Genomic DNA, 125,235 nt, shown 5'->3' with positions numbered 1-125,235 from the left:
AGCTACACCAGGTCTGGCTTTCAGGGATGTGAGGAAAAATATTTGTCCAAACACTGTTGCTAAAGGTAAGATCAGTTATAGCCTTTTTGGAAAGCAATTGTGTGTGTGTGTGTGTGTGTGTGAGAGAGAGAGAGAGAGAGAGAGAGAGAGATGCCCAGGCTTAGTTGCTCCGTGGCATGTGGGATCTTTCTGGACCAGGAATCGAACCTGTAGCTCCTACATTGGCAGGTGGATTCTTTACCACTGAACCACCAGGGAAGCCCTGGAAAGAAATTTAACAAGCTCCAATAAAATAAAAATACATATGCTTTTGAACTCTAATCCCAATGTTAAGATTCTCCCTTATAGAAATAAGTATAGTAAAAAGAAAACTGCAAAGTGATGGCCCATCCACGGGGCACCGTCGGGACATTTTGGTATCTCCATAGTGTTCTGGTTACTAGGTTGTGTAATATATTACCCAAATTTAGTGGCTTAAAACAGTATTTTAATTTTGCTCACAAACCTGTCCTTTGTGAAGAATTCAGTAGAGACTGCTCTTCTCTGCTGCATCTTAAAAACTAGGGCTGGAATCATTTGAAGGCTCCTCACTTGAAGTCTGGTGTTTGATGTTGGCTGTCAGCGAAGACTGTTTTCCTTCTGGCCACGCTGCATGACTTGTGAAATCTTAGTTCCCTGACCAGGGATGGAACCCGGGCTCTCAGCAGTGAGCACCCCAAGTCCTAACTTCTGGATTACCAGGGAATTCCCTGTCAGTTAAGACTTTACCTGGGGCTGGAACACCCACACGTGGCCCCTTCATGTGCCCTGGGCTTCCCCACAACAGGGTGGCTAGGTTCCAAGGATGATTGTCCTGAGAGAGAGGAAAGGAAGCCAGACAAAAGCTGTATCGTCTTTCTAACCTAGACTCAGAAGTCACAGAGTCATTTCTGCTTCATTCTCTTCATTAGAGTCAAAGTCACTAAGACCAGGCCTTATCCAAGGAGAGGGAAATTAGACTCCACATTTTGTGGGAGAAGTATCAAAAAGTGTGGGGACCTGTTTTAAGTCATCATCAAAAAGGAGGACTTGGAATAAATAATGCCACTTGATTTAGGGGACCTACCACAAAGTTGAGATGAGAAAAGTAAGATAAAGAAAAATGTATACAAAAATGATCTAAATATGTAAAACAAAGACAAACCACTCTGTAAATGTGTGTATATAGTATGTATATATATATATATACACATACTATATGTATGTATATATATATACACACACACTATGTATGTATATATATATACACACACACACACTATATATATGTGTATACATATGATTATATAAGCAAGGAGAAATATAGGGAACATATTCTGGTAACCACAGGTTCCAGAGAGTAGTGATGATAGAATGGAGAGGCAGAGGAAGCGAAAGAGAGAAAGACAAGACTGTTCAAAACTAGCAGTGAGGATGGCTTCTCCTTTCTGCATTTAATTACAGGTATATATTTCACTGTATGAGGAAAGTGATTCCTTAGATATGTTTAGGTGGTAAAAATGAATCAAGAAAGTGATGACCACCTTACCTTAAAACTCAGGATAGAGCAGGAGGGAATGACTGGTGGGCCACAAGAGGGGCTGCAGGGCCCTGACAGTGTCTTCATCTGGGCTGCACTCCAAGTTTCTGGCCTATGGGAAACCATTGAGTGGAATGTCTTTGTCTTGCACATCTTTGGTATATTCCACATTTTTAAAAAATTAAAGGGCGGTGGGAGGGAGGCTCAAAAGGGAGGATACTTAGAGCCGATTCATGTTGTGCAGTGGAAACTCTCATAACACTGTAAAGCAATTATCCTCCAATTAAAAAAAATTTAAAGAATAAAATTTTAAAAAGAAAAAAAAATGAAAGAAAAGCAAACCTTTCGGCAAGTTCCCAGTAGGAAGAGCGAAGAGCCAGGAGAAGGACCCTGACCTGGGGCCACCAGACCCTCAGATCAGCGGATGTCCCAGGTGGAGGTCTAAACCCAAGGTGTTCAACAGGGAGGTAACACCCCAGGGCTGTCCCTGCTGAAACCTCCCAAGGAGGGAGAGAGCAGAACCCAGAGTGGAGCCCTGGGGCATTTCAACTTTTAACTATATTTAACTAAATTATATTTCAACCTTTAACTATAGTCCACACCTGGCAACGGAGGTGGGAAGAAAACCAGGAGACCTGGATGCTCTTGGGAAGGTGGTTCTTGAGGTAGAAGGGAGAAGTCTGCCATGGTGGATCAGGCTGAGACTCCAGAAAGTCGGCTCTGTTCTCAGCTGCTCAGCAGCTCTGTCCGCCCCGTTAGCCACCGGGAAGCGCAGAGCAGGGCTGGGCTGTGAGGGACGGGAGGTGAGGGCGCAACTGCAGGCAAGTCTTAGGGCTTTTGCCAGTGAAGGGAGGACAGTGGGGCAGGAGCGAGCACAGCACATGGCGATCAGAGGAGGAACCCGGCGCTTCCGACCCATTGATTCTCTTTTCTGCCTGAAAATCAGGAGAGGCCATTGCTAGGGTAGGGTGAGCAGGGATTGCAAGAGGCTAGAGGACAGGGCTGGACTGTGAGCAGCCGAGAGGGGCCTGGAGGTGAAGCATGGAGGGGAGGTGCTGATCAGAGACCTCATCTCAGGGACGTAGAAGTAACCAGGCCCCAGGCAGGAACAGGCTGTGAGGTGAAAGAGGCCGTCCGAAGGTGCAGGGGACCAGCGTTGGACCCGGAGATCAAGGCAGCCCTTCTATGCTGGAGAGGACGGCAGCAGAGAGCTTGAGGTACGTGTGTGAACACTGTGGCGCCTTGTCTTCCCGCCAGCCCTGGGCTGGGGCTGTGAGGTAGTGCTCCTCTCTGCCAGGGCCTGGGCCAGGGGAGGGCCAGGGCTGGGAGTACATAGAGTTGTTCTGGAATCAGTTGTCTCTTGGAGTTCCTTTCCCTTCCGGTTTCTCAAACGAACTGGCCATTCTCACTCAACCCTGTCTCCTCCCGCCTGGAGTCCTCCCAGGACCCCAAGTCCTCAACGGTTGGATGAGCATCTCTGAGTAGAGAACATGATGTTCCCACCCGGGCAGGGGAGGGGCTCAAATCCCAGATGTCCCCCTCTCTCCCCCGGCCAGCCCTGGGATTAGGCCATGGTGGGAGGGACTGGCTGCAGATCACTCCTAAGATTTTTCTTTTTTTCCCTCAACACATACGTCCTTGACACATACACTCTTGTCACCAGCTCATGCGCGGAGTAAAGAGTCTAGTGAGGCAGCTGGAAGAATTTCCATTGTGCTGGAAGCCAGGCCGGTCTCGGCGGGCCCTGCATCTGTACTCTTACGGTAGTTTCACCAGCATGTCGTCAACCTGGCACTTCAACCTAGTCCAGAATGTGAGGCTCACCCTCCTGTTATAGTTTTACCCATGGATCAGGTATGAGGATAACTCACCCTAGTCTGAAATTTTGAGGTCAGCTCTGTCAGGGAGTAGGGGCTGCTTTTTCTGTGAGCTGGTTATGTCCAGCTTAAAGTGAGCACAGCGGGAGACCACACCAGCCACCAGGCCCCAGCCCCTGACAGTAGTTATGCCTTGGCCCAGCCCAGGCAGATGAGAGGCAAGGCTGGGAACCTCCTGGACTGCTGCCTGTGGGCAAAGCCAAGGGCAGGGGTTGTGTGGATGCCTTCCCGCGAGTCTACCTCTTTCTTCACAGTGGAGCAAGCCAAGGCCCTAGATGAGGGCTCCAACTCATCGTTGTCTGGTGGGGCCTCAGGCAGGAGCTGTCAGCTGGGTGGAATCGTCGTGAGTTCTCAGGCAGATGCAGTGCCTGAGTTTGGGGTCTGTGGGGGTCATATACCCTCTGTCCCCCAGCTCCATCCTGCTTGGGAAAGTGTTCAGGCTTCCAGTGCTGCCAGGGGGCAGAGCCCGTCATCTGGGGTTCAGGCCAATTCCTGGGGGCTTTTCAGCCCGTGCATGGCCCCATTACTCACCCTGGGCCAGCTGCACAGCTCTGGGACAGGACACCCAGGGGCCAAGGGGTCTCCTGCAGGATTCCGACTTGCCTGGGACTAAGGCGCATGTGCCTCAAGAGGCCTCTTCCCCGCTTGTCCCGCAGGCCTGAGGCTCAGTTGCTCCTTCAGCTGCCTGGGATGGGCTGAGGGCAGGCCTGGGAATGAGTACTAACTACAGGTGTCCCTTCATGCCCAGAAAAAAAACGTCCAATTTAACCATGCTTGAAAGTGCTGTTTTTGCTTATCGGGTGGGCCTGGACTTTAGCTCTCCCTTTTCAGTTGTGTCTTAAAACAAACAAACAAATCCAAGTGCACACCCCTCCTTCCTCTTTCTGGGGGTGGAGGGCCTGGCCAGAGAGGAGATTGCTAGGTCCTCGCTCTCAGGAGCACACACAGTGGCCTCTGACCCTTGCCCTGCAGTTCTGCCGAGGGAGGAAGGGCCGTGAAGACCTGGCCGATACCATCTGTTTCCACTGCCTTCCCCAAGAGTGGACTGGCATGCACCCATTCTTTGGCCTGCGGGGATGGACTGACTAATGAAGAGTCAGGTCCTGCTGGCTTCCGAGCGTCGGGACAGCGCCCAGTCCCCCTTTGATTTCATGTTCCAGTCTACTCAGCCTCCAGATTGTAGTCTTCAGATGGGCTGCGCACTGCTTGACCCTGTGTACTTAAAGACAAGCCAGATGACCAGTTTTAGAGAATAGAAAGACATGCCAGGATGGAGGATTCTGTTGGGGAAGAAGTCAAAGAGGAAGGGAAGAAATGTCACACACTAAAGACACAGAAGCAACCAGGTCAGCAAGGCATCTCTGGCCAAATTTCATCTGGATATTTAGGGTGACTATGGACGGAGGAGCCTGGTGGGCTGCAGTCCATGGGGTCGCGAAGAGTTGGACACGACTGAGCGACTTCCCTTTCACTTTTCACTTTCATGCATTGGAGAAGGAAATGGCAACCCACTCCAATGTTCTTGCCTGGAGAATCCCAGGGACGGGGGAGCCTGGTGGGCTGCCGTCTATGGGGTCGCACAGAGTCCGACACGACTGAAGTGACTTAGCAGCAGCAGCAGCAGCAGCATGAAGATGACAATTTCTGAGAAGTCCTTACCTGGAGGGAGCCTTGCGTAAAAATCTTAAATCTTGTCTTTCTCTTTTGTCAGCTCCCCAGATGCTTTGGGAACCATAATCGCGATGCAAGTCAAGGCAGTGAGGGATGCTTCGTGCTTGTGTGTCCAAACTGCTCACTCTAAGAGGCAAAGGGAGGGACTTCTCTGGTGGTCCAATGGCTAAGACTCTACTCTCGCAATGGAGGGGGCCCAGGTTCAATCCCTGGTCGGTGAACGAAATCCCACACGCTACAACTACTAGTTCACCTGCTGGGACTTCCCTGGTGGTCCAGTGGCTAAGACTTCACACTCCCAATGCTGAGCACCTGGGTTTGATCCCCGGTCAGGGAATTAGATACCACAGGACACAACTAACACTCAGCACAGCCAAACAAGTAAACAAATAAAAGTAAGTATTAAAAAAAAGAGCCCACTTGCTGCAGCAGAGACCTGGTATATATAAATAAATATATAAAAATTTTTTAATAAATATTAAAAAAAAAAAGAAAAGGCTGTGAGAGTCATATACAGAAGAGGAGCATGACCAAGGGCAACCACAGGCACTGGGAGCGTGATCATCCTTGAGGCAGGAGACTAGAGCTGCTCCCCATGTGAGTCCAGAAACACGAGGATAAGCTCCAGAGCACTGGACGAAAGGTCCAGGAATGCCCTTCAGACCCCAGTATCATAACTCTTGATAATTTCTGGAATTTAAGCACTGTCAGGAATATCCACGGCAGGTAATCAAGATTTTGTTCCATGAGCAAATGAGCTGAGTCAGACCTAACTGTTGTTTGTTGTTCAGTCACTTAGCTGTGTCCAACTTTTTGACCCTATGGACTGCACCAGGCTTCCCTGTCCTCCACTATCCCCTGGAGTTTGCTCAAACTCATGTCCATTGAGTCGGTGATGCCATCCAACCATCTCATCCTCTGTCGTCCCCTTCTCCTGCCCTCAATCTTTCCCAGCATCACAGTCTTTTCCAGCGACTCAGCTTTTCACATCAGATGGCCAAAGTATTAGAGCTTCAGCTTCAGCATTAGTGCTTCCAATGAATATTCAGGACTGATTTCCTTTAAGATTGATTGGTTTGATCTCCTTGCTGTTCAAGGGGCTCTCAAGAGTCGTTTACAACACCACAGTTCAAAAGCATCAATGCTTTGGTGCTCGGCCTTCTTTATGGTACAACTCTCCTGTACATGACTACTGAAAAAACCATAGCTTTGACAAGAAGGACCTTTATGGCAAAGTGATGTCTTTGCTTTTTCATATGCTGTCTAGGTTTGTCATAGCTTTTCTTTCAAGGAGCAAGTGTCTTTTATTCTCATGGCTTCTGTCACCATCCACAGTGATTTTGGAGCCCAAGAATAAATACAGTCTGTCACTGTTTTCGTTTTTCCCCATCTATTTGTCATGAAGTGATGGGACCAAATGCCATGATCTAAGGTTGTTTTTTTTTAATATTTATTTTATTTTGGTTCGGCCAGGTCTTAGTTGCAGCACTTGGGATCTTGGATCTTAGTTGTGGCAGGTAGAATTTTGTTGCAGCATGTGGGATCTAGTTCCCTGACCAGGGATCAAATCCAGTCCCCCTGCACTGGGAGCACACTGTCTTAGCCACTGAACCACCACCAGTTAAGTCCCGATTTTAGTTTTTTTGAATGTTGAGTTTGCAGTCAGCTTTTTGACTCTCCTCTTTCACCTCTATCAAGAGGCTCTTTAGTTCCTCTTCACTTTCTGCCATTAGGGTGGTATCATCTGCATATCTGAGGTTATTGATATTTCTTCTGGCAATCTTGATTCCAGCTTGCGCTTCATCTAGCCTGGTATTTTGCATGATGTATTCCGCACAGAAGTTAAATAAGCAGGGTGACAATATACAGCCTTGACGTACTCCTCTCCCAAGTTGAAACCAGTCCATTGTTCCATGTCTGGTTCTAACTGCTGCTTATTGACCTACAGGTTTCTCAGGAGGTATGTAAGGTGATCCGGTATTCCTACCTCTTTAAGAATTTTCCATAGTTTGTTGTGATCCACAGTCAAAGGCTTTAGCATAGTCAATGAGGCAGAAGTAGATATTTTTCTGGAATTCCCTTGCATTTCCTATGATCCAGTGGATGTTGGCAACTTGATCTCTGGTTCTTCTGTCTTTTCCAGACCCAGCTTGTACATCTGGAAGTTCTCAGTTCACATACTGTTGAAACCTAGCTTGAAGAATTTTGAGTATCACCTTGCTAGTGTGTGAAATGAGTGCAATTGTGCAGCAGTTTGAACATTCTTTGGCATTGCATTTCTTTGTGATTAGAATGAAAACTGACATTTTCCAGTTCTATGGCCACTGCTGTGTTTTCCAAATTTTATTGGCATATTGAGTGCAGCACTTTAATATCATCATCTTTTAAGATTTGAAATAGCTCAGCTGAAATTCCATCGCATTCACTAGCTTTGTTCATAGTGAAACTTCCTAAGGCCCACTTGACTTCGCATTCCAGGATGTCTGGCTCTCGATGAGTGATCATACCATCATGGTCATCCGGGTCATTAAGACCTTTTCTGTGTGTTCTTGCCAACTCTTAATATCTTCTGCTTCCATTAGGTCCATACCGTTTCTGGCCTTTATTTTACCCATCTTTGCCCTTCATATCTCTAATTTCCTAATATATATATTTTCTAATTTTCTTGAAGAGATCTCTAGTCTTTTCCATTCTATTGTTTTCCTCTATTTCTTTGCACTGTTCACTTAACAAGGCTTTCTTATCTCTCCTTGTTATTCTTTGCAACTCTACATTAGAATGGGTATATCTTTCCTTTTCTCCTTTGCCTTTCACTTCTTTTCTCAGCTATTTGTAAGTCCTCCTCAGACAACCATTTTGCCTTTTTGCATTTCTTTTTCTTTGGGATGGTTTTGATCACTGACTCCTGTACAATGTTACGAACCTGTATCCATAGTTCTTCAGGTACTCTATCAGATCTAATCCCTTGAATTTATTTGTCACTTCCACTGTATAATCATAAGGGATTTGATGTAGGTCATACCTGAATGACCTAGTGGTTTTCCCTACTATCTTCAATTTAAGTCTGAATTTTGCAACAGGGAGTTCACGATCTGAGTCACAGTCAGCTCCCAGTCTTCTTTTTGCTGACTGTATAGAGCTACTTCCACTGGACATGGAACAACAGACTGGTTCCAAATCAGGAAAGGAGTCCATCAAGGCAGCCTATTGTCACCCTGCTTATTTAACTTATATGCAAAGTACATCATGTGAAATGCCAGGCTGGATGAAGCACAAGCTGGAATCAAGATTGCCAGGAGAAATATCAATAACCTCAGATATGCAGATACCACCACCCTTATGGCAGAAAGCAAAGAACTAAAGAGCCTCGTGATGAAAGTGAAAGAGGAGAGTCAAAAAGTTGGCTTAAAGCTCAACATTCAGAAAACTAAGATCATGGCATCCAGTCCCATCACTTCATGACAGACGTGGAAACAATGGAAACAGTGACTTTATTTTTTTGGGCTCCAAAATCACTGCAGATGGTGACTGCAGCCATGAAATTAAAAGACACTTTCTCCTTGGAAGAAAAGCCATGACCAACCTAGACAGCATATTAAAAAGACATTACTTTGCCAACAAAGGTCTGTCTAGACAAAGCTATGGTTCTTCCAGTGGTCATGTATGGGTGTGAGAGTTGGACTATAAAGAAAGCTGAGCACTGAAGAATTGATGCTTTTGAACTATGGTGTTGGAGAAGACTCTTGAGAGTCCCTTGGACTGCAAGGAGATCCAACCAGTCCATCCTAAAGGAGATCAGTCCTGAATATTCAGTGGAAGGACTGATGCTGAAGCTGAAACTCCAGTACTTTGGCCACTTGATTCAAAGAACTCACTCACTTCCAGTGACCCTGATGCTGGGAAAGTTTGAAGGAGCGAGGAGAAGGGGACGACAGAGGATGAGATGGTTGGATGGCATCACTGACTCGATGGCCATGAGTTTGAGCAAGCTCTGGGAGTTGGTGATGGACAGGGAAGCCTGACGTGCTGCAGTCCATGAGGTCGCAAAGAGTCGGACACAAATGAGTGACTGAATGTACTGAGAGCTTCTTCATCTTCAGCTGCAATGAATATAATCGATCTGATTTCAGTATTGACTATCTGGTGATGTCCATGTGTTGTTGGAAGAGGGTATTTGCTTTGACCAGTGCGTTCTCTTGGCAAAACTCTTGTTACCTTTACCCTGTTTCATTTTGTACTCCAAGGCCAAACTTGCCTGTTACTCTAGGTATCTCTTGACTTCCTACCAGTCCCCTACGAGGAAAAGGACATCTTTTTTGGTGTTAGTTGTAGAAGGTCTTGTAGGTTTTCATAGAACTGTTCAGCTTCTTCGGCATTAGTAGCTGGGGCATGGACTTGGATTACTGTTACACTGAATGATTTGCCTTGGAAATGAACCGAAATCATTCTATCATTTTTGAGATTGCAACTAAGTACTGCATTTCAGACTCTTGTTGACTATGAGGACAACTCCATTTCTTCTAGGGGATTCTTGCCCACAGTAGTAGATATAATGGTCATTTGAATGAAATTTGCCCATTCCCATCCATTTTAGTTCACTGATTCCTCAAATGTCGATGTTCACTCCTGCCATCTTCTGTATGACCACTTCCAATTTTACCTTCAATCATGGACCTAACATTTTAGGTTCCTCTGCAGTATTGTTTGTTACAGCTTTACTTTCAAACACATCCACAACTGGGTTTTGTTTCTGCTTTGGCTCAACCTCTTCATCCCTTTTGGATCTGTTTCTCTGCTCTTCTCCAGTAGCATATTGGACACCTACCAACCTGGGGGACTCATCTTTAAGCGTCATTTCTTTTTGCCTTTTCTCACTGTTCATGGGATTCCCTGGTGGCTAAGATGGTAAAGAATCTGCCTGCAATGCAGGAGACCCAGGTTTGATCCTTGGGTCAGGAGGATCCCCTCTGTGGAAAAGCGAATGGCTGCCCACTCCAGTATTCTTGCCTGGAGAATTCCATGGACAAAGGAAACTGGTGGGCTACAGTCCATGGGGTCGCAAAGAGTTGGACACAACTGAGCAACTAATACTTTTAGACCTAATTACTGACATTCTAATTCAGAACTTAGATAACACTCATCTGAATTCACAAATGATTATTTAGTATGTTCCTGGCTGATGCTCTGCATTTCTCCAAACAATCAGATAACGGCATGTATTGCTGGCCATCATCTGCGATGGGACATTTGTCTTTAGAGAGAATGTGTAAAGAAACCAAAATTCATATTTAACATGAATGATGTGAAACATTATAAGTAATATTGTTTCAATTCTGGTGTTAAAAAGTTGATGCACTAAAATCACTAAAGATATATTCAGTTAATTTGATGGCACAACTTTCTATCTTCCTGTTAGAACATATAATAGAAAGCAAAGTCCTCATATAATGTTCACTTTTCAAGGCAAAGGCTGTGGACCATACGATCCTGTCATCTTCCTGGCACTTCTTAAGTGTTCATAGTAATACCACCACCAAACCACAAAGGCCAAACCATATTTAATGTTTAAAGCCTCGAAACAAGGCCAGTTTGGCTTTGCTTAGCTCAGCAACCAGTTTCTCAGACGCCTATCACATGGGTGTTTTGTATATTCACCTGTTACTTTGCCCTTTTGTAATGTCAGGTGAAGGCAAGATCGACGTGGAACATGATTTTGTTATAGAATGAGCTTCCTTTGGTCACTGGGAAAGAAACTGTAAATACAGTGGGCTATCACAGAGGCACTGCTAGTTCTGTTTGTAACAATGCTGTCGTTTAGTCGTTGTGTCTGACTCTTTGTGACCCTGTTGACTGTAACCTGCCAGGCTCCTCTGTCTATGGGATTCCCCAGCAAGAATAGTGGATTGGGTGCCATTTCCTTCTCTGGGCATCTTCCCGACCCAGGGATAGAAATTGTGTCTCCTGCATTGGCAGGCAGATTCTGTATCTCTGAGCCACTAGGGAAGCCAATAACTACGCTACAGAGAAGGAAGTAATTATCGTCAGATAGGAGATGTTCTCTACTGGGCTTCATTAGTGAGCATATCATTCCCCAGCAAGAGATATACTGGATGCTCTTGTATACCATCCCCAAACGATTCAAATAGCATGCTGTGGTGGTTTATTTTGTGTGTCAACTTACGGGCCATGGGGCGCCCAGGTATTTGGTCCAACACTGTTCTGAGAGTTTCTGTAAAGGTGGTTTTGGATGACATTAACACTGAAATCAGGCTTCCCAGGTGGCGCTAGTGGTAAAGAACCTGCCTGCCAAGGCAGAAGACAGAAGAGACTCAGATTCAATCCCTGGGTTGGGAAGATCCCCTGGAGGAGGGCATGGCAACCCACTCCAGTATTCTTGCCTGGAATATCTCATGGACAGAGGAGCCTGGTGGCCTATAGTCCATAGGGTTGCAAAGAATCAATACGACTGAAGCAACTTAACATGCATGCCTTCGCTCAGTCGTGTTCGACTCTTTTCGACCCCATGGACTGTAGCCTACCAGGCTCCTGTGTCCATGGGATTTTCCAGGCAATAGTACTGGAGTGGATTGCCATTTCCTTCTCCATAATATGCATGCACACAACATTAAATCAATGAACTGAGTACAGCAGATTGCCCTCCCTAATGTGGGCAGGCCTCATCCAATCAGTTAAAGGTCTGAACGTAACAAAAAGCCTGGCTCTCCCAAGAAAGAGAGAATTATCTTGCCTGACTGCCTTCAAGTGGGATGTCATCTCTTCCTGAGTCTTTAACCTGCTAGTCTTTGGATGAGAACAATGCTATTGACTCTCAGTTCTCAGGTCTTCAGACTCAGCCTGGAATTGAACTATCAGCATTTCTAGGTCTACAACTTGCCAACTCGCCCTGCATATCTAGGGACTTGCCTGTTTCCACAGCTGTGTGAGCCAATTCTCTATAATCTCTCTTTCTACCTGCCTCCCTTTTTGGCTGCAGGATCTTAGTTCCCTGACCAGGGATTGAACCCGTGCCCCCTGCAGTGGAAGCACAGAGTCCTAACCACTGAACCACAAGGGAAGTCCCCTCCTTTCTAATTTTCAAGAGCTCACACCCCAATCTCAATAATTCATCTGCCAGATGAATGCTGTGATGGCCTAGAGTCCTGAAAGGAGAGGACAAAAACAGAACACAAGGCTGCACCAAAGATTCAGACGTGATTTGTCAGCCTTTATTAACCAAGAGCAAAGCCGAGCCCTAGAGTTTCCTTTTAAAAAACCCAACCTTCTTTATGGCAAACAATGATTTTAAGTATATGTTCAATACTACAGAGCAAGAATTGATTACTTTCTAATCACTTATTCTTCAGAGATTAAAATACAAGTGTAAAACAGGTTAAAACAAGATCCTCCCCCGTGATTTAAAAATAATTCCAATTGAAAGACATTTCAAACACTATGTGTAGAACTCAGGACCAAAAAGACCTTACAACATTTTTACCTTTGAGGTAGCACAATAATGCTGAATTAGATTTCTTTTACTACAATGAGCTCAGGAAAACAATGAGGAATCTACCTTTCACTCAAGGTGGCCTAAATGGTTTTCTGCAAATCCCCCATGAGTTTGGTGACAGTTTTCTCCTTTTTTTTTTCCTTGAAGTATAAAGATAGCCCTGCAGTGTGTAAAAGGAAACCCACGGGAAGGCTGCTTCCCATAAAATAGACATTAGAATCATTGAGCAACGTCAGCAGTCAAGACAGGAGGAACAAGAGGTAATTGTAGTGAAAAGCCAAAACAACTTGTATCTTGGCGAGATTGGTTTACAAGTGCATGTCAAGAACAAAAATTCCAACATTGGCCAACTGAAAACAAAATATAAAAGATGACATTCATGGGTCTTTTTCCTTTTGCTCTGTGCAAAAATGCTCTTTTAATTTCCATAAATGAGAGGATTGTTTGTACACTATGACAGGACATGGAGATGCTGTGTGTCCAGGGGCTGCTGGGCGCCAGTGGCACCTCACTGACCATTGTGACTAGAGAATCTGGGCAGTAAGAGGATGAACAGTACCTCTCCTGGCTGGAGAATCATCTCTTGACACTTTGCTGCTGAATTCACTCATTAAACCATTCAAAGAAAAGCTCTACCCGGATTTCTGAGAATCTACTGCACTCATACATAACACATTAATATATAAGGATGAAGGATTAAGAGGACAGGGAAGATGAAACCTTCCTTCAGAGAATACAACCAAAAGAAGAGGGTGAGGGGGGTGTGATAAAGTGGGGCCAGTGGGAAAAATAATACTGCAGATTAGACCTCAAGGCTCTCAGGAACAACCTCCACCATGCAAAATCAATAGCAAAGCCAGAACGGAGGGCATGAAGCTCTAACCCATCCTAGAAGAGAACGATATAAAACAATGATCAGAAAGATCTCTTCCCAATAGATGCTCCTCCCCGTGAGGCTCAGCTCTCAGCACAGGGCTTGCACAACATGGTGTGGACAGCAGAGTCCAGAGTCAAACTTGGTCTGCTGCCTTCGACTCCCCGTGCTGTAAGGAAAAACTGGAACACTGTCAGGCTCCTGGTGCCTTGGTAACAGCTGTGTCCTTTTCACTCACAGTGGTCCCTTGACTCCCTTCCTCAAGCCAGACCCTCAAGGGGCCCTAAAGGCAGTGAGGGTCTGGACTGATGATCCATATGTCCATCTGCAGTTAGAGCAGGAAGACTTAAACCTGATGAACTCTACTTTGTAAAACAGAAACCGTCAGTATGCTGGGGGTGTCACAGAGCTCCTATGAAGGGGAAGACTGAACTGGGATGTGAAAGAGGGCAGGACGAGAAGTCCTATCCCTAGCAGCCTGCAGGAGTGACTGGCTCAGAATTCACAGCTGGCCCTAACTAATGCTGGCACGGGGATAGGGTGGGGGGTGTAAGGGGGCACGTGTTCACAGAGTCCTTACACAGTCTGGGGGCAAGATCTCTGCGTCACTCCTGAAGCCCAATGTACCTGTTACCTGCGTGAGAGACAGGCATGGCTCTTGTCTGCTAAAGTGCAATGTCTGCTTTCTTAATTTATGTGATAATAAAGCAATGCCATACAAAAGAAGAACCTTGGAAAATCATGGGGAAAAACCACACAGGCTTTCCCGGTGCTAGCTGCCGGTTTTGGAGTATTAGTTACAACCTTTCCCAATTCTGAGAGCTGCAACGCAGACTGCCGACTGAGAGTCTTTCTGCTTTCACTTCATGGAGAACAAGGAAAAGGGAGAACCGAGCAAGGCAATGATGAGCCGCCACTCTAAATATCTCTCAACTATACTGTCTGCGGCAAAAGCAGACAGCCTGGTTTAAGAGGGCAATGGTGACTGCATGGGCTCCATCGCTGTCTACAACAGGGATGACTTGAGCCCCAGCATGTTAATCTCCCAGGGATTCACTGAGATATACAAGTTTAAAAAATTCATATCAGAAAGGGCCTCTTGATTTAATATAAACGTGGCTATGACATCCAAATTTATCTTTAGGTAAATGTCACACTGCTCTTAGGATCTCTTGTAACATCTGATTCTAGGTCATTCTGAAGAAAAAAATTTCATTCTGAAATATATCTAGTTAATTATGATAATTCATCAGAACTCTACCTGATATAATCAAAAGGTTAAAAAAAGCTAAGTTACTTTCCTGTGGGATTAACTGGAACCCCAAATATCCCAACATCTTAATTAGAAAGGTCTTTGCCGTAATTCTACGAAATTGTACACGATATCAACTTTTTTAAAACTAACAAAAAGAGTTGATCTTTAGGATAAATGCTTGAGTCAGCTGACAAACTGATATAAAGGAGTATGTGCAAGGGGAATTCTCTAAATAGAGGGAAAAAAAATTTTTTTTTTCCATAAAGATAGCTGCTTTTTCTTTAAAGAGTTTAAAAATTGATGGTTCAACAGCAAAGCTACATAACCACTCTGGAGTAGAAGGGAAGGGCTCTGCCAGCACAGTGCCATCAGCTGGTAGAAACGACTGGAAACAAGACAGGCAGGAGTGGCCCAGGAACATATTTAGGTCAGACACAGCAATGGCAGCCCCAGACCCTGGCTCCTTATAGATAGACAGCAATCCACTCATGCATACTGCACAGAGATTAAACAAAATGAAAAGAAATGTACTAAAACAAAAGAAAGCACACCCCTCAACCCAGAAAACCTTCCCTGGCTCTCTGCTACCTGAAGAATGTGCCAAACGCCAGTTTTCTGCTCTAACGTGGATTCTGATGACTGATCAGTGAGCTCTGGGGTGCTGACCTGCTGGGCCCTGGGCAGGACCTCTCCCTAAGCATCACTGAGAACTGGGGGACAGCTGTTGTGTGCCACTGTCAGCAGACAGTACAGTGCCACAGGCCCACAGACCTCCATCACATTTGCCACCACTTTAAACGGTACAATCAAAAAGGCTACAATTGTGAACAAATGTGGACTTTCTCCAAAGACAGATGAGGAGACAGAAGGCTACAACATGTCCCTCCTTGAGAGAGGTTGGAGGAAGGTGTCTACAGTTACACCACAGGTTTGTGCCAACCTGTGGTAACTTTCAAAAGCCATAGTAGCAGCAAGAGAGGAAAGGAAGATGTTTACACTTTGGACTTTGTATCAGGCACTTAAATTGTTGGAGAGACATGCCATTTGGAACCAAAGATGTGAAGACTGGGTTGGAGTGATCGTGACGAGTGGTCTAACAATGGACTTTCAGAAGCAAAGTGGAGGTGTGGGTTGAACCTCTCCCATCCTTTAGTGCTGACTTTCAGGTTTTCTAAGTGCCCACGGCCATGGCAATGGCAGCGGCGGTGGCAACGGCAGGAACGGTTCTGTCATGTCTTCTGTTTGTGTTCTGTGGCTGACCGGAAGTTTCTGGTGTCACACTGAGAAGGCTCTGGGGTGTGGCACACCTACTGCCCAGGATCGATCAGATCCATGCTGGAGCCAAACATCTTCACCAGCTGTTCCTCATAGTGCGAGATGTTCCTCTTCATGATGTCCATGCAGGGCCCCAGCAGCCTCTCGAATGCTTGCACATCCATAACTGTATTGTTAGAAAGAGGTGAGGGAGAGAATGAGTTCTCCACACCAGCAAGTCAAAGTCGCTTCCCTCATGTAAACCTTTCTTAAATATGTCCATTCCTGTCCGAGGAATCAGACCACTGGATACTGGACATTTGAAAAAGACGGGGTATTATGTGGACACAGCCCTGCTACTGAGACTTTGTGGAGCATAGCAGCACCCATTCTCTCTGTCCCCGAACAGCCCTGGATACCAGTCCGCATCTCTGCTCTTTCCACATAGGCTGGGGGCTTCTATGCCTGTCTTATTCACAGGCTATTGTCAGCGTTCACGAATGTTTGCTAAAAGAACACATTCACCCATTTCTGGTTGGTCACACAAACTGTGCAAGCCTAGATGTGAGAAAGTCAAGGCGTGTTGATGGGGAAAAAATAGTGCATGTTAGGAAAAAATAAATAAATAACGCACAAAGCATCTTTCTTACCTAAGCATTTCACATCTCCCACTGCATAAGCCGAAGCAGCTCTGGGTTTGTTGGTGACCAGTGCAAGCTCTCCAAAGTACTGCCCCTTGTGGCAGCGCGCAATCTCGACCTCCTGGTTCTCACCATCCTTGTTGACTTTAGTCTAGAACAGGTAGAGAACACGCCTGATTCCAGAATCACAAGTAGGCACGTCCAGTTGCACATCCTTGTGGTCCCTTCTCAGTACACTTAGCATAATTACCTAGAGATTCGTGTTGCAGAGACTGACTACACTGTGTAAACTGCATGGGCTACTCCCAGGGGCCTGGTTTAACCAAAGGAGCTGGCTTTTACCAAGAGGTGAGGTGTGTGTGTATATAGATAAATATTATTGTAGTATATATTATATACTAATTTACATATTAATGTAATACAGTATATAAACCAACATATAATATTATGTTAATATACTTTAACATATAGTAAATGTATGGAATATTTAATATATTATATGTACATTTAAATATATATATGAATGCAATCCATTTGGTAGATGCTGACTTCTGAGACACAAGGAAAAAGACAAGGTCTTTTGCTAATTCTTCCTAAATAATGCCAATGCTTCTCTTGGTTAGAGTCACAATTCAGAGCTACTTCTTTTTGACTTAAGGCCCAGCAGGACTCAGACAATACATTACAGAGACCAGTTTCATGTTTATGTGCTGTCTGCATCTTAAACCAGTAGTCCCACTACATTTGTTTAGAAGAGTTAAGTAACTAAAAACTTTTTATAGTAGTTTGAATTTTAAAACAATAGTTTAAGAAATCAAACAGGTTATATTTTGTGCTTTTTGAATTACTGAGAATAATGTACTATATTTTACTTACTATCTAGTTTTTTTTTTTTTTAACAAATCTATCTGCTAAGCTAAGCAATAACTTGTTTAAATGAAAAAAATACTTATTAGTAAGAATTAGTTTCAACCTGTAAGAGCCACTTTATGGCAGGGGCAGATAAATAATTTTTTGAAGGTTAATTTAGCAAAATAAATAAAAGCACCATGCTCACTTACATGGTTTGATTTTCCCTCCTTCCACACTTCTGCCCTGACCTGTTTGCTCTGAAGCTGATCTACCCCTTCCGAGCCAATGCTCTCCAGTGTCTGTCGTATTCTCTGGGACTGCAGACATGCTCATGTCCGCCTAGTCCTTTCTCTAGAGGAGCACTTATCCCACTGTATTGTGAACACCAGCCCCCTGTAGGTTTTGATATAATGCAGGTTCTGATTCAGTAGGTCTGGGCAGAGAACAAGACCGAATCTCTGACAAGCTCCCCTTCTTTCCCAATCCAGTGCCACAATGCTGTTGGACCTACAAACACAATACTATGCTGTGATCAATAGGTGTCAATAAATACGAGAAATGTACGAACATATATCAGTAGTCCAAAAACTATAAGTAAAAAATTTTAATTAGGAATCAAGCCATCTTATGGCAGTAATCTTATTTTTCTTTCTCTATTGTTGCTGTTTAGTTGCTCAGTCGTGTCTGACTCTCTGCGACCCCATGGACTGCAGCCTGCCAAGCTCCTCTGTCTATAGGATTTTTCAGGCAAGAATACTGGACTGGGTTGCCATTTCCTTCTCCAGGGGATCTTCCTGATCCAGGGATCCAACCCGCATCTCTTGCAGTGGCCAGCAGATTCTTTACCACTGAGTTACTGGGGAAGTCCTCTTTCTCCACACTTAACTTACAAAAAATATTCTGTAAAAGGTTTCACACTAAGTTGATTTAGTATCATATAGTAAGTCAGTATTTTGATCCAGCAATCCCACTGCTGGGCATACACACTGAGGAAACCAGAAGGGAAAAGAGACATGTGTACCCCAATGTTCATCGCAGCACTGTTTATAATAGCCAGGACATGGAAGCAACCTAGATGTCCATCAGCAGATGAATGGATAAGAAAGCTGTGGTACATATACACAATGGAGTATTACTCAGCCATTAAAAAGAATACATTTGAATCAGTTCTAATGAGGTGGATGAAACTGGAACCTTTTATACAGAGTGAAGTAAGCCAGAAAGAAAAACACCAATACAGTATACTGACACATATATATGGAATTTAGAAGGATGGTAACAATAACCCTGTGTACGAGACAGCAAAAGAGACACTGATATATAGATCAGTCTTATGGACTCTGTGGGAGAGGGAGAGGGTGGGGAAATTTGGGAGAATGGCATTGAAACATGTATAGTATCATGTATGAAACGAGTCGCCAGTCCAGGTTCGATGCACGATACTGGATGCTTGGGGCTGGTGCACTGGGACGACCCAGAGGGAGGGTATGGGGAGGGAGGAGGGAGGAGGGTTCAGGATGGGGAACACAGGTATACCTATGGCGGATTCATTTCGATATTTGGCAAAACTAATACAATATTGTAAAGTTTAAAAATAAAATAAAATTTAAAAACAAAACAAAAAAAAGACAGTGCTGAAAGGAAAAAAAAAAAACTGAAACAATATCTAATGATGATGAATTTATTGTAAGAATGACTCTTTCCACCTATAGGTCATTGTGTTTCCTGGGTCTCCCTATCCATTAAATGGCCACAATAATAACTGCCCTAGAGACTCCCTTCCTAGCATGCTAAAAAGGAAGCTTTTTCATAACCAACACTCACAATGTATTCTTTGTTATATATTCAATAATCTTCCAATTTTCTATTAGGGTACTTACCCTTTTTCTTATTGATTTATAGGTCACTACTTCTCATATCCTTAATTACATAACAGAGGTAAAAGCAACAAAAAAGATATATATACTAAATATTTATCAATGAAAGGGCTTAAACCCTGGTCTCTGTCAGTCACATATCTCACGTAACAATTATGATTCTGGCACATGAAATACACTTCACACTATTAAAGTAAACAGTTACATTCTGTGCATATACCTGGCATCTGGATCTCCCCTGGAACAACCCACATCATCACACATAAACTCACCTTGCTTTTGATCAAGATGCTCACTTCACCAGACTCTATAATGTAAAAGCTATCAGCCTTTTCACCCTGAAAAGGGAGAGGAGGTGAGGTCAGAGCCATACATATGTACTGAGGGACACAGAAATAGACAATCTTCACATAGCCTGAGTTCCAATTTTATTATTTTCCAAACCTACAAACCAATTGATGACTAACAATTCAGAACAAAAACAGGAGGATCCTGATCACCAGGGATGTCAGTCCAACTACGACTGACAAACATCTCTCCTTCCTAACATGGAATATTCCCATCTGTCTCCGTGAATATACTCAGGCTGGCAACTGCACAGATCACATTCTTACAGCGCATGTTGGTCAGCTAACGAGACCTATGATAAGGGGTAAGTAGCCAAGTCGGCTGCAGGCAGTATCAAGGTGACTCCTGGCTAACCCTGGGTCATGAAGCCCAGCGATGATCTCCACCATCAAATACAGCCCTCCAGAGGACAGCGTGGAGCTGGAGAAAGCACCGCCTTGGTGAGGCAGGTGTCTTCACGGGGACTGATGTCACTCTTACAAGCCTCAGGCTTTGCTTTGCTTGTTTTGATGTTAAACCACTTAGCTGAACCAGTTATTCAGGTAATTCAACAAGTAATTATTATGTGCCAGGCATGAGAGATAAATCAGTGGATAAACAATATCCCTACCCTTGTGGAAATTACAGTCTGGTAGAGTAAACAAACTGTAAATGACCAACATAATGAATCAGTAAATTATGCTGCTGTACTGGAAGGCAATAAGGGCCATAGGAAAAAAGTAGAGCAGGGAATGTGGGATCTGGAGTGGTGAGGGAAGAGATGTTATATAGCATACAGGAGCACCTCAGTAAGAAGCTGAGATGCGAGCAAAGCCTGGAAGGAGGTGAGAGGTAGGCAAGCAGATATGGAAGAGGAGGCTCTCAGGCACACATCAGTCTCTGACTTCTCACTTAACTTCTGAAGCAAAGACCATCTACATTGAATAATCCAATACTAATCATGCGCTCTCATTCCATGTGACAGGTTGTATGTCTTCATAAGACTTCATGTCCTTCATGCATCACACAGGGACCACACACAGCTGAGGCTGACATTCCTGAGTTAGTCTAGTCCTAGGTTACCACATAATAACCACTGCTCCATAGCCTTATAAGGGGCTGTCTGTGGATTTCTGTGTTGCTATGTTGGGTAGGTACCCTGCGTCCTTTGGTAGATAGATTAAACCATCCTTTGGTTTGATAGATCAAACCAGTCCATCCTAAAGGAAATCAGTCCTGAATATTCATTGGGAGGACTGATGCTGAAGCTGAGGCTCCAATATTTTGGCCACCTGATGGGAAGAACTGACTCCTTGGAAAAGACCCTGATGCTGGAAAAGACTGAAGGCAGGAGGAGAAGGGGACGACTAAGGACAAGATTGTTGGATGTAATCACCGATTTGATGGATGTGAGTTTTTGCAAACTCCAGAAGCTGGTGATAGACAGGGAAGCCTCGCATGCTGCAGGCTACAGGGTTGCAAAGAGTCAGACACAAGACTGAGTAACTGAATTGACCCTACATGCAGCAGAACCAAATCACCAATAAGTTCTATTCGTGTAATACAAATAGCTTTAGGATATAAGTTGATGAAAGATGGGAAGCCATGAAGGAGACTAAAGAGGAGCCAGACTCAGGGCCACCAAGAGGGAAAATCATTTCTAGGTCCAAGAAGGGAGTTTCATAAAGGAAGATGTGATTACCAGTGTTCAGCGCTGCCAGGAGGTCAAGAGTAATAGTCAAATGTATGGAACACTCTGGTGACCAAGACGAGAGTAGTGAGCGGTAGAGAACTGGAGAAGTGAGAAGTGGTAAAGGGCAGTGTCTGAGCCCTTTGTTTAGAAAGATATATAACAATCATAATTTAAAGTGCTCATTTCAATGTTGCAGCTTGATGAATTTTTACACTTCCCAGAATTTTTACACTTACAAAGTTCCCAGATGGTTGTCACACCTGTGTAACCACCCCTAGAACAAATGAAAACTGCCTGAGTGACCCCATTTTTACATTCTTGTGCCCAAATTCCTACTCTTTTGTTTGTGTGTATGTGTTAGTCGCTCAGGCGTGTCTGATTCTTTGTGACCCCATGGACGGTAGCCCGCCAGGTTCCTCTGTCCATGGGATTTTCCAGGCAAGAATACTGGAGTGCGTTGTTGTTTTCTTCTCCAGAGGATCTTCCCAACCCAGGGATTGAACCCAGGTCTCCCGCATTGCACACTCTTTACTGTCTGAGCCACCAGGGAAGATACTCTTCTGTCTGAGGTATACCAGTAATGAGTAAACCCGAAAAACCCTGGGCACCACAAGCACCGTCATCCCAGTAAAGGCAACTCCAGGTCAGTACATGCGCATGAATGGACTTTCCCCTGTGAACTCACTGTGCAGCTCTGGGCCTGCCCCTCAGGACCTGTGAGTAATAAACCTTGTTTTTTCAAAGTTCCCAGATGGTTGTTGCTCAAGGTGCATCCTGCAATCATAATAAGAACCAGAAGGGCTGGTCCAGCTATGGCGTTGGCTCTGCCAGGGTAAATGTTTTGTGAAGGCTCACCGCAAGTATTAACAGTACGGGCAAAGATGAGTACCCCAGGCATTCCTAGCCAACAGCATCACTTTCAATAGGCTGAGACTGTCCCAAAAGGCTCACTATTAAGATGTCAACTACTCCCCGAACTTATCTATAGATTCAACTTATGTAATCCCAATAAAAAAGCTCAGCAGGTTTTTTTGGTAGAAGTTGATAAGCTGGTTGTAAAATGTATACAGAAATGCACAGACAAAATAATTAAGAAAAAGAACAAAAAATTTGGAGGGCTTTAAACTATCTGATTGAAAGATTTACTATATAAAGCTATTGTAATCAAGACAACACAGCATTAACTGAGAGACAGGCATAGATCAGTGGAACAAAAGAGACCAGACATAGACCCAAACATACATGGGTGACTGATTCTCATTCCAAGTGTCCAGGCAGTGGAATAGGAAAATGGTGCTGAAGTAAGCGGACAGCCATACGAAAAGCTCTAATCTTCTCTATCTTGTAATTAATTCAAAATGGATCACAGATCTAAATGTAAGATCTAAACTAGGAGACTAGAATTGTATGGTTCAGTTTAGGAGCCACTAGTCACATGTCACTACTGGGCACCTGAACTGTGGCTTGTATAAATTCATAGGTGCTCTAAGTGTAAAATATATGTTGAATTTTAAAGACTGAATATCCTCCAAATGTAAAATATCTCATTATTAAATTGTTATATCACTTAGATGTTGAAATGTAATATTTTAGATATAGTAGGTTAAAATACCCTATTAAAATTAAAGTTCACCTGTTTTTTTTTAAATTGGCTGCTAAAATATTTTAAATTGTTTGTGGCTCACATAATATTTCTACTGAACAGTACTTGCCTAGAAGTTAAATAAGAGAAAATCTTATTGATTATGCAAACTTTTTTTTTTAAGTAGGACATAAACAGAGTGAATTACAAGATGAAAAAAATGACAAACTGGACTTGTCAAAATTTAAAACTTTTGCTTTTTAAGGTATTACTAATAAAATGTATTACTAATAAAATGAAGAGACAAGCCTCACAGCCACATTCTGGGATTAATATTTACAAATCATTTGCCTGGTAAAGGATTTGTTCTCAGAGTACATAAAGAATTCTTACAACTCAGGGGATTCCTTGGTGGCTCAGTGGTAAAAAATTCACTTGCCAATGCAGGGGACACAGGTTCAATCCCTGGTCAGGGAATCCCACAAGTTGCGACCAAGCCCATGGGCCACAACTACCGAGCCAGTGATCCAGAGCCAGTGCTCCGCAATGAGAGGAACCACTGCGATGAGAAGCCAGGGCACCACAACCAGAAAGTGGCCTCCGCAACAGCAGAAGGGCTGTGTGCAGCAATGAAGACCCAGCACAGCCATGAATCAATCAATGAATCTTTTTTTAAGAATTCTTACAACTCAATATATTAAGAAGCCGAATGACCGAATTTAAAATAGGGCAAAAGGTGTACTTCTCCAAAGAAAACATATGGATGAAAAGCAATCACAGGAAAAGATGCTCACCATCATTAGACATTAGGTAGATGTAAAATAAAACCAGAATGAGATATTCACTCTAGGATGGCTAACACTAAAGACCTGGTACTAAGTGCTGATGTGGATGCACAGCAGGTGGAACTCGTGAACACTGCTGGGGGAATGCACAGTGGTGCAGACATCTTAAAAAACATTTTGGCAACCTGTGAAACAAATATTTACCATGTGACTCAGCAATTCCATAAAAGCATATATCCATGTAAAGACTTGCATGTGAATGCTTATTGCAGCTTTATTCATAACTGCCAAAATTTGGAAAGACCCCAAATGGCTCTCAACTGCTGAGTGGAAAGACAAGTTATGGTACATCTGTATAATGGAATACTATTCTCCAACAAAAAGGAATAATCCTCTGAAACATACAACATAGACAAACCTCAAAAACATTATGCTAAGAGAAATAAGTCAGACATGAAAAAACTACACATTACATGGTTTCATTTGTGTGAAATTATAGAAAAGGAATTTCTAAAGCGATAGAAAGCAGATCAGTGGTTTTCAGGAATAAGGGGGTGGGTGAGAGGATTTACTTAAAATACAAACAAGCAGCTTTCTGAGGTGATTAGAAAAGCTCTACACTATGATTACAGGGGTGGTTATAAAACTCTCAAATTGTATACTTAAACTTGGTAATTTTATTGTATGTCAAATACAGGGTAACAAAGCTGACCAAACAAACAAGCAGACAAACAAAACAACATCAAGTATGGTTTTTGCAGTTGGTCTGGGGTGGGGCCCAGGAACCATAATTCCTAACAATTTCTAACATTCTGATATAATGCTAATACTGCTGGTCCTTAGAGAAGTCTTGGTCAAGAGACACTGCCAAAAGGGGTCTATAAGGTGGGTATCATCTTAATTTGTGTCCATTCTGCACCACCACCTAGCACTCCTAACTTCAAGAACACACATATCCCAGAAGACACTGTGGGTTTTTATACCTCTTGATATACCTCCTGAAGGCCTGGGGCTTTCAGGACAAAGTAGAAGTTCTATGGGGGTAAATTAAAGCGCTGCAGGTTCAGAAACAAATGCGGCCAGTCAACACATTCCATCTTGGCAATTCAGCTGCACGTTCTTCCCATACCAGGGCACCTGGCCTGGAACAAAGCTCACACCCACGGCCTTTGCTTACACTGTTCTCTTGCCCTGGAAGATCTTTCCCTGACCTCAAATGCTGAAAATGCACTTGTTCTTTCAGCTTAGTTCAAAGGTTGGTTCCTCTTTGAAACCATATGGAATACTTCCTTTTCTACATTCTCATTGTCATTCTTTCCTCTCTCATTATAGCACTTAAATCTGGTCCTACTTGTCTATCTTAACAAATACTTACTGAATCAAACCAACTTCTAATTAAAGGAATTATTAACAGTGGGGCTATCTGGAAAACAAAGGCATTTGGAGATGCCACTTAGACACCATTTATTCGTTAGTCCTTTTTCTCTGGGAGCATCTCTCTCTCCTTCTGCCATCAGTCTGATTAATTTCTGTGGCACTGGTTGGGTCAACTCCACCTCCAGGCCCCAGGGGTGGTTTGGGGATTTAGGTTTGTTCACTCTGAGTCTTCCTTCTAGCCCCAAGTAGGTTCAAGGAGAGCACATTCCTCAACCCAGACTAACCAGATATCTCCCCAGTGCTCCTTTTGTTCTTTTAATTAAAAAAATTTTTTTGGCTTCAGTGTGTGGCTTGTGAGATCTTAGCTCCCAGCCTGACCAGGGATTTAACTCATGACTCTTGCAGTCGAAGCATGGAGTCCTAACCACCGGACTGCCAGGCAAGTCCCCTTCCCAATGATCTTGCCAGAACCACTCACAGAGAAGTTTATAATATAGAAACGGAAATATAAAATTATAGATTTGAAAAATCTATAATACCTTTTACATATAATTTAAAAAGCAAACACAGTAGATAAGAAAAATTATTACACAGCACTCATCATAATGTTCAAGTCCACTGTGTGGCGATCCTTACAGTACCTGAAGTAACAAAGGAAACACAACGGAAACACTAAAGGCACCGTACACACCTGGTCAGTCACTGAAGCCTGCTGTGTATTGGGTTAGCTAAGAGACACTCTGGGCCAAACAGAGAGAGAAAATACACAACCCTCTGACCTCCAGGTTTTAACAGTGATGAAAGAGGCTTACTCAGGGTTAAAAGAAAGCAATATCCAAAAGAACAAAACCAGAAGCCTAGGAAAGGTGAACAGAGGCCAGAGGTGAACATCGATGGGCTTCAGAAGATTCTGCAGGAAGTGTGCCTGAGTACCTCGCAGCGTGAGTTCCCCAGGATGAGTGGCAAATGACACACTAGTTCTACAGGAGGTGACTTCCAAGAAAGGAGCTGCCCGAGGTCCCCACTCACCTGAGTGATTATGCGCTCTCCATCCTTATAGACCTTTTCTCCTATTACATCCACGATCTTCATTCGTTCTGACACCTGAAACAATGAACACACAAATTCTAAGGAAAAGACCTTCAATAAAAGTCACAAATACTGACAGTATCCATACAACATTGAAATGGGCTAGAATAGTATGAATTACCATTTCACGCCAGTCAGAATGGCTGCGATCCAAAAGTCTACAAGCAATAAATGCTGAAGAAGGTGTGGAGAAAAGGGAATCCTCTTTCACTGTTGGTGGGAATGCAAACTAGTACAGCCACTATGGAGAACAGTGTGGAGATTCCTTAAAAAACTGGAAACAGAACTGCCTTATGACCCAGCAATCCCACTGCTGGGCATACACACTGAGGAAACCAGAGGGAAAGAGACACGTGTACCCAACGTTCATCGCAGCACTGTTTACAATAGCCAGGACATGGAAGCAACCTAGATGTCCATCAGCAGATGAATGGATAAGAAAGCTGTGGTACATATACACAATGGAGTATTGCTCAGCCATTAAAAAGAATACATTTGAGTCAATTCTAATGAGGTTGATGAAACTGGAGCCTATTATACAGAGTGAAGTAAGCCAGAAAGAAAAACACCAATACAGTATACTAACGCATATATATGGAATTTAGAAAGATGGTAACAATAACCCTGTATACGAGACAGCAAAAGAGACACTGATGTATAGAACAGTCTTTTGGACTCTGTGGGAGAGGGAGAGGGTGGGATGATTTGGGAGAATGGCATTGAAACATGTATAATATCATATATGAAACGAGTTGCCAGTCCAGGTTCAATGCACGATACTGGATGCTTGGGGCTGGTGCACTGGGACGACCCAGAGGGATGGTACGGGGAGGGAGGAGGGTTCAGGATGGGGAACACGTGTATACCTGTGGTGGATTCATGTTGATATATGGCAAAACCAATACAATATTGTAAAGTTAAAAAAATAAAATAAAGCTGCAACTCCAGTACTTTGGCCACCTCAAAAAAAAAAAAAAAAAAGAAACCTAACAAGAGAATTGTTTTAACAGCTTTTCTTAAGTTCCCATATACAGACTCATGTTAAAATAGGCTTTACCTCTAGTGATTTAAGAAGCGGCACAGATTCAATAAATGATTCAAACATCTTCCTCTTTTTTGCATTGTTTTTCACTATGATTCTTCTAAATGTCACACGGTCCTGTAAGAAAGAATATGAAAATTCTGGTGAGTGCCCGTGTAAGACAGCATCTGTCATTTAATTAAAACTATGCCACAGCAAAGATTAGAGGTCTTTGGAAGGTACTGGATCAACTGAGTGTTTAATGATACTTCAATTTGAGTCATCACTGGAAGAAAAAGATCTGTAGCCTGGACAAGACAGATGTCTCATGTTGTCACTTGCTGTCAAGTACTCAATGAGTGCCACCTATAGGTCATAAATAAAATAAAAAATTGAAAAAGCTCACAGTCACTGTTCAAGGTGAAAAGATACACCTTCAAAAAAAGGAGATAAGACAGTAAGATGGTTCTTGCCCTCAAGGACTTTATAATCTCAATGGGGAAGTAATACAAAATTTATAGGAATTAAAAAAACCACAGTTCAAGACTGCATATGAAATTTGCTAAATGAACTATACAGACAAAGTGAGTCCCTTAAGAATTCTGAGGAGAGAGTGAATTCACAATAGCCTGGAGTGATCAAGGAAAATTTTGTTGCAAAAATATAAATTTGTCCGGTATCCGAAGGGGAGGTTTTATAAATTAATGGAGAGAGAAAGTAGGAAACTCAAGATGGAAGGCAGGCATGTGAAACATATCTTGACCCCAGCAAGTCAGGGATTCAAACTTGAGACAGCTAACCAGAGTTATGGTCAGGTACTTCTCCAATACATGTATGCGTGTATGGGGAGGGACATGAGCCAGGAGAATGTTAATTGCTTAGGCTCCTACAAGGTTAGGCAGTTTTTATACCTGAGTTAATTGCACCTTTCTTCTACCTTGGGCTCTCAGGAATAGAAATTTTTTTTTTTGAAAGTATACTAATGACATCCTAAAGGCTGAAAGAATGAAAAACAGTAAGGGGGTAAGGGCAAATTTAGGTGTAGGTTTGCTATTTTAGTATTCTTGATGATGGGGTGGGAGCTGGGTGGAGGAAACACATAGAAGACAACTGCGAAGAGATGTCTAAATCGATTTCACTGGCTCATACACCATCAGAGTTCCCTGGTCCACTCCCATGCCAAGTTCCATCTACAGAAGTCACCTCCTGTGCCCTGTGCTCCTAGTGTAAAACGTGGCAGACTCCTACCCTCCCTTCCTAAACTGACGTACAAATGATGTCTGCCCTCTGGCATTAAGCCAGATTCTGCCTCTCTTTTCTTTTCGATCCATCTGCTTGCAAAAAGCCATGCAATCCCTGATTGCTCTAATGGGCTGCACCACTCGCCACTACTTTTTTGAAGTCCAAGGCTGGAGATGTATTAATATCATTTAAAATGTTACTGTTGTACTTTGGAGTATCACTCCATTATCTTTAGACTTCAGTTTCCATGTGTTTTCTGGGCCAATCGAGGCCAAGGGTGCTGTGGAAAGAGAACACTCAAGATTGAGACAATGGGAGTTATGAAGTTCCCTTCCTTATGTTTGAGTAGACATTGTCAAAAAAACTAGTATTTCTAAATCCATTTATAATGTTACAAAGTGAAAGTGTTAGTCGCTCAGTGGTGTCTGCCTCTTTGAGACCCCATGGACCACAGCCTGTCAGGCTCCCCTGTTTATGGGATTTTCCAGGCAAGAATACTGGAGTGGGTAGCCATTCCTTTCTCCAGGGGATCTTCCCAACTCAGGGGTCAAACCTGGGTCTCCTGCACTGCAGGCAGATTCTTAGCCATCTGAGCCACCGATAACATAACAAAGATTACCACAATTGTAGCAATGAACTGTATTTCCAGCTAAAGAGAAAACAACTGCTATCTCTTAGAGTGACTTATCTGTGTTCCAATCTTTCTGTGTATGCTTTTACACTTCCCAGAGCTTCCATGCTGAACAAGTCCAGCTCCTGTGACTGTGGAGGGTATAAAAAAGCACCACCCCAGCTTTCAGGGAGCTTCCAATGGAGCTGTGAAGAGGAAACTCCTACTGTGAAATGGTAGCCCCCTCAGCAAACAGCCTTGAAGTTCAAAAGAGAAAAAGAATGCCACCCTTTCCTTTGACTGCAGAAGTTCCCTGAGAAAGATTCTACTGACTTTCATGCAAGCAAGACAAAGAGGGAAGAGACTAAGTGTAGCAGTTGCCCCTAGTAAAAGAAAGTGAAGTCGCTCAGTTGTGTCCGACTATTTGCAACCCCATGGACTATAGCCTACCAGGTTCCTCTGCCCATGGGATTTTCCAGGCAAGAGTACTGGAGTAGGGTGCCATTTCCTTCTCCAGGGGATCTTCCTGACCCAGGGATTGAACCCAGGTCTTCCGCCTTGTAGGCAGATGCTTTGCCATCTGAGCAGTACGGAATCCAATCTGAGAAACTCAGTGGCAACACCAGGTCCTCCCTGCTTTAGCCTCAGAAGGCATTTCCAAGACCTTGGGAGGCACAAGTGAGAAGTCACACTGTGGAGGACACTCTGGGGGCACTCTCCTGAAGGAAGTACTGCAGCGTTGGAAGGGCTTGGACTGTAAAGCAGGAGAAAAAGACATCTAAAAAGATCACTTAAGGCAGCAGGGAGATGAATCTCACTTAAGATAGCAGGAACAGGAAGAAAGTCTGCACAGGATAAGGCGAGGAACTAGAAAGGCAGAGCAGGGATCTTAGGAGAGGGAGCTTCAGGAAGAGAGGGGTGGGGAGAAGCCCCACAACCAAGGGGCGCGGGTGTCCCCACTTGGTAGCACCCAACATATGCCAGGCACTAAGGGAATGGCTTGTCTCGTGTCCTTCTGTTTAATTCTCATATCCCAACCAGAAGGCAAGCAGTTTCACAGTTCAGTTTTAATAAATTTCTATTGAGACTTTCAGATTACTTAGGAATGGGTTAATTTCCAAGTGTTTGGAGATTTTCCTGTTATCTTTCTGTTACTGATTTCTGGTTTCATCCCACTGTGGTTACAGAACAGTTCTTTTGAATTTGCTAACTTTTTATATCCCAGGATATATGTAGTTTATCTCAGTAAACATTCACACGCTTGAAAAGAATGTGTATTCTCTGCTGTTATGTGACGTGTCCTCTAAGTTTCAATTAGACCCTTTTGGTTGATGGTGGTGCTAAATCCTATAACCTTCCTGATTTTCTTTCTAGTTATTTTATTGATTGTTGAGAAAGGGGTGTTGAAGTCTGCATGTAATACAGTTGTGGATTTATCTAGTTTTTCTTTCGGTCTATCAGTATTAGCTTTACATATTCTGAAGCTCTGTTGTTTGGTATACACAGCTTTAGGGCTTCTATGTCTTCTTGGTAGATTAACTCCTTCATTATTATGAAAATTATAGGGTTAGAGTTTGTTGCTTCTGGTAATTTTCTCTGCCATGAAATCTACTTATCTGATACTAATTTAATTTCTCCTGACTTCTTCTGGTTAATGTTTGCATAGAGTATATCTATTACTGTCCTTTTACTTTCAACCTACCTATATTATTATATTTGAGTGAGTTTCTTATTAATAGCATATTGTTGGGTCATTTAAGATAATCCATTCTACCAGTCTGTCATTTAATTGGCATATTTAGATCATCTATAGTAACAAATCATATGCTAGGGTCGACATCTACCATTTTATTCAATGTTTTCTGTTCTCCCCTCTCTTTTCTGTTCTTCTATTTCACTTTTCTTGCCTTTCCGTAGGTTACCTGAATTACTTTTTAGAATTCCTTTTGATTTGTACAGCTTTTGAGTATATCTCTTCGCACAGGTTAATTTAGCGGTTACTCTAGGTATTATATTTACATATGTAACTTACCATGGTCTACTGGTGTCAACATTTTAGAAATGTGAGTAAAGTGTAGAAGCTTAACTTTCATTTCAGTTCAGTTCAGTCGCTCAGTCATGTCCGACTCTTTGCGACCCCGTGAATCGCAGCACGCCAGGCCTCCCTGTCCATCACCAACTCCCAGAGTTCACTCAAACTCAAGTCCATCAAGTCAGTAATGCCATCCAGCCATCTCAACCTCTGTCGTCCCCTTCTCCTCCTGCCCCCAATCCCTCCCAGCATCAGAGTCTTTTCCAATGAGTCAGCTCTTCACATGAGGTGGCCAAAGTACTGGAGTTTCAGCTGTAGCATCATTCCTTCCAAAGAAATCCCAGGGCTGATCTCCTTCAGAATGGACTGGTTGGATCTCCATGCACTCCAAGGGACTCTCAAGAGTCTTCTCCAACACCACAGTTCAAAAGCATCAATTCTTCGGCACTCAGCCTTCTTCACAGTCCAACTCTCACATCCATACATGACCACTGGAAAAATCATAGCCTTGACTAGACGGACCTTTGTTGGCAAAGTAATGTCTCTGCTTTTGAATATGCTATCTAGGTTGGTTATAACTTTTCTTCCAAGGAGTAAGCATCTTTTAATTTCATGGCTGCAGTCACCATCTGCAGTGATTAGGACCCTTTGAAATATTTCCTCTACATACAGTGAAAATCACATAAGACAATGTTATAACTTTGCTTCAAGCATCTAACCTATTTTAGAAAACTAAAAAGGAGGATAGACTTTTATGTCTATCCATATGTTTACTCTTTTGGTTGTCCTTTCTTCATTCTTGATATTCCAAATCTCCTCTTATCACTTCCTTTCTGTTTACAGAACTTCCTTTAGTCATTCTTTCAAGGTAGGCCTGCTGGTGACAAAGTTTCTGAAGGAAACTTAATTTCTGAAGGATATTCTCACAAGGTATAGAATTTTCAGTTGACAGTTCTTTTCTTTCAGTTCTTGAAAAATGCTGGGATACATGGCAATTAGTATGAAAACCTGGGGAACTCACTGTCATATCCGTCCTTAAGTCCTGAAATCCCTCACCAGTCCACCTTCTCGCTTCCCTCTCTCAGGGTCGCCTATGTTCACCTGTTGTATGATACCCAGAGTTTTCTAGCTTTAACAGGGAAGACTAGGGAGGAATGGGGCTATTCTGTCTTGGCCTGGACTAGAAGTTGTCATCAACATATTTTAAAACTGAGTTTATTTTCCCCCATTATTTCTTGATCTATGTTGAGTATTTTAAGCACTGGGTTCCCAGGTATGTGATGTATTTTCCTTAAGCCAGTTTATTACTCATCCCTCAGGACCAATCTTTTTTTTTTTTTTTTTTGTGGCTGTACCACACCACATTCAGGATCCTAGTTCACTGTGGGAACTAGGAATCAAACCTGAGTCCCTGCTGTGGAAGCAAGGAGTTCTAACCAGTGGACTTCCAGGGAGGTCCTGCTCAGGAGCATTCTTAATTCTGCACTAGTATAGCACAATAAAGTGCTTTAGTATGTCTTTAAAATGTGATTTCATTTGAGGAAATATGTTGATAATTTCAAGGTATATATTTAATTCTGCTTGTAGGAATTCTGCTTGGACTGGTGAGGGATTTCAGGACTTAAATGGAAACAAATTACCATAGAGGTGAACATTTTAAAAACGAAATCTGGAATTTGAACAAGAGGATGATTCTTTTAAGAAGGAAGAGAGTTATATATTTTGAAGGCTTGATACTGAAGGATGCAAGGCGGGTCATCTATAATACAGGACAGGACCTTAGCAGACTATGCCTAAGATATTCTGAGAAAGTTCTGTTTCCCAGAATACGGCTGTCAGCCTTTCTGGTCATCTAAATCTACTGACTATTGGCATGGACCAATGAATAAACAGATGGTCAAACACCACCTGTTAGTGAAAAGTTAGTCCTAGGATAGTTAGAGATGGAAAACACTTTTGGCAGAGCTTTCAATGACACTCATTTTTCTAGACTGGTCTCTTCTGTAGTTATCCTTCCTCTCTCTGCTTGTCTGATGAAAACATAAAGAGAAAATGCAGTAAGAGCTGACACAACTGCTAGGCCACAAGACCCAGTCTTTTCCATGTAATTTGTAATAAGCAGTCTGTTGACAAATCACTTCAGGGAAATGGAAAAACACATTGGTCAAGACCTTCCACAGTGTCTTTCAGATAATCAGCCATAAAACATACCGTGAACCAACAGCCAAGGACAGAGACCCAGAAGTAAGGGGGATGAAAACCATGCTATGCAAGGAGGACCATTTCTCTAACTCACCAGTCCCCAAAGGGAGCCTTCTGAAGTGGCAACAATGGTAGCAGCTCTCGGGGTGTTGTACATCAGAGCTAGTTCTCCAAAACTTCCATGGTTGTCATACTGACCAACAGAGCGGGTTTGATTATCTTTTGTTACTAGAATATCATAGGTTCCCCTGGAAATACAATAAGAAACAATTTCATTTATAATGGGCAGGTATATATGAATAGAAGGTACATATGATATACAATGTTGCTATTGGGGGAATTCCAACAAATTTTTTTGCTAGCATATAGAAACATAATAGATTTTTGCATTTGACTTAGTATTATGTGACTTTGCTAAACTCATTAGTTCTAATGAGTGAACTTGGCATTTTCTAGAGGATCATGTCATCCGCAAACAAAGACAGCTTTATTTTTCTTACTTTCCAACCTGTATGCCCTTCCTCCCTCCCCTCAGTTCTTCTTTCCTCACTCCCTCTTTCTCTTTGCTTTATTGCATCGGCTAGGACCTGCAGTGTAATACTGCATGAAGAGGTGAAAGCAGACATGCTTCTCTGGTTCTCCATCTTAAAGGGAAAACATTCAGTCTGTCACCATTAAGTATGAGGTTAGCTATAGATTTTTTAAAATAAATGCATTAAAAAAAAAAAAATAAAATAAAATAAAATAAATGCATTTAATCGGGTTGGATAAAAGTCCCTTCTATTCCTATTTTGCTGAGTTTTTACCATGAAAAGGTGCTAAACTTTGTCAAATGCTTTTCCTGTAAGTATCGAAATGACTGGTTGGGTTTTCTTTTGTAGTCTGTTGAAAACTAGGATGTAGAATTGATTAAAATTTTTTAAAAATACAATTTTCTCTCTATTGATTGTTCATTAACAGTGGCTAAAGAAAAACATTCACAATGGATGGCATTTGGAGAAATAGGCACTCTCAATATACCACTGAAGCAAATGTAAATTTCCAAATTTCTCCAAGATAATTAACAACAGAACAAATTCCTTGAAGAGACCCTTTTACACAGTAATTTCATTTCTAGGTATTCTAAAGGAGATAATAGAAGATACTGGAAAATATTTAACTGCAAGGATGCTCACCAGGTAATATTTATAACAGCAAAAATCACAATGTAATCTCCTAACAATAAGATAGGTCAAATATATGTCTATATTCATATTATGTAGTCAGTATAAATGATGACATAGAATAATATTGTATCCTATGGCAAACCACTTCAAACAGATTTTTAAAATGAAGTCAATGTATATGAAAGCAATATATATAAATTTAATAAAGAGTTAACTACATTTTACATGTTTGATTGTTATCAGCTTTGAAGCCCTACCACTCCAGTATTTCTTCCTCTTCTGTCTCACATCTGGGAAAGTTGATAAGAAAACCTAGATGCCCCCCATTTAGTGTTGATGGGAAATCCAAATCACACAAGAGCCTGCCCATATACAAGAGTACTCTACCTCAGCTCTACCTTCTACACCATGAAATACCAAGCCAGTCACCTCTCTGTGCTGTCTTAAGTCATTTTTGAACCTCTTGGGAACCTACCCTGTTCACCTTTAAAACACTCATTATGAGAATGATCAATCTTTTCATATCCTCTTAGTCTGTGTGTATGGTATGATCAGTCTTGATATCTGAACCAAATCTGGGGTAGTGGATCTGACCTAACTGTAAGGCCAAGGGAGGAAAAAAGAAAGAATATACTCTGGTAATAAAATTAGGGCAAAATTACTTTCTTCTCTGTTTCACTTGTTTTTTTTCCCTTAAATTTCCTACAAAGAGCCTCCACTTGTCTGATAAAAATCACTAGGTATCACATGTTACACAAGAAGCAAAAAAAGTGGTGATATAACTTAAAAAATTTTTTCTGCCACTACTTATAGAATTCTATGAAGGAAGCCTAAGCATGACAGATAAAAGTAAAAGACTCTTTAAGATGATATCATTTGTATCATCTTTCCTCTTTAAATAAAACATTTCCTTTCTAACTCTAATTGGAACTATTTGTCATGGTATCAAGGGCCCAAAGGTTATCCAAGGAATACATTCTTGAACATTTTTCTGAACGAGCAAAAGGCTTTGATAAGGAAAAGGACTAGTTGAATCTAGTACAGCTACTTGGTACAGATAAAAAGACCCTTAAAAATCAGGGAAACAACTGGAAAGAATTGAGTAAGGTCTGCACAGTAGATGAGAGTACTGTATAAAATGTTAATATCTGATTTTTATAACTGGTCTCTGCTTATGTAAGAAAATGTCCTATTTTAGGAAATATATACATGTATTTGGAGATAAAAGGGCTTATACCAGCAACTTACTTTCAAACACAAAGCTAATCTGGTAAAACATTAACCCGGGAACCTAGGTTTCTAAGAATTTTTTGTACTATTTGTGTAACAATTCCTTAAGTGTGAAATTACTTGAAAGGAAAAAATGAAAAATACCTAATGGAAGACACTGGTGAAGAAACATCTTATTGATCCTAAACTCTGGTAAGTGTTCTTTTCAGGACTGAGAGGGGGTCAGAGGGAGTCCCCCAGATATACCAATAGTAATAGCTCAAGAGGTGAGAACACACCAGGGTGAGCAGGTTAAACCCTCACATTTCATGTCTCCCAACAGACCTAAACCTGGAACAGAGCCAAAAGGGGCCAGAGGTATGGAGGTTGAGGAAATATACCGAAGTGTAAAATCAGGCTAGGATTGAATGATCCAGATGACAATAAAGTGTCATGGAAAGTACTTCTCTTGGACACTTGCAAATAACATGTTTATAAAGCGCATCTTGCACAGCTCACCTAATTGTAGATAGTGGCAACCCAAGTATGCGCTGTACTCAGGACTCAGGACAGCAGAAGATAGAGAAGGGCAGGCTGTGGACAGAGAGCAGCAAACTTTGAGGAGCTTGTTAACCTGGCCCTAAGTCCTGTCTGGGCTGAACAAGGCACAGGGTAAAGCACTTGCCCTGAACCGCGAATCTTACTAAGTACAGGTGTACAACTGCAAAACACCATCTCCTACCGTTCAATGACATAAAAGTTGTCTCCATCATCTCCTTGGTCAATGACATGCTCATCAACTTTGACCGTCCTTTCAAACATGGCATCAAGGACTTGGGATAGCTGTTCCTGCAGGAAACACACAAGGAGAAATGGCGTTTACGTTTATGAGGAAAAAATTTAACTGTGTTTATCTCAGGTGGTGACTACATGGGAGAAGTCCTCACATCAGACTATCGCCCACATCCAAGCAGAAATGCAAGGGTCTGAAACAAATGCCTTCCTGTGGCCATCCAGCTTTGCATGTCCACATACACAGCCCAGTTGCCAAGCTCTCTGAGGCAGTATTGTTTTTGAAAAAAAAAAAAACAAAACACAACATTCTACAATTTGTGTGAAAACAGCATCTAAACCATGGTGCCTATTCACCCAGCCACACAAGACTGTCACCTGCCTTGATGACACGTGTATAGCCATGATGGCTCTACTCTATCATGTGTAATGTTGTGACGCTACCTTCCTACAGGTGTTGATCTTAACAGGATCGTCAAATCTAATAGGCTGAGATGTTTCAGAGGTTATCTCATGAAGCAGCACAGCTGCCCTTCCTAGTCAAGCACATCACTTAATCTGAGTCTGTTTCTTTATTACAAAAAAGTGTTTAATAAATAGCTTCCAGCTCATCAACTTTCATGACTAAAGGATAAAAATCTATGGAAAATATTTATCATATAATAGGTACTTAATAAATAAGCTCTATTATCAGACACTTAATATTCCTATAGTTATTTATATACAACACATACAATTACTTACCAATATCACCTGCAATAACCAGAAGGTAACTGTACCAACAAATATTAAAATAATCAAAACAGTGCTATTCAATTCTAACAATACAGTGGTCTCAGTCTAGGGCCAGCATCCCTCTGTCAGTGACTGCTGAGCGTATGCGCATGCTAAGTCGCTTCAGTTCAGTTCAGTTCAGTCGCTCAGTCGTGTCCGACTCTTTGCGACCCCATGAATCTCAGTACGCCAGCGTTCCCTGTCATCACCAACTCCCGGAGTTCACTCAGACTCACGTTCATCGAGTTAGTGATGCCATCCAGCCATCTCATCCTCTGGCGTCCCCTTCTCCTTCTGCCCCCAATCCCTCCCAGCATCAGAGTCTTTTCCAATGAGTCAACTCTTCACATGAGGTGGCCAAAGTACTGGAGTTTCAGTTTTAGCATCATTCCTTCCAAAGAAATCCCAGGGCTGATCTCCTTAAGTCACTTTAGTAGCGTCCAACTCTGTGTGACCCTATGAACTGCAGCCCACCCAGGCTCCTCTGTCCATGGGATTGCCCAGGCAAGACTACTAGAGTGGGTTGCTGTGCCCTTCTCCAGGGGATCTTGCCACCCAGGGATCAAATCTTCATCTCTTATGTCTCCTGCACTGGCCGGCAGGTTCTTTACCACTAGCACCACCTGGGAAGCCCCAGTGACTGTTAGGGAGCACTAAAGACCAGTTTCAACTCACAGAAAGACTTTCTCTTTGGAGGATTGTGGATTGAAGGCCTGGCGAGGAAATAACTTTATTGCTGAATAATTCCATAGGATTTAGCATTCTGCTACTTAAACTAATGTATCACCAATAAGCAGCTCCTTAGTTCCCTAGTTCCATGGGTGGTGAATACTGTACAAGCTGACAGATACTATAAAAGAAGGCTTGCTATTCGTGTGTCCACATTCATGTGGAGTGTGAGCCCAGCATTGCCTGAAATCTATTTAAATATAGGTAACAAATTCAAATTTTCACATACAACACAGGCCAAACACATACATCTACACCTGGTGTGTCTGGCCTGTGGGCTGTCCATTGGCAGCCTCGTGTTCTGAGTAACAAATCTTCTAGCCCAGAAGATCTTCAAAAACATCAGTGTCATGAGACATAGAATAAGGTACGGGGGGAGCATTCTGGGTTAGAGGGACTAAAGTCATGCCATAACAACCAAAAGCAACATGTGATTCAGGACTGGAAAACAAAACGAAAAAGCTATAGAAAACTTTCCTGGGAAAAGCTTAATATGGACTGTATTTAGGTAATATTATTACAATAGTGTTAAATTTCATGGGCTTAATAATGATAGTGTGTTAATGGAGGAGAATATCCTTGTTCTTGGAAAATATAACTTAAGGCATTTAGTGGCTAAGAGCCATGATGTCCTCAATATACTCATAAATGTCTCAGGACCTAAAAAAGCAGTTTATACATACCTATATATGTGCATACATATACACATAAGAGACAGAATAAATGTGGCAAAATGTTAACAACTGGTCAATCTAGGTAAAGAATATATGCAAGTTTTGATTTTTCCATAAATTTGAAGATTTAAACACAAAAGTTTGAGAAGCAAATTGTTTTTAAACTGGAAACAAATTCACTCACTGGAATGACTAAAATTTTAAAAGACAGATAATATCAAAAGTTGCTAAGGATATAGAAAAACTGGGAATATCATATATTGTTGGAAGGAACACAAAATGGTAAAACCACTTTGAAAAAGATCCAGCAGTTTTGTATAAAATAAAAAATACATCTACCCTATGACTCAGGGATTTTTGTCCTCAGGTGTTTTATTGAAGAGTACAAAATGTCCACAGCATTATTATCAAGAGTTAAAAAACAAGAAATAGACCAGGTACCCACTGTCAGAAAAATGAATAAGCAAACTGGCATCTTCATATAATGGAATGCTACTCAGCAATAAAAGGGAATGAACTAACACCATGAACAATGACACACTGAATGGATCCCTCGACCTGATTCTCTGAGGACACAATATAATTTCTATAGTAGTCTGGCCAAGATGTATAACCACATTTCAATTGTGAAGAAAGAGCAAACAAATTCAAATTGAGGTATATTCTATAATGTAACTAACCAGCACTCTTCAAACTGTCAAGATCATGAAATACTAGAAAGGACTGAAAACTATCACAAACCAGAGGAGACTATGGAAAAATAGCAACCAAGTGCAATAAGGGACTCTGGACTGGATCATTAACTATGGAAAAAAACATTAGGGAGAAAACTGATGAAAGCTGAACAAGGTTTTTAGTTTAATTAATGATACTGTAATAATGCAAATTCCCCGGTTTTGATAACTGTACCGTGGTTATGTAAGATGCTAACATTGGGGGAAGTTAGATGAGGGCCTATGGGAACTCTTTACTATGTTTACATCTTACTTGTGAGGCTAAAACTAGTTCAAAATAAAAAGTGAAAAAAGAAAATGGAATGCTGAACAACATGAAAGAATCTCAAAAATATTGTGCTGAGCAAAAGGAGTTTCTTACAACGGAGAGAAATCTTGTATGATTTATTATGTGAAATCTTATATGATTTCATATCACGTATGATTCTACTTACATGAAATTCTAGAAGGCAAAATGAATTTATGGTAGAATAAATCAAAATAGAAGTTGCCTCTGTGGGGAGGGGAATAAGAGTTGATCATGAAGGGGCATGAGGGAAGTTTCTGAAGTGGTAGTAATATTCTGTGTCTTTTTTCTGGCTGCATACATTGTGCGGCATGCGGAACTTTAGCTCCCTGCTAAGTGCCTGCACTGGGAGTGCAGTCTTAGTCTTAGCCACTGGACCGCCAGGGAAGTCCTAAGTTCTATAATCCTCTTTCTTTTTAAAAAATATTTATTTTTATGTATTTGGCTGTGCTGGGTCTTAACTGTGGCACGAGGGATCTAGTTCCCTGACCAGGGATTTAACCCGGGCCCTCTACATTGGGAGTGCAGAGTCTTAGCCACTGAACTACCAGGGAAGTCCCCGAAATTCTATATTCTTGACAGGGGCTTGGATTACTTAAGTGTATACATCTGTCAAACCTAAGTGAATGTACATTTAAAACTCATCCATATGTTTCATTACATGAAAACTTTACATTAAAAAACAACAAACAAATACTGAACTCCAGTTCATGATATGAACACCAAAATATTTAAGGGAACTATACTGAGACTATCCAAAAAAAATAAGATGGGTTAATGTAGGGCAGCAAACAGCTGACTGTAAACATTTTACTGGAACACAGCCATACACTTTCATTTATGCATTGCCTATGGCTGCTTTCCTGCTACAATAATGAAGTTGAGTAGTTGTGACAGAAATGTTTCATATTTGCTATGTATGGGCTTCCCTGGTGGCTCAGATGGTAAAGGATTCGCTTGCAATGAGAGAGACCTGGGTTCGATCACCAGGTTGGGAAGATACCCTGGAAGAGGGCATGGCAACCCACTCTGGTATTCTTGCCTGGAGAATCCCATGGACCGAGAAGCCTGGTGGGCTACAGTCCATGGGGTCCCAAAGAGTAGGACACGACTGAGTGACTAAGCACAGCACACATCTGGTTCTTTAAGCAAAAGGTTGCTAACCCCTCTGTTGAGGGTAGATGGTATATAACACAACAAGCATAGCAAAATGTTAATGTTAGAATCAAGGCAGAGGATAAATACATGTTCTGTAAAACCCTTCTCACTTCATTGTATTTGAATATTTTCAAAAAAAAAAATATTTTCATGATAAAATGTCAGAAAAATATAATTAAATCTGAAAATTTTATTTTTCAATACTGAAATGATAAAATGATGTTCTTCATCACTGAGAAAAATCTGAAAAGTAGACTGACATAGCAACTTCCTTTAAAACATCTGCTAGTATAACATTTGCAAGGGGTTTTATTCACAGTAGATAAAGAAGTCCCTTTTCTATTGATACAGATGAGTCTTCCAGGGAAAACAGCACACAGACCAGTATTTCTTACAACCAGCCTTTCCTTGAACTCACTGTCCTTGTTTTATTCAATCTCAGACTAATAAATTTCTGATCAAAGTTCCAGCTATTCCTATAACCACAAAGCTACCAAACAGTCTGGTTTACAGACTCCAGGAATACATCATGGACTCATGTCTGACCAATCCAAGTCCCAGAGGGCTGTGGGAATATCTTCAGAAGATTTTATTTGCAGGAACTGGGTAGTAAGAAAATTCTATTTCCCATTGCTCTTGTGTCTGCACATTCTGGGATTCCCTAGCAGGCCCAGCACTTCAGTCATCCATGGGCCTTCAGCACACGGCCCTCAAAGTACTGAAGAAATAGGAAATTTGAAGCATCTCTGTGCTCAGGAGGCAGCTGTATTCTCCATCTTCACCGAGAGAGGGAAGATAGGCACACACAGATCCTGTGCAGAGCCCTATAGACACATACCACTCTGTGTGTCCCAGGCCTGAGGTCTTCACTGAGAATAATCACAAGAGATGCCTCACACCAAGGAGGTGAGACGCAGTCACCCACTTCCACTGTGTAACTGCTACCGGTAAGGAGGACACCACACTGGCATCTTTAGAGAAATTACTCTGCAGCATAAAGACCCTCCAAACTAAGCCAGGGTCATGCAAACCTGAGCATTTCCTTTTGACATGACCCAAATGCATGGTTCACAAATGGTACTGCCTTGGAGGAAGTACCAAAGCAGGTCAGAGAAATATTAAAAGTCATCTGTGTTTAGCTACAGTGCTAAACACAATGCAAAAGAAGAAGCTAAGGTTTTATTGCCTCATATGACTGTGGCTAAGATGCTAAAAACTGTTAAAATGATGAAAAGCTAAAAGACAAAAATATTTTAAAAGTCAGTGTTACCGGATCAAGATTTTTGAAAAGAAGAATATCTTTGCAAGCTTCCTGAAGTCTGCACCGCTGTTGATCAGTTTTAGGATGAATCACCTGCCAATCCAAAGAAAACAAGGGAAATTTTAATATTCTATTTTAAAATATTACTTAACTTACAAATTAGAATATTTCTTCCTCCTAAAAATGGGAAAAATTAAGAGCACATTTACCATAATTTTAATTTTATACAAATACCAAGCAGTACCCTGATTGTGGACAGGCAATGGGATGGGGGTATGGCTGGCAGCAAGTCAGCTATCTGCTGGGAGCCCCAGAATCCCCATCCATAAAGCAGGAGGTTACATGTTCATTCATTCAGTAAACATTTTCATCAACTAGGTGCCAGGCACCATCCCAGCTCTGGGGACAGAGCAGTGAACAGAAGACACAAACACCTGCTCTCACCATCAATAAATACATAAAGGATGGTAGAGAGTGACAGGGCTAAGGAGAAAAATACGGTGGGGAAGGGTGATTAAAAGCGTGTGTACATGCAGGCATGTGTCCAGATGAGGCCTGAGAAGGTGACATTTGTGTCAAGATCCTAAGGAACTGAGGACAACCTGAGGGAATGAGTCATGTGGACATCTCTGTGAAGATGACCTCAAGCAGAAGGAACAGCAAATGAAAACAATATGATGGGTGAATAGCATGTTTGAGAAAAACCAGGAGACAGGTGTGACTGACAAAGAGCGAGGGGAAAAGATCAGGAAGAGACCTGGTTTTGGGCTTAGGTGGAGGGCAACGTAAATCACAGAACTGGAACTTTTCTCTAGTGACATGGGGGCACTGAGGAAGGAAAGAGATCTGACAGATGATTTTAAAGGCTTAAGTTGGTTCCTAAGTGAAGAACAGCCTTGACGGATACAGGAGCGGAAGCCAGGAAGCGTCTGTGGTTATCCTAGTGTTAAACTGGGGATTAAGACCAAGGTGGTAGCCATGGAAGTGTTGAGAAGTACTGGAATTTTGGATATAATTTGAAGACCAAGCCCATTGGATTTGCTGAAAACTTGAATGTAGGTATAAAAAATTAAGAGGAGCTGAGGGTGACCTTAAAATTGTGGACCTGAGCAACAGGAAGGATGGAACTGCCATTTAATGAGCTGGGGAAGACTGTGAGTGAAAAAGAATGTCTCAGTGGAAATCATCAGGAGCTCACTATAAACTGTCTATTGAAATCTAAATGGAGATGGCAAGTAAACAACCACTATATAAGCTGGAGTTCCAACATCAACAAACATAGTATTACCAGTAATAATACTGGTGCCTACAAAATCAGAGTTGCCATAGAATTAAATGAGCTGATACAGGCAGTGTTTAAAATAGAACCTGGCGTTCAGTAGGTGCTCAAAAATTATTACTACTACCACTAATACTATAGATAGTCAATACATGTTTTTTGAACTAAAAAAGAATTATTGCCCAGCATTGCTGTTATAATTGAAAAACCTATTAAGCACCATCCTAAGTATTGTCTTCACCCTAAAAAATCTACATCACTTAATTTAGACCAGAAATAACAGATGTCAAAAGTGCTAAGTAATTTAAATTTATAATATTAAATAGTCAGTTGAAAAAGTTTTAACTTTTAAAAGTCTTTTCAAAATTTTATAACATCAAGAATGAAAAATTTAAAAACCTACATGTCTATTATATTCATACAATGGTAGCATTTTATTATTAGAATAGTTTAGAAATCTTTTCTAGTCTGCTCACTTTAAGACATATTTGAAAGATCATTAAAGTTTCTTTATAACATCAATCTTTTTAAAAAGATGGTTCAAGTTTGCTTTTATAAAAGTAACTTGTTAACTATATAAAAGTTGAAAAGTGTGAGTTTTTGAAAAAGCAACCCCCAAATCAACTGTAGTCTTGCAACAACTACTGTTAAAATCTGGGATGTATCCTTCCAGGCACAAATCTTTGTACAAATAAGTAAACAGTAAACAAGTAAATAGGTATGAAGATGGATAGATAAATTTTTTTATATTATAAAATGCTGTATAAAATGTACCTCAAATTTACATCATTCCATGTCATTTAAACCCAGTCCTGTACCATCATTTCCAATGGCTTCAGATTTTCTTAATTTGAATGTGCCAAAATGTAGCCCCTGGAAACCCCTATTTTAGTTCATTTATGCTGCTTCCATCTCTCACTATTATAATACTGCAATAACCTCCTCAGAAAGCATCCTTAGGAAGAACGCAACCGGTAGGCATGATTCTCCTGCAGGTATCTGCTGAGTCAGCTGGCTTGACTAAGTGTAAAGCTGACGGCCACAGCTAGGCACCCCTTCTTACCATATCCTCAACCAATCTTGCTTCCTATTCTTCTTAATCATTGTCAGTCTGTTAGATAAAAGATGGTATCTTGCTGAGATTTTAACCTGTATTCATTTTAAATATCAGCATGATTAGACTTGGTATATAGAGGAAAAGGGGAGTGAGTGGGGACTGAAATTATTCTACCTAATACCTTTGCTGTAGTTCTTACCCTCGGATCAGTATCTTCCTCTTCCTCATCAGGGTTATAGGTCTCAGCACAGACTAAAGTTGGAGAGAAAAAAATAAAGAGAAAAATGAATAAAACAGATGTATATTTTACTGGAAAATAGGAAGTAAACATAATTTCCTTTTGTTCACTGTTTTCTAAAGCTATAATTAACTTTGCAACCACTTCCTTCAATTAACAAATATACTAAGTACCTAGTAATGCCAGGCATTCTGTTAGTGATGAAAAGTCAGCTATCCAGGGGCTGGTAGACCAAATAGGAGAGAAACCATAAAAAACATCACCTACTAAATTCTATGGTAGTGGCAAGGATAAGGAAGGAAGTGCTGTCTCTGCTGAGCTATGAAGCAGGAACAGAAAACCACCAAATACAGTACACGCAATATAGACATATGGATATGCAATTGGAGTACTCACCAAAAAAAGCAAAATATCTCAACCTCCTTATGTATTAGAATGACTTAAAAGAACGAATTTTAACAAAACGAATATAATACTACTTGTCAGGCTCTGTTATAAATACAATATTATATAATTTAAAGCCAACTCAGTTTTCTTTGTAGGTAATCTGTGTTTGCACCAATGGGCTGCAGGACTTGTCTTTATCATAATTCAAAGATTTAAAAAATGTTAACCAAAAAAAAAAAAAAATGCTAACCAAACAATTGTTTACAATACCAGAATATCATAAATGATGTAAGTATGCATTTGAATAATTCAGCTATGAGAAAGATTGAGAAAGACCCCCTTTGGCTAATTAACAGTCAGCTCTATGGGAAAAAAGGCAAAAAAAGGAGGTGAAGAATATACTATTAATATGTAGCAGACTGTCCTTCCATAAAGGATTTCCATGAGAAAGAAGGAGAGCTATAAATGATGGGGAGAGGGAATAAATAAGTATGAATATATATATATACATACACACACATATGAGTTATATACACACACACATACACAAAAGTGAAAGTGAAAGTCACTCAGTCACTATACAGTCCATGGTATGCTCCAGGCCAGAACACTGGATTGGGTAGCCTTTCCCTTCTCCAGGGGTTCCTTCCCAACTCAGGGATCAAACCCAGATCTCCCACACTGCATTCTTTACCAGCTTAGCCACGAGGAAAGCCCATATAAAAAATTTTAATGTATTTATTTTTCCAAAAGGAAACAAGAGAAGGATAAACCAAAAAGTAATAAAATTGCTTCTTAGAAGGTAGGCAGAAACAAAAAAGGGACAGGGTAGGGAAAGGAATGAAACTTCTCTGAGAACAAAATTTTACATAGTTTTGACATTTAAGCCCTGTTAAAAGGCAGAAAGTGAAGAGGAACTAAAAAGCCTCTTGATGAAAGTGAAAGTGGAGAGTGAAAAAGTTGGCTTAAAGCTCAACATTCAGAAAACGAAGATCATGGCATCCGGTCCCATCACTTCATGGGAAATACATGGGGAAACAGTGGAAACAGTGTCAGACTTTATTTTTTTGGGCTCTAAAATCACTGTGGATGGTGACTGCAGCCATGAAATTAAAAGACACTTACTCCTTGGAAGGAAAGTTATGACCAACCTAGATAGCATATTCAAAAGCAGAGACATTACTTTGCCAACAAAGGTCCGTCTAGTCAAGGCTATGGTTTTTCCTGTGGTCATGTATGGATGTGAGAGTTGGACTGTGAAGAAAGCTGAGCACCAAAGAATGGATGCTTTTGAACTGTGGTGTTGGAGAAGACTCTTGAGAGTCCCTTGGACTGCAAGGAGATCCAACCAGTCCATTCTGAAGGAGATCAGCCCTGGGATTTCTTTGGAAGGAATGATGCTGAAGCTGAAACTCCAGTACTTTGGCCACCTCATGTGAAGAGTTGACTCATTGGAAAAGACTCTGATGCTGGGAGGGACTGGGGGCAGGAGGAGAAGGGGACGACAGAGGATGGGATGGCTGGATGGCATCACTGACTCGATGAACGTGAGTCTGAGTGAACTCCAGGAGTTGGTGATGGACAGGGAGGCCTGACGTGCTGCGATTCATGGGGTCGCAAAGAGTTGGACACAACTGAGCGACTGAACTGAACTGAAAATGTTTTATATAGTCTTAACAATAAATTTGATTAAGGATGGGGGAACCCAAAATTTGAATACAAAGAGAAACAAATGAATCTAACCACATATCAAGTTGATAACATAACACAGAAAAGGAAAGGGGGTGATTTTAAGTAGCTTCTGAAAATAATAATCTGACCAGTGGGATGTATCCAATGACAAAAAAGAATTGATGTTGGCAGTGGTACAATAATTCCAAAACTCCTCTGTGTACTACAGTTGTGAGTAAACAAATATATATTTAGTTTTTCACTGGAGAAAAGGGGAATATTAATACAAATACAGATCACAAGATGAGTTCGAATTGGAGATGTCAATACAAGTCATGCTTTTAAAATCTTACCCTTAGGGATGACAACAGTAGACACAATGAATTATGTAACGAATAAAAAAGTTAGTGTACTCATAGACTATTTTGTCAGGAATGTCTAGATGTGATCACTGGTGTTACCCAGAAAGTAACAGACCTGTTCCTTCCTCACAACAGCTTTAGTATATGTCATTATAGCTAAGGAAAAGTTTTTCTTCTAAAAAATCCTCAATTATGTGCAATAACTGTGTGACCCGGCTTGGTTTACTTCAAATTTCCACCTTCTCTTCTGCACACTGGAGTTAACAGCAGTGATTCCCCTCTGAGGACTGTTGCAAGGATTCAAGTAAACAAGTGCCTGGCACACAGTAAGGAGGCAGTAAATGTCAGCTCGTTGAACTACTGCTATTATCACGTTTCATTTGTTCTAGTTTTCTGGAACTTTAATTACCATTATCTTGGTTCTATTCTCTATCCGAGCTCTTTCAACAACTGTGCTCTCTTCAAGGCTGTCTTGTATTACAGATTTTGCCCTTAAAATTTTTACTTCTCTTGCCCTCTCATGCAACTATGCCAAAGCCTTTGATTGTGTGGATCACAACAAACTGTGGAAAATTCTTAAAGAAATGGGAATACCAGACCACCTGACCTGCCTCCTGAGAATCTGTACACAGATCAAGAAGCAACAGTTAGAACCAGACATGGAACAACAGACTGGTTCCAAATTGGGAAAGGAGTATGTCAAGGCTGTATATTGTCACCCTGGTTATTTAACTTATATGCACAGAGTACATCATGCAAAATGCTGGGGTGGATGAAGCAAAGCTGGAATCAAGACTGCTGGGAGAAATACCAATAACCTCAGATATACAGATGGTACTACCCTTATGGCAAAAAGTGAAGAGGAACTAAAGAGCCTCTTGATAAAAGTGAAAGAGGAGAGTTAAAAAGCTGGCTTAAAACTCAACATTCAAAAACTAAGATTATGGCATCTGGACCCATCACTTCGTGGCAAATAAGTAGATAAATGATGGAAACAGCAACAGACTTTATTTTCTTGGGCTCCAAAATCACTGCAGATGGTGACTGCAGCCATGAAAGTAAAAGATGCTTGCTTTTTGGAAGAAGAGCTATGACCAACCTAGACAGCATATTAAAAAGCAGAGACATTACTTTGCTGACAAATGTCCATCTAGTCAAAGCTATAGTTTTTCCAAAAGCTATGGTTTTTCCTGTGGTCATGTATGGATGTGAGAGTTGCACTGTGAAGAAAGCTGAGCGCCGAAGAATTGATGCTTTGGAACTGTGGTGCTGGAGAAGACTCTTGAGAGTCCCTCAGACTGCAAGATCAAACCAATCAATCCTAAAGGAAATCAACCCTGAATACTCATTGGAAGGACTGATGCTGAAGCTGAAGCTCCAATACTTTGGCCACCTGATGTGAAGAACTGACTCACTGGAAAAGACCGTGATGCTGGGAAAGTATGAAGGCAGAAGAAGGGGACAACAGAGGACAAGATGGTTCGATAGTATCACCAACTCAATGGACGTAAGTCTGAACAAACTCCAGGAAATGGTGAAGGACAGGGGAGCCTGGCGTGCTGCAGTCTATAGGGTCGCAAAGAGTCGGACATGACTGAGCAACTGCACGACGAATCAGCATTTTGTAGTGGACCCTTCTAATCTTCATTCTTCTTATATCCTTAATCCACCAAGTTCATTTACAAGCCTTATGTTGTTTGTTAGGGTTTACGTCTTATTTGTGAGCAGGCAAGGAATATAACTGGTTCTTGATCGTACACTCCATTCTTCTGTATGATGGCTAAAAACCTCTATGTATCTACAATGAAGGGATGAGATGATACATACCACTCTCAATCCCTGATTTCTTAGAGATATTTACTCCCCGCAGTGCTGGTCTAGCTGCCCTCCAGCTTCCTCCTTCCCACTGATTTTCTGAACTAATGGAATACCTGAGAAATGGTGACTCCCATATGACCTGCAGACAGGACGCCCTTTCTTGTCCAGCCTATAGGTGTGGGCCATGCCTTCTGTGCTGTACTGCCATCAATACTCTGCCTAACAGGAAACCAGGATCCTTAAATAGATGGAGAAAAACTCGGGAGAAGGGAGTAAGAGAACAGACATCATTCTAATCCCTAAAACAGCACCAGGTAATGTTCTGTATAGAGCGCTGCCCAACCCCTGGTAGCACAGGCTTTTGGAGCTGAGCCAGGTAAGGGATGGAATATAATGACTCCCTATGTTTCGCCAAGCCATTCTTGTTTCCACAAGGAAACAAGTTTATCTCAGGTCTGTCCTAAAGATTAAGGCAGACACCTTCCTGAGTTCTTAGATGTTACTGCTGTCACTTTTCACATTTTCATGGGTATTTGGGTAGGGGGCTGAGGAAGCTGTGTTGAAGGCAGCTCTCAGATAGTATGTTAAACTGCAAACCTTTTGGTTCTCTGTGCTCTTGATTAACACTGTCATTCTCAGCCCAGTTTTCTAAACTAGAAATTTGAACTTACCATTACTGCCTTCTTTCCACCTGTTACCTAATGAATACATCAAATTCTGCCTCAGAAATATTCTCATACTTGACCTTTATTCAGTCTACCCTGTTACTCCTGGGTCCAGGATTTCAAAATGTCTTCTTTGAAAAATGCATTTTAAAACCCCTCATTTTGGAGATAGGTGGGTACACGGGGATTATTATACTAACTTTTTCTACTTTTGCATATGTATGGAAAATTTTCATTTAAAAAGTTGAAAATAACAAGTCTTTTAATGATGAGACTGACAGGATTTTACCGATAATGACACTTAGTCTTGAGCTCGCTTATTTTCAGGCTTGCTCTTCTTCTGATTTTGGAGGAAAGTACTGTAGCACTTAGCTCATTTCTGTACTTTTAGACATTAATGTAACTGAGGCAACAAATGTTACATCTTGAAGTCTTAAGACACAGCACTATGATTTAAACAAAAGCAATTATTTTCATTAAAATTATTAATATGTTTCCTATTTGTGAAAAATGGAGAAGGAAGTAGCAACCCACTCCAGTATTCTTGCCCGGGAAATCCCATGGACAGAGAAGTTGGTGGGCTGCAGTCTATGGGGTCACACAAAGTTGGACATGACTGAGCACACAGACATTAGTGGAAAAACAGTGTATCTTTATTTTTTAAAAACTGGTTTGGATGTTTTCGCTTTTTTGAACATCAGACTCAGCTCCTTTTTCTTCTTCCTCTGTTTACCTCAACCTCTCTACTTCTTCCTGGTCCTGATCCTAAATTACTTTTCTCATTTTCTATATAAAAATCTATTTTTAGGTCTCTGTAATTGCTGTCCCTTATGGCTCTAAATATCAGGAAGCTTATCTCAGTGTAAAAGTTACTTGGGGAGTCCAAGGGTCAGTGTGATCCCCTCTGCAGCCTCAAGAACTACACTGAATGTCATGAGATGCTCAAGACCTACTGAAGACAAAGGCTAAAAGAGCAGCACAGCCTCTCACTTGAGGGTATTAACTTTGCCACCACTGTCCAGCAGATGTCACTAGTTAGTAATAGGGAACTGTACAAAGTAACACTAGATTATCCAGCATAACTTCCTCCTCTAGATTTTAACTGCTGCTTTCCTCATCCAGAAATGTGAATCACTAAAATGTATTTGTGAGAGAAAACCCCTTCATTTCTACCAGGCCTGGTCACTGGCTTCAGGCCCTATGCTGTCCTGCTGGTTCCCGTGAAGAGTTGATACAGCCTGGTATATTAGAGAGTTAGGGTTGCCATAATAAAACACTACAGACTGGGTGCCTTTTTAAATAGCAGTAATAGCGGAGACATCACTTTGCCAACAAAGGTCTGTCTAATCAAGGCTATGGTTTTTCCTGTGGTCATGTATGGATGTGAAAGTTGGACTGTGAAGAAAGCTGAGCACTGAAGAGTTGATGCTTCTGCACTGTGTTGTTGGAGAAGACTCTTGAGAGTCCCTTGGACTGCAAGGAGATCCAACCAGTCCATTCTGAAGGAGATCAGCCCTGGGATTTCTTTGGAAGGAATGATGCTAAAGCTGAAACTCCAGTACTTTGGCCACCTCATGCGAAGAGTTGACTCATTGGAAAAGACTCTGATGCTGGGAGGGACTGGGGGCAGGAGGAGAAGGGGACGACAGAGGATGGGATGGCTGGATGGCATCACTGACTCGATGGACGTGAGTCTGAGTGAACTCCGGGAGTTGGTGATGGACAGGGAGGCCTGGCGTGCTGCGATTCATGGGGTTGCAAAGAGTCGGACATGACTGAGCGATGGAACTGAACTGAACTAAATCTATAAAATGAAAGGTTTTTGGTTTTAAGTTTTTATTTTTTTATTTTTTTGACATGTAAAAGGTCTTAGTTTATTCTCTTTCATGAAAAATCTGCACAATCACCACAGATACAGTCACTGCAGAATCTTTACTCCTTATTTTTGCCAGCACCGACGTTGGCCTTTGCAGTCCCCCTGACTTTCTTCATTCTGTTCTTGCGTTCCTTCCACTGTTTTCGTGAGGTCTTTTTCTTCTCATATAGGCCATGTCTCGCAAGCCTGTGTTTGGGCTCATTCTTCTTCACGTAATCCAAGGAATCATAAATCATGCCAAAGCCAGTTGTCTTGCCACCACCAAAATGCGTTCTGAATCCAAATACAAAGATGACATCTGGTGTGGTCTTGTACATTTTGGCCAGTTTTTCCTGAATTTCTGTTTTAGGTACTGTTGCCTTTCCAGGGTGAAGAACATCGATGACCATTTGTTTCCGCTGAAGCAGTCGGTTGGTCATGAACTTCCTAGTCCGGATAGTTACTGTGTCATTCATGATGGCGGCTGATCTTCAAGCAGCCAGGGAGGAAAAGAGTTCCTTTAAGTTTTTAAATTAACAGAATCAAACTAACGTTTCAAACTCAAGGACAGTCAATGCTAATCTAGGATGAATTCAAGAAATCTGCCTTTTGAAGAATTTATGGACTGTCTTCAGTTTATGTATTCATCACTTGATGTAGAGGGGCTGTTCTGCTAGAATGTAGGACTTGGAAGCTGTAGGTTTTCAATTCCAGTACTTTGCAGGAGAGAGGAGGCATCAAAGAGGGGAAGGCCTCATCTCGGAAGCTACACACACTACAGTCTGAGAGTGGATCCATTATTCCACACTCACTATTTCTCTACGTCCCCAGTCCTTGGTCTCTTCAACAGTATGAGGGTGTAACAATACTAGAACCTTGTTAAAGGGTTAATAATAGGAGGAGACATTTAAATACAAGGCCTGGCTCACAGGAGACACTCAAGAACTGCGAGCTCTCCTCTGCTGCTTTACCTTCCAGGTTATTATTCAGTCAGACATCCTGAGTCGTTGAATTCTCTTCTGCAGTGTCTGACAAAGCACATGTATTCACACAAATAGTTTAGCTGAGATCCTTGGATCATATCAGGAGCCCATTCCCTAACTCTCTTTCCAATTTATTTTATTAAAAGTTTTTTTTTCCTTTGGCTGTATCTCATGGCACATGCCGGAGAAGGCAATGGCATCCCACTCCAGTACTCTTGCCTGGAAAATCCCATGGACGGAGGAGCCTGGTAGGCTGTAGTCCATGGGGTCGCTAAGAGTCGGACACGACTGAGCGACTTCACTTTCACTTTTCACTTTCCTGCATTGGAGAAGGATAATGGCAACCCACTCCAGTGTTCTTGCCTGGAGAATCCCAGGGACAGGGGAGCCTGGTGGGCGGCTGTCCATGGGATCGCACAGAGTCGGACACGACTTAAGTGACTTAGCAGTAGCAGTAGCAGTAGCATGGCACATGCAGATCTTCCCTGACCAGGGATTGAACCCATGCTCTCTGCAGCGGAAGCACAGTCTCAACCACTGGACCACCAGGGAAGTTCCTCCAATTTTATCTCCTCTCCTATGGCCAGAGCAGCTGGGTCCCGTTTATCCTCCTTCAAGTTTTAAGACATTCTTCTACCTAGAATGCATCCTTCCTGGTACTAGCCCAACAGTAACCATATTTTTCAACTTCCAGTGCAATTTCTGCCTTCCTCCAAGAAGCACTTCTTGATTTTTTTTCTGCCTACAATAATTTCTCTTCCTGATTCCTGATCCTTCCTGATTTGGCCATATTTACTGACACTGTTCCAAATGTTAACTATACACCAGTGAACAAAACAGATGAAATTCCCTGCTTGACTGGTGTTTATACCCTTGCATAGTGAACTAGATGGTAAATGGGATAAGTAAATTAAAGAGGAAGGGCACTAAGGAGAAAATAAAGTAGGGAGATAGGCTGTGTTTGTGTGCTGGGGAGGGGTGAGGATTTTAGACCATACTTAAGGCCTGAGAAGGTATCCTTCACATGAGGGTCTGAAGAATGTGAGTGAGCAGTCCACAAAGGTAGCTTTGGTGAGATATGGGAACAAAAGTCTGACTAGAACGGGCTCAAGAGAGAACAGAAGAGAAACTGGAAGCATGTATGGACCACTCTTTCAAGAGGTTTTGCTATAAAGATAGGCAGAGAGAAAGAGTGGCAGCTGGCGAGGAAGAGTGATTTGTAAAAGTTTTATTTTAAGAAGGGAGCGCCAATGATATGCTGCTGAGAAAAACCAGCTGAAGGATGAAGATTATGCAGGATAAAGAAGAGGTAACTGCTGGAAGGATGAAGGGTTGAGATCTAGTGTACAGGTGGAAAACTGGACTCACAGGCAGGTGGGGAAGGACAGATGTGGGAGTCTATGGAAATTCTCTTCTATTATTTCTGTTTCTTTAGTTAAATTGAGAAGATTATCTGCTAGGAATAGGAGCGGGAGGAGGTGTTGTAGGTTTGGGGAGAAAGAAGGTATGAAAGACTCATCTAGGAGAACAAGAGAGTGAAAGAAGTATAGAAACAGTATGCTTGTGGTCATCAAGAGCGTACCAGACGTTAATGATCATGAACTGAAGGCAAGATCAGTCAGCAGGGCTGTGTGTTTTCCCTCTATCAAATACAGATGTGGTGCAGACACAGAATATGTGGGGAATGGGTTTAACCAGAGTGTGGCTTAGCCAAACAAATATAAAAGGAAAAGAGAACCGAGGGAAGTGGTTATAATCACTGATCAAGAAATTTAAGGTTAATAAAGAGGAATTGAGAAAGAATGAAAAGGAGACAGGATCAATGAGCTGTGAGAGCTGGGGGAGGACAGCAAAGGAGCTGTGAGAAGACAGCGGGCAGTGCCGGGAGGCCTGGACCACTGATTGAGAACATGGACAGTAGTGATGCTGGTCCTACCACAGTACAACCACAGCAGTGAGAGGTTGAAGTAGGTGGAAGACCACAACCCTGGAGGAGAAGAGGTCAAGGAATGGAAGGACCAGACGATGAAAGGATTATTTATGTGGAAACGAGAAGGAACCTGGGAGTTATTAGAGGACGACAACAAGGAGGGGCAGTGGCTGGGAGAATATAATGTGAGGTTTGAGGCTGAGGGCTTTAGGGAGGACAGAGAGAAAGGTCTAGAAGCAACGAGGAACAACAGAGACACTCACATCTGCCATCAGTGTTACAAGGAAAGGGAAAGAGAAGTGCCCTTGAGGGCAAGCCACGCTTTAGCTAGATTACGAAGATGAAGACCGAACTCAGAGTGTGGGCTAAGAAATTTACGGGATTTAGCTGAAGACTGAGCAAGAGTTCTAGAGGGTACAAGAATGGGTACTTAGGGATGGGAAGGTTACTACTTAGGCGTTAAGCTGTCTTTGGGCATTTTATCACCTTGACTGCTTCAAGTTATGTAACCTCTGCTTTGCCCCAGTTTCCCCACCTGAATAATGGGGTAATCAGAGCATGTAATTCATAGTGTTAGTGTAAGGATTATATTCAACAACACAAGGCAGGCATTTAGGAAGACCTTAAAAATATGTATTGAGTACACAGCCGGCACTCAAAAAACCATTAGCTCTTGCTAACAAGCTATTTTCTCTGCTGCATAATCATTTTTGGTTCTGTTAATAATTCTTTATTTTCATTTAACATTTAAGTGATATTAACAAGTTTTAACTTTTCAGTAAGACTGTAAGAGCTAAGGGTGAGGGATAATACCAAGCACTTGTCTGCGTTCTGCAGAGTTCAAGGACTGAACCACACTGACAAAGAGCCTACGCAGCAATTCATCTGTGACCCTCTGTGACCTCTGGAGGAGGTGTCACTGCACTCTCCACTTCCCAGGCCTGTCCCACAGATGTCAACAGCTATTATTACGAAACTTTGGGTAAAACGAGGTACAGGGAAGAACAGAAATGGGAGATGGCAGCTCATAAGTCTCATACTAGCCTTAATTCCTACTCTATTTCCTCTCCATAAATGACTTTTTTTTCTTTTTTAGCTGCACCTCGAGGCATAAAGGATCTTAGTCCCTTTTCACCCCCAACCAGAGATCAAACCCCTGCCTCCTGCAGTGAAAGCTCAGTCCTAACCACTGGACCACAAGGGAATTCCTATCTCCGTAAATGACTTTTTATAGGAAGCAACACATTCTTCCATCTCCTTTCAACAGACTTTGGTGTACAGTCTTACCAAAAACTTTCTGAAAACATAAATGAGCAGATTCTCTCAAAGAAAAGGACTAAGAAGTAGAAAAGGGATTTGGACCCTTACTAGATATTAGGTCACATGACAACTTAAAACCAAGAAACTTTCCCAAACAATGGGATATGAAAGAATGATGGGACACATATAGCTCGCATAGCAATTTTGAAACACATTAACATCCCACATTAAACTAGATATATCCAGAAGCTTAGCATTTTAATTATAAGAAAAACTTTCAGAAAACATATTTATCAGCTCTATGAAAAAATGGGGCCCTTCTCTGCTTAAGAACAATCATGAAATAAAGAGAGATGTATATCAGATCAGTCAGTCGTGTCCGACTCTTTGCGACCCCAGATGTATACAGTCAATACATATTTACTGAGTACTTGCTGTGTGCCAGGAAGTATTCAAGGTACCAGTCACAGATCAAAATTTTTGAGTCAATAAAAAAGAGCAAAATTAAATTATCTAGACCACAACAGTTAAATGGGAAACGTATTATTAAACTGGTTGCATATAAAAAAAAAAAAAATAGACTTCCTGTATTTGGAAAATATTCATTTTTTGTTAATAATCAAAGGAATGCCAGATAAAACAATCCGAGGCACTATTTTACTTCTAAATTAAAGGAGTACATTTGTAAGTCAAGAATATAAAAAAATATTTAAAAAATAAATGAAAGGAGTCAGCACCGTCTATATTAGTGATGGAGGTGAAGAACAGGTCTTGGCAGGGCATCTTTCTCCCTGTAGCCTATTTTCTACTGTCTCTTGAAAGTAGTACAAAGAAGCAGCCAAGGCAATGCTCAGTCTCTGACCAGAGACTGCTACTCCCAGCGCTACAACTGAGGAAGTAATTTAAGGGCCTCAACAACGTGAGCAAGAAGTTAATGGCTGACTTCCCTGGTGGTTCAGTGGTTAAGGGTCTGCCCGCCAGTGCAGGAGACATGGATTCAACCCCTGCTCTGGGAAGCTCGCACGTGCCAAGCCTATGCTCCACAACTACTGAGCCCAGGCTCCAGAGCATGCTAACTGCCACTACTGAAGGCCTGGCGCCCTAGGGCCTGCGCCTCACAAGAGAAGCCACCACAGTGAGAGGCCCATGCACCACAACACAGAGCAGCCCCTCGCCTGAACTAGACAAAGCCCATGTGCAGCAACGAAGGCCCACCACAGCCAAAACAAATAAATAAACCTCAAAAAAAAATTAACGGCAAGCATAATCTAGAATGCCAGAAATAGTAATATGAAAAGTTGTTTTTAGAAGCCATAATTATGAACATGGAAAAATATCAGTGACATAAATGAGACAAACTTACTATAGTAATCTAAAAATAAGCACATATATATTTAAAACAAAATGAAATAGAACAAAGGCATCACAGGTAATTCTGATAATGTTCTATAATGCTTTCAACTTACCTTTTTATTAAAAAGATGAACTTATTTTTATTTAAGATAATCCCATCTTAAAATAGCATTTTAGTAGTATGTTATGAAAAAGAATACATACCTGACACTCGCCGATCAAATCTGCCAGGAATTGGAACTGCAAAACAAAAAAATAACGTCTAGTCATCATTATGTCACATGACCCATCTTTATTTCCCCTTTTTGTAAAGATCTTTCATAGGAGAACCAGGAAACTCAATACCAAGTGGTGGTTCAATTCATATTCTTTCATCATCAACCACAGACAGTGGTTCAACATGATCACATAAAGACAACATAAAGAATATATATATGTCTTTGAAAACAAACTCTTTATAACTTTAACATGAGTGGCAATTTTATTTCTACTCACATTCAAGTTCTATCTAATTTGTATCACACCAGATAAGTAAGAAGTCTACTAAATTTACTGGTAATGTCACGATATCAAACATTTAAATTTTCTTCTTTTAAAAATAATTACAAGACCTGCTAACTAATAGTATTTACATTTCCTTTTAAAATAATTTAATGAGTATTACACTAAAATAAAAAAATGAACCATTAAGTTATACTCTCCTTCGAAATGGATGGGTTTTCTCCACCCATGGTCAGTGTATTAATTAGAAAAATGTATCACATGTTTTCAGTTAAAAATATTTTTTTCTTTTTGTTAATTTTTCCTGCTTCTCACTTGCATCGTTCCTTGTGTTTGATGGTTATCTGAATTCTTACTACTGAATATTTGAACAAGGTGGGTTTTTCTATAGTTGAAGATTAATCTAATTTTATTTTAACAAACATACAGAATATGCCTTATTAATCTCCAAAAAACAGAAATTTGAGGGTTACTGAAAAAGAAATTGAAGATGGCTCTGAGAGCCAAACTCTAATGCAAAGTTTCTGAAACAAATACAGACCCAGGAAGGAGGGAAATGCTCACCTTACTAGGATTAGAACTATCATTTTGCATAGCACAGGGTCAAAGGTATGTTACTGGAACAAATAGGCAAATAATCAAAAGAAAATCCCAGTGGTTCCTGAAAGTACCTACAATAATTTCACTACTTCCTCAATAAAAGAGTGGATTAAAAATATAAGCAGAGTACCTAGTACATGCCATGCAGTGTAGTAGACAATTTAGAAAACATTAGTGAACAAAATAAAGATCCCTGATTTTATGAAGCTTGAGAGAGATGCGGGAGAGCTGACTTTGATCATTTGAAAATACACATCTCATCACTCAGGTAAACAGATGAATATATACCAGCATAAGCCCTCAACCCAGGCCTCATGGGGTTTCCATAATTTAAACGCCACCAAATATTAGTATACAATCTGAAATTATAAAGCACATAGTGATACAGTTTAGCATGGGTGCTATCAGGGGATACCTCAAAGGGCTAGACAGAAAAATTATAGACTTATCATAAAATAAGAACTGTATGTTTAAAACAAAGACATAAAGAAGGAATCAAAATTTTTAAATGTGAACTTAAAATCACTATTTCCATCTATCATGCAAAAAAAGACAAAATTATTTTTTAAAATTCCTAAAGCATTCCCACTAACTGAAAGATTCAAAAGTGTTAAAAAAAAAAAAAAGTTGACTTGCAGTGTAAAATGTAATTAAAAACAAGAGACTTAAGGCATTTAGCTCGAATGGATCACTGTGTGGATGAAAAGGTAAACAACATGGGCACAGACATGCTGCCTGATAAATCTATGTGTTATTTCATTTTAAATTAGTACACATCTTAAAAACTTTTACAGGGTCAGAGGAAACAGCTGCAGTTGGAAGAAGATAACGCCAAGGCACACAGAGGATGCAGTCAATAACCACAGCAGTCAGAGACCACCCATTCTAATTTCACCACTGCTTAGAGAGCTGAAACACAGCAGATCAGACTTTATGTGAATCCAAGTATGCAACCAGTGTAAATCTGAGAAATCTTCCAGCAGAAAACAAAGCCTAAAATGCTCTCCTTTTCTATCATAAACAAATACTGACAGGGAGTAGGAAAACTTAATTTATTAGGTTATCTGATCTGAAAACATGTGCCTCACATTATTACTGATTAAATGAACTCCTAAACACAGACATACTCTGAAAATTAAAACATGGTTCTTTGAGCATGTAGAATATTTTATGTGGTAAATATTAAGAACATCTGGAGAATGTGAAAACATGTCCCAAAGTCTCTCTTAAATTAAAATATGATAGACAAGATAATAGAATTTTCCCATGGCAGGAAATGGCACAAAAGCCTGGAGAACAAAACCCAAGCACGATTAGGTAGCTCAGATGGTAAAGAATCTACGTGTAATGCAGGAGACCTGGGTTCAATCCCTGGGTTGGGAAGATCCTCTGGAGAAGGGCATGGCAACCCACTCCAGTATTCTTGCCTGGAGAATCCCATGGAGAGAGGACCCTGGCAGGCTACAGTCCGTGGGGTCCCAAAGAGTCAGATGAAAGATTCTGTGACTCCTGGGAAGGCAAATAGGCACACTCAAAACCAGGCTGGTAGGACGTTAGCAGCACCAGCTGTGTACAGAGGCAGAGAACAGAAGCAGGATATTTACAAGGGCCTTGTGTCTGGGGGATCTCAGCCTAGTATAACATAGCACAGCACAGCACAGCAAATCTCAAAAGTGGAATACAGAGCAGCTGTCAGAGCAGGCCCTTTAGCACAGTTAATCACAACATGGAGACTGCCAGGAAGGGCTGCCACCAAAGGGTGACATTATGCTGGGCCCTCATAGGCCAGGGGGTGAAAAGTGCATCTCTGGGCAAAGCTTGAGGAAAGCCCCAAAGGCAAGGGTTTTGGATTGGATAAATATCCCAGGGTGCCTGGAAACAGATGAGGGAGAAGTAGGGTGTCAGGGGAGGACCACTCAGTGAAGCAAGAGAAGCCCAAGAAAAAGTGCTGGGTAATGGCTCAGCGGTAAAGAATCCATCTGCCGTGCAGGAGACACAGGAGACTTCAGGTATGATCCCTGAGTTATGAAGATCCCCTGGAGAAGGAAATGGCAACCCACTCCAGTGTTCTTGCCAGGAAAATCCCATGGACAGAGGAGCCTGGCAGGCTACGGTCAGTGGGGTCACAAAGAGTCGGACATGACTGAAGCAACTGAGCACAATCCAGTTAGGGTTCTGAGACCCAATCAGTAAACTATAGGACTCACTCTTGGTTCACAATTAAGAAAAAAGAGAAAAGAGAAGGAAAAGAGAAAAGATAAAGTATCTTCCATGAGTTCACACACAAATTAATTCTGCCTTGTCTGAGGGTCAGAAGAGGGAAAGAATGCTGCTATCCTTTCTTCACTTTTTCTTCCTAGAATCTTGTGCTGGTTGAACAAGGTACATGGTCACTGAAGTTTAGAGCAAAAACTCCAACAGTATGTTTGCCCTGGTATGGTAGTTTCTGCCAGTACCTGTGACTATATGACGATAATGAAGTCCATCCCATTGAGCTATTTCTCTAGTGTGTCCAACATCTGATATCCATCTTCCCACAATCTACCCAGAGAGAACTCCTAGCAGACCCTGCTGGGCCTCTAGCTATATCATACACGTAAATACTTCCCTCCAACATCAAACTTCTCAAATGAGCTGTTTTGTGAGCTGATCACTTTTTTTTTTTTTTGAGACTTTTGCAATCTGGCTTCCAACTATTATTAAAGTAGCCTCTTCCAAAATCACAATTTTCCTCTATATTATTCTTCTGTATTGATTATTTCCTCTATTCTTGAGCTAAATAAAAATCATTCAATATTGGTTGGTGCCAAATACATATTCATTCATTCAACAAATAATTACTGAGCCCTTCTATGACAGGCACTGTGTGATCTAGTGGGGAAATATGAATAAAAGTGATTCAGATATGGCCCCTGCCCACAAAGATCTTGAAAGTGAAAGTTGCTCAATCATGTCCGACTCTTTTCAATCCCACGGACTATACAGTCCATGGAATTCTCCAGGCCAGAATGCTGGAGTGGGTAGCCTTTCCCTTCTCCAGGGGATCTTCCCAACCCAGGGATCGAACCCAGGTCTCCTGCATTGCAGGCGGATTCTTTACCAGCTGAGCACAAGGGAGGCCAACAAAGATCTGAGAAGCTATCTAAAAATGACCAATAATTATCATCATAATGACGTGATATCTACTGATACTACAACAAAGGCAAGTACAGAGTGCTCTGTGAGCACATACGAAGAGTGCCTAGAGGAAGCCTAGGAGGGTCTGGGTCTGTAGTCAGGTCTAGGCATGGCTGGGATGGAAGCTGAATGAACTGAGGATTTGGGGAAATGAAAGACATATGATATGGCATGAGCAGTGTGGGAAAGGAACAGAGATGCGGGAGAAGAGGTGAGCAAGGGTCATTCTGGAAGCCAACCTGTGGCAGAGCCATGTTCAGAAGTATTTCTATGTCTTTTTTGTTCAGCTGGGGGAGAAGAGCAGGAACAAAGATTTAACCTGATAAAGATTCCCTTGGATATGACTGCAAAACCAGAAGGGAATATATGGAGCAGAGTGACCAAGGCTTAATGAGAGAAGAAGTACCAGTTAAGAGAAGAAGAAAGGATTCCCTATTCCAATACTAGGGAGTGGCAGGAAAGTCTTCTAGTAGAGAATAGCCATCCCTTTGCTCCACTGATTCCCCACCTGAGGGCTCTCTACTTCCCCCCAGTCTTGAACATCTGTGAGACCAACGGAAAGAGGATGGGGGCTCAGCCACCCCCAGACAAGGTGGAGTTGGAGAGAACCACTTGGAAATGATCCCTGTGAGTGGATCAGCTGTGGACACAGCATTTCTGTTCAATATGAAGAAACTGGAGCAAAGGGAGTCATCACAGACTGGATTTTATAAAGATCACTCTTGACTGCAGCTGGTGGAAGGAGGTAGTGCACTGGTCAGATGTGTCGCTGCAGACAGAAGGAAAATAAAAGGAGTCTAATGATTTACAGAAGATTAAAATTTATAATGTTTAGTGATAAACTCAATGTTTGCTCCATAACAACATCAACTGAAGTTATACACCTACAATTATAAAAGAAAAAGTATTCAATATGTGCTTCAGTCAATCTATAAATAAGGGTGCTGCCATGGATCCCCAAGTTATAAAATGTCAGAGTGGCAAAGCATTTATGAATTCATCCAGTCTGGTCACGGCAAGCAAGTTTCATCTCACATGACAACTCTAATTGATGTCACGGGTCCACCTGAATCATCCTGACTCCTTCCTTTCTTTCATTACTCACACCTGCTTCATTAATAATTCCATCTGTTCTCCCACCCACTTTGTTTCTTGAATCAGTCTACCTTTCTCCATATCCACCCTAGTCTGAAGGGCATCATTTCTTGCCAGGATGATTGCAACAGCCTCCAAACCTGTCTTCCCACAGCCCATTTTGCTCTACATCAATCTATTCCCCACACAGTCATCAAAGTGATCTCAAAATTTTGGAAGAAAATCTGGCAGTTTCTGTCAAAATTTTTACTGTGAACTGCCTTTGACCTAGCAATAATTCCACTTTTAGGAATATGTTTTATATATGTATATAAAATACTATATGTAATACTATAATCACTATAGTATTTTAGGTAATAGAAAAAGTGAAAATAAAAGTTGTCTAGAAAAAGAAGTTAAAGATATACTGGTATAGCTAGAGTATGAACTTCTATGCACACATTAAAATTTAGGATGCCACAGACCTACATGAAGTGCCAGGGAGACCTTCAAGATAGATATACTGTTAAGTAAAAAAAAGTTTGACAATCATTACATGAAATAACCCTAATTTTCTAAAAATCTTGTCATCAAACTTTAACATGTCATAAATTTAAAAGCTAATTAGTACTATAAGGCTGCAACGAAGAAAACACCACCAATAAAACAGAGCCCTCTTCTAATCCATCTCTCCCTACCTGCAATTCCTGCTCCCCAGGGGCAACTGCATCAACTCTTTTGACTATGTCTCCTGAGATTTATTTTACCTTAACACACTTACACTACGAATTCTATGTGTTTTAATTACCCTTTGTCTTGCAGTTCTGGAAAAGAAAAGGAAAAGGCTTGCAAAGTAGCAGGACATGGATCCCTAACCTCATGAAGCCCCCTGTTCTACTGGTCCTGAACTTCAAGCTGCCAATTTTTTGCCACTTACAGACAAACCTAATCTTTTTCAAACTGAAGTATATATAGTCGCTTTACAATATTCAGCTGTATAATGGACTTCCCTTGTGGCTTAGGTGGTAAAGAATCCACCTGCAATGAGGGAGACCTGGGTTTGATCCTGGGTTGGGAAGATATTCTGGAGAAGGGAAAGGCTACCCACTCCAGTATTCTGGCCTGGAGAATTCTACGGACTCGCAAAGAATCAGACATGACTTAGCGACTTTCACTTTCAACTGTATAAGACCAAAATGATTCAATAAAATGTACAGACTAAATCCATTTAAAGTTGCTGCAAAACATTGGCTATATTCCTTGTGCCACACATTACATCCTCATGTCTTATTTACTTTATACCTAGTAGTCTGTACCTCTTAATTCCCTTCCCCTATCTTGCCCTTCTTCCCTCAGCCCTCTCCCCACTGGTAACCACCAATTTTCTATATCTGTGAGTCTGTTTCTGTTTTGTTATATTTATTCATTTGCTTTATTTTTTAGATTTCACATATAAGTTAAAACATATCATATTTCCCTCTCAGTCTGACTTATTTCACTGAGCATAATACCTTACAGGTCCATCCATGCTACTGCAAATGACAAGATTTCACTCATTTTTATGGCTAATATTCCACTGGGTGTGTGTGTGTGTATGTATACATCACATCTGTTTTTTTTAGTCCATGATTCATGTGGGATCTTAGTTCCCCAACCAAAAATGGAACCTGTGTCCCCTACACAAGAGAATGCAGTCTTAACAACTCAACCACCAGAGAAGTCCCTGCACCACATCTTTATCTACATTCATTGGCTGATGGACACTTAGGTTGCTTCTGTATCTTGGCTAATGTAAAGAATGCTGCTGTGAACACAGAGGCGTATGTATCTTTCCAAATTAATGTTTCTGTTTTCTTCAGATATATATCCGAAAAACCTAATCTTAGTCAATACAGAAGCCAAAAGGAAATTCTGCTGATCCAAATAACAAACAATGCTGGAAATTATGGAGATGAAATAAATAAAAACATATAACATTTACGTGCCAGGATGGGACTTCCCTGGAGGTCCAGTGGTTAAGACTCTGCACTCCCAATTTGATCCCTGGTCAGGGAACTAAGATCCCACATACGTCTTGGTCAAGGAAAAAAAAAGTTATGTGCCAAGATCTGCCCTGAACACTTCGTGGTTATTAAGTCACTTAACTCTGATACAAACTTTATGAGGTACTATCAAACTTACGAACTCATTAAGTACATAAACTTACATTACACTTAGATAAAGAATCTAAGGCAAGAAAAGTTAAATAACTCATTCTACTAACAAAGGTGGAACCAGACTGAGTGCAGGCACTCAGCTTCATAGCCCACGCTCTCAGCCATGGAAGGACAACATCCAAAATCAGCCCGGGGATGCCAGCAGGGTAACCAGGTAACACTCACATCAGTGTAACTGTGTGAATGCACCTTCTTTCTTGAAATGTCTAAAATGTCTTCTCAAATGATGTTTAAAGCCCCCGGTAGAAATCTGCATTTGGAATCTTGACATGAGACTAATACAGTTTATCAAATATTAGTACTTACCAACTAATCAAAATTTACTGATGAACCTGGTCCAAAACTGAGTATTTTTCTAAGATCAGCATTAACAGTTCTTTTAAAAACTTTTTTTTTTCCCACAAGTTCACTTTAAGTACAAATACTTTATACTTAATACTTTCTTTATATTGACTCAGTACACTGAGTCAATATAAAGAAAAACAGAAGTAACCATAACTGTACTTGGCCATAGCTTAATCTCTCAGGGGGGGCCTGGGATTGCAATAGCTAGAGGTAAGATGGGAAGAAAAAAAAAAAAAAAAGCTTTATTTTTCTTAATGTGATAGCCTTATTGAGATATAATTCACATATCACATAGTTAACCATTTATACTATACAACGGTTGTTAGTATATTCAAAGAATTGTGTCTCCATTACTATAATCAATTTTAGATATTTTTCAACACCTCAAAAAGAAACCCTATATCCATCAGCACTCCCTCCCCATTCCCCCCAATCCCCTTGGCCGTAGGCAACCAGTAATTTACTGTCTCTATAGATTTGCCTTTTCTGGACATTTTGTATAAGTAGAATACAATATGTGGCCTCTCATAGCACCTTTTAGTACTTCATTTCTTTTTGTTGTCAGACAGTTTCATTGTATGGATATACCACATTCATCTATCCATTCATCAGCTGGTGAACACCTGGGCTTTTTCCACTTTTTGGCTATTAAGAATAACATTACTATGAACCTTCATGTATACACATTTTATACATTTTCATTTCTCTTGGGTATACATCTAGGAATGAAATTGGTGGGCTGTATGGTAACTCCATACTTAAGTTTTTGAGCAACTGCCAGACTTTTCCATTTTCCACTCCTACTAGCAGGATGAGAGGGTTCCAGTTCTTCCACATCCTGGTCAACACTTGTTAATATTTTTTTATTGTTATAACAGTGGGTATAAAGTAGTATGTCATCATGGTTTTAATTTGCATTTCTAATGACTGATGTAAACAGTTTTATTTATTACTGCTAAAAATCCTTATTTCTGAAAAGCTAACGATTTTATTCACTATCATCTTAAAAAAAAAAATCCTCTCTCCTCTCCTCTGTGACTTGATGCTGAAAAACAGTTCTCACGTCCATGATCAGTAAGCTAGTCTGGACTTCACAATAACTGCTTTCTTGCTGGCCTTGAATCTTTGTTCTTCAAAGGATTATCTGTTACAATTACTGATAATAGGCAGAAGTTACTATGATCATTTATTTTTCTTTAGAAACACTAAAGTTAAAATGTTTAACTAAACATTTGTGAAAACATCTGCAGGGGCATATTCATTCTCACTGATTAAATAATGGCTTATCCTGAACATCTTCATTTGCTTTGAAAAATGTATCACATATCCAGTAGGAGGAGATGTGACAAAAACCACCATCCGACAAGAAAATATAATTCATTGTTCAACTGTTGCATTAGCTTCCACTCTGCTACCATGTCTTTCCATTCCTTCAAGGCCAGAATTAGTGTGCATGCTACTTAGAACCTCGGAGCAAAATCTGAGATGCAGGAAATGTTTAAGACCTGGCTTATAAAACTGTAGCCCAACAGAATCAAATTTGATCCCCCATGCCATTTTTAGTATAATGGTGATGTACCTCTGCTTCTATTTCCTTCTCTCCCCGCATCACCAAATCCTCTTCTGGAAGACAAATGTTTAGGGAAACAGCTTTGGAGGAGGAACCCTAAAGAAGGTTTAATTAGATAAAAAGTTCTTTATTATATGAAATTGGGCAGTTGATGATTATGTGAAAGCAGAAAGGCACCTTAGTACTCTCAATCTATCCTGTTCAATTTGTTCAAATACCCTATTAAGCAGAATTTCTATATAAGGTCAACAAACACTCCTCCATGAACACTCAAATCTAATTGAGTTGATTCCCAAGCCTACGTGGTGAAGAAATGAAAACCTGCAGTGAAGGCACAGGACACCCACTCTCTGGCCTGGATGCCCCTGAGATGGACAATGAAGGAAGTGCTGAGGCTAGGCATGCTGACCAAAATCGGAGCCGGGCCAGAGCACATGTGCTCGACCTTTTTACAGACATGCTCCATTTAATCTTTTTTCTTGAAGACTCTCATCCCCAATGACCAGCTTCACTTCTTTTTCATTTGATAGAAAAAAAAATTTACATGGAATGAACTTTTTTAAAAGTATTAACTACTTTATTACTGTTTCTACCACTTTGCCACTTTTGTGACTGAGCTCATCTTGATTTTGTGGGGTGAAATTATAATACATTTAATGAACTAAACTAAAGGAAGTCAACTGGAAAGGAAGCAGGCAAAGTTGGAACACTTGTATTTTTCTACAGCAATGAGAGAAGTCTAAAAAGTATTCATGCTGACCACCTGTAGAAACTAAGTAACATGAAGATGATAACTCTCTGCATAGTGAGACTTTGTAAGATACAAAATAGATGTTTCTAAGCATTTGAGGTCAGCAAATTCAGAAGTAAATGTCCTTCATGATCAAGGCCCTTTGTCTGATAAAGCACTGTGGAGGTATCCACTGGATATAGGATTTCCTCCTGGGTAGAACTCAGACACCAGACGCAGCAGGCCGTGCTCCTCACTCCCTGGGAGGCTGGCGGCTCACCTTTCCTGTCTGTCCCTTCCTCATTCCACTGCATCTCCCTGACACCTACCATAGTTGGTGAGGGTAAGACAGTGAGATGGGCGGGGGACAAACCTGAATCTGATCAAGCTGATGTAGCAATGGTCCTCAAACTTTAGGATACATCAGAATTATTGAGAAGACTGAAGGCCTCTTCTTCAGAGTTTCTGATTCAACAGGCCTGGAGTGAAGCTAAGAATCTGTACTTCTAATAAGTTTCCCAGATGATGCTGATGTTACTGATCCTGGAACCTCATTTGAAAACTACTGCTCTAGTGCCAATTATGAAATGAGAGGAAAAACAGGGGACGGGGAACTCTGATGCAAACATCATGGGGATGCAATCAGCCAAACTCTACAAAATAAACTTTATTCTACAAATAATCTTCAAAGGAAACAAGAAAGAGATCAAGAAAGATCCTACAGACTAAAAGAGACTTAAGAGATAAGGCAGTCAAATGTAATTCTTGACCTTATCTGAAGATGTGTGGAGAAGTGTGAACAGAGATTGAATATTTGATATTAAGGCATTATTGTTTATTTTAGATATGATGAAAGTTTTGTGGATATATATTTAGAACTAGTCCTGAGGGACATAAACCTAAATACTTATGGATAAAATTGTTTTTGATATTTAAAAAAAGTAATCAAAGAGGAAGGTGGTCTGAGTCACGAGCTGGGGTCAGGAGAACTGATTCTGAAAATCTTTACCTAACTTCTTGTTCAGTGAAATTCTGTGGTAGCTTGATACTGGTATAGTAAATACATGGGTAAAGACTCCCCAAGAGAAATTAGCAAACATTATAAATCAAGTCACCGCCCAAGAGTTAACAGAGTTGGGGATAGATAGACGATGGGGGTTATTACACTATTCATTTTACTATTGTCCATCGACATTTTCCATCATTAAAAAAAAAAGGTAGAAAAGAAAAAACCAGCATTCCTGGGAGGGGATGGGGGAACCAGGGGACAGAGAAATTCTGATACAGTGGTCCATTTAACCTCTCTCCAAAAACACTGCCCTAATACACACATCCAGCCAGTAAACAGAGTCATTTATTCTGAAACAACCATTGGCACCCACAACCCCCTGTCCCCATCCACTGAACATCTCTCTGGTCCTAAAGTACCCACTGCCTAGAAAACCCATCTCTAACCCAGCCCCAATGTCCTGCCAAAGAATGAAAATGCCATTCTAAGAGCTGAGATTCCTTCTCTACCACAGAATGCAAAAATTCCATGTGTCTACTACATTACATTAAAAACTCCTAAGGAATAAGTACGGGGACGTTCCTACCACCTTTTGTCTGGCACAGACCTTGTCATGCACAGACACTAAATGTAGATGGACTGAATGAATGAGGCCCTAATAAGCCAGAAAGGACTAAAAGCCACGCCCCCCTTCCTGGGTATATCACCTCATCAACTCACATCTGGCCACTAATTTAAGTTGAATTATAACAGGAATATAAAAAAACTACTCTGACACCAACTGGTAAACTTCAATACAATTCTGATGCTAACCCTCAGGGTAGCACCCGAGTCCACATCTCAGGGACATGGTCCCCAACAAGACTGCCTTTACTCCAGTTGCTAGTTGCACTTTGGTGGTCCTGGGCCACCAACATGTCTAACCAACTGGCTACAAATTCACAGGTTCCCACAACTCTCAGGTTTGACTTGCTAAAACAACTCACAGGACTTTAGGAGATGGCAACCCACTCTGGTATTCTTGCCTGAAAAACTCCATGGACAGGGGAGCCTGGCAGGCCACAGTCCATGGGGTTGCAAAGAATCAGATACGACTGAGCACGCACTCACACATACCTATTCCTGGGGGTTTCCCTGATAGTTCAGTGGGTAAAGAATCCACCTGAGAGTACTCTTTCTACCCCCTTCTGATGCCTATGTCAGAAGCTTTCTCTATCTCCTTTATACTTTAATAAAACTTTATTACACAAAAGCTCTGAGCGATCAAGCCTCGTCTCTGGCCCCGGATTGAATTCTTCTCCTCCCGGGGTCAAGAATCCCGGTGTCTTCGTGTGATTCAACAACCACCTTTCATCTTGGGGGCTTGTCCGGGATCCTTCAGGACAAGATAAGGATGCTTGGAGCTTTAGTTCTTTGTTCTCTTAGCAAACACATTTTCTGCCGTGCTTTACTAACTCTACCGTGTGCTTGTGTGAATGAATGACAGGCCCTGTGAGAAGCAAGTAAGGAGCCCTGCTCTGCGGTTCCACGGTGATCTCATACGGCTTATGGCAGAAACCTGTCGGGGGTTTATACCGACCTGCCAATGCCAAGAGGCACCCAATGTCTCCTTCGGGAACCGACCAGAAATGGGCAAAGTGTGTGGACCGAACTCTCCTTTCTCGGTCAGACTTTTCGGTCTCTTTGACCATTTCATTAAAAAAAAAAAAAAAGAATCCACCTGAGAATGCAGGAGACACAGGAGATGCGGGTTCTATCCCTGGGTTGGGATGATCCCCTGGAGAAGGAAATGGCAACCCACTCCAGTATTCTTGCCTGGAAAATTCCATGGACAGAGGAGCCTGGCGGGCTACAGTCCACGGGGTCACAAAGAGTTAGATGACTGAACACACACAAGCAAGCACATACCTATTATTACAGTTTTATTATAAAGGATACAAATCAGTATTGGCTAAATGAAGATATACACAGAGCACAGTTTCCCTGTCTCTTCTCACAGAATCAGGGTGCTTCACCTTCCCAGCATATCATCAACCAGGAAGTTCCGCCAAGTTTTGATGTTCAGAGCTTTGTTGGAGTTTCATTCCATAAATGTGATTGACTGAATCATGGGCTACAACATTAAATTCAATCTCCAGTCCCTCAACTTTCCCCAGAGGTCAGACTGGCTCAAAGCTCCAACATTCTAATTACATGGTTGATTTTTCTGGTGACCAGGCCCCATCTTGAATCATCTCATTAACATAAATTCAAGTCTGATCCAAGGGGGCTTCAGATCAGATCAGATCAGTTGCTCAGTCGTGTCCGACTCTTTGCGACCCCATGAATCGCAGCACACCAGGCCTCCCTGTCCATCACCAACTCCCGGAGTTCACTCAGACTCACGTCCATCGAGTCAGTGATGCCATCCAGCCATCCCATCCTCTGTCATCCCCTTCTCCTCCTGCCCCCAATCCCTCCCAGCATCAGAGTCTTTTCCAATGAGTCAACTCTTCGCATGAGGTGGCCAAAGTACTGGAGTTTCAGCTTTAGCATCATTCCCTCCAAAGAAATCCCAGGGCTGATCTCCTTCAGAATGGACTGGTTGGATCTCCTTGCAGTCCAAGGGACTCTCAAGAGTCTTCTCCAACACCACAGTTCAAAAGCATCAATTCTTCGGCACTCAGCCTTCTTCACAGTCCAACTCTCACATCCATACGTGACCACGGGAAAAACCATAGCCTTGACTAGACGGACCTTTGTTGGCAAAGTAATATCTCTGCTTTTGAATATGCTATCTAGGTTGGTCATAACTTTCCTTCCAAGGAGTAAGCATCTTTTAATTTCATGGCTGCACTCACCATCTACAGTGATTTTAGAGCCCAGAAAAATAAAGTCTGACATTGTTTCCACTGTTTCTCCATCTATTTCCCATGAAGTGATGGGACCGGATGCCATGATCTTCGTTTCCTGAATGTTGAGCTTTAAGCCAACTTTTTCACTCTCCACTTTCATTTTCATCAAGAGGCTTTTTAGTTCTTCACTTTCTGCCATAAGGGTAGTGTCATCTGCATATCTGAGGTTATTGATATTTGTCCCAGCAATCTTGATTCCAGCTTGTGTTTCTTCCAGTCCAGCGTTTCTCATGATGTACTCTGCAGAGAAGTTAAATAAACAGGGTGACAATATACAGCCTTGCCGTACTCCTTTTCCTATTTGGAACCAGTCTGTTGTTCCATGTCCAGTTCTAACTGTTGCTTCCTGACCTGCATACAGATTTCTCAAGAGGCAGATCAGGTGGTCTGGTATTCCCATCTCTTGAAGAATTTTCCACAGTTTATTGTGATCCACACAGTCAAAGGCTTTGGCATAGTCAATAAAGCAGAAATAGATGTTTTGCTGGAACTCTCTTGCTTTTTCCATGATCCAGCGGATGTTGGCAATTTGATCTCTGGGTTCCTCTGCCTTTTCTAAAACCAGCTTGAACATCAGGAAGTTCATGGTTCACATATTGCTGAAGCCTGGCTTGGAGAATTTTGAGCATTACTTTATATTTCCATTACTTGGGAAATTCTAAGAGTTTTAGAAGTTCTGTGCCAGGAATCTGGGACAAAGGCCAGACATGTTCTTTATTATTCAACAAAAACAAACTGTGAAAACTCCCTAGCCAACTTACAGAAATAAAGCAAGCATGAAAAAAGCCATACAAGACCACTCATTTTAGGGTGTTAAATCCCTCTCTCACTTGGCATTTCAGATACCAATCATCTCCTAGACCTGCACAACACTTAAAAATATGGTATGCATTAAATTGAACCATACTCTGAGAATTATCTATGGATCACTATCAACAGGAAAAAAACCAAAAACCGGGAGCATCACCAATCAGACATGGCTTCTCTGTGAGTTGAGAAACCGACTCATTAGTTGAACATTGGACTCTTGGTTTGGTAACAGTAAGACAGAGCAGTTGCCCTGTTAATGATCACAGAGTCACCAAACAAAAAGCTTTAATAATCTTTCTGAAGAGAATCATCAAGCATTCACAGCATGAAGCAAATTCTCCTGTAATCATCATTTTACTTTTGTTTAAAAATAATGGATGTAAAAAAAAACACAGAGGTTTAATAATAACATTGCAGAAAAAAAAATAATAACATTGCAAACTGAACAATAATTCTCCAGCCACTGGTTTACCAAAAAAATCTTCATCCAAATCTTGACATCTTTAGTCACTGTCTTCACACACATTATCTTGTGGGTATCACATCTTAAAACGGTTGTTAACAAATTCCCTGGCAGATATCAGGGCTTGGACTAAAAAACTCAAGCCATCTATATTTTAATCTTAAATTCACTTAAATAAAATCTCAAATGCCAAAGAAATAATATAAGATAAACATGCCTGTTTGTTTTTTTTTCCTGGCCTCACCTGCAGTAGAGGCATGGAGTCTTAACCACTGGATCACCCGGGAAGCCCCATGATTACCTTTTTTTAATTCCAAAGAGTCATACACTAAATTTTACACTAAACAGGAAAAAATACATACATGAGAAAAACGTATTGTGACGATACAAAATACCAGAACAGCCCTAGCAGATGTTATCTTTTTTTTATTTGAAATATAATTGACTTTCAATATTATATTAGTTTTAGATGTATAACATAGTAATTTAATATTTTTATATGCTACAAAATGATCACCATAGTAACTTGCTACCCACTGTCACCATAAAAAATGATTATCATCTTATTACCTATATTCCCTTTGCTGTACGTTACATCCTTGTGACTTACTTGTTTTATTATTGGAAGTGTGAACCTCTTAATCTCCCTCACCAATTTCACTCTTACCCTGACTCACGCCCCTATGGTAACTACCAGTTTGTTCTCTGTATCTGTTAGTCTGTTTCTGTTTTAATACATTTCTAAATTTGTTTTATTTTTTAAGTTCTACATACAAGTGAAACCATATAGTATTTGTCTTTCTCTGTCTGACCTATTTCATTCAGCATAATACCCTCTAGTCCATCCATGTTGTCATAAATGGCAAGCTGTCATTCTCTTTTTTAGCTGAGTAATATTCCACCTGTAAATATATACCACATCTTTATCCATTCACCTAACAATGGGCACTCAGGTTGCATTCTTATCTTGCTTCTGTAAATAATGCTGCCTTGAGCACAGCGGTGTGTTTATTTTTTTGAATTAGTGTTTTTGTTTTCTTTTGGAAAAAACCCAGAACTGGGATTGCTCAGTCATACAATAGTTCTCTTTAAATTTTTTTGGAAAACCTCCCTACTGTTTCCCCTTAGCTTAGATGTTCACCTCTGAGATTCAAGTAAGTAAAAGACAAAGCCTTGAATTAAGAGCACACAGAAGTAAAACCTTAAATTATCCTTTAAATTAAATAACAGCTAAAGCAAATAACATCCCTCTCCCGTTTCTGAATATGAGATGTCCCCACTTTTCCCCTGCATTCTAATCCACCTCCCCACCCCCAACTCTAGGACCTTGCTGCATCAGACACGAGCTCTCCACGGGCTCCTTTCCCTCTGCATGTGAACATGCTTATGGTGACTCTAACCGAACAAAACAGAATCAGAGACCTGCCTTCATATCTGTACTTCTTCAAGCTACCACCAAGTCCTTTCTTCTTCAAAACATACTCACCATTTTTTATCTGAATCTTCTGCAGGCTCTTCTTTCCTTCTTTACTCCCTCCTTCATTCCCTCCCTCTCTCTCTCTCTCTCTCACACACACACTCCCTGACCTACTGGCACCTGACCTCTTCCATCACAACCCCACTAGAGCCTCTATCCCCAAGAATCACAGCTGAATCATTTCAACACTGGCTTTATCCAATTTGACCTCTTCACTGCTTCCAACACCACTGATGCCTGTTTCAGTCACCTTTATTCAGCATAGTACTGAAAGCCCTACCAGAACAATTAAGCAAGATAAATAAATAAAAGAGCATTCAAATAAAAAAGGAACAATAAAACTATTTACAAATTACATGATCGTATATACAGAAAATCCTAAAGAATCCACAAGTTGCAGGGTACAAGATCAACATACAAAAATCAGTTGCAGTTGCATATATTCACTATCAACAAACTGAATATGAAGTTTAAGAAAACAAGTTTTGTGTTTTTGTTTTGCAGAAATGGAAAACCTGATCCTAAAATTCATATAGAATTGCAAGGAGTCCTGAAAACTCAAAAGAATCTTGAAAAAGAACAATATAGTGGTGACAGTTACACAAAATAATGTACTGAATGCCCCTGAACTGTATATTTTAAAATGGTAACAGTAAATTTTATGTATATTCTACCAAAATGAACAGTATAATGGCATTAAACGCAGCCTAAAGTCAAACCCTGCTTATTACATGGTCTTGGATAGTTTCTAGGTCTCAATTTCCATATCTGTAAAATGGAGATAATTATAGTCCCTGCTGCTAAGTCGCTTCAGTCGTGTCCAACTCTGTGCGACCCCATAGACAGCAGCCCACTAGGCTCCCCCGTCCTTGGGATTCTCCAGGCAAGAACCTTTTTCAAAAGATTAGGAGGATTCAATGAGATGATGCATAATAAATAACTGAGCACTGAGACTACTAAAGAATAAAGGCTTAATAAATGCAAGCTGTCCTAATCACAGAACAGTATTTATGGGTAAATTACGTAAAATGTAGAAAAAGAGTAAAAAAAAAAAAAGTCTCCTCCAGCTGATATTTCCAGAGCAAGATGAAGGAATACATAGTGTGTACACTTTATGAACAATCACGCTGCACATCTGTGATTTGTGCACCTTTTTGCACATACGTTTTACTTCAAAAAAGTTTACCTGCCTCAAAAAGAAAGGTGGCCGCACAATACTGTGAAGGCACTGTACTGATGGCACTGAACTGTACACTCACAATGGTTAAAATGGCAAATTTCACATTACACACAGTTCACCACGATTCTTTACAGGGAGATAAAAGGAAAGAAAGCTGATTTTGGTGACAGTGTATAGATGGGTAGAAGACAGATGAGTGGGAGACCTACAGGATGCATCCAGTTAAGAAGCAATATAAGGACTTCCCTGGTGGCGCACTGGCCAAGATGCCATGCTCCCAATGCAGGCGGCCTGGGTTCAATTCCTGGACAATGAACTAGATCCCACGTGCTGCAACTAAAACTTCACATGCCACAGCTAAGACCTGGTGCAGTCAAATAATTTTTCTCTTTTAAGAAGTAATAAAAAGCAAACCCAAGGCAGGGAAGGGACAGTAGGGAAGGAGAAGATGGGGGAACCCAGAGATCAAAATAAATGAAAGTGAAAGTGCAAAAGAGAGAAGAAAGTGATGGATTTCTGGGTTTCTTGCTGAAGAAATCAGAAAAAGGTGACTGCAGAGAAAACAGAGCTGTGTGACAGGTAAGTTCACAACATTAGTTTTAGGCATCATGAGCTTGAGAGATGAATGAGAGGTGACCAGCTGACAAGACAATCATAAATAGGGTGTGTGTCTAACAGCAAGTTTTGATTCTGAAAGTTCAGGTTCAGGGCAGGTTCAATGCTTAGGAAGAGAACTGTCACTGAGGGAGAAACAGTAAACAAACCAAATTCAGGGGATCATCAACAGACATTTAAAGGACAGAGGTGAGAGAGTCAAGACACAGGGGAATAAAGACACTGATGCCAAGGAGGGAGAAAGTTTCAAAGAGGGCTGGTTCAACTGTGTCGAAATCCTCCTGAGAGACCCAGATATGTGAACTGTAGAAATATTATTATTATTAAGCAAGTCTCAAAAAAGTTCCAATAAGGCAATTTAAACCAACTCCAATTGTTATGTGGTATATACTGTGCAATAAAAAATGCTGGGAAAATATCCTAAGGAATCCACTAAAAAACTAGAGAACTAATAAACAAGTTCAGCAAGACTGCAAGATACAGGTCAATATCTTAAAAATTAACTGTATTTCTATACATTTGCAATGATCAATCTGAAAATGAAATTAAGAAAACAATTTCATTTACAATCACTTCACAAGAAATAAATGACTTAGGAATAAATTTAATAAAATAAGTGAAAACTTTATATTCTAAAAACTACAAGACACTTGTGGTTCTTTAATTTAGAAATTATAGAAAATCTAAATAAATGAAAAGACATTCTATATTCACAGATCTGAAGACTTAACATTGTTAAAAGGCAATACTCGCCAAATTAATCTACAAATTCAAAATCCCAGTTGGCCTTGTTGCAGAAATTGACAAGTTAATCCTACAATTCATATGGAAATGCAAATAGGCAAAACAACTCTGAAAAAGAACAAAGTTGGAAAATTCACATTTCCTGATTCTAAAACTACTACAAATCTACAGCAGTCAAGGAATGCAGGAGTGGCACACAGGCAGATATACAGATCAATGGAATAGAACTGAGAGTTCAAAACAGACTCTCGCATTTACAGTCAATTGATTTTCAACAAGAGTAGCAAGACAATTAAATGGGGAAAGAATAGTCTTTGTAATAAGTGGTGCTGGGGACTTTCCTGGTGGTGCAGTGACTAAGACTCTGTGCTCCTAACCCAGCAGGCCTAGGTTCAATCCCTGATCAGGGTACTGGATCCCACATGCCGCAACTAAGTTGCAACATGATGCAACTAAGATCTGCTAAGTCGCTTCAGCCGTGTCCAACCCTGTGCAACCCCATAGACCGCAGCCCACCAGGCTCCCCCGTCCCTGGGATTCTCCAGGCAAGAACACTGGAATGGGTTGCCATTTCCTTCTCCAATGCATGAAAGTGAAAAGTGAAAGTGAAGTCGCTTAGTCGTGTCCGACTTTTAGCGACCCCATGGACTGCAGCCTACCAGGCCCCTCCGTCCATGGGATTTTCCAGGCAAGAGTACTGGAGTGGGGTGTCATGTGTAGCCAAATAAATAAATACTAAAAAAAAAGTGGTGCTTAAAAAACCACATATAAAAGAATGAAGTACCTTACTTCCTAAACAAAAAATAACAAAAATGTACTACAACATAGGGATGTCCCTGGCAGTCCAGTGCTTAAGACTCCACACTTAAGGGCACAGGGCACAGGTTTGATCCTTGCTTGGGGAACTAAGATCTCCTATGTTGCACGGCCAAAAAAAAAACCCAAACAAACCCCAAAGTACTACAACCTAAATGTAAAGCTAAAACTGTAAAACTCATACAAGAAAACAGAGAGGTTAATCTTCATGACCTTGGGTCTGGCAACAGCTTCCTAAATAAGACACCTATGGCACAAACAACAAAAGACAATGATACACTGGACTTAGTAAAAATTAAAAACCCATGCTCCAAAAAACCATATCAAAAAAGTAAAACGACAACCTGCTAAATGCAGAACATAGTTTTTAGTCATATATCTGATAAAGGACTTGTTTAGAATATACAAAGAACTCTTAGAACTTAACAATAAAAAGACAAACCAATTTTATAAAACGGACTAAGGACCTGAATAGACATTTTTTCAAAGATACACAAATGACCAACACACACATGGAAAGATGCTCAATATCATTCAGTTCAGTTCAGTCGCTGAGTCGTGTCCGACTCTTTGCAACCCCATGAATACCAGGCCTCCCTGTCCATCACCAACTCCCGGAGTTCACTCAGACTCACGTCCATCGAGTCAGTGATGCCATCCAGCCATCTCATCCTCTGTCGTCCCCTTCTCCTCCTGCTCCGAATCCCTCCCAGCATCAGAGTCTTTTCCAATGAGTCAACTCTTCGCATGAGGTGGCCAAAGTACTGGAGTTTCAGCTTTAGCATCATTCCCTCCAAAGAAATCCCAGGGCTGATCTCCTTCAGAATGGACTGGTTGGATCTCCTTGCAGTCCAAGGGACTCTCAAGAGTCTTCTCCCAACACCACAGTTCAAAAGCATCAATTCTTCGGCGCTCAGCCTTCTTCACAGTCCAACTCTCACATCCATACGTGACCACGGGAAAAACCATAGCCTTGACTAGATGGACCTTTGTTGGCAAAGTAATATCTCTGCTTTTGAATATGCTATCTAGGTTGGTCATAACTTTCCTTCCAAGGAGTAAGCATCTTTTAATTTCATGGCTGCACTCACCATCTGCAGTGATTTTGGAGCCCAGGAAAAAAAAGTCTGACACTGTTTCCACTGTTTCCCCATCTATTTTCCATGAAGTGATGGGACCAGATGCCATGATCTTCGTTTCCTGAATGCTGAGCTTTAAGCCAACCTTTTCACTTTCCACTTTCATTTTCATCAAGAGGCTTTTGAGTTCCTCTTCACTTTCTGCCATAAGGGTGGTGTCATCTGCATATCTGACGTTATTGATATTTCTCCCGGCAATCTTGATTCCAGCTTGTGCTTCTTCCAGCCCAGCATTTCTCATGATGTACTCTGCATATAAGTTAAATAAGCAGGGTGACAATATACAACCTTGACATACTCCTTTTCCTATTTGGAACCAGTCTGTTGTTCCATGTCCAGTTCTAACTGTTGCTTCCTGACCTGCATACAGATTTCTCAAGAGGCAGGTCAGGTGGTCTGGTATTCCCATCTCTTGAAGAATTTTCCACAGTTTATTGTGATCCACACAGTCAAAGGCTTTGGCATAGTCAATAAAGCAGAAATAGATGTTTTTCTGGAACTCTCTTGCTTTTTCCATGATCCAGCGGATGTTGGCAATTTGATCTCTGGTTCCTCTGCCTTTTCTAAAACCAGCTTGAATATCAGGAAGTTCATGCTTGGAGAATTTTGAGCATTACTTTACTAGCATGTGAGATGAGTGCAATTGTGTGGTAGTTTGAGCATTCTTTGGCATTGCCTTTCTTTGGAATTGGAATGAAAACTGACCTTTTCCAGTCCTGTGGCCACTGCTGAGTTTTCCAAATTTGCTGGCATATTGAGTGCAGTACTTTCACAGCATCATCTTTCAATATTATTAGGAAACTGCAAAGCAAAGCTACAATGAGGTAGCTACTACTTCCTACCCACTGCTGCTGCTGCTGCTAAGTCACTTCAGTGGTGTCCGACTCTGTGCGACCCCATAGACGGCAGCCCACCAGGCTCCCCCGTCCCTGGGATTCTCCAGGCAAGAACACTGGAGTGGGTTGCCATTTCCTTCTCCAATGCATGAAAGTGAAAAGTGAAAGTCGTCTCTCAGTCGTGTCTGACTCTTAAGAGACGCCATGGACTGCAGTCTACCAGGCTCCTCTGCCCATGGGATTTTCCAGGCAAGAGTACCCACTAGGCTGGCTATAATAAAAAAGATAAAAAGCGTTGACAAGGATGGGGAGGAATCAGAATCCTCAATACACTGCTGGTTAGAATATGTAAAATGGCACAGCCACTTCTGGAAAACAATTAGTTCCTCAAAATATGAAGTATAAGAGCTACCATATGGTGCAAGAATTCTACTATTGTGTATATACCAGAAAGAAATGAAAACCCGTGTCCACACAGGAACTTATACACAGGAGTGTTCACAACAGCATTATTCGTGATAACAAACAAGTGGAAACAACCTAAGTGGCCATCAACAGCTGAACGGACAAAAAAATGTGGCAGATTCACACAATGGAGCAGGATTCAGCAATAAACAGAGATGAAAAACTAATATATGCTACAATATTGATGAAGTTTGAAAATATTATGCTAAGGTAAAGAAGCCAGAAGCAAAAAGACCATATATTTTATGATTCCATTTAAATTAATTGGCCAGGACAGGCGCATTCATAGAGACAGAAAGCAAATTAGTAATTGCCTAAAACTAAGGGAACAGGGATGTGGGCAGGGGATGGCTAAAGTGTACGGGGTGTCTTTTGGGGGGGTGATAAAAATATTCTAAAACTGACTGTGGTGACAGTTGTACATATCTTGTAGATACAGTAAACCAATGAACTATACACTTTAAATGGGTTAATTATGTGGTATATGGATTATGTCTCCATAAACCAAAAAAGAAAAAAAATGCTGAGACCCACAAATATAAATGTTTTACTGTAATTACAGAAGTGAATCAAGTCTAGATGCCAAGTTATTATTCTTATGAGGATGCAGTCAGAGTAACTTATTAATAAGTCAATAAAGTCTGAACTCTTCAGGCCTTCCCAAGAATGAACTATTCATTCTAATACTTCACATTTGATGTGTTGTTTGATATCAAACTGTTGTTAAACTAAACCAATAACAATTAATGAAGCTTTTTGAGTGTTTCTAGTAGCATACAGTTTCATAAACTGAATTGGTAGTTAGCCATTCAGGACCTTACTAAGTAAAGTGAAAGTGAAAGTTGCTCAGTGGTGTCCGATTCTTTGCAGCCCCATGGACTATACAGTCCATGGAATTTTCTAGGCCAGAATACTGGAGTGGGTAGCCTTTCCCTTGTCCAGGGGGATCTTCCAACCCAGGAATCGAACCCAGGTCTCCAGCACTGCAGGTGGATTCACCAGCTGAGCCACTAGGGAAGCCCAGGAATACTGGAGTGGGTAGCCTATCCCTTCTCCAGTGGATCATCCTGACCCAGGAATCGAACAGGGGTCTCCTGCATTGCAGGCGGATTCCTTACCAACTGACATTGCAGGCAGATTCTTTACCAACTGAGCTATCAGGGAAGCCCTACTAAGTAAAGTCTCTCTGATATATTATGGTTCTAATACTATATATCCTATTTCTAATTTTAGGTACTGTGGACTTATTATTCCTAATGTTCCTAATCACTGGATATGCAATGCGTTCTGTATGATGTTACAGAAAAGCCTGAATGAACTTTTTGGTCATCCTAGTATTTCTTATCTTTTCAAAAACATATGTTTTCTGCATAACATAATTTACCATTTCAACCATTGAAGTGTACAATTCATGGCATTAAGTACATTCGCAACATTGTGCAACCATCACCCCTATCCAATCTCAAAACTTGGTCATCATTCCAAACAGAAACTCTGCCCTCATTAAAAGGTAACTCCCCACTGTCCACTCTCCCCAGCTCCTAGTAATCTCTGTTCTGCTGTCTCCATGAATTTGCCTATTCCAGGTACCTCATATAAATGGATTCATACAATATTTGTCCTTTTGTGTCTAGCGTATTATACTAGCATAATGTCATCAAGCATCATCCATGCTCCTTCTCTTTTCTCCGCCATCTTATGTGCAGTTGAGTTCTCTCCTCACCATGTCGTCTCACAAGACTTTCAGGATCAAGTGATTCCTGGCCAAGAAACAAAAGCAGAATCGTCCCATTCCTCAATGGATTTGAATGAAAACTGACAATAAGATCAGGTACAATTCCCAGAGAAAACACTGGAGAAGAACCAAGCTGGGTCTATAAGAAGCCTCACATAAAAAGTGGCACACATGTTAAGACCACTTGTTTAACCAGCCAAATCACAGCGAGAGCATCACTACTGTAATACTTGGCTCCTGATGTTTTTTGTTTCCTCACTATCAGTCTATGAGACTCAGTAATAAATATGAAACGTTGTTGGAAAAAAAAAAAGAATCATCCATGCTGTAGTATACATCAGAATTCCACTCCTTTTTAAGGATGAATAGTGTGCCATTGTACATATACACCACATTTTGTATACATACCACATTTATTCATTCATCTGTCTATGGAACACTTGGGCTATCTTTTGGCTATCGTGAATAATGCAGCAATGAACACCAGCATACAAGTATCTGTTTGACTCCCTGCTTTCAGTTCTTTGGGGGTATACACATAGTGGGATTGCTTGATCACACAGTAATTCTATGTTTAACTTTTTGAGGAAAAGTCAGTCTTCCACAGCAGCCAGGACATTTTACATTCCCACCTGCAGTAAGCAAGAGTTCCAATTTCACTACATCCTCACCAACACTTGCTCTTCTGTTTTTTTTTTTTTTTTTTCCATAATAGCCAACCACATGGGTATGAAGTGGTATCTCACTGTGTGCGGTGTATTTTTAGTCTATTATCTGTAAATAGAAGTTCACCTTGTGTTGACTGCTATAATTATACTTAGCACAGCCACTGAAGAGATATAAACAAAAAAATTAAATACCAGTAAAATAAAGCACAGGGTGACAAAGATTTAAGTCAATTCAACTTTGAAAAAGATATAAAAAGTGACCCAAAAATGAAGACATGAAACAAAACTTGGAAATTCGGTTTTACTCACTTGGGACTAATAGCTAAAATAGTAACGTTTTGGGTAAACAAAGATTGTTGTAAAGCAATTTACAACTTTGTGATTTATTGTTATGACAGTGGAACAAATGCAGAAGTCACTCCTGAAATAAATCTTTTAAAAACACATTTATTCCTGGGAGACTGTGGTCACTAACCCTATTTTAAAGATAAGCAAATTTGAAATCAGATAAGTTCCAAAGCTTGTCTTAGACCACAAAGCAGTTCTGTGGCAGAGGTTTGTGAAATAATTTCTGATTTCCAGGTTTAAGGTGAAAAACCCATAATTTAATGTGTATTAAAGCCAGGGTAACACGGATGAACAATTTCCATTCTTAGCATGAATAAACTACGGGAAGTTGTCCACAGCACTGAACCTTACAACCTCCAATAGCAATGACCAATAATTAACTCCCCTGCCAGCCTAACTTACATGCGGATTCAACTCAAAACTAGGTCGTTGGGGGTTGTTTTTTTTTTTCAGTGTGAGCTAGTAAACACTAAGTCTCTAACTTTGTCTCTCAGATGTTTTGTTTTGTTAAATTCTGGCTATTCAAAACTAGGGTAATTCTATCGTTAAACTGACAAAGTCTATGTTGAAGCCATCAAGGAAAATGGAATTGCTTTTTGACAATCTTGCTTAAATCAGATATAGAGGTGTTACTAGTCTTCTTTCCTGCACCACGTATGAGAAAAAATGTATTCTTGACCCTCACCACATTTGCTCCAATCATTTTAGGCAAATTAAATATATCTTTATACATATACTGAAGTATCCCAGGCTGAAAGAACGTGAAATCCTGGGACTTGCTTTAAAATACTTAAGCAAAGGAGAGAAAAAAAAAAGTATAGATGAAACATTTGTGACAGATATTTCAACTGTGTAACGTGGGTGACGGCATATAGGGAGTTCAGGTCACCTTTTCTATTTATGTCTACACTTATAAAGCTTTGCACGATAACTTTTCACAAAATAAGTTTTCCCAAGTTACCGCCCTGGTTAGGAAACCCGAGTCGGTGTAGGCGAACGTTCTTGTCTTCGCAACGAAACCGGGCGAAGCTTCTCCAGCCGAGGTGAGGCGGCCGTGGGCTCCACGCCCCTCCGGCCCCGCGCCAGCACGCGGGCCGAAAGCGCGCACGTTTCACTCGAGCTGAATCTGACAACTCGCTCGCTGCTTTCCGGGGCTGGCAGGATCGCCGAGCTCAATTTGGAAGTGGCGCACGCGGGGCTCACGCCGGCGGCTTGGGAAAGCCGGACGAACTCCCCTCGCGGGCTCCAAAGTCCCGGCCCAGGGTGACGGGCCTGGCCCCTCGCAGCCCCTCTCTGGATCTTGAGAGACCCCCGCCCCCCGGCACCGCTCCCTCGGTCCCCGTACCGCGAACCCCTGCCCAGCCCGCCGCCTACCGTCCAAGTCCTCTTCGTCCTCCGACTCGCTGTCCGCCACCGCGTCGGCGACCAGGCCAGCGCCGGGATCGAAATCCTGGGAGCCGGAAGGAGGGGCGGCGGGCGGGGTGGAGGCTCTGGAGCGGGCCTCGCGCAGGCGGGTGAAATAGTCCACCGCGAAGTCTACGAGGTCTGGTGGCCGCTGCCGCAGCACCTCCACGGTGTAGCCCTGCAGCAGCTCCGTGAGCCCGGGCGGGATCTGAATGTGGCTCATGCCGGCGGCGGCAGGCGGGACCGGGCCGCCGGCGGCCACCGCCTAGGCGGGCGCTCCCTCACGCCGGCCTCTCGCCCGGCGCCCCGCGAGGTCTCCTCACGCGCGACCCGGGTCGGGCCTTCCTCGCGCCACGCCGCCCTTTGGCCGGGTGTGTGTCTCCGGGCCCCACCACCCTACGCTACTCCGGCCGGCCTGGCGCCGCCGCCGCTGTCACTGGGCAGCCACCGCCGCCGCCGCCGCGGGCACCGACGAGCGGGCGAGCGGGACGGGCGGGGCGGGAGCCCGGGTTGTGACGCACGCGGCCGCGGGCGTGCGCGCTCCCGCCGAGGGCCGGCCCTCAGTGCGCTTGCGCCAAGGGGCCGTCTGCTCGCCGCTACCCTGGCGATCTTCAATCCAGGCGCAAGGATGAGAGGTCTACCCGCTAAGTGGTGTTAGTGCTTTTTATCTTTCATTTCTTCTTTCAGCACACGCTAAGATCCAACCATCTGCCCACCCTTACTGGGTATCAGGGACATAGCTGAAAGCCAGAGGCAAGAATGCCACCTTACCATCTCGGTGTGGTTCCAGATATGGTGGAGAACAAGGGGACCCTCTTTAGGGGGTGACATTCAAGCTGACTCCGAGGCTTGGGCAGGATCTAACCACAGGAAGAGCCAGAGGAAAGCCATGTGGACATAGAGGACAACAAGAGTAAAGACCTGGGAAAGTCACAACCACCCTGTTGGGTGGCATGGTGGCATGACCATAGGACCCTCCAAAGTCTGGCAGGAGGTCTGTGAGATGTCAAAGAAAGAAGGCCTTGTAGACAGTAGGAGTTTCGATGATAGAATAATTTGGTAGCCACAGGCAGATAAATCTGGAAGAATGAGTTCGAAATATGTTTCCTTGAGAAAAGGGAATAAAGCCCAGGGCAGGAATGACCACTGTGCCTGTTTCTCTGCTTGAGGATTCCCATCAGGATTCCCAGGACTAGGTCTGCAAACCTATGTTCTCCCCATACTCTGCCCTGGACCCTGGGCCCTGGGCCAGCATTGCTTGATGGTGTTTCAGCAGATGGCAAGGCACTGTTATCCTTTGTCCCTAGGAAGGGGCCTAGGCAAACTGGAGAGGTCATGCTATTTCCCAAGCTGCACTTTCACCTACAGCAGATTGGAAAGGAAGAGAAAAAAGTGGAAACCTTTCCAGTGTGTCCATAACACAGCCCAGGTGCTGACCAAAGTCCCAGTAAGCATGGGACAGCATTCTGTCTCTGCTGGGCCAAGTCAGAAAGTGCCTAGATATAGCCTTGGGAATCTGAAAGGCATTTGGGATGGTTAAGCTCTGCCTGGTAATTACCCAGTATTAATTAAAGCCTCACTAGGACCTCTCATTTTGTCTTGGCACACATCCAGGAGCTCAGTGCTGCTGGGAACTGAGCATCTAGAAGCAGGAATACGTGATCCCCACTGGTGCAGAAGCCACTCAGGCCCCAGGCCAGGCAAGTCTATGATTCCAAAGAGCAGTGTCTCCCTGGACAAGTTTCTTGACTCCTGGGAGAAGTCCTGAACCATTAACTTTGTTAGGGGTGGGGTAGTGTCCAGCTCATTTCCTTCTGGGGTCCTTATTGCACAGTCTTAAAGATTTACTAAATAAATGAATAATAAATTTTCACACAGCAAGAAGAGCCAGTGAGACTGCTCTCCTGACCTCAGTCTCAGAACTAGGATCCTTTGATTCAAAGCTATGTGTCTGATCTCAGAATATAAAGACTTCAGTAAGGACGGGGCAATGAGAAGCTGGAGGGGCAGCGTTCCTCAACTCTTCTCTGCTCCTGTGTAGACTGACCCTTTCAAGTTTTCCAGCAGTCAACCCATACTCAGGAAACCAAGGTGGGACTCCCACTGCCCTGCCACACCTGGGGATATGACCCACTTCAAGAAATCCTACCACTAACCTTTTAGAAAGGCAAATTCTTAACTCCATTCTCTAGTTTGCCCATTTGTCAGGTTTTATACGTTTGAAAGGGGGAAAGGCAGCTGTACAATTAGGACTCCAACTTCAGTTGCGAACAGGGTAGGAGGAAGCTACTCCAGGACTGATGACAGAACTGACTGTGGGCAGGTTCTCCCAGTCACTCCAAGGACCCCCTCTCAGCCTCTGCCTGAAGGAGGTTGGTCCTCCTGGCTTAGTCTCAGATACCCTAGCTTGGCCAGCCAGCCAGCAAACATGGCATTCAAAGGCATCCTCAGACCTGGAGGAAATGAGGACCACAGAAATCGGGAACTGCATAGCTGCTCCTCACCTGTCTCCAAAGACCAGCTTCAGAGGAAGGATGGAGAGCCAGCCTCCAGGTCCAGCTTGACTCTCCTCCCCGTGCACCTGGGCTTCAGAGCAGTGATCTATCTCTGCCCCTCTGGGGAAACCCTTCAATAGCAAGGGGGAGTTCCCAGCGCCTTCATGAGGGCCCAGCTGAGCTGGCAAAAGAACAGGGCCTTGGAACAAGAGAGAATACAAGAGGCCCAAGCCCCACATCTTTGATCCTCACCCTTCTAGGATTGCCTTCGTTCAAGCCTGTCCACTGGCACCACTGGGGGTTACCATGGCAACTGAACCCACAGGCAGCCAGTAACTGGGAAGCAGCTGCCAACAGCCAGTAATGGTGGGTTGGAAAGGTCAAGAGCAGAGACCCTCGAAAGCAAGAGAAATACAGAGACCATGGTAGATAGAAGAGGAGGCCCCAGAGTCCTGCGAGATGCTCTACTCAACCCAGATATACTCACCACCCAGAAGATAATCATCATTTTGCCCGGGCTGCCAAACTACCAACCTCAGAACAGACATGGACACCATGGGGGCGGGGGGGGGTGAGGGGGCAGTTCTCAGAATTATTTACAATTATGCTTACTCAAGTGGGGCACCTGTCTAGTCTAAGAGCAGTGAGTCTGGTGATAATGAACATGGGTAGGGTACCAACTGCTATTTCCAATGGAACAGTTATTTCCTGTGCTCTTGACAGGTTCATGATTTAAAAGGTTTTTTTTTCCCTGACTCTTTCCAGGAAGAAGGGAGACGCTCATAGTCCCCTAAACTTCTCTGGAGGACACCCTGCTCTTGGCCCAGACCCCCTGGTTAACTCACTGTCTGCCCTCTGATGCCCTCCACCTGCTCTGGGGGACTCACCCCCAGCAGGAACACCTCCCTCTCCTCTGCCCCAAGGGGCTGCTTCTCTAAGCCTAGCCCAACCCCCACCCATCTCCTGGGACTTGTTCATCTGACCTGCTCTACATACCAGTCCCCTGGCCCAGTCTCCCTGCATACTTAATATCTACCACCACCTGTTTCTATTTTGCATTAGAAGTGTCCATGAGCCTCCAGTGGCCAGAGGGGAGTAAGGAAGTGCACTCTTTCCTCTGCCCTCACCCAAGGCTCCATAGTGCCTCCCCCATGAAGCCACTGCCTTTGGTCCAGTTATTTTAATAAGCATCCATGCTCAAGAGAGCAGTTAATTCTTGGGCTGCTTATTTCTGCACTTGTGAGCCATTTATGACCACCACTCCCCCCCCCCCACCACCAACCCCAGACACTGTCCCTAGAAAGTGTCAGTCTCTACAGCGGACCTAGGGTCTGCCTCTGAGACATCTGAGAGCAAGGACAGAACCTGGGAAGCAAAGAAGAGCCCTAGCTGGAGAGCCACAGGCCTGCATGCCAACTAGAGCAAAGAAAGTAGAAAAAAGGAGCCCTCGGGGAGCCCTTGACCTTCCTTGTGTCTGCTGGGACTCTGTGTGCCGTCCCTGGCCTGACTCAGGCCAGCTGCCCGGGCTTTGATCCTGAAGTACAGGCAGGCTCTTGGAGTTTGGGTCAAGCAATCCCAGGACTGCTGATAATGTCACAAGCCTTTCTTCAGGCCTGTGGACACTGAGACACCATTCTGTCAGCCACATTCTGATATCTACTTGGCGATGATCTTGGTAGATCAGTTTTCCCTATCTGAGCTTTGGCTTCCACATCTGAAAGTGGAGGTATAAATCCCTACCCATTAAACACTGAGTTTGTTGCTGTTTTTGAGTTGCTAAATTGTGTCCGACTCTTTGCGACCCCATGGACAGTAGCCCGCCAGGCTTCTCTGTTCATGGGATTTCCCAGGCAAGAATACTGGAGTGGTTGCCATTTCCTTCTCCAGGGGATCTTTCCAACCCAGAGATCAAACGTGCATCTCCTGCATTGGCAGGCGGCTTCTTTATCACTGAGCCACTAGGGAAGCCCAAACACTGAGTTACATCGGGTAAAAAGATGAGAATGAATCCCTGAAGAGGTTAGGAAAGGAATAGGGGGCTTAGCCTAAAGAACTATGGGTAGAGATGCTATGACCTTACAGCAGAAATGGTGCTGCTATTGCTTCTAACAGGCTGAGGTTGGAACAACCTCCCCTTTGTCCTTTACCTTTGACCCAGTTATACCCTCTTTGTGCTTGGATAAGGCTGTTCTCACTGGCTGGTTGTTTTAACCATTACTGGCTTCTACTTAACGCTGTCTGTAGCAGTCTAAGAAATTCCTTAAGGGGGCCCCAAACTCTCCCCCACCCTTACCCCCATCCAGGAGAGGAGAGATACATCAGGAACAGGTGGCATTTCAAAGTGCATCATAAACAGGAAGTGCCAGCCAGAAGGGGGTCACTCACCATCTGCTCTGCTCCCTTCACACATATGCCTCCAGGGGCTTCCCTTTTTTGACTTCACATCTCTTGAATCCCCAGAGGAGTAAAAGAATCCACCAGCATTAGCATCAAAGAATCAAAATATTCCACTTTCCAATGGAAGCTGTTTCAAAGGGCAAATTATTCAGAAGCAGAAGACTGTAAAAGTGATCCTGAGCCATGGGAATGGCTGGCATTTAGCTAGAATGCAAACGCACTCCCAGGGCTCCCTGGAAAAGGTTGAGGTCTCAGGACTGTCTCAAGGACTGAGCAGTGCCGAGAAGAGCTTCAGGAGACACCTCGGAGGCCATCTCCTCATCAGTGAGAGATTAAACAAAGATATCCTGCAGCATGAGACAGGAAAGCGTAACACTGAATTAATTAATCTTCCCAGGAAGAGAGCAAACAATTTTTATCCTTGAAGCAATTATTTTTACTTGACCATCATCCAGAAATATCTTCCCAGGAATAAAGCTTCCTTCCTTAAACCCCCAAATCTTCAGCTTCTGGGCAAATTGGCCACACCCACTCCCAAATGGGGATGGGTCCCTTCCCCTCTCACCCATTTACACTGAGTGATACCTCTGAAGCCAAAGTCCAAGGATCTCTGTGCAGCTGCAGTGAGGTGGGAAGTGCCAGCGGAAGTGTGACTGCCAGATGGGACAAAGCCAGAGAAGCCCAGCTCTGGTAGCCTCTCCCTCCCCCAGCTAAGGACGGACTAGCTAGCCTGTCACTCTCCACTCTGACTCCCTCATCTCCCCTGGCTGCACCCAATCAATCATCATCTTCAGCCTGATAAGTAAGGCCAGACATCAGATCATACAGCGACCCCCAAGTGCTATGGGAACAGTTACCAGTCAGATTGCCTTATCCCACCCCACCGATCTAACCCTCCAGGAGCTGGGGCCAGGGCAGTCAGGGAAGGCCGGGTGGGCCAAGACTTCTTCCTCTTTCTCTTGCTGAAATTGCTGCCTGAATTCCATCCAGGGAAGGTTGCTAGATGCCTAACAGCCTCCACCGAGGCCCCTGGCTGCTTGCTGAAATGACCCAGAATCAAAAGAAAAAAATTTCACACGTTGCGAAAATTAGAAACAATATTTATTATTTCCTGTCCAAATAGGGCGCTCTCATGAGAAAAGAGTGTGCAAAAAGAGTCTTCCTACACCCTGGGCTTTCTCACTTTCTCACTTACCCTAGCAAGCTGGGATGGTCTATTCAAAACTCTCCTCACTGTGTAGGAGAGAAAGCTTTCCACCAACTCCTGGGAAATCAGGCTACTCTAGTTTTAATTTTGATTACTTGCATGCATTAAAAAAACAAAACAAAACCCGAGTGTTAACAGGCTCTCTGCCCCTAGGCACATTTGCTCAGTCTGCATAGACAGACAGATGCAGGCCTCAGGTCCACATTCCCATGTGGACCTGGAGCTGTGCATGCCAGGATTAGAGGATACCCTGGTGGGTGTTCCTGGCTAGGGATCCAGGAAGGCCCCAGCTCATAGACAGCTGGCTGAAAACATGCAGAGTGTCTCCAGTGAGAGGCTGACAGTCCCTCTTTCTCGAAGAGTATTCTGGGTGTAGGAGGGCTAGTAGTCAACTGGCAGACAGCACCCTGGCCGCAGGTGGTATGTGGTCTAGAAGCTACTTATTCCACCTCCAAGTCCTCATGAGATCCCTTAAATTGACAAGAGAGGATTCAAGTTGCAAAATGGCAAATTACACCAGGTAGAGGGTGTGATTAAGACAATGGTCTCGACAGGTCCATGCACAGAGCTCTCATCCCACCATCCCCCTCTCCTCACACCTCAGGACTGCCTAGTCCTGCCCACTGTTCCTCCTGGATGACAGCTTCTGGCATCCTGAAGCCTGGAGCAGCCTTCAGCCTCACAAGTTGGGCACAGCCCAGTTAAGGAACTTCATGGCAACTTCAAAGCCCAGGAAACAGGCCTGAGAAGGGGTTGGAAGGAAGAGAAAAGCCAACAGGAGTTGTGGCTACTCACAGAGACCCCCAGCGTTGTGCTCGGCTGGCCCTGTCAGGACCAAAACCCGTTCCTAATCTTACCCCCTCCTCAACTCACGGAATCAAGCTGTGCTTTCTCATCCCTAATAGGGAAAGAAAATGCATGTCCCACAACTGGCCACTTCTGATGGCCATGCCAGGAAGTCAAAGCTCCTCGCCTTGGAGAATCACAAAGGTAACTCATCTGACAGATTTAGGAAAGGGGACAAATGAGGACGCTCTGGCTGAGGGTGGGACTTCAGAAAAACTGAGCCCCCAGTTCAATCTCAGAAGCAAGCAAAATCAGACCACCTGCACTCTGCTCTGAGCCCCAAATGGAAAAATCATAGCCCCTGCCAGTCACTCACCGCATTGGCTGGGAAGGCTCGGATCATCACTGCATTGAAGCCCTTGTACAAGGATGTGATGCCTTCATCCCGGATCAGCTCCCTCAGCACATCTCTGAAACCATTAGGATATTTCCCAGGAGGCGCTGTGGGCAGAACCCAACCATTAAGGCTTCAGGAAGCTTTCTGACCTGACCATGGTGACCTACATGGGGACAATTTTGTAGTCAAGGCTTCCTGCAGGGCCACAGCACCAGGGAGAGGCTACTGTGTGGGTCACCCAGAACCAGTCCACAGACAACACAGTTCACCCTGGAACAAACCAATGTCTGGATTATACTAGTGCCGAGGGAATGGGGAAAAGAATGAACAATGAAACAGTCCTTCCGCTCACGTGGGGGAAGGAAGGCTGACGTGACTTCTTCTCTCACTTTTTTGGGGTCACATTGCGCAGCATGTGGATCTTCGTTCACCAGGGATCGAACCTGTGTCCCATCTAGTGGAGTATTAACACTGGACCACCAGGGAAGTCCTTCTCTCAGTTACTTTATGTTTAGGCTGACAAGAAAATGAGTCTCACATTCTCAGGACACAAATGACTACGTGGGAGAATGCTGGCCAGACACTCGCTGAGAGCTACTGTGGAGAGGGAGTGTGCCTAAGACCTTAAGAGCTCCGTATCCCAGGGGCAGCCAGTTTGGGGGCCCACTCCAACCCCATCCACCCCTCTTCTCTCCTACTAACCAGTCTGGAAGCGGGACTTGAGCACGTCTGGGGGGATTGCCACAGCCCAGTTGAAGATCCCCGCAAAACCCCCAGCCACCAGGATCCGAGGCACGCTGAGCTCATTGACGCTGCAGAACATCAAACACAGCCCTGGTCACACAAAGGCTGTGAGAGTGGCGTTCAGATCATCCCTCTCTGTGCAGACCTGGCAGCCACAGAGAGGGAGGAACTGGCTGCAGGGAGGTGGTCCAAGGCCAAGACTCCTGTGACAAGGTAGCTGCCACTCTTTGGAGGAGGTTTTCTGTACTTGTTTCAAACCCTTGCTCCACTGGGTGAGCCACAGAGTAAGAGGTATTGGTATTAGCTGGGGCTCAACAGTAACAAGAGGAAAGTAGACATGGAGACAGAAGCAGGTCCCATTTCTGCCTTCAGACCCACTAATGGGCAAGGGCAACCTACCGGTAATGAGGGAAAGTGGCTTCTAAGCTCTTCTGTTCTCCTCACCTCTTTCCCTCTGGAGTGAAGATATTTTTCAGCCACTCATATGTCATGAAATACATGCCACTGGCTGGAACATCTGTTAGTGGCAAGAAAGATGTAAAATAAATGACAGAAAAGCCTCACAGATTTCTTGATCTTAGGAGAGCCAACCTTGGCACTGGACCCTTGAAGGTTTCCTGAGAAGTTCCTCAGCAGCACTTCTGTCTACAGTGATCAGAGGTGGCTCTGGGGCCAGCACTGGTATCAGTGAACACAAACAAGCATGACATTATTTCACCTTCAGAGGCCCTCTGAGTGGTCCCCACTAATATGCCCACTCCAAGCAGTATTAACTGGAGCTAACATCCGGCCTTCCTCCGAGCTGCCATCTCAGGGCTATCTCTGGCGCCTGGCGCCAGCCCCCTAGGATATGCCTCTCAAGCCAAATGAAGCTCCACTGTTACTAAGTCATTCTTTTTTTTTTTCTGGCTGCACCACATGGCACCAGGGATCAAACCCATGCCCCCTGCATTGGAAGCTTGGAGTCTTAACCACTGGACCACCAGGGAAGCCTCCTATGGTATTCCTTTTTCCCACTCATCCCTCCAGCCATGCTTTCCATCTACTTGCTACTGCCACTGTCATGATTTCCACCCTTGGGGGCCGGCCTACCAGAAGGATGGAAGGTCCCCCCATTCTCATGCGTGTCCATGCTGGCCAGAGGTGAATGGCCTAAAAGCAGGACACACCGTGCCAGCCCTATCAGGGCCGTGGCATGTACGGTGCCAAGGCTAATCCAGAGATCCAGGCAAGACCTCCCTGTGGCAAATCCACCACAGGTGGAGGGCTCAAAGGTTACCTCGCATGAGCGTGAGTACAGTCCCCTTGTAGATCCCTCGGATCCCAGCCTCCTTGTATAGCTTCTTCGCACAGTCCAAAGGACCAGTGTACTTGGTCTCCCCTGAAGAAGCCTGAATCTGAGAGGGAGGAAAGAATTGTCAAGTCAGCAAGAGCAACATCCAAGTCAACAGACTCAACAGGCTACGAAAGAGTGCACAGTGAGTGTGCCAGTGGTCATTATGCATTAGATCAATAACAGACTTCAGTGGCACACTGACAGTTGTTTAGAATGTATAATGCTGGTGGAAGTCACTATGAACTAAGGCTAGGTGAAAATATGACAAAATACATACACACTGATTAGGAAAAAATAAAAAACAGCAGAGGAACTGGAAAGTAAGTTGAAAAATAAATTCCCAAGTATCTTTATCCCCAATAAATGTAGTTGGAAGTTCTAGAAAGGACTAGACAAATATTTCAGTCATTTACTTACTCCTTCAACAAATATCCATGCAATACTAAATCCATTCCAAGCTTTAAGTGATCATGAAGCTTGGTTAAGAGAAGGTGAGCTGGAAATTGTATTCAGAGCTCTAAGTGCTTGGACAGAGGTCCTGTGCAGAGCCAGGGGAGGGCCAAGGAGAGGCCCTTTGTCCCAGTCTCTTAATTAATTAAGAAAATTAAATGTGTATTAATTTTTTAAAATACCATCCTTGTAGAGAAGGAGGACAAAAGGAAGCAAATGTAGAAAAATATGGGAAACCTATTGAAAATGTGTTCATTTCCCCAAGAGCCTGAGGGCAAGCGGGAGGTATTCCAGAAAAGATCTGAAAGAAAGAAAGCCTGTACAGGATCCAAAGCAAGTACAGAGTCAAGAGGAATCTAAACATATGAAGGCATCAACCAAAGAGTAATTAAAGTTGGAAAGGGAGTTCATATTTAAGAGTTCCCAAGGAGAAATGCTTACAAAATAAATATATAAATCCGACAATTTTTGTACATACCAACAACTAGTTGAAGAATAATGGAAAAGAATCTCATTCAAAATAACAAAATATATGTGCATCAAGCCATAGGATTGGCGTAAATAAAACTCTAAAAACTTGCCAAGGGATAGAAAAGAAGAGGTGAATAAAAAGAGAGTAAGAGTTTTGTTGGGCTTCCCTGGTGGCGCACTAGTAAAGAATCCATCTGCCAATCCAGGAGACTCGGTGTGACGCCTGGGTCAGGAAGATCCCCTGGAGAAGAAAAGAGCAACCCACTCGAGTATTCTTGCCTGGAAAATTCCATGGACAGAGGAACCTTGAGGGCTACAGTCCACGGGGTCTCAAAAGAGTAAGATGTGACTTAGCAACTGAAGAACAACAACAACAGTTCTGGTTAGGAAAAGTTTTCAATCAGGAAGATGTCAATTTATCCAAAAATAATAAACTTAAGACAATATCTGGTTGAGTATCAATGGCTTTTAAAACAAAATATGACTTCCCCAGATGATCCTGCCACAGGTGAACCTGGTATGTCTGAGGGATGGCAGGGTGGCCCATGTTATCAGAGGATGCTAGAGTTGACTCACAGTGACCTGCGGGGACAAAGAGGACGGAGCATGGAAGTGACATAGTAACAGAATCCGTTCACTGTAATGTATGGTATAGACTATAAACAGGGAAACAAGTGAGGAGGACCTTACAGTCACCCAGAACAGTGATGAAGGTGACCTGGGACCACGTGGTTTACAATGGAGGTGGTGGGAAGGAGTAGATTTGGGATACGGTAAAAGCCAGCTTAACTGTTCAACAAACGGGATGTGTTCAATGAGACAAAAAGGAATCTAGGAGGACTCTGGGGTTTTAGAGCTGAACAACTAGACAGATGGTATTGCCCCCAACAGAGCTGTAGAAGGCTGTAAGTGAAGCAAGGACTGAGGAAGACCAGGAGTTCAGCTTTGCACATGGTGACTTTGAGGTGCCTATTAGTGTCCAGTGGGAATGTTGGATGAACTAGTCCAGAGTGCAGGAAAAATCTGAGCTGGTGATACAAATTGGAAAATCGTCATCATACAGATTGTGTTTAAAAGTCATGAGACAAGAAGAAATCATCAGTGAGATGAGTGTAATAGCACTGAGTCTCGTGCACGTGAACATTAAAAGATCGAGAAGATGATGATGAATCAACAAAGGACATAGAGAAGGAGCAGCCAAGTAGGTAGAAAGTCAGGAGAGAAGCCAAGTGAAGACAGCTCTTCAAGGAAGAGTAGGGGACCAGTTGAGTCCAATTCTGTTGATGAATCAAGATGGATCTATGTCCAGGTCCAAGAACTGAACACTGGACTTGGTGTAAAAGTCACTAGTGACCTTGATAAAAGTAGTTTTGTTAGTGTTGTGAGGCAAAAGCCAGTCTGATGTATGTTTAACTATTAGAGAAGAGGTACTGGAGACAACGAGTGGGGAAAAAACAACAAAAACGAAAAACTTTTTCCAAGAGTTTCAATGTAAGAGGGAGTAAAGACAGAGCTTCCCTGATGAAAGGATAAAGAATCTGCCTGCAATGCAGGAGACAAAGGAGATTAGGGTTTGATCCTGGGTCAGGAAGATACCCTGGAGGAGGAAATGGCAACCCGCTCCAGTATTCTTGCCTAAAGAATCCCATAGACAGATAAGCCTGGCGGGCTATAGTCCATGGGGTCACAGAGTCAGACATGACTGAGTGACTAAGCACCCGTGCACGAACATGCACAGAGCAAAGACAGGAAGCCCAGAAATGGAGGTGGAAGGTAAAAGAGAGAAGTCTGTATTTTTAAGGTGAAAACAGAAGCAGGTTCATGCCTTTATTGCCAAAGAGAACAATCTACTAGAAAGCAAAAACTGATGCTGACCTTTATTGCCAAACAGAACAATCTACTAGAAAGCAAAAACTGATGCTGAAGGAGAGAAAGAAGAACTGCTGAACAAGGTCTCTGAATGGGCAAGAGGGGTTAGGAGGCGGGGTCAAGCAGAAGCAGAAGCATGGGCCATTCTTGGTGGAAACAGGCCAGGCAGCCACAGGTGTAGTCAGGCGCCAGTGGGGCAGTGGAGGGCGTCTGGTAAAGTTCTCTTCTGGCGGTTTCAGTTTTCTCTGTGGAGTAGAAAGCCAGGTCATCTGCTGAGAGGGTCGGGGTCTGAGAAGAGAAGAGAGGTACAAAGTAGCCACCCAGCAGAGTGGAGGAGTGCACAGGGACTGTCTCATCTAGGAGCAGAAATCAGGGGGACTTCCCTGGTGGTCCAATGGTTGAGAGTCCGCCTGCCAATGCGGGGGATACGGGTTCAGTCCCCGGTCTGGGAACTAAAACCCCACATTCCACGGAGCAACTGGGCCCGTAGGCCATAATTACTGAAGCCCGTGTGCCTAGAGCCTGAGATCTGAAGCAAGAGAAGCCACTGCAACTAGAGAAAGCCCTTGAGCAGCAATGAAGACTAGCACAGCCAAAACTAACCAAATTAATCAAAAAAAAAAAAAAGAAAAAGACTTCAGGCATAAAAGAAAAGGAAGAAGTCATGATGGAAAAGGCTAATGGACAAGGCTACTGAAAAGAAAATAAATATTCACTAACTCAAAATCAATATACAGACTTCTAGCAAGTCTTTATTCTTCCTGCTAAATACCAAAGAAAAAAAAAGCCCTAACGTTATTTGTTTTAAACAAATATAAGAGGGCTCTGAGAATTTGGAGAGGAGAAGCAGACTCACTAAGGACTTTCCGCCTTGAGCAATGACATCATGGTGAGTTCGTTGTATATTCTCATTTGACATATCTCAGACTTGAGGCAGAAGATACTGGTGATCCAGGAATGCCAACAGGCACAGACTAAAAAGAAGGCCCAACGAAAGCCTGCATTCCCTAGACAAAGGATCAGAAAAGGAACAGCCTAGAAAGACAGAACATCTTTAGACAAAAAACACTCTACTCCAGCCATACATCATAGAAAAAACTGTAGCCTCACCCTCACCCACACGAGCAAAGACCATGTGGGGAGCCCGACTTCCTCCTTTGCACGGCTGTAACGAGGTACCCAATGTGCTGCCTGGGTGGAGTCAGAGAGGACCAAAGAGGGAATGAGGACTTTCATCCCTGACAGCTGTAACCAGGGCTCTCCTGTCCTGTGTTGTCAGTGGAGTCAGTAGAACTCCCACACCCACCCAACAGTAAAAAGCAGTGCCCCTCCCTCAAGTGTCAATAGAGGGCAAGTAGGGCCCCTGCACTTGTACTCACTTGGCAGTAGCAAGGCAGCAGCCCTGACTTCCTACTGGCGTGGTGTCAGAGAAAGCCAACAGAAACAGGAAGTTTATAAAGGATCCAAAATCTCAATAAAATATGCAAATATCCGGGTTCCAACTGGAAATCGCACTAACCAGGAAGATCTCAAACTGAAAGAAAAAAGAAGCAGTAGAGGCCAATACCAAGATGACAGAGATGTACGAATTCTTTGACAGACATTTTAGAGCAGGCATTGTAAAAATCCTTCAATGACGAATCGTGAATATGCTTGAAATAGATTCAAAAGATTAGAAAGCCACAGCAAAGAAAGAAAATCTTCGCACAGAAATAGAAGATATGAGGAAGAACCAAATGAAAGTTTTAGAACTGAAAAACAGCCAAAATTTAAAACTCAGTGGATGGCTCGCTCAACAGCAGAATACAGGGGAGAGATAAGGAAAAAAAAAAAAACAGCATCAGAAGACAAAACAGTGGAAAGTATCCAATCTGAACAAGACACAAAACAAACTGAAACAAATCAAACAGAACCTCAGGGACTGTAAGCCCATGGGGCTATATCAGAAAATCTTAATCTTTGTGTCCTCACAGTCCCAGAAGAAGAGGAGACAACAGGGCAGGACTGAACAAGTATTCAAAGAAGTCAAGCTGAAAACTCCCCAAATCCGGCAAAACAAACACTGGGAGCTTCCCTGACTGCCCAGCTGGTCAAGAATCCGCCTTGGCCCCAGGCAAATAGCAGGGAGGGATCACAGCCCCATCCATCAACAGAAAATTGGATTAAAGATTTACTGAGCATGGCCCTGCCCATCAGAACAAGACCCAGTTTCCCCCTCAGTTTTCTCTCCCATCAGGAAGCTTCCATAAGCCTCTTATCCTTCTCCATCAGAGGGCAGATAGACTGAAAACCACAATCTCAGAAAACTAACCAATCTAACCACATGGACCACAGCCTTATCTAACTCAATGAAATTATGAGCCATGCCATGTAGGGCCACCCAAGACAGGCGGGTCATGGTGGAGAGGTCTGACAGCATGTGGTCCACTGGAGAAGGGAATGGCAAACCACTTCAGTGTTCTTGCCTTGAGAACCCCATGAACAGTATGAAAAGGCAAAATGATATGATACTGAAAGAGGAACTCCCCAGGTCAGTAGGTGCCCAATATGCTACTGGAGATCACTGGAGAAATAACTCCAGAAAGAATGAAGAGACGGAGCCAAAGCAAAAACAAAACCCAGTTGTGGATGTGACTGGTGATGGAAGCAAGGTCCGATGCTGTAAAGAGGAACCTGGAATGCATAGGAACCTGGAATGTTAGGTCCATGAATCAAGGCAAAGTGGAAGTGGTCAAACAGGAGATGGCAAGAGTGAACACTGACATTCTAGGAATCAGCGAACTAAAATGGACTGGAATGGGTGAATTTAACTCAGATGACCACTATATCTACTACTGTGGGCAAAAATCCCTTAGAAGAAATGCAGTAGCCATCATAGTGAAGAAGAGAGTCTGAAATGAAGTACCTGGATGCAACCTCAAAAATGACAGAATGTTTGCTTCCAAGGCAAACCATTCAATATCATGGTAATCGAAGTCTATGCCCCAACCAGTAATGCTGAAGAAGCTGAAGTTGAATGGTTCTATGAAGATCTATAAGACCTTCTAGAACTAACTCCCCCCAAAAATGTCCTTTTCATTATAGGGGACTGGAATGCAAAAGTAGGAAGTCAAGAAACACCTGGAGTAACAGGCAAATTTGGCCTTGGAGTACCAAATGAAGCAGAGCAAAGGCTAATAGAGTTTTGCCAAGAGAACGCACTGGTCATAGTAAACACCCTCTTCCAACAACACAAGAGAAGACTCTACACATGGACATCACCAGGTGGTCAACACTGAAAACAGGTTGATTATATTCTTTGTAGCCAAAGAGGGAGAAGCTCTATACAGTCAGCAAAAACAAGACGGGGAGCTGACTATGGCTCAGATCATGACCTCCTTATGGCCAAATTCAGACTTAAACTGAAGAAACCACTAGACCACTCAAAGTGAAAAGTGAAAGTAAAGTCGCTCAGTCGTGTCCGACTCTTTGTGACTCCATGGACTGTAGCCTACCAGGCTCCTCCATCCATGGGATTTTCCAGGCAATAGTACTGGAGTGGGTTGCCATTTCCTTCCCCAGGGGATCTTCCCAACTCAGGGATCAAACCCTGTCTCCTGCATTGCAGACAGACACTTTACCCTCTGAGCCATCAGGAAGTCCAAGACCACTCATGTATGACCTAAATCAAATCCCTAACAATTATACAGTGGAAATGACAAATAGATTCAAGGGACTATATCTGATAGACAGAGTGCCTGATGAACTATGGACAGAGGTGCGTGACACTGTACAGGAGACAGGGAGCAAGACCATCCCCAAGAAAAAGAAATGCAAAAGAGCAAAATGGCTGTCTGAGGAGGCCTTACAAATAGCTGTGAAAAGAAGAGAAGCAAAAAAAAAAAGGAGAAAAGGAAAGATATACCCATTTGAATGCAGAGTTCCAAAGAATAGCAAGGGGAGATAAGAAAGCCTTTCTCAGTGATCAGTGCAAAGAAATAGAGGAAAACAGTAGAATGGGAAAGACTAGAGATCTCTTCAAGAAAATGAGAGATACCAAGGGAACACTTCATGCAAAGATGGGCTCAAAAAAGGACAGAAATGGTATGGACCTAAAAGAAGCAGAAGATATTAAGAAGAGGTGGCAAGAATACACAGAAGAACAGTACAAAAAAGATCTTCAAGACCCAGATAATCATGATGGTGTGATCACTCACCTAGAACCAGACATCCTGGAATGCGAAGTCAAGTGGGCCTTAGGAAGCATCACTATGAACAAAGCTAGTGGAGGTGATGGAATTCCAGTTGAGCTATTTCAAGTCCTAAAAGATGATGCTGTGAAAGTGTTGCCTTCAACATGCCAGCAAATTTGGAAAACTCAGCAGTGGCCACAGGACTGGAAAAGGTCAGTTTTCATTTCAATCCCAAAGAAAGGCAACACCAAAGAATGTTCAAACTACTGCACAAAGGCACTCACCTCATATGCTAGTAAAGTAATGCTCAAAATTCTCCAAGCCAGGCTTCAGCAATACGTGAACCGTGAACTTCCTGATGTTCAAGCTGGTTTTAGAAAAGGCAGAGGAACCAGAGATCGAATTGCCAACATCCGCTGGATCATCAAAAAAGTGTGAGTCCAAGAAAAACATCTATTTCTGCTTTATTGACTATGCCAAAGCCTTTGACTGTGTGGATCACAATAAACTGGAAAATTCTTCAAGAGATGGGAATACCAGACCACCTGATCTGCCTCTTGAGAAATCTGTATGCAGGTCAGGAAGCAACAGTTAGAACTGGACATGGAACAACAGACTGGTTCCAAGTAAGAAAAGGAGTACGTCAAGGCTGTATATTGTCACCCTGCTTATTTAACTTATATGCAGAGTACATCATGAGAAATGCTGGGCTGGAGGAAGCCCAAGCTGGAATCAAGATTGCCGGGAGAAATATCAATAACCTCAGATATGCAGATGACACCACCCTTATGGCAGAAAGTGAAGAAGAACTAAAGAGCCTCTTGATGAAAGTGAAAGAGGACAGTGAAAAAGTTGGCTTAAAGCTCAACATTCAGAAAACTAAGATCATGGCATCTAGTCCCAACACTTCATGGGAAATAGATGGAGAAACAGTGGAAACAGTGGCAGACTTTATTTTGGGGGGCTCCAAAATCACTGCAGATGGTGAGTGCAGCCATGAAATTAAAAGACACTTGCTCCTTGGAAGAAAAGCTATGACCAACCTAGATAGCATATTCAAAAGAAGAGACATTACTTTGCCAACAAAGGTCAGTCTAGTCAAGCCTATGGCTTTTCCAGTAGTCATGTATGGATGTGAGAGTTGGACTATAAAGAAAGCTGAGTACCAAAGAATGGATGCTTTTGAACTGTGGTGTTGGAGAAGACTCTTGAGAGTCCCTTGGACTGCAAGGAGATCCAACCAGTCCATCCTACAGGAAATCAATCCTGAATATTCACTGGAAGGACCGATGTTGAAGCTGAAACTCCAATACTTTGGCCACCTGATGCAAAGAGCTAACTCATTTGAAAAGACCCTGATGCTGGGAAAGATTGAAGGCGGGAGGAGAAGGGGACGACAGAGAGTGAGATGGTTGAATGGCATCACCAACTCAATGCACATGAGTTTGAGTAAACTCTGGGAGCTGGTGATGAACAGAGAGGCCTGGTGTGCTGCAGTCCACGGGGTCACAAAGAGTCAGACATGACTGAGCGACTGAACTGAACTGAAACATAGAGATTTAAGAAGCTGACCAAAACCTAAACAGAATGCCCCAAAATAAATCCATGCCAGAGCACATCACAAATGAACTTAGTCGAAAACTGAAAACGAAAGAAGCTTAAGAGTAGCCTGAGAAAAATAACACACATGGATGTGAGTTGGACCATAAAGAAGACTGAATACCAACGAATAAATGCTTCTGAATTGTGGTGTTGGAGAAGACCCTTGAGAGCCCCTTGGACGGCAAGAAGATCAAACCAGTCAATCCTAAAGGAAAGCAGTCCTGAATGTTCACTGGAAGGACTGACGCTGAATCTGAAGCTCCAATACTTTGGCCACCTGATGTGGAGAGCCAACTCACTGAAAAAGACCTTGATGCTGGGAAAGATTGAAGATAGAAGCAGAAGGGGGCGACAGAGGAGGAGATGTCTGGGTAGCATCACTGACTCACTGGACATGAGTTTTAACAAACTCTGGGGGATGGTGAAGGACAGGGAAGCCTTGTAGTCCATGGAGTCACAAAGAGCTGGACATGACTTAGCAACCAAAGAACAACACTGAAATATTTAGAATGACAGCAGAAACCAGGGAGGGTAGAAAGGAGTGGCACAGTATCTTTCAGGAGCTGAAAGCAAAGAACTGTCATCCCAGGACCCTATGTCAAGTGAAAATATTCTTCAGGAATAAAAGGAAAAGCAGGCATTCTTAGATGAAAGAAAACTCAGCGACTTTGTCATTCGTAGATATATCCCAAGAGAATGGCTAAAGGAAGTTCTTTAAACAGAAAAGAAAGTATAAAAGAAGGAACTCTGGAACACCAGGAAGAACACGGTAAGCAAAAATATGGAATATTATATAATGGTAATATGAAGAACACTTACACAGTGAGAAAAGGACCAATCCACCAAGAAGACATAGCAATTCTAAGTGTGTATACATTAAACAAAAAAACTGCAAACTATGTGAAGGGACACTAATAAAATTGAAAGAAGAAACAAACTCACAGTAACAGCTGGAGATTTCGAATTCCTCCATCAACAAACAGAACAACTGGCCATAAAATCGTCAAGGATAAAGAATTCAACACCATCAACCAACAGGATATAATCGACATTTATAGATTTTGCCACCAAACAACAGCAGCACACACATTCTTTTTAAATGCCAGTGGCACACAAACAAGATAAACCATATCCAAGGCCATAAAGCAACCCTCAAGAAATTTAAAAGAATGTGAATGATACAGAATATGTTCTTCAATCACAATGGACTCAAACCGGAAATCAGTAATCTCCAACACTTGGAAACTGAACAACACTCTTCAAAAGCAATTCAAAAAGGAAGTCCCAAAGGAAACCAGAAAACACACTCAACTGACTGAAAACTGAAATATATTGGAGTTTGTGGGACATAGCTAAAGCAATGCTGAGAGGAAACTTTATAGCACTGCCTGCACACTTCAGAAGAGAGGAAAGGCTTCAAACCAAGATTCTAAGCTTGCACTTCAAAAGCTTAAAAAAAAAGAGAGAGAGAGAGAGAAAAGAAAAGCAAACTAAACCCAAAAACAAGCAAAAGGAAGGAGATCATAAAAACAGAAGCAGAAACCAATGGAATTGAAAACAGAAAAATAATAAAGAAAATCAAAGAGGGGAATTCCCCGTTGGCCTAGCGGTTAGGATTCTGAGCTTTCATTGCCATAGCCTGGTTTCAATCTCTGGTCGAGGAACTGAGATCCTACAAGCTGCGTTACACAGCTGAAAAAAAAAAGAGAAAGGAAAATCTTTTTTGAAAAGATCAATAAAAACTGACAAACCTCTAGTGAGTCTGACAAAGAAAAAAGAAAGAGAAGTCACAGATTACTAATACCAGGAATAAAACAGAAGATAATACCACAGACCCTGCAGACATAAAAAAAGACAATAAAGGAGTACTACAAACAACTTTACACACACGTATTTGACAACTTAGATAAAAAAACAAAAACTATCACAATTTTCCCAATATGAAATAAATAATTTGAATAGGCCTGTAACTTTAAAGAAAGCTGAATTCATAATTTAAAAATTTCTTACCCCAAATCTCAAGCCTATATGATTTCACTATAAAATTGTACCAATTCTACCAAATGTTTACAGAAAAATCAACACGTATTCTATACAGTAGAAGAGGGAACAATTCCCAATTCATTTTATGAAGCTCGTATTACTCTGATATCAAAACCAGACAAAGACAATATAGAAAAAAAATGACAGACTAATATCTCTCATGACTATAGATGAAAAATCCTTAACAAAATATAAGAAAATAGAACTCAGCAATATAAAAGGGGACTTTATTCCAGTAATGAGGAATTGGTTCAGTGTTCAAGAGCAAAGGAAGTAATTCACTATATTAAGAGTTTAGGAGAAAAATCACACGATCACATTAATAAAGGAAGAAAAAACATTTGACAAAAGTCAATATCCATAAAACTCTCAGAAAAAGAGGAAGAGAAGGTAACCTTCTCAAGTTGACAAAGAGTATCTAGCAATGCGGGAGACCTGGGTTCAATCCCTGGGCTGGGAAGATGCTCTGGAGGAGGGCATGGCAACCCACTCCAAAATTACATCTGTGTCTCTTGTACTGGCAGGAGGATTCTTTCCCACTGAGCCACCTGGGCTTCCCTGAGATTATATTTAATGGTGAAATGCTGAATACTTCCCCATAAGATTGGGAACAAGGTAAACATATCCATTCTCATCAGTCTTATTCAACATGGTACTGGAAGTTCTAGCCAGTGAAATAAGGATATAAAAGGTAAACAGATCAGAAATGAAGAAATAAAACTGTCCCTGTTTGCAAATAACAAGATTATCTATATAGGAAATCCCAAAGAATCTACCAAAAAAAAAAAAAAATTAGAATTAATAAGAGCGTTCAGGAAGGTTCACAAGATACAAAATTAACATACAAAAATCAATTGTATTTCAGGCTTCCCTGGTGGTCCAGTGGTTAAGAATCTGCCTGCCAATGCAGGGGACACTGGTTCAATCCCTGATCTGGGAAGATCCCACATACCACAAGGCAACTAAGCCCGGGCATCACAGCTACTGAGCTCACGTGCTGCAAATACTAAAGTCCACGTGCCCTCGAGCCTGTACTCCACAACAGGAGAAGTCACCGCAATGAGAAGCCAGCACACTGCAACCAGAGACTAGAACCCACCCACCGTGACTAGAGAAAGCCCTTGAGCAGCAACAAAGACCCAGCACAGACAAAAATAAAAATAAATAAATATTTTAAAAAATCAATTGTGTTTCTACAAACTAGCAATGAACATGCAGACAACAAAATTAAAATTATAATACCATTTACAATGTCACTTTACAGAGGACTTAGGTGTGTAAGAAAACACATTAAGAGCTTATATGCTGAAAACTACACAATGCTGATAAAAGAAATTAAAGTTCTAAATAAATGGAGAGGTGTAACATGTCTGGGTATTGGAAGACTCAAAATAACATGTTAATTCTACCCAAGTTGATCTATAGATTCAACATACTCTCAGCAAGAATTTTCTGTTTTCTAAATTATCCTAAAATTAACATGGAAAAAACAAAGAAATTAGAACAGCGAGAACAGTTTTTTAATTTTTTATTTGGCTTGGCTATGTTGAGTCTCAGTTACGGCATTGGGTCTTGGTTGCAGTGCGTGGGTTCCAGGGCGTGTGGCCTCAGTAGCTGTGGTCTTCAGACTTAGTTGTCCCACGGCATGTGGGATCTTAGTTCCTGGACCAGGGATCGGACCCACACTCCCTGCCTTGGAAGGCAGATTTCCAACCGCTAGACCACCAGGGAAGTCCCAGTTTTGTTTTTTTTTAAAGAATAAAGTGGGAGGGAACAGTCTAGACAGTTTCAAGACTTAGCCAATGGCTATACTAATCAAGACTGTGTAATATTAATGAAGGGAAAGTTGCATAAATCAATGAAAGAAAACAGAGTACACAGAAATAGACCCACACAAATACACTCAGCTGAATTTTAACAGAGGTGCAAATTAATTCAGTAGAATAAAGGTAAATCTCCAGGAAATGGTATGGTGCAACTGGATAGCCCCACGGGGGGAAAAAACCCTCTGACCTAATTCTCATACATGATACAAAACTTAACTCAAAATGGACTCACAAACCTACATGGAAAAGGTAAACTATAAATAAAACTTTCAGAAAAAAGCATATAAGAAAATCTTTGGGATTTCAGGCTAGGAAAAGATTCCTTAAGATCTGATGTCCTAAACATCCAAAACCCTACCTATAAAAGAGAAATGAACAAACTGGACTTCATCAAAATGTAAACGTTTGCTCTAAAGACTCTGCTGAGAGGATGAAAAGACAAACTATACACTGGGAGAAAATAATATGCAAACCACATATCTGACAAAGCAATAGTATCTAGAATAAAGGACTCTCGAAACTCAGTAATAATAATAAAAAAATCCCAAATAATCCAATTAGAAAATGGGCAAAACACATGAACAGACATTTCACCAAATAGGATACAGTGATAGCAAATAAGCACATGAAAAGATATTCAACACCTTCAGCTAGTAGAAGAATACAAATTAAAATGAGGTATCACTATACATCTCTCAGGATGGCTAAAATTAAGAATAGTGACAACACCAAATGTTGGTTAGGATGCACAGAAACTGGATCACTCATACCATGCTCATGGGAATGTAAAATGATACAGTTACACTAGAAAAAGATTGGTAGTTTCTTTAAACATGCATGGAATTTCCCTGGAGGTCCAGTGGTTAAGACTCTGCACGTCCACTGCAGGGGACATGGGTTTGATCCCTGGTCAGGGAGCTAAGATTACACATGCCATGTGGCGTGGCCATAAGAAACAAAAAAAGAAAACTAAACATGTAACTACCATATGACTCAGCAATTACACCTCTGGGCATTTATCCCAGAGAAACGAAGATTGATTTTCCCAGAAAAATCTCTGTACATGAATGTTTATAGCATCTTTATTTATAACAGCCCTAAACTGGAAACAACCCAGATGTCCTTCAATGGATAAAAATTAAACATATCTGTAGTACACCCATACTATGGGACTACTAAAAAGGAATGAAATACTTATACATTCCACAATCTATACAACTCTCCAGAAAATTTATGCTAAGTTGAAAAGGCCAATCTGAAAAGGTTACATACTGTATGATTCCATTTACACATGTCTTGAAGTTACAAATTTATAGAAATGGAGTTCAGATTAGTGATTGCTGGGGTGCTTAAGAACTGGAGTGGAGGGACTTCCCTGGCATTTCAGTGGTTAAGACTCGTAACTTCCAATGCAGGAAGTGTAGATTCCATCCCTGGTCAGGGAACGAAGATCCCACATGCTGTGCAGGCAGCCGAAAGGAAAAAGGACTGGTGTGGGGAAAAGAAAATGAAAGTGGCTATTCAAGGGCTACATGAGGCATTGTTGGCATGATAGAATTGTTCTGCATCTTGACTGTATCAATGTCAGTATTCTGGTTGCGATATTATACTACAGTTTTATAATACATTACCTCTGTGGAAGAACAAGGTAAAGAACATGTGGGATGTCTTTGTATATTTATTTCTTTTCTTCCCTCTGTATTATTTCTTACAACTGTAAGTGAACCTTTAATTATCTCAAAATAAAACATTTAATTTAAACAATGCACAAAATTAAATGACTAATGCAAAGCATGAAAAAGATTTGCCACATATGATAAGAAATTAATAACCTTAATATTTCCAAAGTGTTTAGGGGTGGAGGAGTAGGAGGTATAAATTATTGGGTGAAGACAGGCTACAAGGATGTATTGCACAACATGGGGAATAGAGCCAATATTTTGCGATAACTGTAAAAGGAGTGCAATATCTAAAAATTGTATAAAGATTTTTTTAAATCAGGGACTTTCCTGGTGGTCCAGTGGTTGACTCCACACTCGCAACGGAGGGGGCACAAGGTTCCATTCCTAGTTGGAGAACTAAGATCCCATGTGTCGCGTTTAATATTATTACGATAATATTAAATCAAAACATGTCTAAAGCTTTTATAAATCAAACAAACTGACAAATGAGCAAAGAATACAAAGAGGTGTTTCACGAAGGATAGATATAAACAGCTAATATGAATCAAAGTAATTAAGCTCACCGGCAATAAAAAGCAAGAAAGACTAAATGCAAATTTTTCACACAACACACTAGCAGAGATTGTAAATTAGATGCTGCAGAACCTGCTGGGAAGTGAGAGCTCTTCTTCCACTGATGGGAATAGAAAGTGACAGACCTTTCTAGGAGGGCCACTTAGTAACCTACATTACTAACGCACATACATTATGTGCGTGTACTCAGTCACCCAGTCGTGTCTGACTCTTTGCGACCCCACAGGCTCCTGTCCAGGGGATTTTCCCAGGAAGAATACTGGAGTGGATTGCCATTTTCTCCTCCAGGGGATCTTCCCTACCCAGGGTTAGCACCCAAGTCTCCTGCATTGGCAGGCGGATTCTTTACCACTAAACCACCAGGAAACCCCAACATGTGTTGAAAATTCTTTTAAAACTGCGTATCTTTAAATATACTAATTTCAAGTCTAGACATTTATCCTAAGAAAATAATCAGGAACACATGCAGAGACTTATTCATAAGATCTTCACTATGATATATAATTTGGATTATCCCCAGATAAAGGATTATTGGGTAAATTACAGCCCTGAATTGAAATAAAGCACAGAAAATGACGTCTGAGAAAAATAATCACAAAAATATTGTGACAAAGCAAATGAAAAAAGCTGGTTACAAAACTATGGCAGTATGTGACCCCAATTTTATTTCAAAAGATAAATTTTTTTAAATATGCATGTTTACTAAAAAGATGAAGAATTCACACAGAAAGTATAATGGTGCTTACCTCATGGGTGATAAATACATTGTTTTCTTTGTGCTTCTCTGCATTACCAAAATTTTTCTAGCAAAGACTATGTACTAAATTGCTTCGGCCGTTAGAAGAAAAAAGCAGTGCTGCTTTTTTTTTAAAGGAAGCCCTGTGTGGTAAGGCAAGCAGCCAGTTCACAGCCTTAGCCTGGGAACAAGCTCAGGCACTCTAAGGGCGCTGAGCCTTTGGGCAGTGGGTGCAGACAGACGATGTTGGCCAAGAGCAGCCTCCCTTCCACCTCTGAAGACACACGACTCACCTTTTGGAGTTCTGAAGTAGCGGCTAACAAGGGTGGATAAGTCTGAGTTGACCCATCACACAAGTGACATTTGGTTCATTTGTTACACTGTCCTGGTTCTTGACTCTAGTACAACTGCTTCCATGTTCCTAAAAACCTTGAAACTGTTTGCACACCTGATCTGAAGCCTTTATAAAGGGTAAAAGGACATACACATCCACCCAAAATTGTATACCCAGTAGAAAAGCTAGCCACCTGCCTCCAAACAATATCTTCCCCAACCCTGATCACATCCTCACCTGTAACAAGCACTTGATTCGCTCTCCAGGGGTCATAATTCCTGTGGTGAATACTCCAGACAACATCCCAGCTGCAAATATCTGAGGGTAGCTGTATTGAAAACAAAAACAAAAGGCAAGAACCTGTGACTAACTACTCAGAACACAGGCAGCCCCAGCAAAGAAAAAAAAATTAAATAAGTACTCGGACTGGGCGGAAGTCCAGCACAAATAGATTATGTTTCACACCAAAGCCAAGTTCTATGTGTATTCTGACGTCAAATTTCCCAGGGCAGGGGTCTCAGTGCCGAGAACAATATGAGCTTAGTCACAAGGCCCACGGGCACACTCAGATGGCCTCAGTCACGGGAGAGGTTCTCCCCTGGCCGGCCATGCAGTGACTGTGGACGAGTTTCCAGGCCTCTCTGAGCCTTGATCAGCAAAGTTCAGGGTTGTTGTGAGAAATAGCCTATAATCCAGGATGTAGACCTCAGTTAACCCCAGATCTCCTCCAATCTCCCCTTCTCTGGATCACCAAGAGCCTGATAACACTTTAAGCCAAGACTCACACAGGACAGCGTCAAGGCCAGGGGAATGGCTATGGCCATATCCGCAGGCCAAGTTGTGAGGTACGTGCTGTAAGCTGCTGGGAAATGCCCTGTCAAGGATGGCACCCAACCAGGTGTGATGGGTCCTATGGCTTCTGTGCAGGGAATAGTCCTCCAGTGGCCAGAGATCTGGATCCTCACTGCAGCCCTCACAGAATGAACCACACTGAGTATGTGAAGGAACAGGAGGCTCCTAGCATCACTGCCTGTGCCGCCTCTGACGTCTCCTTTTCTTTCCGAGATTAAGGAAAATCTGGTCTCCAGGCAGACTGGTCTCAGAGGCAATGGAGCACAGAGTTACAATTTTGCATTTCAACAGAGTTCCCACAATTGAGCACAAGTTGATGAAAAACTTCACCCTCTTGGCTGACCCTCAGGCCCCTCCCGACCCCAGGCCTCCAGAAGCCAAGCCTTTAGGACTATCCCACCCCACAAGGAGCCCAAAACCTGGAAAAGAGATGTCAAATGGAAATAGGGAGACATCCACTTCCAGTCCTGACATCAAGTTTCCCAGGGCAGGGGTGTCAGTGCCAAGAGCAATACGAGCTTGGTCACGAGGCAGGGCACTGGTCTCAATGGCTGTTTTTCCTGTGCACTCACCCCAGACAGGCCTCACACAACTACCTCAGGCGTGCAAGCCCAGCACACAGGCTGTGTGCTCAACCATTGAGAGACCTGCTTTCATGGCTGGCCTCCTTCACAGTTTCAGTTCACACTGCTGTCCCTGAGAGGTACCCTTTCAGCAACAGAACTTCCCCTCGTGAGACCAACATCTGTTCTTCCATGGATGCCCAGACCTTAGGCTGCACATATCTCCCGGGACTGGGGACTCTCCTCTGAACAGGGTCTCTGCATGTACACAGGGTACCATGTAGACAGCCTGCATGGGTGGCCCATTCCGCCACCCCTCACTCACCCCAGGGAAGCATCTGTGAGGTCTGGACCCTCGAGCTTCCATCCAAGGTCCTGGTAATGTTCCTTTCTGTACTATGCCCAACACTACAGTGGGGAAGAGAAGGTGGCAGGGTTGACATTCAGGATTCAGAACATGGAAGGATTATGGGGCGGGGATTGGAGTGTCTCAACCTTTGCTTAGGCAGGAAGGGTACTTCTTTGAGCACTGAAGTGACGGTACAGGGAATACAACCCACAGGCTGAGGCAGTAGCAGTCACCCCATGAAAGTTCTTGGGCATGGCCCCGGTTCATGATACAACTGTGAGCTAGCATATGAGCTAAAACCCCAGGTGCTCAGACAGGACATGTGTCCACAGTCTATTTGGACTACCACAGCCAAACACATGGCCTTCCCTAGTGGCCCAGGGGCTAAGATGCCACATTCCCAAGGCAGGGGGCCCAAGTTTGACCCTTGGTCAGGGGACTAGACTCGTTGCAGCCAAATAAATAAAAATACATATTTTAAAAAACAGTCAAACACAGCTTCCAAAGGACCCCGCCCCCTACACTCACATTTGGGGCCACCTATGGCTTTTTATAGAAGCTGGCCACATTCAGAGAGTCACGGGGACTCCAGAAATAGTTTCACGTTATGAGCATTTCTATTTACGCCTCGCCCCTCACTCAGCCTGCTGTGGCCTGAAGTAGTGATCAAAATCAACCACAGGGCACCCTGGGCTTCCTCCCTTGAGCTCTAGAATCCAAGCCTAGCCAGCTGCTGTGGGTCCTGTGCTGATGTAGCCCCACCCAGGAGGTGTCATCCCAGACTGAGTGTGCCTTGTCATCCCGGTGTCAACTCAGAATGCCCCTGCATCCCAAGAAGCCCGTTTTCATTCACTGCTTTGTCAGTTCTGAGCCTTAATTCTACCTCATCTGCCTCTCCATACCCAAATCCAACTTCTGAAAGTCTACTGGAAGGAAACATACTAATTTCTTTCACTGCAACAGAGACACCAATACTTGGAAATAATTATAATCATGTTACGAAAATGAAGGAAGACAGAAGCTGAAACCTTCGCTTCTCTCATCCAGGGGATAAGAAACAAGGCTGCTGCCGTCATTACTGTGGCACCAGGTACCTTCGTGGTATCTGACACACACTTTAGCATTCGGACCTCCCAGTGCTGTGGGGCTGGTATTACTAATATCCCCAGTAAGCAAGACTACTTCACGTAAGAAATGACGACAATCTAGTTAGGGGGGTTGGGGGAGGGCTTTGGGTTTTATCTTTTACCCTATTGGTCCACAGGGCAAAGGAAACCCAAGTACCTCCCTGATATGGAGAAGAGGACAGCCACTGCTGGTCTGATAATTCTTTCCCGAAACCTGCATCACATCACAGATCACACACATCGGCAGAACAGCATCGAGTGCTCCGGGCTGGTAAGTAAGTACTCACCTGAGCACATCCTCTGGGTGTTTCTGTTGCAGTTTCTTCCCCAAACCAAACCCAAAGAAGCAGACAGCAAACATGGGGGTGACCCCGACGATGGGGGCAGCCATGCCCCGATATAGACCCCTGATGCCCTGCAAGGAAGCATAGGAGGAGAAGCTGTTTACAGACACTACTAACATCTACATCACTGAAGCAGGGAAGCAGCCTGTCCTCTGACCTGTGGCCTCCTTTCCCCAAGCAAGGAGAGCTTTAAAAGGAAGAATCTTCCCACACTTATCAGAAATGGCTGTCTTCTTATATACTGCTGGAGAAACTGAAAACAGCTTCTAGTCTGGAAGGCAAACTGGCAACATGTAGCTTACACCTCCATCAGAAAACTACCTGTCTAGAAACATATTCTAAGGGAATACTCAAAGATATAAAAAAGAATGACAACAGGCATTTATTAAACACCGCATTTTGGAACATTCCCAAACAGGAGATTAATGAGACAAATTACGGAAATCTCATATTGGACTACCACACAGCCATACAATCACATTGTAACATGAGAAGAGATTACTAAACTGGAAAAAAAAAAAAAAAAAAGGCTACAAAACAGAATGTACAATGTGACTTGCTTCGGGGTGAGACATAGGTGCTTAAGAAATTTTTGTATTTCCCAAGAATTAGGACCTGAGGGGAGTTCCCTAGTGGCCTAGTGGTTAGCATTCTGGGCTTTCACTGTGGTGGCCTGGGTTCAGTCCTGGAGAACTGAGATCACTCAAACCACCCAGTATGCCCCCTCCCAGAAAAGACATAAGATTCTTATTGTTAAAAACAATAGCAAGACTGCACATCAATTTTCACTAGTACATTTAGATAATGAAACTGACTATGTAGTAGCCAATAAAAAGACAGACAAATAGACAATCCAACCGAACAAGTTAGTACAACAAGGACAAGGAAGATCTGGGACCCAGAGACCAAGGGTTTGGCCCAAGAGAGGGGAGGAGTGTTCCCAGGAAGGTGTTGGGTACAGCAGGCCTGGGAAGAAGCCAGTCAACATGGGAGTATGAGACCCAGGACTCCAGGAGGAGTTTATTTGTTTTCTAAGAAAAACAAAGCAAACAACAAACATCAGAAGAATGGATGATAACTGTCAGGCAGTGTGAAAAACCAAACAAAAAGGTATTCTACAGCACATTTAGGACACAGGATGACAGAGGCAGAGATTCAAAGAGACACAAGCAAAAGAAAGTGACACAACTGTTCACCCAACCTCAAGAAAAACAAAAAGCTGTACAAGTAATGAAATGCGCCCTGAAGGACATTACTTTTGTTAACAGAGAAAAAACATACATAAAGTTGTAATCATGAAAACAGTGAACTGTATTAAACCACAAAGGATGATGAAAATTACTGGGCAGAGCAGAAAGAGGAGCTAAGGAATGCAAGAGTTAAAACCATCTACCACAAACAGGTAGCTAAAACAGTTTTAAATGGATAAAATACATGCATGCAGCTCGGTAGAAGACAGCATTAATAACTGAGAGAGCTGAGGGACTTCCCTGATGGTTCAGTGGTTAAGACTCTGTGAACTTTCACTGCAGGGGGCAGGGGTGCAATCCTTGGTGGAGACGTTCCCAAAAAGGGAGGAGGAAAAACAGTAATTGAGAAAGTAGAAAGTAGCAACTTCTAGAGGATTGGGGTGGGGGGCTACTTTGTTACAAGTCCTTCAGTAACAAACTAAGTGCTTATACCATTTTAATACAAAATAAGGGCTAATTTTTAAAAACATGTTACAGTTGCTCCCTACAGGAACTGGCAGGAGAAATGGGCAGGGGAGGGGATGCTACTACACACAGGGGAGGCTCCACAGACCTAGGCTGGAGAACCTGCCTCACTGCAGACTCCGGGCACTCACAACCCATCTTCTTTCCAGAACTAAAGGGCACAACTGTACTTGGCAGCATTCCTCCCAGATCCTGCAAAGGTCTACCATTGCTACAGGCTATAAGCAGACTCTCCAAGTGCAATGTGCACAGAAGGTAAAGAGGGAAGGGTGAATAGGAAGAGAAGGTTCTGAGAAGGATCTGCAAAAGCCCCTCAAGGACAAAACCCTCCCAAAGCCCCTCCCACAGCTTCCCACCTGGCTGAGAAGGCTGCCCAAGGCTGAAGGCCAACAACTCCCAACTTCTCCAGCCTTCTTTCCACTGTCTGGCCCACCCAGTTCCATGCAGTACAACCAAGATCCGTCCAGTAGTACCAGAAAGTGATCTCAATCTGGCACAGCAAAACCCAGAGACAAGCACAAATATGGACTGAGGAAGCCTCTTTGACGCTGCAGGGAGTTGGGTTTATACAAGCCATTCTCACCAAGCCTCCAGCACCCAGCACATTGCCGAGGCACTAAACAGGTGCTCAATAACATTTGCTGACCAGGGGCATATAATCCTGTCTCTCTGTAAGGGCAGAGAACTCTTAGCAGACTGGAAGTTCAAAGCCTCCACTGGACACTGATCAGACTCCATTCTGGGTTGATGAGAGAAACAGCCTTACAGAAGAAAAGACGGCACCATCTCCAGCATGGATGATTGGGTAGATTCCACTTCAAAATCTTCCTCCCACACCTGGGTCCTGCAGGAGCCCCGGGAACAGCTTCTCCTAGACTGAGTCCATCACTTACCAGCATCCCCTCTTTGTCTGGGTGATACCTGCTTCTTACTTCTGTATATTTAATAAAGACTATATATTTACTATTTATTCACATTGGAGTTATATTTTAGGCAACGAAGGAAAAGTTCTTAACAAGGTGTTATTACCTATGTGCTAATGAAGTCAGTAATAAGCATCACTAATCATTAAAACTTTTTAAAAATCCCATGTTTTCACTCTAAGAAATACCTGAAAAATGATTATACAATTCAATAACCTCACACCAATTTAGTTTCCTTGTCTATGGGTTTGAAGACTCTCTCTTTCACTCTTTTTCCCTCAGACAGGCTGACCTTTCCTCCAAATTTTATGTAAACTTCTGACACTGATCCCCCAGCTTTGCACTTTCATTTCATGTCTCCAATTATTCCTCATGAACTCCCTGTGGTCTAAATTCTGCCTTCCAAGAGAGACAGAACCATTTTATTAGCTTCATTCATCCACATAAAACAGTAACTGGAACTCTCAAACACTCCAGAGCGATGACAACAGAGGGACATAGGATGACATGGGGTGAGAGAGCCAGGCTTGTGGGCTGGACCTCCTGCAGAACCATGCAGTCCCCCAGGCCTCCGGAGAAGTAACACGCCAACCCTCTGAAAATGTGTTCCTCTGAATAGGAGAAAAGCCCAGCACCATGATTCCGTACCTCTCTCATCAGAGTCTTCCGGAAACAGTCAAAGGTGCCAGAATACATGGGAGGCTGTCCAGGCAAACTTGGGGGCTGCGTCTGTAGTCGGACCTAAAATCAGAAGTTAAAACACAGTCATTTCCCAGAAGCAGAACTGCCTGTTGGGGGCAACGGCCTGACCATCTGCCAAAATCTCAACAGAGAAAGCAGCACCTGTGTGCACGTCTTCAGCATTCCCCTTATCTGCTGGCTTCAGACTTCTCTTTCCTCCAGTTTATTCCAACCTTGTACTCACAAGTCATCAGTAGCATGCTTTTGAAGAGTGAGACAGTTCCTCTGATTTCCTCAGCCACTTACTTTTGCTATTTATTTCTTATATAAAGGATCCCATGGTGACCAAATGGAATAGGTATGACCAGTTTACAAATGAGGAGACTGGGTTCACTGAGGTCCAGTGATGTGCCAGTAACTAGACCTGGCTGATGCAAAGCTCAGCTCAATTCTAGGCACTCTCCACACTCATCTGAAGTGCTTTGTTGGGGGTTAGGTAACGTGCTCGACAAAGATGTTTCGGAATGAGGTGGATTTAATATCCTGCTTTCCTTGGTGCTCATCCTTCTCCACCTTTCGGTGGATCCAATGCTTCCAACTTTCTTTAAACATCCCCTCTTAGCACTCCCTCCTTTGTCTCCTTTTCTATTCCAGGTGCCCTCCAAGGCTAAGCAGCCTACTCAGGTGGTCCACTATCCCTTTCAGAAAACACGTTCCAGGGCTTCAACTTATGTTCAGTGATGACTTTTACTCAGCCATCTTCAGACCTTCTCACCTCACCTTTTGGGCTACATTTCACTGCCTGGGGAAGCTCTCCCTACTCAAATCACCTCCAAAATCTCATCCTTTCGATGAATGTCCCATTTGTCCCAGAGCCACCAGTCTACCATTTCTCAGGATTTGAAACTCTAGCATCCAACTACTTCCTGTGTTTCTCCTCTTATTCATGTGGGCACCAAGGCTAATGGAAAGTTCTTTCAAGATGCTTCCAGGATCCTAATTTCTTCCTCTCTTCATCTGAAGTCTTCCTCCAGGCAAAGTGCTTGCCCATTCTTACCCAGTGTGGTAGTTTTCCAAAATGCCCATTAACTCTTTCATACTCTTGCCCTTCAGAAGCTAAACCTAAATCCCCTCCCCTTGGATGTGATCCAGACTCAGTGACTCACTTCTATCGAATAGAATATGATGATATTGATGCTATGTGACTTCCAAGGCTAGGTGACAGAAAGGTCAGCTTCTGCCTGTGTCCATCTCAGGTTATTTGCTTTATTTGCTTTGGGGAGTCCGTCACTATGCTATGAGGATACTTACACAGCCTGAAGAGGCCATGTGTAGAGGAAACAAGGCCTTCTGACAACAGCCAGCACTAACTGCCAGCATGTGAATGAACCACACGGAAGTCAATTCTTTGGATGAGTACAGTCCTGCCCAACATCTTTTTGTTGTTTTTGACTGGAAGGGAGGGTTTTTGATTCAGTATTTTTTTTTTAAAACAAACAAACCAACAGCTTTATTATGATATAACTTGTATACGATAAAATTCACCCATTTCATACAGTTAGAGGGTTTTTAGCAGTTGCAGAGTTGTGCAACCTTCATTATAATCAATTTGAGAACATTTTCATCACCCCAAAAAGAAACACCACACCCATCAGTAGTCACTCTCCTCTTCTCTCAGCCACTGGCAATTACTAAGCTACCTTCTGCCTCCATGAATTTTCCTATTCTCTACATTTCATATAAATGAAATCATACAGTATGTGGTCTTTCATACCTGGTTTCTTTTATTTAGCATAAAGTGTTCAAAGTTCACCTATGTTGCAGAATATATCAGTTCTTCAATCTTTTTATCGGTAAGTAATATTCTACTACACAAATGAACTATGTCCTGTTTATCTGCTCATCAGATAATGACAAATTACATTTTTTCCACTTTTATTATTATGAATAATGGTGCTACAAACTTTTGTAGGTTTTTGTGTGGACATACATTTTTTAGTTCTCTCGGGTGTTATATGGGTCAAGATTCTCCAGAGAGACAGAACCAATAAGCTATGGAGAGTTATTTATTTGTTTGTTTGTTATAAGGAATTGACTCACACAATTATGGAGGCAGACAAACCGCAAGATCTGCAGTCAGCAAGCTGGAGACCCAGGAAAGTCAATGAGATAGTTCTATTTCAAGTGTTAAGACCAGAGAACCAGGAGAGCTGATGGTCTAAGTCCCAGTTCAAAAGCTGGCAGGCTCAAGACCCAAGAGAGCCAACGTTTCAGTTAGAGTTCAAAGGCAGGAAAAGACCAACATCCCAGCTCAATCAGTCAAAGGAAGGAGTTTTGGCCTTTTGTTCTATTAAGGCCTTCAACTGACTAGATGAGGGTCACCCACATTAGGGAGGGCAATCTGCTTTACTTAGTCTACCTTAAATGCTAATCTCATCCAAAAACATCCTCACAGATATACCCAGAATAATGTCTGACCAATATATGGACACCCATGGCTCAGCTGACACATAAAATTAACCACAACAGGAGAATTGCTACGTCAGATGCTAACTCTATGTTTATTCAACCTTTTGAAGAACTGCCAGACTGTTTCCCAAAGAGGTTGCACCATTTACACCCCCACAAGCAATTTATGAGTATTCCAAATTCTCCACATCCTTGCCAATGCTGACTGTCATCTACCTTTTTTTTTTTTTTTTTTAAATTATAGCCAGTGTTAGGTGGATATTAGGTGGTATCTCCCTGGGATTTTGATTTATGTTTTCATGATGGATAATGATGTTGAACATTTTTCATGTGTTTATTGGCCATTTGTGTATCTTCTTTGGAAAAATGTCTATTCAGATTCTTTGCCCATTTTTTCCTTCCCAATTTTTTTTCTGTCATAAAATACACATAAAATTTACCATCTCGATCATTTTTAAGTACACAGTTCAGTGATATTGGGCTTCCCTGGTGACTCAGCTGGTAAAGAATCTGCCTTCAATGCAGGAGACCTGGGTTGGGAAGATCCCCTGGAGAAGGGAAAGGCCACCCACTCCAGTATTCTGGCCTGGAGAATTCCATGGACTGTATAGTCCATGGGGTCACAAAGAGTCAGACACAACTGAGTGACTTTCACTTTCACTTTTCAGTGATATTAAATACATTCAAAATGTTGTGCAACCATCACCATCATCCACAATTCTTTTTATCTCCTCCCACCAAACAGTAACTTCCCATTTGCCCTACATCCAGACCCTGGCAACCAGTCTACTTTCCGCCTCTAAGACTTCGTGTACTCGAAGCACCTCACATAAGTAGGATCATAAAGTACGTATTTTTCTATGAATGACTTAGTCCATTGAGCCTAACGGTTTCAACACCCATCCATTGGTTGCGAGTATCAGAACTCCCTCCTTTTTAGGCTGAATGATATTCTATTCTACGTCTAGGCCACATGTTGCTTATTTGTTCTTCCGTTTGTGCGCGCTTGGGTTACACCCATGTCTCAACCACTGCGAGCAGTGCTGCTAGGAACAGGGTGTACAAACATCTCTTCAAGACTCTGCGTGCGGTTCTTTGCAGTAAATATCCAGAAGTAGAATTGCTGGGTCACACAGTAATTCTATTTTCCCTTTTTTGAGATACTGGTATACTGTTTTCCACAGCGGCTGTACAATTTACCATTCCCAATAATAATGCACGAGGGTTCCAGAGTCTCTGCATCCTCCCTGACCCTTGTTATTTGGTTTTATTGATAGCAGCCATTCTATCAATAAAATGAGGTGGTATCTCATTACACTTTTTATTTGCATTTTCCTAATGATTAGTGATACTGAACATTTTTTCATGTTTTTTTTTCCAATTATGTATCTTCTTTGGAGAAATATATATTTAAGTACTTTATTTTTTTTTCAGAGCATGCAACAATGTCTTTTATTATATATGGGTTTTAAAAATTATTTTTGTAGTATCTCCATACACAGGCAAAAAAAAAAAAAATTGTTTAGCATATTGGAACTTGCAAACCTGATCACTGCAGAGAGGAGGCAAAATTATCCCTACAGCATGCTTAACCAGGCCAGTTCATCTGTCGACCTTCAAGAACATGGAGATGAACATGATAGACAGACTGGCCCCAATCTGAACCTTCATTCACCACCATTTGATAGCCCTTCTTCAGGCCCAGATGAGCAGCACATTTCTTGCCAACAATCATCAAATGACCAAGAGGACTTTCATTATCATCCGCTGCTGCAGAAATCTGGGATATATGTTTTTTGGGTATCACCAGAAAATGTGTTGGTGCTTGAGGGGAAATGTCAAGGAAAGCAAAACACTGGTCATCCTTATAAATGATTTTGGTTGGGATTTCTTTGTGAATCATCTTCCTGAAGACGGTGTCACTGCCAGGCCGGGCAACCTGAGCCTTGGTGATCTCATCTGCCATCTCTGCCTCCCTCCCGAGTGGCCGGCTGGGTAGAAGGTTGGGAGGAGGCTTTGCTTATTCTTAAATTGGGTTGTTTTTTGTGTTGTTGACTTGTAATAGTTCTTTTATATATTCTGGATCCCAGACAACATCTGCAACTTCACAAGAAATCCTTGAGCCAGACTACCCACCTAAGCTGCTCCCCAAATCCTATCTCACAAAGATCAAGAGAGTTAATGAATGCTGTTGTTATTTTGGCTGCACTGTGCAGCATGCAGGATCCTAGTTAACCAACTATGGATCGAGCTCGAACCCATGAACCCTTGCAACATGGAGGTGCAACCATTGGACTGCCAGGGAAGTCCGTATTGTTGTTGTTCTAAGCCACTAAGTTTTGGGGTTAAGTTGTTACATTGCAAGATAACTGACAGACCCAGTCATTATATTTCTGCAGTCTTTTTCCTGGTCTGTGTTCTACTTCCTAATCCTTCTCAGTTTGCTATCATACTAACCTTTCCAAGATACCATTTTCATCATGCTGTTTCTCTATTTATTTAGGTTGGTGCAAAAGTAATTTTGGTTTTACTTTGCCATTTGATATTGAAATACATTCTTCTTTATTTTTTTTGTTTTGGAATACATTCTTAAATGTGGTTATGTTACACATCTTTAATGTACATTTGCTGCTTTATGTTTTTTGCCAACAAATTGTTACTTGCTGTTTACTTTATATGTATCCTAGACTATGCAAAAGATGTTAGACAAAAAGCAAATTCTAGTGATTTTCTTATACTAGTTCAACATGGTTCATACAGCAGCTAAGACAAATCACAACACCAACACTGCATTTGGTCCAGGAACTGCTAACGAACGCACAGTGCAGTGGTGGCTCAAGAAGCTCTGCAAAGAAGATAAGAGCCTTGAAGATGAGGAGCACAGTGGCTGACCATCGGAAGTTGACAACGACCAATTGAGGGGATTTGAGCGCTCAAGAATTGATGCTTCTGAACTGTGGTGTTGGAGAAGGCTCTTGAGAGTCTCTTGGACAGCAAGGAGATCAAGCCAGTCAATTCTAAAGGAAATCAGTCCTGAATATTCACTGAAAGGAGTGATGGTAAAGCTGAAGCTCCAATACTTGGCCACTTGATGTGAAGAACCGACTCATTGGAAAAGACCCTAATGCTGGGAAAGATTGAAGGCAGGAGGAGAAGGGGATGATAGAGGATAAGATGGTTGGATAGCATCACTAACTCAACGGACATGAGTTTGAGCAAGCTCTGGGAACTGGTGTTGGACAGGGAAGCCTGCCATGCTGCAGTCCATGGGGTCACAAAGAGTCAGACACGACTGAGCAACTGAACTATACTGAACTGAATTGAGAGGATCATCAAGCTGATCCTCTCACAACTACATGAGAATTTTCTCAAAAACTCAAGGTCAACCATCCTACAGTTGTTCGGCACTTGAAGCAAACTGGAAAGGTGAAAAAGCTCAATAAGCGGGTGTCTCATGAACTCATCACACACACACAAAAAATCATCGTTGTGAAGTGTTGTCTTATCCTATGCAACAGCAGCAAACCATTTCTCGATTGGATTGTGACATGTGACAAAAAGTGGATAGCATACAACTGGTGATGACCAGCTCAGTGGCCAGACTGAGAAGTTCTAAAGCATTTCCCAAAGCCAACTTGCACCAAAGAAAGGGCGATGGTCACTGTTTGGTGGTCTGCTGCTGGTCTGATCCACTACAGCTTTCTGAATCCTGGCGAAATCATTATATATGAGAAGTATTCTCAGCAAATCAATGAGATGCACTGAAAACTGCAACACCTGCAGCCAGCATTGGTCAAAAGAAAGGGACCAATTCTCTGCAACAACGCCCAACTGCACATTGCACAAACAAAACTTCAAAAGCTGAATGAAATTTTGCCTCATTGGCCATATTCATGTGACCTCTTGCCAACCGACTACCACTTCTTCAAGCAACTCAACAACTTTATGCAGGGAAAATGCTTTCATAATCAGCAGGATGCAGAAAATGCTTTTCAAGGGTTCATCGAATCCTGAAGCATAGCTTTTTATGCTACAGGAATCAACAAACGTATTTCTCATTGGCAAAAATGTGTTGCTTGTAATGGTTCTGATTTTGATTAACAAAGATGTGTTTGAGCCTAACTATAATGATTCAAAATTGAGGGTCCGAAACCACAATTACTCTTCCACCAACCAACCAAATTTTTCATTCTTGATTTTGTGAGGGCTTTTGTTAGTCCTGCGCTCTAGGCAATGGAGGTGACATGCAAAGCTGAGAAGTTTATGGAACATAACAGTAGACATGTCCAGAGGCTCCCACTGCTTTACATCCAATATCCCTTACTTGGCCTTCAGATTCTCCATGGTCAGGCACAAACTCCTCAAGTTAGTAGGAGAGAGAGATGGACCAAAAGTTCTGACTGATACCTTTCTTGTGATTTTGTATAAACTCCTACCTGCCTCATCATGCCATCCATCATTTAGGCCCAGCAAGAACATTAAAGTCCTCCATGGCTGGTCTTCTTTTACAGCCTGGTTCCCACTGCCAAGCCTATATCCACCTTCACTCCTGCCTTCCCTCTGCCAGGAATATCTGGGTCTCCCTACTTCTCCAGTTAGAAAACAGCCAGCCCTTCACCACCTGCCATAAAATCTTTCCAAGCTGAAAAGCTACAGCTCCTGCCTTTCCAGACCACTGTTAGTCACCTTGGGTCTCTAAAAGTGTCTCTTGGCCAAGCTTTGACCAGAGCCCACCTGGCTCCCTGAGGTCAAAAGGACAGTAGTCAGCAACTTGTGGGTTTGGCTTAAATCAAAGGGAGAGTTTCTGATTATTAAAAATGCAGTAAGGGCTTCCCTGGAGGTCCAGTAGTTAAGAATCCACCTTGCAATGTAATAGATGACAGTTCGATCCCTGGTGAAGGAAGTTCCCACATGCCATGGAGCAACTAAGTGCTAGTGCCACAGCTACTGAGCCTGGGTGCTGCAACTAGTGAAGCCTGCATGCCTGCGAGTCTGTGCTCTGCAACAAGAGGAGCCTCTGCTATAAGAAGCCTGTGCACTGCAACCAGGGAGCAGCCCCCACTCGCTGCACCTAGAGAAACCCACACAAAGTAACAAAGACTCAGCACAGTCAAAAGTAAAATTAATTAATTGATTTTTAAAAGATAAAAGCTTAAAGACAATGCAGTGAGCATTTTCAGTCATTTACATTTCAGTACACAGATCATCCTTCCCTTCCTGGGGGTGACATCTGATGGGGAGGAAGGGCAAAGGATATGGAGGTAGGAGCAACACTTGTATTAGGGAGCAACAGGATTTTGTTTTTCTTTAAAGAGAGACCCCAGATAACTAGAACTAACAAGATCAAGAGTAGAAAGAGAGGCCAGACAATTCTCCCCTACATCAGTGTTGCTTAAAACGACTACTGTTGGGGAAGCCCTAACACACATGGCATTTATCAACTTCTGAATAAACATCTGATTTCATGTTTCACAGTGCCCAAACCAGCCTGATGGCTTTAATCTTAGTCTTGTGATAAAATGACCCCGGATCTTCTTGGTGAAAGGTAGCAAAGAGCCTGCTGCCCAAACTTGCTCAGAGAACATCACCAAAGCAATTTTCTTTGCTTTGGTGGAGGAAACCCAATTCAACAATCCAAGAATTCCTCTACACAGGCTTCCCACTCTGCGAGACTCACCTCTGTTCTCCACAGGCTCACCCTGGCCATGAACTGTCAACTTTCTCTAAGTGTGTGCAGAGATAAGGTTAGAAAACTGGGATGAAGCTTTGAATGCTAAGTCATAGGGTATGGACTTTGGTCTCCAGTAAGGCCTTGCTGTAAGTGCTGCAGGGGAAAGAGTTGATGTGCAATATGAGGATAACCAGGGGACAAGCCTTGATGAGTTTCCACCTTCCCAGAGCCTCAATCTGACCATGGCTTCCACACCAAGTTGTTGTGAGGATCAGCCTGGCCTTGAGCAAAGCTGATCACTTGATTTCCTTGGAAGGGACTCGGTCACTGAGGGCACTGTCGCTTCCCACAGGAGACCGCTAAGGTTAACATGGGGTGACACACTGAAGACGGTTAAGAAAGGTGCAAAAGAGACAGTGGCGGAGCACTTCGGCCCCAGAGAAATGTGTCAAAAGACATATCTATCTAGAGTAACCTGCGTTTAGCCCTCTTCCAGAAGAAGGATTTACAGATGACCTGTTTCAATCTTGCTGATGTTAGGGTTTGCAGAAGTTAGAACTTTGAGCAGACGCTTTTTCTTTACCATCCCCAAAGTAGGGGCCCCAGATGAGAAAAGGTTGCTGGACAGAGAACTTTTTTAAAATCAAGAGTCTTCGGTGGGCGATTAGAGGCTTCTCACTCTGCGCCGTCTAGCTCCTTGGGGCGCAGGAACAGTTTCCTCCACACCCGAAAGGGTCGAGAGGGAGATTCCCCAGACTTCTCACGGAAGCTCCCCCGGGCCCCACTTCTGTCCCGGACCAAGCGTCGCGAGAGACCCTGCTTTCCGCGCCCTGCTCGGTCGGGCCTCCTCCCTCCAGCCCGCGCGCCCCAGCCTCCTCGCACCTTGACAGTGTCCAGCGGGTGTCCCACGAACACCAGGCACATGCCTCCAAAGCCGCCGGCCAGCAGGTTCTTGAGCGGGCTAATGGGCTTCACCTCGTCTGCCATGGTCAGTCAGTCCGTCACAGTGCCTGTGGTTTCCCGGCCGGCTCCGCTCCACTGCTCCAGCAGCGGCGCCGGCGCCGCCGACCTTTCACCCACTTTTGGGTGGGCGGGGCATGAGCCCGGGGCAGGTCGGGAGGAGGGCCTAGACCGCCTGCCCGGCCCCTGCTTCCGCCGGCGGCGCTGCTTCCGGCCATAGCTCCTCCTCGATGGGCGTGGCTTGCGGGAGAAGGGCTGGCCCCTACGCCTTCTGGGCGGTATTTTGGAGTGGCGGTTGGTGGGGGTGGACTTCAGTTCAGTTCAGTCGCTCAGTCGTGTCCAACTCTTTTGAGAATAGACTTAAGAAGCACGGAGACTTGAGGAGGCTAAAGGTCATAGTCAGAGATGCTGGATTGGATTGGATCAGAGAACAGCAGAGGAGGTGATGAGATGTGTTTGGATTCTGAATATATTCTGAAAGAAGAACCTAAAGGAATTGTTAATAACTATAACAATTAGGAGTTAAGTGAAGCCGCTCAGTCGTGTCCAACTCCTTGCGACCCCATGGACTGTAGCCTACCACGCTCCTCTGTCCATGGGATTTTCCAGGCAAGGGTACTGGAGTGGGTTGCCATAAAGGTGATGTTTATGTTTTTGACTTATTCACTCTCGGTGCAT

The 125,235-nt window shown here is 42.5% G+C and overlaps 2 protein-coding genes and 3 pseudogenes across 3 annotated transcripts; 1 reads left to right on the top strand and 4 right to left on the bottom strand.

Annotated features, from left to right (window-relative positions):
* Window positions 1-12,310: 12,310 nt before the first annotated feature.
* Window positions 12,311-84,291, bottom strand: PRKAR2A (protein kinase cAMP-dependent type II regulatory subunit alpha). Its single transcript, XM_005909351.3, has 11 exons — window positions 83,754-84,291; window positions 57,172-57,207; window positions 44,645-44,697; window positions 42,119-42,202; window positions 36,444-36,550; window positions 33,421-33,574; window positions 27,277-27,378; window positions 26,160-26,234; window positions 19,639-19,704; window positions 16,647-16,788; window positions 12,311-16,183 (listed from the first exon to the last, which is right to left on the bottom strand). The coding sequence occupies exons 1-11, from the start codon at window positions 84,004-84,006 to the stop codon at window positions 16,050-16,052; spliced, it is 1,206 nt and encodes a 401-aa protein (XP_005909413.1). The 5' UTR covers window positions 84,007-84,291; the 3' UTR covers window positions 12,311-16,049.
* LOC138984706 (small ribosomal subunit protein eS24 pseudogene) lies at window positions 51,472-51,968 on the bottom strand (annotated as a pseudogene).
* LOC102273779 (large ribosomal subunit protein eL39-like) lies at window positions 80,581-81,508 on the top strand (annotated as a pseudogene).
* Window positions 84,292-89,758: 5,467 nt separating the features above from the next.
* SLC25A20 (solute carrier family 25 member 20) lies at window positions 89,759-124,684 on the bottom strand. 2 transcript variants are annotated; one of them, XR_011461894.1, is made up of 10 exons: window positions 124,480-124,684; window positions 115,425-115,517; window positions 112,082-112,209; window positions 109,141-109,231; window positions 93,089-93,206; window positions 92,254-92,326; window positions 91,768-91,877; window positions 91,045-91,169; window positions 90,482-90,624; window positions 89,759-90,352 (listed from the first exon to the last, which is right to left on the bottom strand). XR_011461894.1 is itself a non-coding variant. In XM_070359293.1 (9 exons), the coding sequence occupies exons 1-9, from the start codon at window positions 124,582-124,584 to the stop codon at window positions 90,562-90,564; spliced, it is 906 nt and encodes a 301-aa protein (XP_070215394.1). In that variant the 5' UTR covers window positions 124,585-124,684; the 3' UTR covers window positions 89,759-90,561. The 2 variants fall into 2 exon arrangements, 1 of the variants encoding a protein (XP_070215394.1); XM_070359293.1 differs by having other exon boundaries at window positions 89,759-90,624.
* LOC102274537 (adenosine 5'-monophosphoramidase HINT1 pseudogene) lies at window positions 119,515-119,892 on the bottom strand (annotated as a pseudogene).
* Window positions 124,685-125,235: the final 551 nt, after the last annotated feature.

Source organism: Bos mutus, chromosome 22, assembly GCF_027580195.1.
Source record: "Bos mutus isolate GX-2022 chromosome 22, NWIPB_WYAK_1.1, whole genome shotgun sequence".
NCBI lineage: Eukaryota > Metazoa > Chordata > Mammalia > Artiodactyla > Bovidae > Bos > Bos mutus.
This window is presented reverse-complemented; position numbering and strand designations above follow the sequence as displayed.

Excerpts from the sequence above, each read along its gene's own strand:
- PRKAR2A (XM_005909351.3), bottom strand. The coding sequence starts at position 84,006 with ATGAGCCACATTCAGATCCCGCCCGGGCTCACGGAGCTGCTGCAGGGC. Across the intron at positions 27,379-33,420 it reads AAGGCTCCCTTTGGGGACTG|GACCGTGTGACATTTAGAAG; the intron begins GTGAGTTAGAGA and ends TCTTTCTTACAG. Across the intron at positions 16,184-16,646 it reads GGGAGATGTGAAATGCTTAG|TTATGGATGTGCAAGCATTC; the intron begins GTAAGAAAGATG and ends CTAACAATACAG.
- SLC25A20 (XM_070359293.1), bottom strand. The coding sequence starts at position 124,584 with ATGGCAGACGAGGTGAAGCCCATTAGCCCGCTCAAGAACCTGCTGGCC. Across the intron at positions 109,232-112,081 it reads CACCCAGAGGATGTGCTCAG|CTACCCTCAGATATTTGCAG; the intron begins GTGAGTACTTAC and ends TTTTCAATACAG. Across the intron at positions 91,878-92,253 it reads TTCACTCCAGAGGGAAAGAG|CGTCAATGAGCTCAGCGTGC; the intron begins GTGAGGAGAACA and ends GATGTTCTGCAG.